The sequence below is a fragment of the Phacochoerus africanus genome, chromosome 11 (assembly GCF_016906955.1).
Source record: "Phacochoerus africanus isolate WHEZ1 chromosome 11, ROS_Pafr_v1, whole genome shotgun sequence".
Taxonomy (NCBI): Eukaryota; Metazoa; Chordata; class Mammalia; order Artiodactyla; family Suidae; genus Phacochoerus; species Phacochoerus africanus.
In genome coordinates, this window is record NC_062554.1 from 50,712,654 (window position 1) to 50,856,832 (window position 144,179).

Sequence of the window (144,179 nt, forward strand, 5' to 3'; positions counted from 1 at the left end):
ATTTACGTACGTATTTTCTCACAGTTTTGTTTTTCACTTTTAAGCCTTTAACCCACATGGAATTAACTTTTGTTTGATATGAAGTGGGAATTCAATTCCTTTCTACTTAAAAAATATACAAATAGCCAGTTGTCCCAGTACCATTTATTAACTAGTTCATCATTCCCCTATTGTTCTACAATGCCTCTGATATGTCCTCCTTTGACACTCCTTTCTAGGATTTGTGTTATGTAATCACTTCCCCTGGATTTAGTTCTTTCCTTCTAGTGGACAGAATGTGGCAGAAATGATGGGATATCATTTCCAAGATTAAGTTATAAAAGACTGTGGCTTCGATCTTGGGTGTTCTTGCTCTATCTTGTCATCTCCTAGATTGACTGCTTTGGGAGAAGCCAGCTGTTGTGTTGTGAGGCAGTCCTACAGACAGGTCTCAGGTCTGCCAACGGCCACGTGATTAAGCTTAGAAGCAAATCCTTCCCCTGTCAAGCCTTCAAGAAGACTGCAGCCCTAGCCAAGAGGCTGTAACCTGATGAGAGATTCTATGCTTGGATTCCTGACCCGTGGAAACAGTGGGATAATAAATATCAGTACTTTTAAGCCACTAATATTTGGAGTAATTTGTTAAGCAGCAATAGAAACTTACATGCACAAACATTCATATTTTCCATTTCTTTTTTTTTTAGTCTGTTTTAGGTTGTATTTTTCTAAGACTTTATCCACTTTATCAGAGTTTTCAAATTTATTGGAAATACTTTAATATCTCTTATAATTTGCTTAACTCCTTATGCTTCTGTCCTATTTTTCATTCCTTATATTGCTGATATGTGCCTTCTCTGTTTTGATATTTTTTCAAAATAATCTTTGCAGAGGTATATCTATTTTCTTAGTATTTTCAAAAGTCAAAAATTGGCATTGTTGATCTCTTTTTATTTTCTCTATTTCATTACTTTATCCTTTTATTTATTTTTGTTCTTTAAAAACAATATGGCTTTCAGCTACATAAAAGACCAACAACTCTCACGTTTCAAACATCTGTTCTTAAGAGGAAAGGTTCTTGACTCTTTACAGAAGAGAAATTCCATATTTAACTAACAAATCTTGTATATGTTGAATAAGTTATTAACAAATATTTCTTGCTAAATAAAATTCTGGAAAATCATGTGGAGAACAATTTTAAGTTCAGGAAAATTAACTCTGCCAGTTGAGACAACTGCTTGTTAGAGAGTCTGATAATGGAAATTGCATTTCCAAATCAAAATATCATAGTTTGAAAAACAGAAAGGCTATGGAGAAATTGAGATAAAGTATTTGAAAAGTAGATATTTAAAACCTGAGATATTTGGTTATTTCTCATTCTATTTATTTATTTATTTTTTGTCTTTTTGCCTTTTCTAGGGCTGCTCCCGCGGCACATGGAGGTTCCCAGGCTAGGGGTCTAATCGGAGCTGTAGCCAATGGCCTATGCCAGAGCCACAGCCACAGCAACACAGGATCCGAGCTGCATCTGTGACCTACACCGCAGCTCACGGCAACGCCGGATCCTTAACCCACTGAGCAAGGCCAGGGATCAAACCTGCAACCTCATGGTTCTTACTCCGATTCATTAACCACTGAGCCACGACGGGAATTCCAGTTATTTCTCATTCTAAAAATATACCCTGAAACTGAGGAAATAGTTTCTACATGTGTCCTAAGATTGAGCTGTTCCTCTCACCTTTTCTCTTCTTTAAGGTCAATCACAGAAATAGAAAATATAGATGGGCTTTATCGTATTCATATCACAGTAATGGCACAAGGGTGGAATTACCATATTCTGCTTCAACCAGATCATCTACTCATTCCTAATTACTCCCTTTGCTCTGCAACTCCCTTGAATCAAGACTCATTCAAGAATGGAATCCCAAGGGCTCACAAAGCATTTAAATCTCCACATATGAGAAAACAATGTAGCTACTATGTCATGGAAAAAAATCTTTGCAGAGCACAGAGGTACTTTCAGCTTTCTGTTATTTAATCTTAATTTATTTCACTAAGAAGAAAGAACTTTCCAGATCATAGGAAGAGATTCCTGACCCTGGCTTATGGTGTGATGTCACAGGCAAATTTGGATGGAAGACCCTAGAGAGATAATAAAAGGATTAAACGTCCTCCTTGTAAGTCACATAAGTGCCACCATCATCTCTTTTTTCCCCCAATCTTTTCTTCCTCAAAAGTATACAGTGGAAAGGAGAACCTGGAGCTCTCGGTTTACAAACCGGTATCAGCCTTCAGGATGAACATGAACCTGGGGTTCCTGGGCATAAGAATAGGACATGGTTTGCTTAGTTTGTTGTTCAACTCACCACATTGCCTCATCAACTCCAAAACTCCTTTCTTATTACTGCCTTTTACAATCAGAGTTTTGGATTTGATGCAACATGACTAAAACGTTGGACACTCTAAAAGAGCCTACACCAGGCTACCTACAGTCCAATTCTTTCTGTAATGTCTGACTCCTCTGGATGAACTATCCAGGACATTTTTTCAAGACAGTATAGATTATGTAGCTCTTGTCTTAAGTCGCCTCAGCTTTTTTTTTTTTTTTCGTCTTTTTGTCTTTTTTTATTCTTTAGTGCCACACTCGTGGCATATGGAGTTACCCAGGCTAGGGGTCTAATCGGAGCTATAGTCTCCAGCCTAAGCCACAGTTACAGCAATGCCAGATCCAAGCTGCATCTGGAACCTACACCACAGCTCACAGCAATGCCAGATCCTTAACCCACTGAGCCAGGCCAGGGATTGAACCTGCAATCTCATGGTTCCTAGTCGGATATGTTTCTTCTGCACCATGATGGGAGCTCCGTATCGGTTCAGCTTTTAGAGCACAGTGCAAAGCTTCTTCTTGGGGACAAGTGCCAGGAAGGTAAACAGAGAAACTCCAAATATTCAGAGGATGGTACAAAAGAGGAATAAGCTTCTTTACAGGCTTGTTTAGGAAGACTAATATCTGATAGTGTCATATAAGTTCTTGTACAAGATAAATGAATGATAGCCTTTTTTTCCCCAGTTGTTCAGTTGTGAGTCTTCTCATTCAACGAAAAACTTAAAAATTAGAAGAATTTATAGATTATGAAATAAGAATAATAAGGCAGGAGTTGCCGTCGTGGTGCAGTGGTTAACGAATCCGACTAGGAACCATGAGGTTGCGGGTTCGACCCTGCCCTTGCTCAGTGGGTTAAGGATCCGGCGTTGCCGTGAGCTGTGGTGTAGGTTGCAGATGCGGCTCGGATCCCGCATTGCTGTGGCTCTGGCGTAGGCCGGTGGCTACAGCTCTGATTAGACCCCTAGCCCGGGAACCTCCATATGCCAAGGGAGCGGCCCAAGAAATAGCAAAAAGACAAAAAAAAAAAAAAAGAATAATAAGGCATCAAGAAAAATTTAAAATATGCATATAAAAGAGACAATTAAAGAGATAACACGGAGTGCCCATTGTGGCTCGGTGGGTTAAAAACCCGACGTAGTGTCCATGAGGATATGGGTTCAATCCCTGGCCTCACTCAGTGGGTTAAGGATCCGGCTTTGCCACAAGCTGCAGTGCATGTCACAGATGCAGCTCAGATCTAATATTGCTGTGGTTATGGTGTAGGTTGGCAGCTACAGCTCTGATTCAACCCCTAGCCCAGGAACTTCCATATGCCACAGGTGTGGCCCTAAAAAGAAAAAGAAAAAGAAAAAGAAAAAGAAACTTTTCTGTGCCAGGCACTGTTTTCTCTTTTCTGTACTGAGGGTATAGCAGTACACATTGAAAGTATTTCCTTTTCTAGTCTTTATGTTTGTGTGTGTGGTGGTAATGGTGGTGTTGCAGATCTTCATCTGGGTTTCTATCCATTCCTTTCTAAGGAGGAAGAGGAGCATTTTTAGAGCCTGGTGACATCAAAAGGAGAAACATGAATAATATGGGAGAGGGTGGGGCAAATTTTGACAAGGTCACTAATGGCACAGTCCATCACAGATGGGCACAGTGGGAAGACCCATGTAAGAAAAAACAAGGACTTAGATCCCTAGCTCTGCAACTACAGTAAATTCAATTTAGGAGAGTTATTTAGCCTTTTGAAATGTTCAGATGTTTCCTTATCTATAGATTTATTTCAGAGGGTTACTGTGAGGCTTACATGAACTGAGATTATGTTGTGTAAGCATTTCAAACTGTAATGTAGTGATTTTTTAACCCTATGGCTCACCAAAAACAGAGAGAGAAAATGTAATTTTGTCAGTGGAAGTGACTTACAAATGTAGTGATTCATGTCTCCAGAGATATGAAAGAGCCTCTGGCTGATTCTCAGGCTTCTGATACCCCTCCACTCTGGGGGAGAATATGTTTGTGTGGGCACCTCCCTTCCCTTTAAAATCCTAGCCCCAACATGATTTTTTAAAGTACTATTTTAATAAAAGGTGTTTGCATCTAGGATCAGTACAACAAAAATATTTGATACAGAAATTATTAAGTTTGCTATGGTAGCTACATTCTGGTTTAAATGTCCCGTACTTCGGATCATAAGTAGTATTTCCATAACTTTGAACTCAAGCACTGTCATTTAAACCATAGGTTTCACTCCCAGCACATTCGCCCCATTGACATCAAGCCAGGGAGTTCTTGCATGTCCTCTGCTTCCTCTTCCTCCCCCAAGACTGGTTCTCACGGAGATGAAGAACTGCTCGGTGGTGACTGAGTTCGTCCTATTGGGAATCCCACACACAGAGGGACTGGAGACTGTACTTTTCATCTTGTTCTTGCCCTTCTATGCCTGCACCCTGCTGGGAAATTTGTCTATCCTTGTGGCTGTTCTTTCTTCTACTCGCCTTCACACACCAATGTATTTCTTCCTGGGGAACTTGTCTGTGTTTGACATGAGTTTCTCCTCTGTGACTTGTCCTAAAATGCTGCTCTATCTCATGGGGCTGAGCCCACTCATTTCCTACCAGGACTGTGCCTCCCAGCTCTTCTTCTTCCACTTTCTTGGCAGCATTGAGTGCTTCTTGTATACCGTGATGGCCTATGACCGCTTCACTGCCATCTGCTACCCTCTGCAATACATGGTCATCATGAACCCTAGAATCTGTGTGGCCTTGGCTGTGGGCACATGGCTGTTAGGATGCATCCATTCCAGTGTCCTCACGTTGCTCACCTTCACCTTGCCGTATTGTGGTCCCAATGAAGTGGATCACTTCTTTTGTGATATCCCAGCACTCTTACCCTTGGCCTGTGCTGATACATCCTTGGCCCAGCGGGTGAGCTTCACCAATGTTGGCCTAGTATCTCTCGTCTGCTTTCTCCTAATTCTTATGTCCTACACTCGAATCACAATCTCTATCCTGCGTATTCAATCAACTGAGGGCCGTCGCCGAGCCTTCTCTACGTGCAGTGCCCACCTCATGGCCATCCTCTGTGCCTATGGGCCCATCATTACTGTCTATCTGCAGCCTACCCCTAACCCCATGCTGGGAACTGTAGTTCAGATTCTAATGAATCTTGTAGGACCAATGCTGAACCCTTTGATCTATACCTTGAGGAACAAAGAAGTAAAAACAGCCCTGAAAAAAATATTGCATAGGACAAACCACATCCCTGAGATTTAATAAGAATGTATGGATGGGCTGAGGATGTGGAATTCTTTATGCCCCAAGATGGGAAATTTGGCTCTGGAATCCTTACATGTTGTTCTTCCAGGGCATGCTGAGTGGTGTGGACTGGTGTGTCATAATGCTTCATCATTTTGTCTATTTTATTTTCTAGTATTACCTCAGACCCCCTTCCCATAGCTTCAAAATAAAATAGTTTTAATTGTCATTATTTTTATATTATTCTGAGAAGAATCTCTTGCCACTAAAAGGGGGGTGATGTTTGCCACTACACCATTTTTTCCACCTTTCCCACTTTTCTTCCCACTCATCTAGGTGTGAGACTGAGCCTATGAGGAATGGGAATAAATAGAAGAAAGTGGTTTTAAATAACTGAGAGCAGGATAGGATTTCCTCTCTTTTCATATTAACAGACTCAATTCCAGAAGCAAAATAAAGTATTTTCTTTTTCCTCCTCAACTGTATAAAAATCCTGGGGAAAAGATCAAAATTCAAAAACAGAAATGCGGTTTCTACTAAATGCATGTGGCTTTTGCATCATCAGAAAGTCGAGAAATCATTAAGTTGAACTATTGTAAGTTGGGGACTATCTGTATATAATTGTTTTAAATAGCTCCTTCACCCATTTAAGCTTCAATTTTTTGTGTTTGGTTCAGTAGTATAAAGATTATTATTTATGGAGCCCTTACTACTTGTTAGATGTTACACTAAATGCTATACAAAATGATCTCATTTGATCCTCAATTTATGGATGAATTTCTAAGGCTTCAAGGGGAAAAAAAAGTTTTCTGCTTAAGATCACACAGGTAGAACACAACAGGGCCAAATTATGGAGCTGAAACTTTTTGCTCTTAAATGTTAAGAAACTGCTTCCCAAATGCTTAGGAATCTTTCTAGTTGAGAAGAGATAAAGTACTAAACAGGAACACTTACACGTTTTTCACATGCCAAACCAGGAAAAGAAATTACCCTCAATAAGCACACTTTTCCTACCCTTATGAAGAAATGGTAATCAAAGGAGTCAGTGGTGTGTTTAACTTACTGTGGCTCTGGCCCCATGGCGAGATATGATGGACACCGATTAGGATCCAGCACAACAGAAAAGCAAAGAGGGCCACATTGCAACTGGAAGTTCTACATCTTTTTCTATGTCTTTTTGCAGAATGAAAGGAGGGAAGGAGCTATAAACGAAGGCCCTGGACTCTTTGTATCATCTAAGGAACTTGAAAAGAGGAGAGAGGACTAAGGCTATGAAAAGGAGAAAGAGCTGGAGGAAAAACCTCTGTCTCCAATCAAACGTCTACCTTCTGCCTCCTTCTATCACCTATGATCTCCATCCCCTTTGTTAGGAAGGTGCCTGGACCATGAGAGAGAGAGAGATGCTATTTTCCTTGTGTTGATTCTTCATCTGATATGGACCATGACTCTTTTCTAGCAGCTCCCAAGCCTCCTTCTGAGAGCCACACTATTTTATGCACTGAGCCTGGTGCATTTACCTTCTAAGAAACTTCAGAAACATCCTAAAGGCTCTGTTATTGGAGAGAGAGGGCATCCTACCAAAAATCCAAGAGTCCCTTGGTGGTTTCCAACTTTACTCAAGGATAGAGGAATAACAGCGATGGGATTTCATTTTTTTTGGGGGGGCTGCACCCCCAGCATGTGGAAGTTCCTGGGCCAGGGATCAAACCCAAGACACAGCAGTGACCTGAGACACATCAGTGACATTGTAGAAGTTATGCGTCCTCTACAAATTCATTGAGATTGTTCCCAATCACAGCAGAAAACTCCTGAATGTTTTCTTTTGTTGTTTAAACTTGCTGAAAAGAGACATTTTATGCTTTAATTCCTCCTCCCTCTTTATTTCTTAATTAGAAACACATTTTTCTATGGCAGCCACCCCTCTGGATTTCCTCTAGGCTGAGCTGTCTACTTTAGACAATAAAGTAATTACCTTCATAAAGAAGAGTCAGGTCCAGCATCTTCCGGAGACTGCTCCCTTTCTCTCCCTCAAGTCACCTTCAAATAGTCTGAAAAATATTAAAGTGAAAAATCTTTTATTTCAGGAATATTTAAACACACACTTTAACAAAACACTTACAAAACAAGCTTATTCAGTTTATCCAAGAGTTTCTCCTCTGAACCCCCTGATTAGGAGATGCCAGGAAGCCTAAGGCCTGCCAGTCTATGGTGGAAGCATTAAAGTACAACTTATTGATGTCTCTTAAGGAGGATTCAGACCCTGTGAGCTCACTGATACTCTTATTACTATTATAATGAAACAAGGAAGAGGAACACAAAATTTGTACAGGGAGACAAGTTTCCATCAATGTTCTGGTCAACCCTGCTGGTCAGACCTCACATTCCAAAGTATCTTATCTTTTTCATGGTTGAAATTCTGCTATTGAAAATGAATTTCCTGGAGTTCCCATTGTGGCTCAGTGTTAATGAATCCGACTAGGAACCATGAGGTTGCGGGTTCCATCCCTGGCCATGCTCAGTGGGTTAAGGATCCAGCATTGCTGGATATAGGTATAGGTCGCAGACGTGGCTTGGATCCCATGCTGCTGTGGCTGTGGTGCAGGCTGGTGGCTACAGCTCCGATTAGACCCCTAGCCTGGGAACCTCCATATGTCACGTGTGTGGCCCTAAAAAGACCAAAAAAAAAAAAAAACAAAAAAAAAGAAAAAAAAGAAAACGAATTTCCTCTCAAATTTTACATTGTCTTTTCAAAAATACTCCCCTGAAAGTAACAGAGATGATATGTCTGAGAAAGTTTGTCATTTATGGTTGAGGGATGAAACAAAATGCAGATGAGTAGCTACAGACTTATATTTGTCCAGATTTCAATGTGGCTAAAGGTCAGCCCAAAGTACTCAGATCTCTTTTTCCACAAGACATACTGGAGAAGCAATTCAATTGATATTTATTAAATGTTTGTTTTACAGTAGATACTATTTTCATGTTAAGTGTATAAAGATGAATAAGCCCGTGCCCTGAAGGATTCCATCATTGGATGTTTAGAATCAGGTATAAATAAAAAAACAGAATCAGACATAATAGACTTGTCTGTAATAAAATGTGAGAACAAAAGAAAACACATTTTAGAGCTTTCCATGTGCTAGGTATTATCCTTAAGCACTTTACTTAGAGTAGCTCATTTGATCCTCACTATAATCTTATTAAGTATTAACAGTAGTCTTTTCCCCATTTTATACATGAGAAAAATAGAGACACAGAGAAGTTAAGTAATTTTCCCAGCTAGTAATTCACAAAACTAGGAATAAAAGTCCTATGATCTGGACAAACCACAAAATGGGAGAAAATATTTGCAAATGAAATGATTGACAAGGGATTAATCTCCAAAATATACAATCACCTCTTGCAGCTCAATATATAAAAAAAAAAGAAATAACACAACCCAAAATTGGGTAGGAGATCTAAACAGACATTTCTCCAAAGAAGACATATAGAAGGCCAAAAAACACATGAAAAAGATGTCCAACATCCTTAATTATTAGAGAAATGCAAATCAAAACTACTATGAGGTACCACCTTACACCAGCCAGAATGGGCATTATCAAAAATTCTACAAAAAGTAAATTATGGAGAGAGTGAGGAAAAAAGGGAACCCTTTTACACTGTTGGTGGGAATGTAAATTGGTGCAACAACTATGGAAAACAGTATGGAGATTCCTCAGAAAACTAAAAATAGAACTACCATATTATTCAGAAATCCCACACCTGGGCATCTATCCAGAGAAATCCATAATTTGAAAGATACATGCAGCCTAATTTTCATTGCAGCACCATTTACAATAGCTAAGACATGGAAGCAAACTAAATATTCATAAACAGAGAAATGGATAAAGAAGATGTGGTACATATATACAATGGAATATTACTGTCATAAAAAGAATGAAATAATGCCATTCGCAGCAACATGGATGGACTTGGAAATTATCATACTAAGTGAAGTTATTTAGACAGTGAAAGACATCATATGATATCACTTATATGTGGAATCTAAAAAAAGGATACAAATGAACTTATTTGCAGAACAGAAACAGACACACAGACTTTTAAAAACATGGTTATCAAAGGGGACAGGGTTCGGGGTAGGGGAATGGACTGGGGGTTTGGGATTGTCATATGCACACCGTGGTATATAGAATGACTGAACAATGGGGACCTGCTGTATAGCACAGAGAGCTCTGTCCAATATGCTTTGATAATCTATGTAGGAAAAGAATAGGGAAGAGAAGGGATGCATCTATCTGTATAACTGAATCACTCTGTTGTACAGAGGAAGTTATCACAGTTTTGTTAATTAACTACATTTCAACAAAACTTAAAAAAAAAAAAAAAAAGGAAGTCTTACGGTCTGACTCCTGTGCCCTTCCTTTCAACAGTTACACACTATGACATTAACATAAACCCAGAGAAGCTATAAAGGCTTGGAGGAATGAGTGATCATCTCTGCTAGGGACCTTTGGAAAGGCTTTGTGGAAGAGGAGACATGTGATCCAGGCTTGTTCTAACTTCCTCTGTGTAATATGCCATATCATAATGATATCTCTGATTGGCTTAGGCTTAGCTCTTCACTGAGTCATGGCATTATGTAAATCCAGATTTGAAGGCTTACTGAAAATGTAATAGAGACAGAAGAAACTAGGCTAGATCCCAAGGTTATTTTATGCCTTGACCCGGAGGCTGAAGACATAGGTTGCTTATGAGGGTCTGCTCCTCGCCCATTGTGATGTCTGAGATGTCATTTTCCACTCCTTGAAAAGCACAGGAATGAGACTGAATCAAGACGTGAGCCTCAGCAGTCAGAAGGCTCTCCTTATATGTCTTTGAGAGTCTTGAGCTACCCTCTCAGGTGACACTTATTATTCAAGGAGCTATGATATACATTGTAGTAGATTCCATTGTAGCCTCACTGAGTCACAGCTCTGACTCCAAGGGAGACCATGGAGTCATCAGGGTACTGCAAAAAGCACAACTGCATTGTTTCTCCAACACAAGTCAATACATCCGGAACAGGCTGGAGAAAGACAGTAGCTGATGCTCATCAAGTTAACCAGGACCAAATTGCTGTGTTCATGATGCTCAGTTTTGACTCAGTCATTAATCAGTTTTCCTTGAGCTCATGGGCAGAATCTCTGGATAAACTATAGACTTATGAAAAAAAAAAAAATACCCAGATTCAAAACCTGGTATCTTATGGGGAAAATGAAGATAGTAATTCTACCTACCTCATAGGATTACTGTAAGGATTACAGGATAAAATGTCTTAAAAGCACTTCTTAGAATGCCTGGAATATATTAACTGCTTAAACAATATCAGCCACACTTTTTTTGCAGTTACACCCTCGGCATAGGGATGTTTCCAGGCCAGCGATCAAATCTGAGCCACAGCCGCGACCTACACCACAGCTGCAGTAATGCTGGATCCTTAACCCACTGTGCCAGGCTAAAGACCGAACCCTTGCCTTGGTAGCAACCTAAGCCACTGCAGAGACAATGCCAGACCCTTAACTCACTGCTCCACAGTGAAAACTCCTCAGCTACATTTTTTTCATAGAATCTTATGGATTTTCAGGAATATCTAATAACCTCTATTCCTTTTCAAATGAAGAATTTTAGAGCTAGAAAAAGAGAGTTATGATCCCTAATAATTACCGTATAAAACATTAGTTAAACTATTGAATGCATTGTATAAACTCATGTTCTGCTTTATAAACCATAAATTTAAATTCATGATTCAATGAAACATAATAACTAATTAGGGAGTTCCTGTCGTGGCGCAGTGGTTAACAAATCTGACTAGGAACCATGAGGTTGCAGGTTTGATCCCTGGCCTTGCTCAGTTGATTAAGGATCCGGCATTGCCGTGAGCTGTGGTGTAGGTTGCAGATGCGGCTCGGATCCAGCGTTGCTGTGGCCCTGGCGTAGGCCAGCGGCTTCAGCTCCGATTAGACCCCTAGCCTGGGAACTTCCATATGCCACAGGAGTGGCCCAAGAAATGGCAAAAAGACAAAAATAAATAAATAAATAAATAAAAACTAATTAAACCGAAGTTACACAGTGTGTCCTTTCCTAAAATTTGTCCTTATTTGAGCTTTTATCTAGAAAGAACTACATCACTTAAGGAAAAATTTAACCTCTGTAATATTAAAAAAAAAAACAAAAACAAAAACAGAAAGATGAGTAGTAACATGGGAAAATGGAAGAAATGTTAAAATCCAGAAGAATCCTTATGTCTTGTATTTGTATAATGTATTTTAATTATTATGTACAAGTAAACAAACATGAGAATTATTTAAGGTACATTTATGGGCAGGTAAATTGAGATTCAGAGCAATTGAAGCATCCTAGGACCAAACAAATAGAGAAACTAGTAGGATTAGGAGAACACTTATTCCTATAACTTATTGAGTACTTTTCCAGTCTAGAACTCTAATCCCTGAGTCTAATGGTTTCAAGTCAATTCAATCTCAATGACTAGGTATGCACTACCAAGTCCTAAAATATATATCAGGAAATAAAAAAGAAAAGAAAATTTATCCTGGTCTTTAAAAGCATGCAATCCAGGAAAACAGACACACAAACTCATATATACCTATCTGTCTCTGTCTGTCTGTCTGTCTGTCTATCTTGAGCTCTTGAGTGGAAAATTAACACCTGCTACAGATGGAGGTCATGGGAGTTCCCTTGGATTTTTTCAATTTTTTCAATTCTTCCTCATATTCCTCATTAATACATGTAGAAGGCTCTGGTGGTGGTGGTGCCAAAACCAGTCTCTGTTCCTTGTGGGATCACCTGTTTAAGGACCTCTTCTCCCCATGTGTTGGTGTGATACTTCCCATGCCTTTCTTTCCTGGATCAACAGAATATCCCTTGGCCATTGGCATAAAATAGTTAATGTGGAAGATAAATAAATGTTCTCAAAAGGGTGTTATAAGCCAGGATAGAGGGACTTAAAAGGTAGAACTTGAATGATGGGTAGAATGGATACAAGTTAGCCTACTGAGGGAGGATATCAAATTTGGTATAATAAAGTCCCTAATTTAAATCAAAGAGATAAACATCACTGGTATCTCTGGCCTTATTGCAAACTATGATCATAAACCTAAATATACACAAAGTAATTTGGGGTTTGTAAAATTATTCTACACAAACCATTTGATTTTATTCTCAAAATAAACCTTCGATGCTGGAAAAGTATAGATATTATTTGCTCTTAAAACCAGGTGCCAAAGAGAGATAGATGGTCACAAATAACTTAGGAAGGTAAACAGATTACTCTCTGAGACTAATAGTTTAAAACCAATGCACAGTATATCAGAGAAATAAACTTTAAGGAGTTTAATGTGTTCTGGTCTAGCCAAAATTGACTGTAATCCAAATAATTTATTAGTTAGTGTCAATTTAGTCCACTCACTCAGGATTCTGTAACAAAAATACCATATGCTGGGTGGCTTAAACTACACTTATTTCTCTACAGTCTCGGAGGCCGGAAAGTCCAAGAGCAAGGCGCCACACGATTTGGTGTCTGGTGAGAGCCTGCTTCCTGGTTCATAGGTAGCCAACTTTTAGCTGTGTCCTCACATGGTAGAAAGGACAAAAGAGCTCTTTGTCATCTTTTTCTTTTAAATTTCTGGCTATGCCTGTGGCATGCAGAAGTTCAGGGGGCCAGGAATTGAACCCAAGCCACAATAGTAACAATGATGAATCCTTAACCACTAGGCCACCAGAAAACAGGGTCTCTTATTATAATGACAGTAATCCTATTCAACAGGGCTCTGCCCTCATGACCTAACCATCTACCAAAGCCCCTCCCAGCAAGGCCATCACATTAGGAGTTAGGACTTCAGCATATGCATTTTAGGACACAAGCATTCAATCCACAGCAGATGGACAATGTGTAAGGTAGGTAGGAATAAAGCCCCAGGATCATAAAAATGATACATTTTTAACAAAAATAGTTATAGCTAAAATAAAATCAAGAGATAATGAATCTAAACAAATGAATTGATAGACTCCAAGTATTCTGGTTTCAAGGTCAAGCTCATCCTTATGTAGAAAGGAATAAAGGACATTGTAGCCAATTGATTCTAAATATTACCAGCCCATTGGAAAACTACTTACATTGAGCTAGGAATACAACGGCTATTTAAAATATCTAATTTGGTGATTTATTAGCTCTGGTCTATGGTATAGTGTGAAAGTATGATAAAATTTCCACCAGTCAATGGCAAAACTGAAATTTTAATGTTGGTTTTGCTTTTCCTTAGAATGAACATATTTTTCCTCTAAAACTATATGTCCTTCTATCTCTTTTTTAATGGTAGCTTTAGTGTTCATTATAAGAAGTAGGTAATTCCATATGCAGTTCTAATTGATTTTTTCTTTTAAAAATTACTAATAAAATCCAAAGCACAAGAAAAACTTATTCTGTTCAACTTGATCCAATTCACCAATTTTCCTTTTGATTTTTCTAGATAGTGGGCAATTAGGATTAAGATTTTAAATTGAACTTTTGACATTCAGCTATCCCACATGCAGCAGAATATTTCTTTTAGCGATTATAACTATCTTGGATTAATGGAAAGCTAATAAATTAGGATTCCGGTTTTATGCCTCAGCTTTATGTACTTGATTAATGTGAAATCAACCCCCCTGAGAGATCAATTTCCTTTCCACATGTGGAGAAAATTAAGTTTCCAAGACTACAAAACTCAATGTCAGATGTCTGGACTGTGACAGACTTGCTAAGGTTACGCATATCAGCCTATTCTGTTCTTTGAAACAGCTGCTAGGCTTTTCCTGATGTTGCATCAATACATACTGCTGAATTTTGCACTCTTATCTTCATTGGACTGATAAAAAAAAGTAACTTAAAGATTTAAAGACTTAAAGCTAAGACATATACCTAAGAAAATGGAATAATTTGGGTGGAGCTGATCTTCAAAACTAAGTCTTCTGATTTTGGTCCTATTCACATGCCATTAGCCAGTGTTTCTTAAAATATTCCATTGAAGTGACTCTAAAGGCTATGAAGAGAAAATTATGTAGGATAGGATGAAGTTGGGAGGGAATAGGGGATGCTGGGGAGAGGACAGCTATCTCGAAATTATCTGCATCAATCTTAGAAATTTTCTAAGCTCTCATTTTATATTAAAGGTTATTCAAAATTTTGATTCATAAATATTTTATGTTATTGCTGTTATTTTGCTTTTTAGGGCCTCACCCGCGGCATATGGAATTTCTCAGGCTAGGGGTCAGATCGGGCCTGTAGCTGTCAGCCACAGCCACAGCAACACTAGATCTGAGCTGTGTCTGTGACCTACACTGTAGTTCAGGCAATGCCGGATCCTTAACCCACTGAGCAAGGCCAGGGACAAAAAATGCATCTTCATGGATACTAGTCGGGTTCATTACACTGAGCCACTATAGGAACTCCAATATTTTATGTTCTAGTCCATAATAAATTCATTTTTATTTTTAAATAATTTTCCATCCTCCAAATTTCAAGTTATTTCAGACTTTATCAAGATGAATCCTTATGTGTTCTGCTGCATCATGAACTCCAGGTCCAGTTTGGATTAATCTGTTTCCAGACAATACAGTTTGAAAAGCAGGGCTCTGCACCATGTTATTTCCTCTTAATTTGGTCATTTAAAAAGATAATTGCAAAAAAAAAGTAAAAATAAAAAGATAACTGCTTTTTTTCTCTTCCTTCTCTCTTCCCCTATTTTTCTTTCTCCACACACACGCAAGAGAATTGCTTGAATGTGTGAGGGAACCTCCTCATCTCATTAGAAATTGGCCCAAGACAACTACTACAATCCAAAGAGCAGACAGTTAATGCCATCATGGCAAACACCCTAGATCCATTTCTATTGGTTATAACATTGCTCCTACTCCATTCTTGACATTGCCTGACTCCAGCCTTTTGTTCCCTTTTCTGTTTATAAATGTTTAACTTCACTTAGAATTAGGTTTTTTTTTTTTTGCTTGTTTATTCTCTCTGTGTGACATTTAGGCTCACTCTAAGAATTTGACTCATACTTGTCTTACTGGAGATGACTGCTTTGTGATGTCTTAAGCAAAATGCTTAGTTTTCTGCCAGGCTCCAGACTGCTTAAAAGCAGGAGTCATTCAGCTGTCTTTCTAAAATCAGTCTACTGGCCTGGTGCAGGGCCTGTCACAGATAAGGTAGATAAGACAGTTTGTTGATTTTGATTAGTCAAATGTACATTTTTGTTATTGTTTGCTTTGTTTAGCTTTGTTTCTTTGTTTTAACAGAATCCTTTTTCTGGGAAGATGTCTGTTGTTATGGCAACATGTACAGATTGTCATGGCAACATGCTCAGGGCTCAGGTTCACACACCTGTAAAACAGAAATGCTTGTATGATACAAGACAAGAGAGGGTTAGGCTTGTGCTCTCAGGTTGTATTCTCTGGCCCCTACTACACTTCTGGCAACAAGTCAATTAACAATTTTTGAAATAAAAATTTGAGTCATTTCAAAGACCTGCCTAACATTTTTGAGCAGCTAAAGACATTTACTGATTTTCAGAGCCTTCAATTTATGAATGATTAGCTTAAGTGACATTTTCAGCAACCCACTCTTGGTGGATGTAAAGAGTTACATAGATCTACTTATGAATTCCAAATACCTTGCTTGGGTGGATTAACTGAATGTTCCTGAACATCCCTGGGTACGTGTTTAACACCCCCACCCCTGTCCAGGAAGAACTGACTAATGGTGGAATAAGATAGGTCTGCTATCGGTTGGTGTTTTAGGTAGAATAATGCTCCCCAAAGATGTCCACATCCAAATCCCAGAACTGGTGAATGTGTTGGGTTCCTGACAACAGGGGTTAAGAATTCAGATGAATTAAGGCTGCAAGTCAGCTGACTTTGACATGAGGTTATCCTAGATGTTCTGGTGAGCCCATGCAATTGCAAAGATTTTTATAAGTGGAAGAGGGAAACAGAAGAGAAAACTAGTGAAATCATAGCCCTGTTAACTCCTTAGTTTTGGCATGGTGATACTTATTTTGGACTTCTAATCTCCAGAGCTGTAAAATGATAAACTGGCATTGTTGTAAGCCACTACATTTGTGGTAATGTGTTACAGCAGCAATTGGAATCTAATACAGCTGGTGTGTCTCTGAGTTTCATCGCTGATCAGACACTATCTTGGGACTCTCCTTTGCTCAGCTAGGGAAGAGAGAGCTCTAGGGCTCTGAAGGGTGGATAGTGTGATAAGGTCCTGTGAACCTGTTAGTCTCACCTGGAAGATTGGATTGCCAAACTAGAAGCACATGGGACAAAGACCTTAGATGCTCACTGGGGCAGGTTCTAGAAAGTCACTGGCATAAACACTCAGCTCTTGCCTGGCCTGAGAGTGCAACTCCATAGTAGACTTGAGCAGAAGTCCCTGGGCCTCACAAAACAAGCCAGAGGTCCAGGCTCTCAGAGATTATGAATATAAATTTTTAATAAAGAATTACCACACTGGGGCCTCTACCATGTAAGGACGCACACGATGAGAAGATCTGCAAACCAAGAAAAAAATCCTCACCAGGCACCATAACTGCTGGCGGCTGGATTTTAGACCTCCCAGCCTCCACAGCTGTGAGAAAAAACAGTTGTTGTTTAAGCCACTCAATCTATGTTGTTTTGTTATGGAAGCCCTAATGGATTAAGACAATATATAAAGGCAGTACTGTGACAAAGTCAGTAAAGACCTAAAGACCATGAGACTTGGACTCAGTATCATTAAATAATGGGACTTTAAAAGGTGAGGCACAGTGTTAGATGCTGAGGAAAGGGACTGAGGCAAAAGCTCCTTTCCATCCCCTGAGATGGATGGGAGTGGAGGGCAGGTCTCTGGGTAAAAGACACAGTCATGTCATGTAGCAGGTCATAGAAGAACAGAAGAGACAGTCTGGTCAGCATTAAGTGTGCTCTGCAGGGGTTCCTAGGCAACGTGCAAAACATTCCACAGTTCAGCGTTTGCTAACGGTTGATACCATATGATCCTGGAGCTTCACAGTGCTTTTGAGGACATTACAGGGTCTGAAAAGTCCTTAAGATGAAAACATGTATCTCAACTCTCCCCAAACTTATTTGCCTACAAAAATCCATTTTTTTCACAGCACGTGTATTTCCATTCATTCGACATGTATATGCTTCACATCTGTGCTTGGCACTGTGCAGAAAAGCTAGTGTTCTAAAGCAGGCAGGTTGAGAAGGACGGTCTGGTCCAAAGTTTTATTTTTCGAATGAAGAAATCCGGTCTATGAATAGTCAGTAAAAGGAGATAGAGAGACTGAAGAGGGCCCCGTTTCCATAGGGAAGTCAGCGGGGACCTTGGCTTCGGAGGATGGAAGCTGAGAAGAGTGATATGGAACTGGGAGAAGGAAGCTGGGGAGGTGGGTCTTCGTTTGGAGAAAAAAAAAAAAAGAATTATCGCACTGGGAGTTCCCGTCATGGCGCAGCGGAAATGAATCCGACTAGGAACCATGAGGTTGCAGGTTTGATCCCTGGCCTTGCTCAGTTGATTAAGGATCCGGCGTTGCCATGAGCTGTGGTGTAGGTTGCAGACGCGGCTCGGATCCCGCGCTGCTGTGGCTCTGGTGTAGGCTGGCGGCTACAGCTCCGATTTGACCCCTAGCCTGAGAACCTCCATATGCCCCAGGTGTGGCTCTGAAAAGAAAAGAAAAAAAAAAAAAAGAAAAAGAAAATTCACAATGTATATCAAAATGAATAACATATGGATGAAGAGTTAAACAATAAAAAGAAAAGAGGGGCAAACAAAACTCAATAATCTAATTTAGAAATTTTCCTGTACAATTTTACTTATTCACTAAAGAAGAGGAAACTTCCAAAAAAGCCCAATGTAAAAAGTCATCAGTCAACACCCATTTACAAATACACCTCAGCTACCACCATTTCCACATAAGTAGCCCACACATTTCACTGTGGGAGCATCTCTCACTATGACCTTTGTGGCATCTATAGGATTGACAGTTTACCATTATTTAAATACATAATACAAAATACCCTCTACTTTGCATTTATTTTTGGAAAATAGAGTAATTTTGGCCTGTGGGAAGTTTTAAACACTTCAGGCTTAGTTCCGCATTGATTTAACAAAGATATCTGGAATGAGGCCCAAGAGCCCTTATCAACTAATTTTAGTTTTTATCCTTTTATTTTTATTTATGGCTACTAACGAATATGGCAGAGAATAGATACACTACCCACTCACCTAACTTTGAGGGCTTTGCTGATTGAGAGCATTGTCCTACTTACGCTGTTGATATTTTTAGAGAATAAAATTAAGGTAACAAATATGTGAAAAAGTTGAAACACTTCTATGTCCCAAATTTCTTTTATTCATTCAATTCCAGATGGGGAAAATAACTTCAAACAAGTTAAATTCAAATTTTCATTGTTTTTTTGTTTTTTGTCATTTCTTGGGCCGCTCCCGCGGCATATGGAGGTTCCCAGGCTAGGGGTCGAATCGGAGCTGTAGCCACCGGCCTACGCCAGAGCCACAGCAACGCAGGATCCGAGCCGCGTCTGCAACCTACACCACAGCTCACAGCAACGCTGGATCGTCAACCCACTGAGCAAGGGCAGGGACCGAACCCGCAACCTCATGGTTCCTAGTCGGATTCGTTAACCGCTGCGCCACGACGAGAACTCCCAAATTTTCATTGTTTTTGAGCCCATTAAGCCTCTCTGATTTTATTGCAAATGTCACCATTTGTTCTAAATACACTTATAAGTGCAAGTCCTGTTACCTTAGACACTTAGTATTTACTAGAGAAATGACCCTGAGAATGATTCTTCTGTTGAAGAAAATAAGAATGACATTCAAGCTGAGTAAATTCTATTCTTAGACGTACTTAGGGGAAAAATAAAAAATCTCTGTGTTTTTAAAAGATGTGATTATAGTTACAGAAAATTATTAAAGGAGAACTATTTCATTTCCTAAAGATGCAGTAATACTGCTGACCTCACACCCAGCCCAAGATATAGAGTCTTCATATCATAGGTTATTAAAATATAGAGCTTTAGATATGGTGGATATCATATTATTCACCATTTCACTTGGGAGATGAAATATCTAAAATCTTCTGAACTAATAACTTTCTGAAAGCCAATATATTTTTGAAAATTGCATAAAATTATATGTATGTGGACTTACATACATATAAAGATATGCATTTAAAATATATTCTTTATTAAAGATAGAAATGAACATATATTAGTTTTCAGTCACTATATGTACATATACCTCACCCTCCTCACATACACGGATTCTCAGAGAAGGATTTCTTTGCACATAACTAATTCACTGACATGAAACACTTTTCAGTATAGCTTAAGAATGGAGTAGGGCCTGACCAGCTAGGTTTTTACTCTGGCTCCCTCCCTTATATAATTAAACTAAATTAACAGTAGCCAACCTTATTCTCCAATCAAGAGTTTTTAATCCTTTAAACCACTATTACCTAATATGTAAACATTTCTGAAAAGAGTGAACAATTGGTGACATTATTCAATCATTCTTTCATTTCTGTATGTTCACTTTATTTTTTAGTGTTACCATTTTTACTTTATAAAACAGTAAAATAATCATTTTTCTCCCTTGCTGAAATTTTTTTCCAGTAGATTTCCATTTCCAGTGACTTCAAGGATTATGTTGAGTTTGACATTTAAAGTTCTTTGAGATCTGGTTTCAAATACATTACTGATCCCATTTGTGACCTATTTTACCAAGCTTAAAGTAAATCAGTGGACGCAGTATCCATTGCAAGCTCAGAAGGGTGGAAGAATTAGAAACTTACTTTTGTCCTCTCTGTGTTTGGAGCTTCTGATTCAAACGAATGAGGCATGCAGTTTCTCTTCTAGCTCTTTAAATCATCTCTGGACATTCAGATCTGTTCCTTATCCTTTGTCCCTGCACAAGATGGAAGCTATGGTTACTTTCTCCTTTTCAACATACATTAGCTTTACAGATAAACGAGAATTCTGGCAGTATCTTGGATCTGTGAGCCAATCTAATAAATCAGTTGGGACTTAAATTGTTCCAATAGCAGGCACCTGCAAGCATTTGTGGTCTATAAACTGTGCTCTGTCGCCCTCTGGTGGATGAGCAACATCTCCAATCCTAGCATAGAATTAAAGGTTCTTCCTGGCTTTAGAAATCATTAGTGTGGAGGGGCAGGAAAAGAGGAGAAAGTTTGTTCTATGAGTTGCTTGCTGATTGTGAAGAGATGACAAACTATGAATAAATGTTTATGTACAAAGCTGTTTGTACCATATTATTTATAAGACAAAAAATTGGAAAAATTGAAATAGTGAACATGGTATTAAAAATAATTGGATTGTAGGCATTTCTTCCAATATTACTTTTAAAAATAACAATGAATACTTGTAATTATTCATAATGTGATAAAATGTCTTCTTTAAATGACGACTTCCTTGTAACAAATATTTTAAAAAATCAGTTTTATCTGTTTATGTTGTCAAAAAATCCAGAAAAAGCAAAATGAGACCCACCAAATCAATACATAGTATTTAGTAAATAAACAGAGAAAGATCAAAATCATGGCTTCATAGCTTCAAATATGTCAAGAATTAAATTCAGATAGGAAGCTGTTTCCCAAGACCTTCTGGAACAATGTTTGCTGGCTTTAATTTCCAGCCCTAAAACTAATGACTGTCTACTGTCTCAACACTGAGAATGTTATACATAAGGGAGCTAAAGAGAATATAAACTAAGGATGAAAAACAGCAAATTTTAATTGCCCTACACCCCAGTAGCTCTTCCCTAGTGAAAGGAAATCTTGAGGGAGCTTCTAATAATTTCCAACACTTTTTTGATGATACCACTTATGTATTGAAACCAGAGATAAAACATCACTTTGGCAAAGTGCCTCCAGTAGAGTTATGAGGAAGCTTCAGTACGGAATCATGGCTCTTGATTCATAATTTCTATATGAACAGCTCAGAATCAAGACGTGCATTTGAACCCTAAGTAAAAGAGCCCAGGAACTTCTATGTTGAACAGCCTCTACCATTGCCATCAAGACCTATTTCCTTTAGAGAGTACTTGGTTTAAAGCCTGCATGTAATCCAGACTAAGGTTTGCAAGTAAAGGGTGAGTATCTGAATTCTAAATGTTCTAGAACTTTTTTAAAAAATGCTTTTTATTGTTCCATTATATCTGGTTTACAGTGTTCTGTCAATTTTCTACTGTACAGCAAGGTGACCCAGTCACACATACACATATACATTCTTTTCCTCAGATATGTTCTAGAACTTTTTAATCTCAGAATGTTAAAGGAGACTAGCTTCTTTACAACATTATGGGGATTTCCTAAGCTATCTAAAAATGGTTAGAAATGTTTTTGCTGTAACACATCTGAAAACAAAAAATTATCTTTTTCATAATTCAACTCATATTACTTTCAGATGTACTTAATGGTTAGAGATTCTTGATCAACAGGTCTCTCACTGGCCATAGCTCTACACTTTGAGGTAATATACAATGAATTGAATTTCAATTTGTGTTATTAGCTATGCAGATAAATTATTTTGACCCAAATATTCAGTTTTTTTGGATAATTGTAATTTGAAAATTGCCATCATAAAGTACATCCCCCAGAACTCAGCACAATTAGCCAGATGCAGTTCGTCTTGTGTGACTGTCATTTTCTTTATTTTAGATACTATGTTTTTTTTTAATGAATTCATTGGCAGTTTTTGGTCATGCTCCTCATCTCAGGGGATAGTAGTCAGTCTTTCACCATTAAGTATGATGCTAGATGTGGCTTTGTTTGTGGATGCTGTTGATGTTATTTTATTTTAAAAATAGAATTTTTTTTTTAACAGGACATGCCTAGTTCAAATTATACTGTAACCTCTTATTTTTTTTTTTTAAACATCAGGATGGGCCTTCAAGTCATAGAAGTTAGAGAAATCTTGAGGACATCATGCTAAATGAAATAGGGCAGTCAGGAAAAGACAAATACTGTATGATTTCACTTATATGAGGCATTTACAGTAGTCAAATTCACAGAAACACAAAGTAGGATGGGAGTTACCAGGACCTGAGGGGGAAGGAGGAAAGGTAATTTGTTTAATGAATACAGAGTTTCAGATTTGTGAGATGAAAATATTCTGAATATATGTTTCACAACAATGTGAATATATTTAATGCTATTGAACTGTACACTTAAAGATGATTAAGATGGGAAATTTCATGTTTTTTACACCACAATAAAATTTGGGAAATCAAACAAAAAATAAATAACATTTGAGTATTTTAGTAAAAGAGAATTTCAGAGTTACCATTATTCCCCTCAAAGAAATGTTTGTTTCCTAAGAGAGGACAAAAGAAAGGTCTAGAGACGAAGTACAAACTCACACATTTCACGGGTCAAATAGATAGCAGAGGTATGTAAAGGTTTTAAGATCGTAGAGAGTGGTGATTTGGAAACTGCCTGTTCTGTGTCATAGTCTAAATCACTGTTTTGCAAAACAAATCTACTGGACACTTCTGACTATCTCAGCAATTTACAACTCTTTTTCTAGAGAAATTGGACAACATGGCAGTCAAACCCAGCCTGTTGGAAGACCAGTGATAGAAAAGAAATTTCCTCTCATGAATTTCTAGCACTAACTTTGAAGTTGTGTTCTGTCTGTGGTATAATCACTTTGCTACACCTAAGCCCTTAGTAAAAAATAGTATACTTAGTGAAAAATATTATACTGAATAATCTATGCCAAAAGATCTTTAAAAAATTAAGTAACAAGTGAACTTACTTGCAGTACAGAAACAGACTTAGAGACTTTGAAAACAAACACATGGTTACCAAAGGAGACAGATGAGAGGGGAGAGATGGACTGGGATCAGCATAGGTACACTGAGGTATATGGAATGCTTGGTCAACAGGCACCTGCTGCATAGCACAGGGAACTCTACCCAATACTCTCTGATGATCTGGGTGGGAAAAGAATCTGAAAGAGAATGGATGTATGTATATGTATAACTGAATCACTTTGTTTTACAGCAGAAATTATCACAACAGTGTAAATCAACTCTACGTCAATAAAACTTTAAAAATGAAGAAATGATGAATAAATAGAACAATTATTATACACACACACGCACACACACATACACACAACTGACAAAGAAAAAGAAAAACATTGCTGGGGGCTGGAATGGGGTTCCAGGGCATTAAATTATACTTAACAAAAAAAATTAAATAAGAAAAGCATGGGCAGTCATATGAAGTACAGTCACTAGTGGGTGGCGAAGATGGAAAAGCCCAGCATGGAGCTCTTTTTGGACAATGGGGCCAAATGACAGCAGAAAGGTAGAATGCAGTGCAAACAGACTCAGGAGAACATTTAAGACCTGCAAACTTTTCCCCAAATAATTTCAAGAATGATGGCCCAGGTGGGGAGGGAGCATGGAAGCAAAATCTGCTAATATGCAGGATGGTACTTGATCCATTTTATTTGAGTATTTAAAAAAACATGTTGCCCTCATATCATCTACACTGGAGACATATGAGTTATATTATTATACTAAACACAGTCAAGAAAGACTTTGAAATGTGCAAGGCATAAATTTACACTAGTAATTTAGTGTAACTACTGGATATTTTCTGTACAGTGAGATTTCTAAGGCAGGTATTTATTATAATTATTAAGGTTATTTGGTCTTTGAATCGAGAACTTTTTACTCCTAAACTAATAAAAGGTTTCAAAAATCTTTTTTGAAAAAGAAGTCGAAGTGTTGATAATTTATTAATTTATGAGAAAAAATATTCTTAAGTTGTTTAAAATGTTAAGATTTTCTTTGTTAAAAAAAAAACATCTAGGGGAGTTCCCGTCGTGGCGCAGTGGTTAACGAATCCAACTAGGAACCATAAGGTTGCGGGTTTGATCCCTGCCCTTGCTCAGTGGGTTAACGATCCGGCAATGCAGTGAGCTGTGGTGTAGGTTGCAGACGCGGCTCAGATCCAAACTTGTATTATTTAATTAAATTTATCATATTCTTCAAGGTATGACATATCTAAGAACAACTTAAGAAGTATGAATAACAATACATTCATCATACCAATACCTTAATTATATCAAAAAGAAGCTTTGCAATGGTACAATGCCATAAAAAGCTAAAAATGCAGCACTTACTAATCCATAAGAAGTTTTAATGGGGATTACCTAAAATATTATTTTTAGGAGATCTAATCAATTAATAAATTTTTTCTATAAATGTTAGATTTATTTATTTTTTGTTCTTTATACAGTTTTTTTGGCAAGGTTTTTATTTTTTTCTATTATAGTTGATTTACAATGTTACAATGTTATACATTCTTTTTCTCACATTAACCTCCATCATGTTCCAACACAAGTGACTAGACATAGTTTCCTGTGTTATGCAGCAGGATCGCATTGCTTACCCACTCCAAATGCAATAGTTTGCATCTACTTAACCCCAAACTCCCAGTCCATCCCATTCCCTCCCCCTCTCCCTTGGCAACCACAAGTCTGTTCTCCAAGTCCATGAGTTTGTTGCTTTTCTGTAGAAAGGTTCATTTGTGCCATATATTAGATTCAGTGATATCATATGGTATTTTTCTTTCTATTTCTGACTTACTTCACTTAGTATGATAGTCTCCAGTTGCATCCATGTTGCTGCAAATGGCATTATATTGTTCTTTTTATGGCTGAGTAGTATTCCATTGTGTATACATACCACATTTTCTTAATCCATTCATCTGTGGATGGACATTTAGGTTGTTTCTATGTCTTAGCTATTGTGAATAGTGCTGCAATGAACATAGGGGTGCACGTATCTTTTTCAAGGAAAGTTTTGTCTGGATATATGCCCAGGAATGGTATTGCTGGGTAATATGGTAGTTCTATATTTAGTTTGCTGAGGTACCTCCAGACTGTTTTCCAACATTTTTTAATATTGTAAATTTCACTTTTTTAAGTTAAATAAATTGTCTCTGAGAAAGTGAATAGTTAGTTTTACTTGGTTCTATCACTAAACTCTAGATAAATAATTTTTTTAAATCACAGTTTTCAGTGTCCTGCTACCTAATGACTAACAGGCCCTCACTCTGAATATCTTCATAATCATCAGTAACTCTATGCCTACAGATGAAAAGTGTCAACAAAAAGGGCTTGGCAGAAAATCATTTCTTACTTAAAAAATTTTTTTTCAAAACATAACTCTTTCTATAACTAACTTAAGCAGCTATCAACAAAGTATTTAGGCATGAGAAAACTGTAAATTCCAAAGATTGAGAATTTTGCTATAGAAGCAGTCTTTACTATTATACTAGAAATACCTTGAAGCTAGGAGACAAAATACTGAAAGTTTACAATTTGGCTTAATAATTTCCTGTCTCCAGCCATAACTTGCATAGAGTAAGTGTAAATATCCCAGGCTGACATTTCAATGACCAAAGGCACCATGATTTTTTTAATTGAAGTATAGTTCACTTACAATATTGTGTTAGTTTCAGGAGTACAGAAAGGTGATTCAGTTTTATATATAAATATAAATATATATACATATATATTCTTTTTCAGATTCTTTTTCATTATAATTTGTTACAAAATATTGAATATAGTTCCCTGTGCTTACAGTAGGTCCTTGTTTTTTTGTTACAAAATATTGAATATAGTTCCCTGTGCTTACAGTAGGTCCTTGTTTTTTTATGTATTTTATATATAGTAGTTTGTATCTGCTAATCCCAAACTCCTAATTTATCTTCCCTCCACCTTTCCCCATATGTTTATTTCTATGTATGTGGGTATATTTCTGTTTTACATATAAGTTCATTGGTATCTTCTTTTAGATTCCACATATAAATGATATCATACGATATTTGTCTTTGACTTATTTCACTTAGTATGACAATCTCTAGGTCCATCCATATTGCTGCAAATGCCATTTTTCATTCTTTTTTATGACTGAGTAATATTCCATTGTAGAAACACACCATGTCTTTATCCATTCATCTGTTGATGGACATTTAGGTTGCTTCCATATCTTGGCTATTGTAAATAGTGCTGCTATGAATATCAGGGTGCATGTATCTTTTCAAATTACTTTTTTTTTTCCTGGGGAGATGCCCATGAGTGGGTTGCAGGATGATATGGTAATTCTCATTTTAGCTTTTTCAGGAACTTCCATACTGTTCTCCATAGTGGCTATACCAATTTACATTGCCATCAACAGTGTAAGAGGGTTCCTTTTTCTCCACACTCTCTCTAGCATTTATTACTTGCAGACTTTTGATGATGTCCATTCTTAGTGGTGTGAGTGATACTCACTTTGCTGTGCAAAAGCTTTTAAGTTTAATTAGGTCCCATTTGTTTATTTTTGTTTTTATTTCCATGACTCTAGGAGACGGATCCAAAAAGATTGCTGCAATTTATGTCAATGCCTATGTTTTACTCTAGGAGTTTTATCTTATTTGGTCTTACATTTAGGTTTTTAATACATTTTGAGTTCATTTTTATGTGTGATGTTAGAAAATGTACTAATTCCATTCTCTTACATAGTTTTTAATTAACTATCCAGATTTCTCAGCACCACTTATTGAAAAGAGTGTCAGGAAGTTTACATGCAATAGACAATTGGTGAAAGACAAAGTCTTTTTGTTTTATTTATTTCATGCTGTGCCCGTTGTGTCCTTTAAATCATTCACTAAGCAATACATTAAGCCATCTATGCATGAATAAGCAACTTGTTCAGGATTCAGCTCTATAGGATTTTATCTAGACTCCTGTCTATGTAGAATCACTCAATAAATTTATCACAATTATGTTTTTTTCTTTAGCTCTTATGTTCTTCGAAACTAGCATGTATTTTATACATGCTTTTATTTTAGGAGAGTATTTCCAGAACGTATCAATATTAGCTCAAATCTTTTACTTTCATTTCTTACGGCTATCATTTTTTAAATTCAGACTATTAAGAAATTATTGAAAACTGCGGTCACCACTAACAAATCACTTAAGTCTCTGAATTTTAGTTTCCTCATCTATAAAATGAGAATAATTCACTCATAAAGTTTCTGGGAGGAAATAAATCAGACACTATTTATAAAAGGCCCTGGAGAACACATGGTACACAATGAATAAATAGTCATAGTTTCTGATGTACCAATTTTGATGGTATCTCTTGGATCACTTTCTTTTGAAGATATAATAGTCATCACAGTGTGTTATGCTTGGAATCATCAGCTTTCATCCAAACCTATATCCCAGAGACAGAACGATACACACATTCTTTCTGTTTTGGTCCCCAGTGCCTCTTGGGGAGTGCTTTATGTTGAAGGTGAGTTCGAAGGTGAGTACAAAGATACAAAGACAATGTGCACACACTGTTGTTATAGCCTAAGGATCATGCAAGATGCAGATTGACATTCTGCAGCCTTAGTTCCCAAGAACAAGCCCAGAGGTAATGGACCACATCAAGCTCATACAAAGTACTCAGCACATCGTGAACATTTCATGAGTACTTTTTAGGATGAATGAATTTTGTCTTTAATTTTTCACACTTTTGAATTCTCATTAGGAAACTCATATCCTTTCTGGATGTGGAGTTCAAGTTGAATGATGGTACTGTTAGCCATCCAGTTACCTTCCAGAGCCATTCTTTCCACGTTTTTGAAGAGGTGCCAGTAGTGAAGGTATTCACTACAGGGGATTATTGTCAATATACTATTGTCAGTACTTTACATGACTTTTTTCCTCACATTAATTGCTGTGAATGGTTCCTCTTATATGACAAAGAGATACAAAAGAAGGGCAGTTATGAGTAGCTAAAATAAGATGGAAGGTGAGACAGACTTGATTTCACATACTGGACCACTTATTTTTCACATGCCTAACAGTGGGCAAATATCCAAAACACTATAACGTATCAGTTATCTAATACATAAACATACTAGTATTTGCTCTGCAGAACTAGTTGACAGGCATACAAACAAGTCATGGAAAGTTCTTAAATCAAAGTTAACAGAAAAATTATTTGTTCAGGGTCTAGGAAATACTGTAACCCATTGGTGGGGAGAATGTTTTGGTTTGATAGCATAGAACAAAAAAGGGATAGTTCTATCTGATATTTATTTACATGTCCTATATTGCTGGGATCTCATTGTCTTTGACATGATGAGATCAGGGATAGACAGAGAACTGGAGCTACCCGGTTGGACAGTCTTAATTTTTATTTCACAGTTCATTGTGTGGCAGGACAATAAATACTTACTTCAAATATTCTTGTTTTCTTCAGTAAAATTCCAGAGGAAAATGACAGAAGGAAATCATTCCATAGTGACTGAGTTTATCCTCACTGGGCTGACAGAAAAACCAGAGCTCCAGCTGCCTCTTTTCCTCCTCTTCCTAGGAATCTATGTGGTCACAGTGGTGGGCAACCTGGGCATGATCACACTGATTGGGCTCAGTTCCCACCTGCACACCCCCATGTACTTTTTCCTCAGTAGCCTGTCCTTCATTGACCTCTGCCATTCCACTGTCATTACCCCAAAAATGCTGGTGAACTTTGTGACAGAGAAGAATATTATCTCCTATCCAGCATGCATGACTCAACTCTACTTTTTCCTTGTTTTTATTATATCAGAATGTCACATGTTGGCTGTAATGGCATATGATCGCTATGTTGCCATCTGCAACCCCTTGCTTTACAATGTCACCATGTCTTATCGGGTCTGTTCGTGCATGGTATTTGGGGTGTATATCATGGGCTTGGCTGGTGCCACAGCTCACACTGGCTGCATGCTAAGAGTGCTTTTCTGCAAGGCTGATACAATCAACCAGTACTTCTGTGATCTTTTTCCACTACTGCAGCTCTCCTGCTCCAGTACTTACATCAATGAGGTAGTAGTTTTGTGTTTCAGTGCATTTAATATCTTTATGCCAACACTGGCCATCCTTGGCTCATATGTCTTCATCATCGTCAGCATCCTCCACATCCGATCCACCAAGGGCAGGTCCAAAGCTTTTAGCACATGCAGCTCCCACATCTCAGCTGTCACTATCTTCTTTGGCTCTATAGCATTCATGTACCTACAGCCATCATCAGTCAGTTCCATGGACCATGGGAAAGTGTCTTCTGTTTTTTACACCATTATTGTGCCCATGCTGAATCCTTCTATCTATAGCCTGAGGAATAAGGATGTCAAAGTCGCCCTAAATAAGATCCGTCAGAAAAGAAGATTCCCATGAAAAAGAGCATTTTGCCTTAGCAAAAATTTATAATTATTTGAGAAGTTTTTGTAAGGAAAACAGTCCAGACGCAGTAATATATGTCCACAAATAATGAGATTACTGTTAGTACTTGATTATTTGGGATAAAAGTAACAGGAAGAGGACTGTATTCATAATGTCAGCCATGTGGAGAGCAGCACTATTTTGGGGATGCCACAAAATCCATCTACCCATAAAAATCTGTGTTACCTCTAAATATTAAAAAATTTTCACAAGTCTTCATATGGGTGATTACACTTTATACGCATGGAATATGGAACCTTTTAAGGAAAGACTTATTTATCTTAATTCAAAGAATAAATCCATCTGATCAATATCCTTTGATAGTTTCAATATGTTGTGTCTCTGGCATTGTTTAGTAATAAGTGTATAAACGTCTCTAAAAGTGTGATCTCTAAAATAAACATTTTTAAACATTTTTAATCTAAAATCAATATTTAATTTCTAAAAAGTATACAGAATTGTACTAGTGATGATGGGGGCATATGGTGGGTAATAAGACATAATTTCTATATCATAGGACACACATATCATCTGCACTATAGTGGAAGAGATTGACAACAATAAACAGCACTGAATACATTATATATATTTTGACTTATACAACTGATGTATTTATCTTTACACAAAATTCCTTACTCCACAGTTTTGAGATAAGGCTACTAGCTCTAGTTTCCTGACAGTCCTATACTCATTTTCTCTTATCTCTAAAAACATTTTTTTTGGCATCTACATTATGGAATCTCAGATTTAAAAGTGACTTTTTTTTTTTTTTTTACTATTACAACCATATGAACCATTCATTCACAAAGAAGGTTAACGTTGCAAAATTGTTTTCTGATTAATGGTTATGTACCCATCTTATCCCTAAACTCTATCTATTCTGGAAAATAATTTATTTTGAGGAGGGAAAGGACATGTCTAAGCAATAAATTCCCTCTTCCTTTTGACTCAGCATGAACATTTATGCTTGATTAAAGTGTATCTTAAGCATCATCTATTTCATCTTGAAGGTAGTGCTTGCTTTGAAATCAGCTTGCCTTCAAACATGTAGAATTATGATCCAGCAATCCCATTCCTGAGCATATATCTGGAGAAAACCATAATTCAAAAAGATGCATGCACCCCTATGTTCATTGCAGCACTATTCACAATAACCAAGACATGGAAACAACCCAGATGTCCATCAACAGATGAATGGATTAAGAAGATGTGGTACATATATGATAGAATACTACTCAGCCATAAAAATGAATGAAGTAACTACATTTACAGCAACATGGATGCAACTAGAAATTTTCATACTAAGTGAAATAAGTCAGAAAGAGAAAGACAAATACCACATGATATCACTTATATGTGGAATCTAAAATATGGCACAAATGAAAGAGACTCACAGATGCAGAGAACAGACTTGTGGTTGCCAAGGAGGAGGGGAAGGGAGTTTGATGGACGGGGAGTTTGGGGATGGTATATGCAAACTATTGCATTTAGAACAGATAAACAATGAGGTCCTATTGTATAGCACAGGGAACTCTATCCAATCTCATGGAATAGAAGATGATGAAAGATAGTATGAGAAAAAAATATAATATTTATGACTGGGTCACTATGCTGTATAGCAGAAATTGGCACAACACTGTAAATCAAATATACCTTAATAAAAAGAAGATTAAAAAACACTTTGGTGAGATGTCACCCTTTATCATATCTCATAAAAACTAAACTTGTAATGAGTGAGGCAAGGTTATGCTTCTATGAGAATTAGAGGAAACTTCCCTCTTGCTTTTCTATGTCCTAATCAGTCCTAACCTTCATACCCCATTTTTAATCCTATAAAATTATCTGTATACATGTGTATCCATATGTGTGCATATGTGTATGTATATATTTATGTGTAACTGATATGAATATTATGTATTATAAACCAAGAGGACTTCTTATTGATAGGATATGTTTTAGAAGGCTTATATGTGTGTAATAATCATTTTATTACTCTGTGTTAAACAAACAACATTGAGTAAATTTTTCACATTGTTGGCTGATAGACAAGAATGAATATTTATGAGAATTTTTTGTGTTTCCACACATTTGTTTGTATATTAAAACTGTTAGTTAAAAAGAAGGATAATAAATGTCTACTGTTTCTAGTGATCTGAGAACTGGTAGAATGGATGCTATTAAAATACTGGAGTAGAGATTAGATTGATTCCAAAGTGGAGACAGAACACCACCACAAAAAAAAAAAAAAAAAGAGGTAAGGAACTTGAGAGAGCGAACCACTACAAATGAGAAAAAAAAATTAACAAAAACATAGAATTTACATACCACTACAGAAGGATACACATTATTATTTTTTTTCTTTTTTTTTTTGTCTTTTGAGGGCCGCACTCATGGCATATGGAGGTTCCCAGGCTAGGGGTCCAATCAGAGCTGTAGCCGCTGGCCTATGCCAGAGCCACAGCAATGCCAGCTCCGAGCGGCATCTGCGACCTACACCACAGCTCATGGCAACGCCGGATCCTTAACCTACTGAGTGAGGCCAGGGATCAAACCCACAACCTCATGGTTCCTAGTGGGATTCATTTCTGCTGAGCCACGATGGGAACCCCTCAATGTTTTAAAAATTGAAAAAAGCCTGACAGAGTAAATGCATTCTAACAGCAAACACTGTCATAAACTTGGATAATGTTCTCATGCAGAGTTTGTCTTTCCTCACTTCTGATACAAGCACATATTAGTTTCTTAAAAAAAAAAACACACAGATCTTCAAGTACAATTATTATTTTCAAGGATCATCTGTATGTCACAGGAGTAGACTTCAGAAAACACTTTATATCTTCAGTTTTCATCACAGTTAGGATTGACTGTATTTCTTTCTCTCTCTCTTTCTCTCTCTCTCTCTCTCTCTCTCTCTCTCACACACACACACACACACACACACACACACACACACATACACATGCACCATGATGCCTAAACCTGAGGGTAATTCAAGGCTAGTTTAGTATCTTATGGGGAACATAAGTCCTTTTAACTTGTTGCTCTGCTACAACATCTAGCTTTGATGTTTTAATCTCAGGTAATAGCTCCAGATCCATCCTTCATTTCCACCCCTCAGCTGTCAGAACATAAGATATGGAAGGAGAAGGCAATGTTCCCTGACTTGAAGAATGTTACCTGGAAGTGATAGACCACACCTCCTCCTATTTCCCTTTGATGCAACATAGTCATATGGTCAAGAAGAGGCTCTAAGAAATACCATTGTATCTACATAGCCACGTGCCCAACTAAGATTCAGGGCATTTGTTATTGAGGAAGAAAGAGAGAATGGAAACTAAGAATAACTGCCAGATTCTCCCATTCTTTCATGTATTTGTATTTAGTTTAGACAATTCTATGTGGTTTTCTCTACAGTTAACATTTGAATTTAGAATTGTATCTAAGAGAAGAATGTGAAATGTGATTAAAATAAATGTATAATGAATATAAAATAAACTAATACTTGATTAACTATTAGGATCTAATAGAACGTTGTATGTCCTGTTGGGTAGAGTAGTTTCTGCAATATCTCAACAATACTCGTTTATTCAATGGCCTTGCCTTCATTCTTTCTGTTTTCTCATCCTGAAATGGCTTCCTGACTCCATTCTCCTTTTCCAAATTTTACACACTTTTCAATGGCAAATACATGTTTAATTCTCCATGCATTTCTGACCATTCCAAATTATTAACAGGCACACCTCTGATTCCTCACACATGCTGTAATAACGATGTTTTCATAGCACTTTTGTTGTTGTTGTGGTTCTGATTTTTTTTTTTTTTTTTTTTGCATTTTACGGCTGCACCTGCAGCATATGGAAGTTTTCAGGCTACGGATCAAATCAGAGCTGCAGCTACCAGCCTATGCCACAGCAACGCAAGATCCAAGTTACTTACATCTATGACCTACACCAGAGCTCACTGCAAAGCCAGATCCTTATCCCACTGATCAAGGCCAGGGATTGAACCTGCATCCTCATGGATACTAGCTGGGTTAGAAACCTGTTGAGCCACAATGGGAATTCCATTTATGACACTGTTCATTGTTAATATATGCCTGTGGATATTCTTTCAAAACTGTCAGAATGTTTAGAACAGCTATTTTGCCTTACATTGTGCCATATTTCTTGTTCTAAGATTTGATAATTATTAATGAATATTTTCCTATTGGTTTTTGGATTATTCTGTTCTAGGTTTTTACCCTTTTCATAGAAATTTGCAAAAATACCTCAAAAATATCTAATATCCATGAGGACACGGGCTTTTTAAAAAGAAAAGAAAATTAAAACCTCACACTCCACAGTAGTTTAAAGCATTTCAAGATAAATTTCATTAGCCAAGATAAGGAAAGAGCCTAAGGCATATGGGATATATACACAAAGGAATAGTATTCACCCATGAGAAGGAAGTCCTGCCATTTGGGACAACATGCAATGACCTGGAGACACTAGGATAAGTGAAATAGGTCAGACAAAGAATGTCAAATACTGTATAACAGCACTTATATGTGCAATCTAACAAATCTTAACTCATATAAACTGAAAGTAGAATGGTTTTTACATGACAGTCAGGTAGGAAATGGGGAGATGCATGTCAAAGAGAACAAACTTTTAGTTATAAGAAAAATGAGCTCTGGGGAGATAATATACAGCATGGTGACTGGGATTAATAATATTATTGCATTATATGTTTCTAAGAAAGTAAATCTTAAAAGTTCTCACCACAAAAAGGAAATGGTAATTATGTGACATGATGGAGGTGTTAGTTAAAGCCATGGTGGTAATCAATTTCCAATAATAAATGATATCAAATCCACATCTTGTATGCCTTAAGCTTACACAATGTTGTATGCCAATTATATCTCAAATCTGGAAAAAAAGTAAACTTTATTTTTTGGAAAAAGTAAACTTTACCATCAAATTTTATTGTAATTTCTCCTCAAAATGGTATAACATTTAAAAGTATTTTGAATAAAAACATTAAATAGAATTTTTATTTTTTAATAAATATAATGATTCAGAATTTATATAGGACAAAAATAATCCCTATACGTTATATATATCTATATTGTTCCTCAACATACTTCTTATAATATTAAAGGAAAATAAGTCATTATCATTCCTTGTTAGACTTGTTAGGAATTCCTCATGGGGTTATGGCAATATCTAGCAGAATCTTTCATTCAGCCCCTAAGTTAAAATACCCCAAGTATTTTTGTTTTATGTGTGTATCATGATAGCTAAATACAGTTAGTAAAGGAAATGAAAACAGAAACTTTAAAATCTCACATGTATAGGTTGTTTCTCTGATTTTTCTATTATTCCCCTTGAGGGCAATCACTTTAGAAAATTTCCTTTAGTGTTTGTCTTTAAAATTTCTTGAATAGAAAACCCTAAGGACTCAACTCAAAAACTACTTGAACTGATCAACAAATTCAGCAAAGCAGCAAGATATAAGATTAACATTCAGAAATCAGTCACTTTTCTGTATACTAACAATGAAATATTAGAAAAGGAATACAAAAATACAGTACAATACCTTTTAAAATTGCACCCCCCAAAATCAAATACCTGGGAATAAACCTGACCAAGGAGGTAAAGGACTTATATGCTGAGAACTATAAAACATTAATCAAGGAAATTAAAGAGGATGCAAAGAAATGGAAAGACATTCCATGTTCCTGGGTTGGAAAAATTAATATTGCAAAAATGGATATACTACCCAAAGCAATCTACAGATTCAATGCAATCCCTATCAAATGACCCATGACATTTTTCACAGAACTAGAACAAACAATCCAAACATTTATATGGAACCACAAATAGACCCAGAATTGCCAAAGCAATCCTGAGGAACAAAAACCAAGCAGGAGGTATAACTTTCCCAGACTTCAGCCAATATTACAAAACCACAGTCATCAAGACACTGTGGTACTGGTACCAAAACAGACAGACAGACCAATGGAACAGAAGAGAGAACCCAGAAATAAACCCAGACACCTATGGTCAATTAATCTTCAACAAAGGAAGCAAGAACATAAATGGGAAAAAGACAGTCTTTTCAGCAAGTATTGCTGGGAAACCTGGACAGCTGCATGTAAATCAATGAACCTGGAACACACCCTCACACAATGCACAAAAATAAACTCAAAATGGCTTATAGACTTAAATATAATACCAGACATCATCAAACTCCTGGAAGAGAACATAGGCAAAACATTCTCTGACATCAACCTTACAAATGTTTTCTCAGGTCAGTCTCCCAAAGCAACAGAAATCAAAGCAAAAATAAGCCATGGGAACTCATCAAACTGACAAGCTTTTACACAGCAAAGGAAACCAAAAAGACATTTGCAGAATGGGAGAAAATAGTTTCAACTGATGCAACTGACAAGGGCTTAATCTCTAGAATATACAAGCAACTTATACAACAGCAAAAATGCCAACAACCCAATGGAAAAATGGGCAAAAGACCTGAATAGACATTTTTCCAAGGAAGATATACAGATGGCCAGCAAGCACATGAAAAAATGCTCAACATCCCTGATTATTAGAGAAATGCGAATCAAAACTACTCTGAGATACCACCTCACACCAGTAAAATGGCCATCCTTAATAAGTCCACAAATAACAAATGCTGGAGAGGGTGTGGAGAAAAGGGACCCCTCCTGTAATGTTGATAGAAATGTAAGTTGGTACAACCACTATGGAAAACAGTATGGAGGTAGCTTAGAAAACTATACATGGAACTATCATATGACCCAGCAATCCCACTCTTGCACATATATCCAGACAAAACTTTCCTTAAAAAAAGACATATGTACCCACATGTTCATTGTGGCTCTATTCACAATGGCCAAGACATGGAAGCACCCTAAATATCCGTGGACAGATGATTGGATTAAGAAGATGTGGTATACATACACAATGGAATACTACTCAGCCATAAAAAAGAACAAAATAATGCCATTTACAGCAACATGGATGGAACTAGAGACTCTCACCCTGAGTGAAGTAAGTCAGAAAGAGAAAGACAAATACCGTATGATATCACTTATATCTAGAATCTAATATATGGCACAAATGAACTTTTCCACAGAAAAGAAATCATGGACATGGAGAACAGACTTGTGGTTGCCAGGGAGGATGGAATGGGATGGTTTGGGAATTTGGGGTTAAGAGACGCAAACTATTGCCTTTGGAATGGATAAGTAATGAGATCGTGCTGTATAGCACTGGGAACTATGTCTAGTCACTTATGATGGAGCATGATAATGTGAGAAAAAAGAATGTATACTTGTATGTGTGACTGGGTCACCTTGCTGTACAGTAGAAAATTGACATAATACTGTAAAATAGCTATAATGGAAAAAATAAAAATCATTATAAAATAAAAAATAAATAAAAGTACAGCCTCCGGGGGAAAAAAAAAAGAAAGAAAGAAAAAAAAAAAAAGCTTTAAAATTAAGTATAGTTTTCATTGAAAAATAAAACTAGAAGGACTCATTAAAAAAATAAAGTAGGAGTTCCCATTGTGGCGCAGTGGTTAACGAATCCAACTAGGAACCATGAGGTTGCAGGTTCGATCCCTGTCCTTGCTCAGTGGGTTAAGGATCTGGCGTTGCCGTGGGCTGTGGTGTAGTTTGCAGACGCGGCCGGTGGCTACAGCTCTGATTAGACCCCTAGCCTGGGAACCTCCATATGCCGCGAGAGTGGCCCTAGAAAAGGCAAAAAGACAAAAAAAAAAATAATAAAGTAAAATTTCTTGGAGTTCCCATCATGGCTCAGTGGTTAACGATTCCGACTAGGAACAATGAGGTTGCAGGTTCAATCCCTGGCCTTGCTCAGTTTGTTAAGGATCTGCTGTTGCTGTGAGCTGGAACCATGAGGTTGCGGGTTTGATCCCTGGCCTTGCTCAGTGGGTGAAGGATCCGGCGTTGCTGTGAGCTGTGGTGTAGATTGCAGAAGCGGCTTGGATCTGGCATTGCTGTGGCTATGGCGTAGGCTGGCGGCTACAGCTATTATTAGACCCCTAGATTGGGAACTTCCATATGCCGCAGGAGAGGCTCTAGAAAAAGGCATAAAATAAAATAAAATAAAATAAAACAAAATAAAATTTCTTGAAATGTTGAACTTTTAATTAGCTTGACATTAAATTCACTGGACCATTAACAAAATCTTGTTTACAACACATAATCTAACAAAAGCAATAAACCACACCTCTGTGACACTATTAAACACTTGGGAGCCAATGAGGGAAAAGGGCAATTGTAATTGTTTCTTTTCCCAAGAGTTGATACTTGTGGGATAAGATTCTAGAGGGAAGTAATAATCACTATTTGTTCCTAATAAGTCTCTTAGCAACAATACCCAGATTATAAAATCATTATTCATATCAGCCATCCTTTACAGAGGACTGCTGGCATTAACAAAGGTCAGGACCAGTGACTCAAAATCATTACAACAGAGACTGTGAGGCTATGACCCTCAACACCAAGGAGTCCTGCAAGGTCAGTGCATCATTAGAATCACTTTTCCCTTCAGAGAAATGGAGGAGAAAAACTTAGCTCTGAAGTTTTGGGGAGGAAGGGAGCATGTTTAAATCACTGACTTAAAAATTTTTTTGACTTAAAAAATTTTTTTTAATGATTTTTATTTTTTCTATTGTAATTTGTTTACAGTGTTCTGTCAATTTTTTACTATACAGCAAAGTGACCCAGTCTCACACACACAGATATACTTTTTCTCACATTATATTCCATCATGCTCTATCACAAGTGACTACACAGAGTTCCCATTGCTACACGGCAGGACCTCATTGCTTTTTGATTCCAAATGTAATAAAACTGTCTTCTTTAGTTCCCTCCCAGTGCACTTAGAGATGCAGGTAGTTAGTTTTCTATCTCTCCCTGTTCTCACTCTAATATTCACACTCCCTGATGAGCAAAGATTTCCTTATCATCTACCTGTCCCCAATAAATAAATTTATGGCAAGCACTTTGTTGCTTCCTAACTTCAACTTGGGTATCTTCAGAGCTTCACACACTTATGCTGAGCTATGTCAACTTCTCACTAAACTTCTTTCAACAATTTTATTAGAATATCATATTTACCAATACTTTCTATATATAAGGAATTGTGCCAAACAATGTATTTAGTTAACAGTCTAGCACAGAAGAAAAACCATTAAATAACTAATAATAGTTTAAAATTGTAAGTATATGCTTAATTTAAACAGAAGAAATATATTCATAGGCACATAGAAAACGGTCTTATTAACTGAGGCTTCTCTTAATTAAAGGGTCCTGACTATTGAACAGATTTCATAGGATCAAGGGGAATATGTAAGAGAAAAGCTAAAGGAATCTGATGAGTCAGGAGTTCCCATTGTGGCTCAGTGGTTGGCAAACCCAACTAGCATCCATGAGGACACGGGTTTGATCCCTGGCCTTACTCAGTGGGTTAAGGATCTGGCATTGCCCTGAGCTGTGGTGTGGATTGCAGATGCAGCTCAGATCCCGCGTTGCTGTGGCTGTGGTGTAGGCTGGCGGCTACAGCTCCAATTCAACCCCCAGTCTGGAAACCTCCATATGCCGCTGGTGCAGAGCTGCAGCTGCTGGCCTACACCACAGCCACAGCAACCCAGGATCCAAGCTGCATCTGTGACCTACACTACCCATGGCAATGCCAGATCCTTAACTGCCTGCATGAAGCCAGGGAACTAACCCACATCCTCATGGATGCTATTCAGATTCATTTCCGCTGAGCCATGAAGGAACTGCTATTTTCTCTTTTTTCAACACAGAACTGACTGGGAGAATAATGGACACTGGAAATCATTCCTTGGTGAATGAGTTCATCCTCGCTGGGCTAACAGAACAGCCAGAGCTCCAGCTGCCTCTTCTCTTCTTCTTCCTAGGAATCTATGTGGTCACGGTGGTGGGCAACCTGGGCATGATCACACTGATTGGGCTCAGCTCCCACCTGCACACACCCATGTACTATTTCCTCAGTAATTTGTCCTTCATTGACCTCTGTCATTCCACCGTCATTACCCCTAAAATGCTTGTGAACTTTGTAACAGAGAAGAACATCATTTCCTACACTGAATGCATGACTCAGCTCTATTTCTTTAGCATTTTTGCTATTGCAGAGTGTCACATGTTGGCTGCAATGGCATATGACCGCTATGCTGCCATCTGTAACCCCTTGCTTTACAATATCGCCATGTCTTATCAAAGGTGCTTCCAGCTCACAGTGGGAGTTTATATTTTGGCCATCACTGGATCTACAATCCACACAGGCTTTATGCTGAGACTCCTCTTCTGCAAGGCCAACGTGGTTAACCATTACTTCTGTGATCTCTTTCCACTTTTGAAGCTATCCTGTTCCAGCATCTACATCAACGAATTATTTGTTCTAGTCTTGAGTGCATTTAACATCCTGTCTCCTGCCTTAGCTATTCTTGTTTCCTACATCTTCATCCTCTCCAGCATCCTCCAAATCCACTCTACTGAGGGCAGGTCCAAAGCCTTCAGCACCTGCAGTTCCCACATCTCAGCTGTTGCTGTTTTCTTTGGATCTGCTGCATTCATGTACCTGCAGCCATCATCTGTGAGCTCCATGGACCAAGGGAAAGTGTCCTCTGTGTTTTATACCTGCATTGTGCCTATGCTAAATCCTGTGATCTATAGTCTACGGAATAAAGATGTCAAATTTGCCCTGAAAAAATTCTGGACTGTGCAGAATACATAGGAACAGAATCAATATCATGATGGTATATCAGTTATTTGGTTACCTGAGATATATTAGTATTAGGTTTATTATTTTTGTCCATATAACACATCTCCAAAATTCTTTTTCAGGCTACTTATGAACCTATAGTACAAAAATCATGTATAAAATTATAGGCTGTGATTATGAATAAAATAAAAATATCCTGCAGATAGGAAGAGTCTTAGTTTTACTTTTAATAAGAATCCAAACAGGAAGAAGAACATTAAGATGGAGATTTTGAAGTTAATCAGAGTAACCTATGTCATTAAAATTTTGTTAAATATATATCACTGTCCAGTATTTAAATGGATAACAGTATTCAATATTTACAGTGTTATATAAATAAGTCCTAATTATTTTCCTTTGAAAGAGAAAGGAATCTAAGCTTATTTAGTTTGAAAAAATGCCCACAATCTCAAATATAACAGATAGTAGAGCCTGGAGGGTTTAGTTACAGCATCCATGATTTTACTCAAGGTGATTTTTTGGCCCCAGGTAATTGTGGGTGGGTCTGAGTTTTGCTTAGGAATTTTCCTCTGCACATCAAGTAACCTCAGTTCCCCATGAGACTGTGTTGCTTTCCTCTAGATTTCTTCAACACTATTTTTCTTTTTATTACTTTTGATATCATAAAAATAATAAAACTTTCAAATCTGGTTGAATCAAAGCAAAGAAAAAAGACTAATTTCAGTATCATATCAAAAACAAAAATTATTATACTGATATTATATAGCAATATAAAGCAATAATATTTTCTGGTCACATAGTTGTGGCACGTGGAGGTTCCCAGGCCAGGGACAGAACCCAAGCCGCAGTAGCGATGTTGTGCTGACAACGCTGGATCATTAACTTTCTGCACCACAAGGGAGCTCCTAAAGCAATAGTTTTTATAAGGCAGCCTCAACAATATTGTCTTACCTTTATACCAGTAATTCTGTAGGATTTATGAAGCAACTGCTTATGAAAGCCAATATATCTGCTAAGTTGTGTCACTGTCATGTGGGTCACACCATTTTGCCTACTAGTTACAATTAGTTGTTATTTCATATCAATTTTATCTTTGACAGATCTCTTCTTAACCTTGTATTTTTATTATTTCTGCTTCGCCACTCCAAACATCTTATAACTAGGAATTCACATGATATTCTAAATATTCAGTTATCTTCTGTCTCTTCCCCATTCAAACTATCTTACTCATTATTGCCAGTTCCATCTTCTTTGCATAGTATGCTGTCTTATTCGCCTGATATAAAAAGTTAGTGTTAACCTGTTATATCCCCAAATAGGGAAAATGTATAAGGTAAATTTACCACCCTTATATTTCATTATCCATTCACTTACTTTCATTTTTGAAGAGCTCTGAAATTTACTATTTGACTAAATTTTCCTCAGTTCATTAAGAGAAGGAAAATGGCGACAATGACAACTCTCATTTTAGACATGATTCCAGGCCAGTTCTTTGCCCAACAGACATAACTGGACTATAAGAAGACAAATACGAAGAATGCTGGTGGGTAGACACTTGAATTACTGGGACTTGAGCTCCTATATAAAATATAGACAAAGTGAAAGGTCTTGGTCTCATTTGAAAGGAAAGCCTATGTAGACTCAGAAAATCATGTCATATATTAGGTGATAAAATCAAGCTACAGGGATAGAAAAGCAGACAGAAGACAGTTTATGAATCATGTGAGGATCACTGTAAGTCTCTCCTTATTTTAGTGAAACAAGCTAGCTACTAAATGTTTTATTTTTTAATGTATTTTTAAAATGATTTCTATTTTTTCTATTATAGTTGGTTTATAGTATTCTGTCAATATTCTACTGCATAACACAGTAACTCAGTAACACATGCATATACATTCTTTTTCTCATATTATCCTCCATCATGCTCTATCACAAGTGACTAGATATAGTTCCCAATGTTAATACAGCAGGATCTCATTGCTTATCCATTCCAAATGCAATAGCTTGCATCTATTAACCCCAGATTCCCAGTCCATCCCACTCCCTTCTGTCCCCCTCAGCAACCACAAGTCTGTTCTCCAAGTCCATGAGTTTGTTTCTTTTCTGTAGAAAGATTCATTTGTGCTGTTTATTAGATCCTAGATATGTGTTGTATATATAAGATATATACGTATATATATAAGATATATACATAGATGTATACGTAGATATATACGTAGATATATAAGATATATATATATCTATGTATATATATAAGATATATACTTATAAGATATAAGTATGTACAAATACATATGGTATTTGTCTTTCTCTTTCTGAGTGACTTCACTTAGTAAGAGAGTCTCTAATTCCATCCATGTTGCTGCAAATGGCATTATTTTGTTCTTTTTTATGGCTGTGTTGTGTATACATATCACATTTTCTCAATCCATTCATCTGTTAATTGACATTTAGGGTGTTTCCATGTCTTGGCTATTGTGAATAGTTCTGCAATGAACATACAGGTGCATGTATCTTTTTCAAGAAGAGTTTTGTCTGGATATATGCCCAAGAGTGGGATTTCTGGGTCATATGGTAGTTCAATATTTAGTTTTCTGAGGTACCTCCATACTGTTTTCCATAGTGGTTGTACCAATTTACATTCCCATCAACAGTGTAGGAGGGTTTCCTTTTCTCCATACCCTCTCCAGCATTTGCTATTTGCTGACTTATTAATGATGACCATTCTAACTACTAAATGTTTTATAAGCAGGGAAGGTACACAGTTTTGCATGTTAATAATATCACATTTAGGTTGTGTAGAAAATGGATGGAAAGAGAATAAGACTGAAATCAAGGTGGCCAGTCAGAGGCCAAATTACCAAATATTTCATGTCATTGACAGTGGAGATTTTTGAAAAGTTAGATTGATCAGACATGGTAAATAAAAGTGAGTTGAAGGTATAAATAAGCATGAGGATGAAGTTTCTAGTGAGGAATACTAAGTAAAAGGATGGATGAAACTGGAACTCTCAAGAGGAAGCTCACTAATTCCAGGTAATAAGTCATAGGAGAGCAACTGGGTCACATGAGTCAGTGGAAAATTCAAACTCTCTGTCTATCTGTTTTGTCTCTGGTATGTGTGTGTGTGTGTGTGTGTATTTTTTCTCTCCTGTTAGCACAGATACACTGATAGAATGACAGAATTGAAACAATGGCTCGTATGAATTTCTTGCATTTTTATAATTGTAGAGTCATTTTATTAAATTACCTGTTTATATTCTTCTCATTTCTGTCTTTAACCAAGCTCCAATTTCTTCCTCACATCTTTCATTCAGCACTCGAGTAACTGTCAATAATACACTCCTCATCTAAAGGGACCACCCCCAGAAACTTGGTGTTCTCTTTTAACCATACCAGATCCCTGCAGCCACTGTGATTCCAAAGCTAAAAGAATCTCTCTGATCTAGGCACATGAGGTCCCTGTTGAATCTAGAAGAATTATAGTGTGAGGGATTCAAAACAAGAGATCACTAACACCTAATTTTTCAGTGTTCCATAAACCATCACATCAGCAAAATGTGAGAATTTGTTTAAAACACATAAGCTTAAGCCATACACCAGACTTACTATGTCAGAATGTGAATTTGAACCAGATCATCAGGTTACTCCTGTGCTCATTAAAATTGAAGAAATTTTCAAAATATATCGATAGCTAACCTCAGACCCAATGACTTTGATACAATTGATATAGGGCATAGCCTGGACATTAAGATTTGAAAAAAGTTCCCTTAATGTTTTAAATTAGAGAAACACTAATGTAACCCAATTTAGCATTGGGAAAAGTTGTAAAAATATATAAGGGAGCTGTCATTGTGACTCAGTGGTTAAGAACTTGACATGATGTTTGTGAGGATGTAGGTTAGATCTATGGTCTTGCACAGCAGGTTAAGCATCTGCGTTGCTGCATGCCGTGACTGTGACATGGGCTGGCAGCTGCAGCTCTCACGTGATCCCTAGCCCAGAAACCTCCATGTGCTGCAAGTGTGGCCATAAAAAGAAAAAATATATACATACAAAATGAGAAGGAATATGAAACATAAACATTTTGATGTACATTTTAGCTGGTAGAATTATTAGTGAGGACCTCAAAACCACAAGTATTACATCAATATTCTTACACCATAATCCCAGAGTCCAAATGCATATATATCTGACTTTTGATAAATATTCATATCGCCCATTTGCACATAAAATAAACTAAATATATTTTTGTACAGGGAAAATAATTATATCAGTTTTTAAAAATGCATTATTCATGGGAAGATAACTTGTCAGGATGTGTCCTGGTCCTCTAAAACTTGCCATCCACAGTGTGGACTATGAGCCAATAGCATTGGCTAGGAGTGTATTAGAAATGCAGAATCTCAAATCTCACTCAGAGCTGCTGGATCAGGATCTGCTTTTTAAAAATATCCTCGAGAGGTCCTGTGAACAAATATTTATCCTTGATTGATAAGTTCAGGATTGACAAAAAAATCCCTCTTGAAAGGAAAGTTAGGAAACTGGGGAAATGTTAACTGCAATTGCATCATTTCTCAAGAGCTTATTCTCTGAGAAATGGAAATCCTTGGAGAGTATTTGACTTCACTTTATTTGTTGCCTGCCGTATGTAAATCCCAGACAAACATTCACAGCACAGCAATCACAGCTGCTCAGGTGAGAACAATGAAAGGTAAGGACGTTTGCTATCCTGAAGCTGGAGAAGCACAAACCGAAAATTTACGTTTTGAGGTGCTGACCTGTAACACAGTCCAGCTTCAAAAGTGGCTCTGAGACCCAGGGCTGTGCCTGCCCTCTTAGCACTAAAGAGAGCAGAATCCTAGGTACCTGTCTCTGCCAACACCAACATTAGGGCTATTTTTCTCTGAGTGAACATTGTAGAAAAAAATTGGCATTGAGTTTTTCAGGAAGGAGGAAGGTAAGTATGTTGAATTTACACTTGTGATCAAATATTCCGCAATACCTTCATTCACTCATTTAAGGATTCATTTATTCATAAAAATTTTTAACTTGCTATGATATGTCAGAAGTGGGCTATTTACTTTGATGTGGAGGAGAATCAGTCTGAGTTGGTCCATTGTCTGACTTATAGTGTAGCTCAATTCTTAAAATTGCCTTTCAGATACAGCAGTTTTCTGAGCATACTGTAAGAAGATCTAATCAATTACAAGGAATTCCAGGTACCCATGAGGATATCACTTGTGAATGATATTAAAAAAGAAAAAAAAATACAATATAACAAAGATAAATGGGCTAGGTAAGACTATGGAAATCCTTGGAGAGTATTTGACTTCACCTTATTTGCTCACTAGCATATGTGAATCCAGGACAAAGCTTCACAGAACAGCAGTCAGAACTGCTCAGGGGAGCACTGTGAAAGGGAGGGTGTTTGCTACCTGAAGCTGGAGAAACACAAATTGAAAATTTACAATTAAAGGTGCTGATTTGTGATTCAGACCAGCTTGAAAAGCAGCTCTGAGATCCAGGCCTGTGCCTGCCCTCTCAGCAATAAGATAGCAGAATACTGCTGCATCAGGATCTATCTGCCCTTAAGGAGTATATGTATCATTTAGTTCCTACATGCTATGAAATTATATATACATTAAAATTCATGATCTTGTTGAAATCTTCTTTATCCTGATTCTTTATTAGATTCTGTTTTAAAATTAATGCTATTAATTTAATTCTATTTTATTATATTAATATTTTATCAAGATTATGTCAAGATACTATTTTATCAAGATCACATTAAGAATATATACACTCATTCTAAGAATAAAGTTCCCAAGAATTCTCAAATCACTCCAATATGTTAGATTATTTTAATTATTTTTTCCAGAAGTTTAATAGTTTAGCCTTCATGCTTATATGCAGGATTCATTTCAAATTTATTTTTCCTTAGCTGTTAGGTAAACATTTTAGATTTCCTGTTTCTTCTTTTTTTAATTTTTAATCAATTGGAACTTCATTTAAATTTTATTTTGATGCATGTAATGATAAAATAGTCTGTTTACTGCCTAACAGAATATGGGACTGCATTTAAAATTCTATTTTCTCTTGTTTTATGACTGTTTTTCATATTTTCTTAATTAAAATTATTTAAAGACAAAAGATATGAATGTTTTCAACATTATAATTGCTGTTTCTATATTTTGAAGGGTGTAATTACCCCTTATTTCTAATTAATAACACATTATAACAACAATAATTATTATCATTACTGCTATTTTCAGAGTGTTATACCTATGCTAATTAGACAGTGAGCTTATTTCATTTGTCCAAGTTTATCAACTGATAAATGGTGGGTCAGTAGATGAATAGAGACACTTGGACTCTAAGGCATACTCACTTAAGTTTATATTTTCTTCCTCAAGCAAAGACAGGGGAATTTGGTCCCCAAACTGAGGAAGAGTGGACCAATTCAGGTTCCACATCTGCACACTGAATGTTGTTTGTGCTGTTCTACCAAATTAACAATATTTTTATTAAGGTGTACAAACATTTAATCATCATAAATATTACTTAGGTTAACATATCCAGAGTTACAATTATTCACAGAAACCACAGTAATATCAAAACGGTTAATATTCTACACGAGGTAGCTTTTTTAATGTATAATAACAAGGACATATCCCTGAAAGCTGTGCCTTGCTCTCTCCCCTTCAGGAACTTCCTGGAAGGAAATGGCAGCAGGAAATCATTCCTCAGTGACTGAGTTCATCCTCGCTGGGCTAACAGAACAGCCAGAGCTCCAGCTGCCCCTTTTCTTCCTCTTCCTAGGAATCTATGTGGTCACGGTGGTGGGCAACCTGGGCATGATCTTACTGATTGGGTTCAGTTCCCACCTGCACACACCCATGTACTATTTCCTCAGTAGCTTGTCCTTCATTGACCTCTGTCATTCCACCGTCATTACCCCCAAAATGCTGCTGAACTTTGTGACAGAGAAGAACATCATCTCCTACGCTGCATGCATGACTCAGCTCTATTTCTTTCTTATTTTTGCTATCTCAGAGTGTTACATGTTGGCTGCAATGGCCTATGACCGCTATGTTGCCATCTGCAGCCCTTTGCTTTATCATGTCATCATGTCTCATCAGACTTGTTTCTCCCTGAGTGTGGGAGTGTATACTCTGGGCCTGGTGTGTGCTTTCTCTCATACTGGCTGCATGCTCAGGGTGTGTTTCTGCAAATGGGATGTGATCAACCATTATTTCTGTGATCTTCTTCCCCTCCTACAGCTCTCCTGCTCTAGCATCTATGTCAACAAATTACTTATTTTATGTTTTGGTACCCTTAATATCTTTGCCCCCATCCTGTCCATCCTGAGCTCCTACACCTTCATCATAGCCAGCATCCTCCGCATGCCCTCCACCCAGGGCAGGTCCAAAGCCTTCAGCACATGCAGCTCCCACATGTTGGCAGTTGTGGTCTTTTATGGATCAGCTGCCTTCATGTACCTGCAGCCATCCTCAGTCAGTTCCATGGACCAAGGGAAAGTGTCCTCTGTGTTTTATACTACTGTTGTGCCCATGCTGAATCCCCTGATCTACAGCCTACGGAATAAAGATGTCAATATTGCCCTAAACAAAATGCTAGAAAGAAGAATATTCTTGTGATCTGACATGATATGAGGATGATTTCTTAGGTCAAAATCACTGAATATTACATTATTTGAATGGATGTTTGATTTTAGTCCATCTGTTAACATTTTTCTTCATTTGGTGGTATTCTATTGACATTTACTTTCTCCACGTCCCTCTGGATGCTATTTTCTCTGGATTTTTCTCTCATAAGATCTTTGAGATACAGATTAGAATACTATAGATAACCTGGGTACAAGGACAAACTAATCCCATCACTGTCACCTCCCACCTTTTCTTTCATATAAGGGATAAAAACCAATTCCTCAATCATAGTGAAAATACCATCCTCCAACAGTGGTAACCTAACTTATTTATGCTATCCAGTCAAGAAACAGCTTAAATATTGGCAATGTGATGGCCACAATCTCTATTTTTTTTTCAGCCTGGAATAGTGTTGTTGTTGTTGTTGTTGTTTGTCTTATCTCCATGTATCCTATTTGTCTGATTTATTTCTTCCATCTCTTTCTTTATAATCCAATAAGAACTTAAAACTGAGTTAAGAACCCATTTATTGTGATAGAGCTCAATGAAATATACCTCAAGCCCCTTGTCTTTACTGTTTTGCCTGCTTATTGTGCAAAAAATCCTGGACTGTAATCTTCATGAAGGCAACCCCCTATATGTTTCACTCACATATCTCCAGGATGTAGTATGGATCCTGTCACCTAGAAGGTCCTTGATAATTTCCTTGTTAATCATTCCCTCTTCTAATATACTTATAAGAAAAACATACATCTCTCTTAGAGTCATCTATTCATCTACATCAATCTAATATCAAAAAATAAAAATATAATATTATCTACATATTTTTGTTGTTGCTCAAATTAACTAAGTTGATTTTTTTTGTCTTTTTGTTGTTGTTGTTGTTGTTGCCATTTCTTGGGCCGCTCCCGCGGCATATGGAGGTTCCCAGGCTAGGGGTTGAATTGGAGCTGTAGCCACCGGCCTACGCCAGAGCCACAGCAACGTGGGATCCGAGCCGCGTCTGCAACCTATACCACAGCTCACGGCAACGCCGGATCCTTAACCCACTTAGCGAGGCCAGGGACTGAACCTGCAACCTCATGGTTCCTAGCCGGATTCGTTAACCACTGTGCCACGACGGGAACTCCAAAGTTGATGTTTTGATGTTTGGTATGTTGTTCGAAGATCTGCACGATGATTGGTGACATGCTGACTTATTTCTATACAAGAATTTGGAAGTAATAGTCCTGAGTTTGTTCTGTGTAGAACCCCAGTACAAGTGTGATAACTTGTGAATAGGTGATTTATTCACTTAATAAATCAAGTTATTAAGTCTTGTCATAAATCAATAAGTCTCTGAAGCAAGACTTTTTTCCCCTTAATTTTCAAGCATGCAGCGTAAGGGCACTGAAACATACCAAGTACATTTGATATCTAATTGCTCAACATAGCAAATCTAGTAGTAGGGTAGTATCTGAAACCCGAATAATACTGTCTCATATCCAGAGGAGAAAATAACTTCACCCATACTGGCATTGAGAAAAATTTTTGCTGTGTAGATATTGGCTGAATTTTACTACATGTAAAATAATATTTCAATAAAATTAATTTCAAAAGAGAGAGAGAGAACACTAAAAGAGGTGAATATAATAACCCCTATTGCTGCTGCCAGAGAAAATATATTTGTCCTTCTTAAGTGAGGCTGGTTATGTTCTTTGCTCAGATGCAAGTTTAAACAGTCTATTTTATCTATACATGTTATTGACAAGACTCATGGGTGATCCAAATTATCAGGTCATTAGCTGCAGGGGTGGTAGGTGAATGGGCCATAATTCCATAGGAAAGTCCTCTGGGAACCTTAAAACTGTGTCACATATCCAGTTGAGCATACTAAGTGGTCTGGACCTCCTCGCCTGAGCAAGATCTCAATGAGCCATGGACTCTACTAATCAGAGCATAGGAAGCCCCTGTTGGTATCCATGAATTAAACAAAACAGCCATCTCTCTTAGTCTCAAAGGAGTGACCTCATGTAAGAGATGAAACTTATAATATGGTCCTAGTTTTTGGTTGTCTCAAAAACTTTTGTGATTATCCAACCAGCCTACCTTCTTTTTAGTGGTTCTTGGTGGTTGAAGGTGTGCCAATACCAGTTATTACTGCAAAAGGCAGAAGAGTCCTCAGCACCTAGATTCAAGCTGATTGGAAACCAGACCCTCAGTGAGTAGCCTTTTTTTTTTTTTTCTTTAACACTTCACGTGCGGTATATGGAAGTTCCCAGGCTAGGGGTCCAATCAGAGCTACAGCTGCCAGCCTACACCACAGCCACAGCAAGTCAGGTTTGTTTCCACTGAGCCACAATAGGAACTCCCTCAGGCAGTAGATTTTAAATATGCAAACAGGAGTTTCCACTGTGGCTCATTGGTAAGGAATATGACTAGTATCCATGAAGATGCAGGTTTGATCCCAGGCCTTGTTTAGTGGGTTAAGCATCCAGCATAGCTGTGAGCTGCACAGAAGGGCACAGATGTGGCTCAGATCCTCGAATGCTGTGGCTGTGGTGTAGGCTTGCAGCTGTAGCTCTGCTTAGACCTCTAGCCTTAGAGCTTACATATGCCACATGTGTGACCCTAAAAAGCAAAATAAATAAATAAAATAAAGTAATACAAATGAAAAAGTAAAAAGTATGCAAACACCTTTTAAAATTGCACCCCAAAAATCAAATACCTGGGAATATACCTGATCAAGGGGGTAAAGGACTTATATGCTGAGAACTATAAAACATTAATCAAAGAAATTAAAGAAGATATAAAGAAATGGAAAGATATTCCATGCTTCTGGGTTGGAAAAATTAATATTGTAAAAATGGCCATACTACCCAAAGCAATCTACAGATTCAATGCAACCCCCATCAAATGACCCATGACATTTTTCACAGAACTAGAACAAACAATACAAAAATTTATATGGAACTGCAAATAGACCCAGAATTGCCAAAGCAATCCTGAGGAACAAAAACCAAGCAGGAGGCATATCTCTCCCAGACCTCAGGCAGTATTACAAAGTCACAGTCATCAAGACAGTGTGGTACTGGTACCAAAACAGACAGACAGACCAATGGAACAGAAGAGAGAACCCAGAAATAAACCCAGACACCTATGGTCAATTAATCTTTGACAAAGGAGACAAGAATATAAAATGGGAAAAAGTCTTTTCAGCAAGTATTGCTGGGAAACCTGGACAGCTGCATGCACATCAGTAAAACGAGAACACACCCTCACACTATGCACAAAAATAAATGCAAAATGGCTTATATACTTAAATATAATACCAGACATCATCAAACTTCTGGAAGAGAACATAGGCAAAACATTCTCTGACATCAACCTTACAAATGTTGTCTCAGGTCAGTCTCCCAAAGCAACAGAAATAAAAGCAAAAATAAACCAATGGGAGCTAATCAAACTGACAAGCTTTTGCACAACAAAGGAAACCAAAAAGAAAACAAAAAGAGAACTTACAGAATGGGAGAGAATAGTTTCAACTGATGCAACTGACAAGGGCTTAATCTCTAGAATATACAAGCAGCTTTTACAACCCAACAGCAAAAATGCCAACAACCCAATGGAAAAATGGGCAAAAGACCTGAATAGACATTTTTCCAAGGAAGATATACAGATGGCCGTCAAGCACAAGAAAAATGATCAACATCCCTGATTATTAGAGAAATGCAAATCAAAACTACCATGAGATACCACCTCACACCAGTCAGAATGTCCATCATTAAGTCCACAAATAACAAATGCTGGAGGAGGTGTGGAGAAAAGGGAACTCTCTTGCACTGTTGGTGGGAATTTAAGCTGGTACAACCACTATGGAGAACAGTATGGAGGTATCTTAGAAAACTATACATAGAACTACCACATGACCCAGCAATCCCACTCTTGGGCATATAATATATCCAGACAACACATTCCTTAAAAAGTCACATGCACTCGCGTGTTCATTTCAGCACTATTCACAATAGCCAAGACATGGAAACAACCCAAATGTCCATTGACACACGACTGGATTAGGAAGATGTGGTATATACACACAATGGAATACTACTCAGCCATAAAAAGAACAAAATAATGCCATTTGCAGCAACATGGATGGAACCAGAGACTCTCATATTGAGTGAAGTAAGTCAGAAAGTGAAAGAGAGGTACCATATGATATCACTTATATCTGGAACCTAATATATGGCGCAAATGAACCTTTCCACAGAAAAGAAAATCATTGACTTGGAGAATAGACTTGTGGTTGCCGAGGGGAAGGGAGTGGGATGGTTTGGGAGCTTGGGGTTAATGGATGAAAACTATTGCCTTTGGAATGGATTAGCAATGAGATCCTGCTGTGTAGCACTGGGAACTATGTCTAGTCACTTATGATGGAGCATGATAATGTGAGAAAAAAGATTGTGTACATGTATGTGTACTGGGTCACCATGCTTTACAGCAGGACAAAAAAATTTTATTGGGGAAATAACAATTAAAAAATATGCAAACATATACAGTCCTATGCAGCTGTGAGTACAAGTTCTGCTGGCCACCAGAGTCAGATGAACCAGAGGTAGGAATCCCCTGGATGGCATCCACAAAAGTTAAGGTGCTAGAAAAAGAAACAGACTACTCTTTGGAGACAGAGGGCACCTAGAGTGAGGCAGAGGGAGAGCATAAATATGGCATCTGCTGGCCTCTATCCCTGGAGAACAGCTCTGTAGGCCTCTAGATATGTGTCAAACCAGAAGCCTGCCACTCAGGCTGCACCTCCAGGGCAAGCAAATAGGCCTTTTTCACAGAAAAACTCAGGGTATCTTTCAGTTGGCTGTTTGTACTGTACCACTGAGGGGGAGGGTGGCAGCTAAGAACTGTGTCTCTGATTGTTATAGTCTCATAGGACCCAAGACACTACTACCATGGGACAACTGAGCCAGGGCACCCAGGGACATCCCTGGTTGGCAGCCACAAAAACAGGGATCAGAACTAAAAACCATAGCATCACACAGTCCCAAATCAGTCTCCAAGACATACTGGAACTCTGGGGAGTGGCTAAGTGAGAATAAAAAAATATTGATGTCTCTGGAGAGGACAATAGTTGGCCCTTAGATGTGTGTTTAATTAGAAGGATTCCCCTCAGGCCTCATCTGTGAAATTAAGCTATAGGCCTCTTTCACAGAAAGACTGGGCCCTGAAGTCTGTTGCCTTTTGCTTTGCCCTAGGAGTAGTTTTCAGTTAAGAAACCTTTCTCTGTTGGTTTAATCCTATGGGACTCAACCGCACAAGACTTATCGGCCCATTGAGCCACTTGACCAAGAGATGTCCTCTGGGTAGCAACCACAAAAATCAGGGTTCCTGACAGGGTTTGAAGGGAGAGTGCCAACTTGGTGCCCTCTGGCCTCCATCACAGGGACTATTTCACTAGGCCCCCAATGGGTGTTTAATTAGGTACCTGCTTCTCTTGCTCATGCTTTAAAATAAGGGGGGAAAGCCTCTTTCAAAGAAAGTCCAGGCACTCTTCAGTCAGCTGGCCTTAATGTAGGAAGGTACACTAAGAGAGCATTTTGAGAACTGTTTCTCGGTTCACACTAGTCTGGTGGGTCTCATGGACACAAACTCTGTTGGCTTTCAAGGTAAATGTTTTGGGGGCTTGTTTCTCAGGTACAGGTCTTAATGATTGGGGTACCAGATGCAGGCTTCAAACTCTTCATTCCTCAGGGAGAAGTTCAACACTTTGAGTTCTTTCCCAATTGTGGGTGCCACAATGGGATGTGATTTATGGCACAATTGTATCTTAGTCTCTCCTATCTACTTCGATGTGGCCTTTTCTCATTTTTCCAGTGTCTAAGACTTGCTCAGATATTTTTTACCCCCTGCAGGAAATTGTTTCAAATGTAGCTGTAGATTCACTGTGTTGACAGGAGGAGGTGAGTTCTGGATCTTCTTATGTTGCCATCTTAAAGCTGAACACCCATGCATAACTTTATTTTATGACTCTACACAATAAACAACATCTAGTAAATTTTTTCACATTGATGGGAGATAGGTAGAAGTGGGTATTTAGGACTAAAACTGTTAGTGTTAAGAAGGGTAAAAACGTCTGAACTATCTATATCCATCTAAGAATTGGTGGACCACATTCTATTGAAACCTTAGAACAGATATGAGTGTTTCCAAAATGAAGATGGAACTTTACCACAAAAAAGAGAGATAAAGGTCCTTGAAGTAGGAGAGCTACTACAAATGAGCAACAAATTTATAAATATATAGGATTTGTTAAGCACAATTACAGAAGGATATATGTTTTCAAATATTTTAATACCTTAAAATAGCATAATCTAGTAAATATATTCTGAATAGGCACTATGTATGATAAACTTGATTAATGTGCCCATTCAGAGTTTGACTTCATTAACTTAAATTTGAAATGTATTAATAATACATTAATATATTAATTTCATATATTAATTTCTTAAAAAAAAGAAAAAATCCTGATGTACAATTAACATGCTCTAGAATCAACAGTTCGTATGTTACAGAAGAGGACTTTAAACAATCATTTTTTAATTTTCAATTTTAGTATTTTAGTTACAACCAGGTCTGACTGTGCATCATACACACACACACACACACACACACTGATGTATACGTGTACCATGATGCCTAAACCTGAAGGTGATTCAGGGCTGATACTTCAGCTCATGTGGCACATGAGCCCTTTTAAATTATTACTCTGCTACATCTAGTTTCAATCATTTGGTCTCAGTTAATACCTCCAGATCTATCCCTCATCTCCACCACTCAGCTGTCAGAACATAATATGTGGAAGGAGAAGGCAATATCCCCTGACTTGAAGAATGTTACCTGGAAGTGACAGATGTCACTTCCTCCTATTTTCCTTTGGTGCAACATAGTCATGTGGTCAAGAAGAGGGGCTAAGAAATACCATGTACCCAACTAAGATTCAGGGCATTTGGAATTGAAGAAAGGGAGAATAAAAATTAGAGTAACTAGCAGGCTGTATAACTCTTTCAAGTATTTGTATTTAGTTGTAGACAATTCTATGTGGTTCTCTCTAGAGTTAACATTTGAATTTAGAATTATATCAAAGAAGAATGTGAAATCTGATTAAAATAAAATGTATAATGAATATATAAAATATGCTAATATTTTAATTCACTATTAGGATCTGCTAGAAAGCTGTATGTTCTGCTGGGTGGGTAGTTTCTGTGAAGTTTAATTAAGTTCCATTTATTTATTTTTTGTTTTTACTGTAATTACTCAAGAGGTGGATCTGAGAAGATGTTGCTGTCATTTATGTCAGAGAGTATTTGGCCTATGCTTTCATCTAAGAGTTTTATAGTATCTGGTTTTATGTCTAGGTCTTTAGTACATTTTGAGTTTATTTTTGTGCATGGTGTTAGGGAGTGTTCTAATTTCATTCTTTTATATGTGGCTGTCCAGTTTTCCCAGCACCACTTATTGAACAAGCTGCCTTTTCTCCATTGTATATTCTTGCCTCCTTTGTCATAGATTAGTTGGCTGTAGGTGTGTGGGTTTAATTCTGGGCTTTCTATCCTGTTCCACTGATCTATATTTCTTTGTACCAATACCATACGGTTTTGATGACTTTTGGTTTGTAGTATAGTCTGAAGTCCAGGAGCCTGATTCCTCCAGCTCCATTTTTCCTTTTCAGGATGTCTTTGGCTATTCTGGGTCTTTTGCGCTTCCAAGCAAACTTTAAAATATTGTGTTCGAGTTCTATGAAAAATGTCCTTGGTAATTTGATAGGGATTGCACTGAATCTGTATATTGCCTTAGGTAGTATAGTCATTTTGATAATACCGACTCTTCCAATCCAAGAGCATGGTATCTCTTTCCATCTATTTGTGTCATCTTTGATTTCTTTCATCAGTGGCTTATAGTTTTCAGAGCACAGGCCTTTTGTCTCTAGGTAGGTTTACTCCTAGGTATTTTATTCTTTTGGATGCGATGGTAAATGGGATTGCTTCCCTAATTTCTTTTTCTGCTCTTTCATTGTTAGTGTATAGAAATGCAGTCGATTTCTGTGTATTGATTTTGTATCCTGCAACTTTGCCGAATTCATGGATGAGCTCTAACAGTTTTCTGGCAGAGTCTTCATGTCATCTGCAAATAGTGATAGTTTTACTTCTTTCCAATTTGGATTCCTTTTATTTCTTTTGCTTCTCTGATTGCCATGGCTAGGACTTCCAAAACGATGTTGAAGAGTTGTGGCGAGAGCAAACATCCTTGTCTTATTCCTGATCTCAGCAGGAATTCTTTCAGCTTTTCACAATTGAGGATGATGTTCACTGTGGGTTTGTCATATATGGCCTTTATCATGTTGAGGTAGGTTCCCGTTATGCCCACTTTCTGAAGGGTTTTTATCAGAAATTGGTGTTGGATTTTGCCAAAGGCTTTTTCTGCGTCTATTGAGAGGATCGTATGGTTTTTATTCTTCAGTTTGTTAATGTGGTGTATCACACTGATGGATTTGCGGATATTAAAGAACCCTTGCATCCCTGGGATAAATCCCACTTGATCATGAAGTATAATCCTTTTAATGTATTGCTGGATGCGGTTTGCTAGTATTTTATTGAGAAGTTTTGCATCTATGTTTATCAGTGAAACTGGCCCATGGTTTTCTTTTTGTGTGGTATCTTTGTCTGGTTTTGGTATCAGGGTGATGGTGGCCTCATAGAATGAGTTTGGGAGTTTCCCTTCCTCTGCAATTTTTTGAAATAGTCTCAGAAGGAGAGGTGTTATCTCTTCTCTAAATGTTTGATAGAATTCGCCTGTGAAGCCATCTGGTCCTGGACTTTTGTTTGTTGGAAATTTTTTAATCACAGTTTCAATTTCAGAACTTGTGATTGGTTTATCTTTTCTATTTCATCTTGGTTTAGTCTTGGAAGATTGTACTTTTCTAAGAATTTGTCCATTTCTTCTAGGTTTTCCATTTTATTGGCCTATAGTTGCATATAGTAGTCTCTTATGATCCTTTGTATTTCTGTGATGTCCGTTGTTACTTCTCCTTTTTCATTTCTAATTTTATTGATTTGAGTTCTCTTTTTTTCTTGATAAGTCTGGCTAGGGGTTTCTCAATTTGGTTGATCTTTTTAAAGAACCAGCTTTTCGTTTCATTGATCTTTTCTATGGCTTTCTTTGTTTCTATTTCATTGATTTCTGCTCTGATCTTTATGATTTCTTTCCTTCTACTAACTTTAGGTCTTGTCTGTTCTTCTCCCTCGAGCTGCTTTAGATGTAAAGTTAGCTTATTTATTTGAGCTTTTTATTGTTTTCTGAGGTTGGCTTGTACTGCTATAAACTCTCCTCTATGCTTCATCCCATAGGTTTTGGAATGTTGTATCTTTGTTGTCATTTGCATCTAGTTATTTTTTAATTTCCTCTTTGATTTCTTCAGTGATCCATTGGTTGTTTAGTAGCATGTTGTTTAGTCTCCACCTGTTTGTGTTTTTTTGCAGTTTTTTTCTTGTTTATTTCCAGTCATATAGCATTGTAGTCAGAAAAGATGCTTGATATAATTTCAATTCTCTTAAAGTTACCTACGCTGGATTTGTGGCCCAGGATGTGATCAATCTTAGACAATGTTCCATGTGCACTTGAGAAGAATGTGTATTCTGATGCTTTGGGATGGAATGTTCTATAAATATCTATTAAGTCCATCTGGTCTAATGCTTCATTCAGGGTCCTGTGTTTCCTTATTGATTTTCTGTCTGGATGATCTATCCATTGCTGTGAGTGGCATGTTAAAGTCCCCCACTATGATTGTGTTATTGTCTATTTGCCCTTTTAAGGTTGTTAGCAGTTGCCTTATATGTTGTGGTGAACCTATGTTGGGTGCATAGATATTTTCAATTGTTATATCTTCTTCTTGGATTGATCCTTTGATAATTAGATAGTGACCTTCCTTGTCCCTTAAAATATTCTTCATTTTAAAGTATATTTTGTCTGTCATGAGTATTGGTATTCCAGCTTTCTTTTGATTCCCGTTTGCATGGAATATTTTCTTCCATCCTCTCATTTTCGATTTGTATGTGTCCCTAGAAGTGAAGTGGGTCTTTTGAAGACAGCATGTATATGGGTCTTTTTTTTGTATCCATTCAGCCAGTCTGTCTTTTGGTTGGGGCATTTAGTCCACTAACATTTGAGGTAATTATTGACATGTATGTTCTTATTGCATCTTATTAATTGCTTTGGTTTTTTTTTTTTTTTTGGTCTTTTTGCTATTTCTTTGGGCTGCTCCCATGGCATATGGAGGTTCCCAGGCTAGGGGTTGAATCAGAGCTGTAGCCGCCAGCCTACGCCAGAGCCACAGCAACATGGGATCCGAAGCCACGTCTGTGACCCACACCACAGCTCATGGCAACCCTGGATGCTTAACTCACTGAGCAAGGGCAGGGACCGAACCCGCAAACTCATGATTCCTAGTCAGATTCATTAACCACTGCGCCACAACGGGAACTCCTGGATTTGTTTTTGTTGCTCTTTTTCTTCCCCTCTTCTCTGCTTTTGTAGTTTGATGACTATCTTTAGTGGTGTATTTGAATTGATTTTTCTTATTTGTTTGTGTATCAATTGTAGATTTTTGGTTTGCAGTTACTCTGAAGTTTTGATATAAGAGTCTACACATATATGACATTGTTTTAAGATGCTGGTCTCTTTATTGCAAGTGCATCTCCAGTGTCCTGCATTTGTACCCTCCTCTTCTCATGATTTCTGATTTTGGTGTGCACCCTCCTCTTCTCATGATTTCTGATTTTGGTGGTATAATTGTGCATGGATGATTTTGCATCTTTACTGTATATATATATACCTTTACTGGTGAGCCTTGTCATTTGTGGAATTTTTGTTTCTTGTTGTGGCCTTTTTTTTCTGCATAGAGAAGTTCCTTTAGTATTTGTTGTAAGGCTGGTTTAGAGTTGCTGAATTCTCTCAACTTTTGCTTATCTGTGAAGGTTTTGATTTCTCCCTCAAATCTGAATGAGAGCCTTGCTGGGCAGAGTAATCTTGGTTGGAGGTTTTTTCCTTTCATCACATTAAGTATATCATGCCACTCCCTTCTGGCCTCCAGAGTTTCTGCTGAAAAATCTGCTGATAACCTCATTGGGGTTCCCTTGTATGTTATTTGTTTCTCTTCCCTAGTTGCTTTCAAGATTTTCTCTTTGTCTTTAATTTTGGTCAGTTTGATTAATATGTGTCTCAGTGTATTCCTCCTTGCATTTATCTTATATGGTACTTGTTGTGCTTCCTGGATTTGAGTGAGTGGTTGCTTTCCTATGTTAGGGAATTTTTTGGCTATTATCTCTAGGAATATTTTTTCTGTCCCTTTCTCTCTCTTTTCTCCTTTGGCACCCCTATAATATGGATGTTGGTGCATTTAATGTTGTCCCAGAGTTCTCTGAGACTATCTTCATTTGTTTTCAATCTTTTTGTCTTTTCTGCTCTGCATCCGTAATTTCTACTAATCTGTCCTCCACCTCGCTTATTCGTTCTTCTGCCTCCTGTATTCTGCTTTTAGTGAATTTTTTATTTCAGTTATTGTATTTTGCATCTCTTCTTGTTTAAGTTTTATATCTTGTATCTCCTTGCTCAGTGTTTCCTGTAAATGATCCACGTTTGCCTCCACTTTATTTCCAACGTCTCTCACATCATCTTCAGCATCAACAGTCTAAAGTCTTTTTCCTGGAGGCTGAGGATCTCCTGATAACTTAGCTCTTTTTTTCTGGGGTTTTTTCCTTCTCTGTTATCTGAGTTAGAGTTCTCTGTCTTTTCATTTTTATAGGTTTTTGGCTTCGTCTCCTTTTTGCAGACAATAGAGTTGTAGCCTCTCTTATGTCTGGTGTCTGCCACCCTTGTGGCTGGATTTGGTATGGGGGCTTGCTGTAGGCTTCCTGATGGGAGGGACTGGTGCCTGCCCACTGGTAGGTGGAGCTTATTCTTATCCCTCTGGTGGGTGGGGCTTTGTCTCTGTCTGAGATTTAGGCAGGCTGCTTACTGATGGTGGGACTGTGATCCCACCTGGATTGTTGTTTGGCCTGGGGCTTCTCAGTGCTGATGGGTGGGGCCAAATTTCCCCAAAATGTCCACGTCCAGATAAACACCTGCTGATGAATATTCCCAAGACCTTTGCTTCCAATGTCCTTCCCCCACAACAAGCCACATTCACCCCCTGTTTTCCCAGGAGATCCACCATGAACTGCAGTTAGGTCCGACCTTGATTCCTATAGAGCCTTTGCTTTGCCATGGGACCCAGTGCATGTGAAAGTCTGTGTGCACCTTTCAAGAATGGGGTCTCCATTTCCCCCAGTCCTGTGGAGCTCCTAAGCACAAGCCCCACCAGCCTTTAGTGCCAGATTCTCCAGGGGCTCTTTCTCCCAATGCCAGATCCCCAGGAGTGGGGAATTTTACAGAGGCCTCAGAACTCTCACTCCCATAGGTGAGTCGCTGTTACTTTTCAGGCTGTGGGGCTTCTCACCCGGGAGGTTGCTCATATCATGTAGTTGCCCCTCCTACCTCTCAATGTGGCCTCCTCTTTGTGTTTTGGAGTAGGATATCTTTTTGAAAGTTTCCAGTTCATTTGCTTGAAGGTTGCTCAGCCTTTGGTTGTAATTTTGTTTTTTTTTTTATGAGAGAAGTTGAGCTCCAGTTCCACTATTCCACCATCTTAATCCTGTCTCACATCTTATACACTTTAAACTTACACAATATTGTATGTCAATTTTATATATAATAGAAAAAAAAGTAAACATGCTTAAAAATTATATTTTAATTTTCCCTCAAATAATGTAACATTCAATAAATGTTTTAAATAAAAATATTGAGTATAATTTTTATTTCTTAAAAAATTACACAATTTAGTATTATATAGAACTAAAGTAATCTCTGTAACACATGTATCTCTATATTCTTCCTTAACATATCTTTTCTAATATTCAGGGAAATTAGTCATTGTCCATCCATTTTAGACTTGTTAGGAAATTCTCATGGGTTCATGGCAATATCTAGCAAATACTTTGTGTCAGCCCCCACGTTAAAATATTCCAAGTATTTTTGCTTTATGAGTGCATCATGATAGCTAAATAGAGTTTGTAATATATATGAAAACAAAAACTTTCAAATCTTACATATAAAGTTTCCCTTGATTTTTCTATTGTTCCTCTTGTGGGAAATCACTTAAAAAAATCCTGTTATGTAATTTTGAATTATTAATTATCTTGCCATGAAATTCACTGGGCTCTAACCAAATCTATCACATCCTTGTTTACAACATATACCTAACAAGAGACATGAACCACACCTATGTGACACTATTAAACACTGGTAACCAATGGGGCAAAAGGAGAAATGCTAATTGTTTCTTTTCCCAAGAGCTGATACTTGTGGGATAAGATGCTAGTGGGAGATCGTTATCAATGTTTGCTCCTCCTCAGACTCATAGCATCAATACCTAGGGTATAACATCATCATTGATATCAACCAATCTTTGCAGAGGGTCACTGGCTTCATCAGAAATCAGGACAAGTGACAAAAATCCTTACTCCAGAGACTATTAGGCTATGATGCTCAACACCAAGAAGTCCTGCAAGGTTAGTACTCAGAATCACCTACCATCATGATCAGAATCTTTTTACCTCCAGAGAAACAGAGGAGATAAACATAGCTCAGAAGTTTGGGGGAGCAAGGAGTATGTGTCTAAATCCTAGTCCCAACTTTAAAAATTTTAGATCTTCTACACTACTTTCCTCCCAGTTCACTTAGAGATGCATGTAGTCATTTTTCTAGCTCTACCTGTTTTTACTCTCTAATTCATACTCCCTGATGAGCAAAGATTCCTCATTTACCTGTTCCCTGCTGAATAAAATTAGGACAAATATTCGTTTTTTCCTCACTTCAGCTGAGGCATTGTGAGAGCTTCATTCACTTATGTGGAGTCTATGTTAACATCTCACTAAACTTCTTTCAAAAATTTTAATGAAACTACATATTTATTGATACTTTATAAAGGCACCATGCTAAATACTATGTTGTTTTAACAAGAAAAACCATTAAATAATTCATACTAATTAATACATATTTAAGTATGTGCTAAATGTAACATGAGAAATGCATTCATGGGCAAATAGAAAATGGTCTTATTAACTGGAGCTTCCACACTTATTTTTATTTATTTATTTATTTTTGCTATTTCTTTTGGCCGCTTCTGTGGCATATGGAGGTTCCCAGGCTAGGGGTCCAATCGGAGCTGTAGCCACCGGCCTACGCCAGAGCCACAGCAACGCAGGGATCCGAGTCGCGTCTGCAACCTACACCACAGCCCACGGCAACGCCGGATCGTTAACCCATTGAGCAAGGGCAGGGACCGAACCCGCAACCTCATGGTTCCTAGTCGGATTCGTTAACCACTGCGCCACAACAGGAACTCCCACACTTATCTAAAGAGTCCTAACTATAATAGGTTTAATAGGATAAAGGGGTAGAGGGGGAACAGCTAAAGGAATCTGATGAGACAAAAATGAGAGTCTACTATGCTCTTTTGTGAAATAATTAAATCATATGATAGCTGTTGGGACATTAAAAAGAAAACTTTGCTTTAGTTGTCAGATGATATAAATCTTTGAATGACAAAGAAATTGGTTTGAACTTATTTGATGATGATGGAAAATACAGATAATTTAAGAAGTTAATATTCGGTAAAATCTTCAAATCTGCATTACCACATGTGTTAATGTAGAAAGAAGCAACAAGAAGATGTACTAAGGAAAATTAATTATAACACTGCAGCCATCATTAAGGAATAAAGATGTTCATCAAGTAAAACACATAACAGAGAGAAATTCATAGATTAATATTAAAATAATATTGAATTTTTGAACATTGATATTACTAAGAGCCAGTTAACTTGAAACAGATAGTAGTGAGTTTTTCATGGTATTAGAGAGTCGAGGTAATTAACCCAAGGTCACATGGCAAGCATAGGGTTCAGGTGAGGTTTCAGTCCACTACTGTTAAATATCAAAATTTATAAGAATTATAAAATCATGAAACAGTGGAACCAAAAGAGATGATAAAGATTGTTTAATACAACAAGCCATCTGGTGCTTTAAACAACATGTCATTAAAGAATAACTGCTACATAATTTGTTATTCAGGCTGAAATCTTTTTTTTTCGTTTTAGGGCTGTACCTGTGGCATATGGAAGTTCTTTCATCTGAGGCCCACGCCACAGCCAAGCAATGTCAAATCTGAGCTACATATGCAACCTATGCAACGCCGGATCCTTAACCCAGAAGGCCAGGAACTGAACCCGCATCCTTATGGACACTATGTCGGGTTTCTAACCCACCAAGCTACAACAGGAAGTCCTGAAATCAATATTTTAACTAAGATTGGGGTATCTGACAGTTGTAATGTTTGTTTTGTTATGAATCAAAACATTTCTACCATAGTTTCAAGCAGTTAGTTTTATGTCATTTTCTTAGTGACATGTAAAATGAGCTCAACACCTTTTAAATAAAGCAATACGTTGAACCATGAAATAATTGCCCTCTGTCACATGAACTTTTGCTTTGCTACAAAAATATTCTTTTATTTTAGCCATTTTAAAATTACAGATTTCTAGATCATTTTTATGAGTTGTCCAGTTTTCCTCTACCACATAAAGTATTACACCTCAAACTGAACACACTAATCAACTATTGCCTGACTTTAAAGTAAGGATATGAACTTTCATTTTCTAGAATCTACTCATTTTCTTTGCAAATGTAAACTAAACATGCATTGGCCTTTAAAAAGACACATCACACAGTTAACCAGTAGTATCCAGAACTGAATTCAAACTAAAATTTCTAACTGTATTTCACACATGCTCTACTAACCCGCATCTCTACCATCTTGGAATTCTATAGAGAGCACAAGCAAATACATAACTATAAAAAAATGACCAGCATAAATTAAACCTTTGGTTTGTCTTCAAAAACGCTTCTCATATTCTAATAGTTTGGGAATATGAATAGTTTCTTCATCTTCACCATAAACCATGAAGTATAAATTGCATAGAGCAACATTAAGACACTGTTACCCTGGTCACAGTGTTGGAATACACGGTCTAAGTTCAGGTCATAATATTCTTGTCATGGAGATTATCCAAATTAGAACAAGGGAGGATGGTTCCCGGGGTTGAAAAAGCTATTGATATATAAGCATGATGTCTGCCAAACAGTTATGTTTCTACCTTCTGAGATCATAGTCTTAGGAGAAGGAAGGTGGGACATTAAAGCAGCAGTTATCAGGTAGAATGATACTGGTAGACTCCTAGTCCTTCAGCTATTTGGAGTTATGATTCCAGTAAGGAAAAACAGTTGAGACTAATACAATTATTTTTCATAGAAATTTGAACCCTCTCTTACTTAATTATACAAAGCCTATTCTACTATTACTTATTATGAGTGAAATGAAAATATTACATCGTTGACATGCATGATTTTAATATACACATACAGGATGGGGGGAGAGAAAAAGTCATCAGAAATAACCATGAAAAGTAGATGTGTTCATTACTACTGCTTTTAAAAATCCAGAAAGTAGTGTTTTCTCTTAAAATGTTATGAAGTATATTAATTATAAGGTTTGTGAAGTTCGCATTTTTTCTCCGATTCAACCACAATCACTGCCTTCTTCCAGAGGAGCAGGAGAGACTCAAGAGTTCCCTGCATTATGAATCTCCTCAGAAGAGGGATAAAACAATGATCTCCATGGAATTACTCTCCCCATAACACACAATCACACATACACATATGCATACACAAACAAAAACACATAAGCACAAAAGAACACTCATTTTCTTTTTTTAAACATAGATACTTCAGAGAGGATAATGGAGGATAGAAATCATTCCTCAGTGACTGAGTTCATCCTCGCTGGGCTAACAAAACAGCCAGAGCTCCAGCTGCCTCTTTTCCTCCTCTTCCTAGGAATCTATGTGGTCACGGTGGTGGGCAACCTGGGCATGATCACACTGATTGGGCTCAGCTCCCACCTGCACACCCCCATGTACTATTTCCTCAGCAATTTGTCCTTCATTGACCTCTGTCATTCCACCGTCATTACCCCTAAAATGCTTGTGAACTTTGTAACAGAGAAGAACATCATCTCCTACAGTGAATGCATGACTCAGCTCTATTTCTTCATCGTTTTTATTATTGCAGAGGGTTACATGTTGGCTGCAATGGCATACGACCGCTATGCTGCCATCTGTAACCCCTTGCTTTACAATGTCACCATGTCTTATCACAGGTGCTTCCAACTCACAGTGGGAGTTTATATTTTGGCCATCATTGGATCTACAGTCCACACAGGCTTTATGTTGAGACTCCTTTTCTGCAACACCAATGTAGTTAACCATTATTTCTGTGATCTCTTTCCACTTTTGGAGCTATCCTGTTCCAGCATCTACATCAATCAATTACTGGTTATATTATTGAGTGCATTTAACATCCTGACTCCTTCCTTAACTATTCTTGCCTCCTACGTCTTCATCCTCTCCAGCATCCTCCAAATCCACTCTACTGAGGGACAGGTCCAAAGCCTTCAGCACCTGCAGTTCCACATCTCAGCTTTTGCTGTTTTCTCTGGATCTGCAGCATTCATGTACCTGCAGCCATCATCTGTGAGCTCCATGGACCAAGGGAAAGTATCTTCTGTATTTTATACCTGCATTGTGCCCATGCTAAATCCCCTGATCTACAGTCTGCGGAATAGGGATGTCAAATTTGCCCTGAAAAAACTGTGGACTGTGCAAAATGTATAGGAACAGAAAAAACATCATGTTGAAATATCAGTCATTTGGTTCCCTGACATATGTTATATATTGGTTTCATTGCTTTTGGAAAATCATTGACACTGGCCTATATTACACTTGCCCAAAATTCTTCTCTAGGCCACTTCTTAAACCTATATAACAATGATTATTTATAAAATCAGAAACTATGATTATGAATAAAATATTAAAAACTCTTGAGGATTCAAGGAGTCTTATTTATTTTTAATAACAATGCATGCAAACAAGAACAACATTGAAGAATAGGAAGAGAATTTTGAAGATAATCAGTTATTTGTTATTAAAATTTTATGAACTACTAAGCACGATGTCCAGCACTTTAAATGGTTAGCTTTGTTTATATTTATAGCTAGCCTAATCTAAGCTTATTTAACTTAGGTAAACACCCAAGGTCTCAGAGATAGTAGAGCCTAGAGGGTTTGGATCCAGGACCCATGATTTTCCTCAGGTAATATTTTGGCCCCAGGTAATTGTGGGTGGGTTGAAGGCTTCCCTAGGAATTTTCTTTTACACATCAAACAACCTCAGTTCCCTATAAGACTGCACTTGCTTTCCTCTAGACTTTGTCAATATTATTTTCACTTTTATTTCTCCTGATAATCATAAAAAATAAAAAATTCATATTTAACTATCCAAAGCAATAAAAATAGTCATTGTCTCATATGAGACAAAATATTATACCTTACTTTTTATTTATTTATTTTTTGTCTTTTTGTCTTTTCTAGGGCTACACCCGTGGTATATGGGGGTTCCCAGGCTATGAGTCTAATCAGAGCTGTGGCCTCCAGCCTACGCCAGAGCCATAGCAACACAGGATCTCAGTAGCATTTTCGACCTACATCACAGTAAACCTCAATGCCAGATCCATAACCCATTGAGCAAGGCCAGGAATCGAACCTGCAACCTCATGGTTCCTAGTCAGATTCGTTAGCCACAGAGCCACGACGGGAACTCCAAAATATTATACTTTATAGCAATAATTTTTATAAAAGCAGTCCCAACAATATTATCTTATCTTTGGACCAGTAATGCTATTCCTATTTATGAAGCAACTGCCCGTAAAGGCCTAATTCCTGCTAAGTTCTATCACTCTGATGTGATTCATGCTCTTTCATACCATAATTTACAAATAACTGCCATTTCATATAAATTTTATCTTTTAAACATCTCTTCTCCCCACTTGTATTCTTCCTTTTCTCCTTCTGGGCATTTAATGTCTTATAACTATGATTTCACATGATATCTAAATACTCAGTTGTCTTCTGTCCCTTCTCAATTCATATTATCTTACTCATTATTGGCAGATCAATGCTCTTTGGCTATTGTGCTGTCTTACTCATATGACATAAAAAGTCGCCTTGTACCTATAGTATCTAGATATAGGACAAATATATATAACATAATTTTACCACCCTTTTATTCCAATATCCATTCATTCATTGATGTCAGACATTCATTTTCTAAAAGCCTTTATATTTGTTATTTGATTTAATGTTCATCAGTTCCAGAACGGAATGGAAAATGGCTACAGTCACAACTCTTGTCTTAGGCATGATTCCCAGCCCTGGTGACACAAATGGGGTAAAAGAGGACAAGCATAATTTGTACCTAGTGGGTAGACCCTTAAATTACTGGGACTTGAGCCCCTAAATGAAATACAGCTTAAGTGACAGGAAATGGTCTTATTAGAGAAGAAAAGTTTATGCAGAACCAGAAAAATCTGGTTGTGTTCCAGGTAACATAATCAAGTTACAAGGATAGAAAGGTGGACAGAAGTCAGTTCATGAATCATGGGCTGGTCACTGTAAGACGTTACCCTTATTTTAGTGAAGGGAGCCGTAAATGTTTTTTAAGCAGGAGAGCGACACTGTTTTGCATGTTAGTAATATCACACTTAAATTGCATAGAAGACGGATGGAAAGAGAATGAGGCTGAAATCAAAGTGACCAGTCAGGAGCCTCTCTCTTATTCTATGCAAGATATAACATGTCAGTGAGAGTGGAGATTTTTGAAAAGTTAGATTGTTTTGACATGGCTGAGTGAAGTGAGTTGAATTACAAGAGAGCATGACGATGATTGCAAGCTTCTACCTTGGGATAGTAAATAAAAGGATGGAGGACAGTTGAACCCACAAGACGAAGCTCACTAACTCTAGGTAAGAAGTCAATGCAGAGCAACTGGGTCAAAGTCAGTGTAAAACTCAAACTCTCTGTGTGTCTCTCAATATATCCATAGATATTCATACATACACACACACATACATGTCCTGTCAGTAATATACACTGATAGAATTGAAAGTACAGCCCTATGAATCTCTTTTTCGTAATTTTTAAATTCTTAAAACTAATTTTATTGAAGTATATTTGATTTACAAGATTGTACATATACACATATTCATTCCCATATAAGCTATCAAAGAACACTGAGGAGATTTCCTTGTGCTATATAGCAAGTCCCTGTTGAACCTCCATTCCACATAAACGTGTATGTATAATGGCCGTCCCCAAACCCTCAATCTACCCCTTATCCCCCTTTTCCCTTTGGTTACCACTCCCTTGTTTTCAAAGTCTATGAGTCTGTTTCTGTTCTGTAAATAAGCTCTTTTTTTTTTTTTTTTTTTTTGCATATGGAAGTTCCTAGGCTAGGGGTGGAATCGGAGCTGTCGCTGCCGGCCAACGCCGCAGCAATGTGGGACCCCAGCTGTGTCTGCAACCTACACCACAGTTCACAGCAAGGTAGGGTCCTTAACCCATTGAGTGAGGCCAGGGATCGAAACCAGCATCCTCATGGATACTAACTGAGTTCATTACTGCTGAGCCACAATGGGAACTCCCCATTTACATAGTATGTTTAAATTCCACATGTAAGTGATATCATATGATATTTGTCTTTCTCTTCCTATGAATCTCAATAATTTTTATTATTGTATGATCATTTATTAAAGACCTATTTATATTCTTCCCATTTCAGTCCTTAACCAAGCTCCAACTCTCTTTCTCGCAGTCTTTTATTCAGCCCTGAAGTAACTGTCAATCACGGTCTGCCCATCTCTAAGTTACCACTCCAGACACCTAGTATTCTGTTATAATGACTCCAGAATACTGCTGCCACTGAGATTCCAAAGCTAAGGGTAACTTTCTGATGTATGCACATGGGGACACAGCTTGGATCTGAAAGAATTACAATGGAAGGGATTCAAAACAAGAGATCATCTAATACCTTACTTTGCAGAGTGGTCCAGAGACCAGCAGCATTAGGAAAAATTGAGAGTTTGTTAAAAATGCATAGTCTCAAGTTATACATCTGATGTATTAGATCAGAATGTACCTTTGAACAAGATCATCAGGTTATTCCTATGCACATGAAAGTTTAAGCAATTTTTAAAAAATCACTGAGAGCTAACCTGACTTTGGTTCAGTCGATATGGGATACAGCCTGGACATTGAGATTTGAGGAAAAAAAACCTTAATAATTTACAATATGAAACCATAATAAACACTAATATAATCAAATTGTAACTTCTCTGAAAATAATTGAGCCTTACACATTCGAACATATTTTATAAGAGCTCCCTGATATGAGTGTCCAATTTACCTTGAATAATACTGCAATCTAAAACCTCTTCCAATTATTCCTGCTTTGGGGAAAATGTACAAGTATATAAAAAGAAGTAATATGAAGCATCAGTGCCCAATGATAAAATATTCATCAAGTATTTAGCAAGCATTCTCATGACAAAAAAAAAGAATGCTACTAATGTGACATGATGATAATGTCAGCTAAGTTTATGATAGTCATCGTAGAGTTAATAGAGGTCAAGGATAATAAAATCTTTCAAATCTTACACACAAAGCTTTTACTCCTGATTTTCTATTTACTCCTTGTGGGCAATCACTTTAGAAAAATACTTTAGTGTATGCCTTTAAAATGTCTTCAAATTCTGAACTTCTAATTAGCTTGACAAGAAATGCTCTGGAGCTCTAACAAAATTTATCACATCCTTATTTATAATACATAATCAAACAAGAGCAATGTACCACACCTTTGTGACACTATTAAACACTGGGGAACCAATGAGGGGAAAGGGAATGCTAATTGTTTCTTTTCCCAGGAGCTGATACTTGTGGGATAAGATGCTAGAGGGAGATCAGTATCACTGTCTGCCCCTCATCAGACTCATAGCACCAATACCCAGAGTATAACATCATCATTCATATCAACCAACCTTTGCAGAAGGCCACTGGCTTCATCAGAAGTCTGAACCAGGGGCTCATTACCACAGAGACTATTAGGCTATGACACTCAACACCAAGGAGTCCTGCAAGGTCAGTACTCAGAACTAGCCACTATCATCATCAGAATCGTTTTTTTTTTTTTCCTTCAGAGAAACAGGGGAGGAAAATACAGGGTACTGAAGTTTTGGAGAGCAGGAAGCGTGTGTCTGAATCCCAACCCTTGACTACTACAATTTAGAGTCTTTTACTCTAGGTCTTTCCCAGAGTACTTAGAGATACACATGGTCATTTCCCTATCTCCATCTGTCCTCATTCTAATCTTCTCTCTCCTCATGAACAGAGATTCCCTTATCATCTGCTTCTCCTTGCTGAATAAAATTACGGCAAACACTCCTTTGTTTACTCACTTGAACTTAGGCAGGGTGAGACCTTCACTCACTTGTGTTAATCTGAAATTTATCACTAAACTTCTTTCAGTAATTTTATGCTCATTTTTATTGATGCATGCCATATGTCCAGAACTATGCCAAACACCATATTGAGTTTTCAGTCTAGTAAAAGAGGAAAACCAACAAAAATCACATAATAATTTACATGGAATTATGTGGGTAAAGTAACCAAAAGAAACACGTTCATGAGCACACGAAATAAGATCTTATTGAATGTTCCACTATTAAAACCCCAAACTAAAGGGCCTTAACTATTAAATATACTTCATAGATAGACGGAATAGAGTGAGAGACGCTAAAGAAATATGGATCATAAACGAGTCAACCATGTTCTTTGGTCAAACAACAAAATCATGTGTTACTTTTTGGAACATAAAAAAGAAAATGTTTTTTTTTGTTGTTAGATGATATATATCTTTGTTGTTTTATAATGATTGTTATTTTTTCCATTATAGCTGGTTCTACAGTGTTCTATCAATTTTCTACTGTACAGCAAGGTGACCTAGTGACACACACACACACATATATACATTCTTTTTTTTCTCACATTATTATGCTCCATCATAAGTGACTAGACATAGTTCCCAGTGCTATACAGCAGGATCTCATTGCTTATCCATTCCAAAGGCAATAGTTTGCATCTATTAACCCCCAATTCCCAGTCCATGCCACTCCCTCTCCCTCCCCCTTGGCAACCACAAGTCTGTTCTCCATGTCCATGAGTTTCTTTTCCGTGGAAAGGTTCATTTGTGCCCTATATTAGATTCCAGATATAAGTGAAATCATACAGTATTTGTCTTTCTCTTCCTGACTTACTTCACTTAGTATGAAAGTCTCTAGTTCCATCCATGTTGCTGCAAATGGCATTATTTTGTTCTTTCTATGGCAGAGCAGTATTCTACTATGTATATATACCACATCTTCTTAATCCATTCATCTGTTGATGGGCATTTAGGTTGTTTCCGTGTCTTGGATATTGTGAATAGTGCTGCAATGAGCATGTGGGTGCATGTGTCTTTTTTAAGGAAAGTTTTGTCTGGATATATGCCCAAGAGTGGGATTGCTGGGTCGTATGGTAGTTCTATGCATAGCTTTCTATATACATCTTTGAATGACAGAGAAACTGATTGCAGTCATTTGGAGACCATGGAAAATACTGATAATTTAGAGAGATAATTAAACATTTTCAAATCTCTCTTTTACTGCATGTATTTATGTATAAAAGAGCAACAAGATGATGTGCTAAAGGAAATTTAAAACTGTGCCATAATTAATGAAGGAAAATGCTGGTCAAATAAAATATAAAACAAAGAGACACTAAATAGATTCAAATTAAAATAAGATTTCCAGTATTTAGTTCTTCCCAAGAGCCAAGAACTGTGCTAAGCAATGTGTAGGCATCAGTGTAATTTTCAAATAAAACAGATATTAAAGTTTTCGCTTTTCAGAGAGTTGAAAAGTAGATGGAATTATCCCAAGTTCACACAGCAAGCATGAGGTTGGGTTAATGTTTCAATCTGCTACTGTCTAACTTAATATCAAGACCTAAAAGAATAATGAAATCATGAAATAGTGGAACTGGAATAAATGTTAAAGATTATCTGATCCAACCACCCATCACCTGCTTGTTCTTTAAACAACACCTGCTAAGTAACTGGTTATTCCAGCTGACAGCAAACATTTTGACTATAAGATGTAGATATATCTGATTGTTGGAATGTTCATCTTTATTGTGAAACCAAATATTTCTTCCAATAGTTTCAAGCAGTTAGTTTAACCATAATCTCTTAAAACATACAAAGATATACCTCTTAAGTAAAGCAATATGTTTAACATTGACATAATTGGCAGATGCCACATGAATTACTGCTTTGCTTACAAAATATCCTGTAATTTCAGCCATTCTCAAATGACAGATTTCTAGACCATTTTGCTTAAATTATCCAGTGTTTCCTTATCACATAAAATAGTGTATATCAAACTGAACACACTAATCCAACTACTGGATTCATGTTAAGAACATGAATTTCCATTTTCTAAGAACCACTCACATTTTTTTTTGGCAAGTCTAAACGAAAAGCACACTGGCCTTTTGAAAAATACACTGTTGAGTGGTACTAGTCTAAACTATGGTCTCCAGAGGAGACAGTTTGGGGGGTGGGGGATGTGCTTGGGTTATGGGATGGAAATCCTGTGAAATTGGATTGTTATGATCATTATACAACTACAGATGTGATAAATTCATTTGAGTAATAAATAAATAAATAAATTACAAATAAATAAATAAATTCCGGCTTTGCCAACCTCAAAAAAAAAAAATAAAGTCTCTAATTGTATTTTACATGTACTTTACTAATCCATATCTCTGCCCTCTTGAAGTCTATTAAGAACACATGCAAAACACATGATTACTGTTAAGAAACAGTATATAGTTTGTCTAGTGTTTGTCTTTAAAAGTTTTATTTTTGGAAATATGAATAATTTTCTGACCACCAGCACTTCAACCACGAAGTCCAAGTTGCATAGATCAATCACAGTATACTGCTCCCCTTTGGGCACAGTGGTGGAATGCATGACTTAAATTTAGGCCATTATAGGGAGTTCCTCTTGTGGCACAGCAGAAATGAATCCTACTAGTATCCATGAGAATGCAGGTTCAATCCCTGGCTTTGCTCAGTGTGTCGGGTATCCGGCATTGCCCTGAACTGTGGTGTAGGTCACAGACGTGGCTTGGATTCCGAGTTGCTGTGGCTGTGGTGATGCTGGCAACTGTAGTTCCTATTTGACCCCTAGCATGGGAACTTCCATATGCCATGGGTACAGCCCTAAAAAGACAAAAAAAAAAAAAAAAGTTAGGTCATTATGTTACATTCCCCGAGATTATCCAAATTAAAACAAGGAGAAAGGTTCCTTGGGACTTGGAAAGCAGTTGTGAGACAAGCACAATGTCTGCCAAGCAGTTATGTTTCTACCTTCTGGGGATCATAGTCCTGGGTTGGGGAAGGTGGGACATGTAAAGCAGTAGATCTTGGGTAACATGACACTGGTGGTTGTCCAGTCCTTCTGAAATTCTGAGTTGCATTTCTAGTAAGAGAAAATCTCAGACTAATATGACTACTTTTCACAGATTTTTGTAAATTTCTTTTTTTTTTTTTTACACAAATCACAGAGAACATACACTGCTGTTACTAATTCTGAGTGAATTGAAAATTTTGGTCATTTGACATGAACTATATTAACATATGCGTAGACTATGGAAGTAAAGAAAAAACGTCCTCAGAAATAGAAGTAGTAACGTAGTAGGCAGTACTTTTTGACTGACTTTAAATATCCAGCAATTGGTGTTTTCTCTTAAAGTGTTATGATGTATATTAACCATGAGTTTCTTGAAGTCTAAATTTCTATTCTGGTTCACTCAGAATCACTGCCTGTCCCAGAGTAGCAAGAGATACTCAAGAAATCCCTGTATTATGAATCTTCTCTGAAGAGGGATAAAGTAATGATACCTGCAGAATTATTCACATGTAATATGCACTCACAAATACATAAGTGTATACACTCACTCACACACACAGAGTATACTCATTGTCTCTCTCTTTTTAAATCTGCCTTCAGCATATGGAAGTTTCCAGGCCAGGGTTTAACCCTGCACCACAGCAGCAACCCTATTCACTTCAGCGACAATGCCAGATCCTTAAACCTCTGTGCCATAAGAGAACACCTCATTGTCTCTTTTTTAAACTTAGAAATGACTGAGAGGATAATGGATCCTGGAAACCATTCCTCAGTGACTGAGTTCATCCTCGCTGGGCTAACAAAACAGCCAGAGCTCCAGCTGCCTCTTCTCTTCTTCTTCCTAGGAATCTATGTGGTCACGGTGGTGGGCAACCTGGGCATGATCACACTGATTGGGCTCAGCTCCCACCTGCACACCCCCATGTACTATTTCCTCAGCAATTTGTCCTTCATTGACCTCTGTCATTCCACCGTCATTACCCCTAAAATGCTGCTGAACTTTGTAACAGAGAAGAACATCATCTCCTACACTGAATGCATGGCTCAGCTCTATTTCTTCATCGTTTTTATCATTGCAGAGGGTTACATGTTGGCTGCAATGGCATATGACCGCTATGTTGCCATCTGTAACCCCTTGCTTTACAATGTCACCATGTCTCATCAAAGGTGCTTCCAGCTCACAGTGGGAGTTTATATTTTGGCCATCACTGGATCTACAGTCCACACAGGCTTTATGCTGAGACTCCTCTTCTGCAAGGCCAACGTGGTTAACCATTACTTCTGTGATCTCTTTCCACTTTTGGAGCTATCCTGTTCCAGCATCTACATCAATGAATTATTGGTTCTAATTTTGAGTGCATTTAACATTCTAATTCCTGCCTTAGTTATTCTTGCCTCCTACATCTTCATCCTCTCTAGCATCCTCCAAATCCACTCTACTGAGGGCAGGTCCAAAGCCTTCAGCACCTGCAGTTCCCACATCTCAGCTGTTGCTGTTTTCTTTGGATCTGCTGCATTCATGTACCTGCAGCCATCATCTGTGAGCTCCATGGACCAAGGGAAAGTATCCTCTGTATTTTATACCTGCATTGTGCCCATGCTAAATCCCCTGATCTACAGTCTGCGGAATAGGGATGTCAAATTTGTTCTGAAGAAAATTCTGTAGAGTATAAAATGTTCATGAGCAGAATCAATCTCATGATGTCATAGAAGTCATTTAGTTTTTCTGAGATACGCAGTGTATTAGGTTCATCATTCAAGTTTTTGGAAATTTAGTAACTCTCCTCTATATTACACATCAGCAAAATTCTCCTCCTGGTCACTTCTTTTAATGTATATTCCAATGATTATGTAACAAGAAATATAGGAATAAAAATTTAAAATTCCTGAATATGTAATGGAGCCTCAGTTTTATTTTCAATGTTTGTATGATCAGGAAGAACCACAGCAATGATTATTATTATGATGATTATGATGAAAATAGTAATGTATATTATCAAGATTTTATGAATTTAAAGCACTATACCCAATACTTAAAAGGATAACTAATATTTACTATATGCCTTCAGCAAGCTATAGTATCATTTTCCTTTGAAAGAGGAAGAAATTAAAACTTACTTCATTCCAGTAAATACCAAACATAATCAATGATAGAGCCCAGGATCTATAATTTTACTCAAAGTGATACTTTGGCACCAGAAGATTGTGTAGGTCTAATGCCTCTATGAGAATTCTCTTCCACACGTCAAGCATCCTCCTTTTCCTATAAGACTGCGTTTTTTTACCTCTAGAAACCTTCAATGTTATTTTCACCTTTATTTCATTTGATTCCTACATCTTCATCCTTTACTTCAGGCCTGAAGTAAATGTCAATAACAGTCTGCTCATCAATAATGTATCACTTCAGACACCCAGTAATCATCCAAGAATCCTGCAGCTACTGAGATTCTAAAGCTAAAAGAAGCTTTCTGATGTATGCACATGTGGGGCCCTGTTTGAAACTGAAGGAATTATAGTGAATGGGATTCAAAAGAAGAGATCATCTAGTATCTTATTTCTCAGAGTGGTCCATATACTATAGCAGGGTAAAACCTCAAAGTTTGTTAAAAATACATAAGCTCAAGCCATACACCAGACTTAACTAAAACAGATCTAATTTACATTTAACAAGATCACCAGGTTATTCCTGTGGTCATTATTAAAGTTTTTAAAAATATTGACATCTATTTCTCAAACTAAATTTAAGACTTTGAATCTAAGATTTTGAATCAATTAATATGGGGAACAACGTGGATAATGAGGTTTAAAAAAATCCCTTGATGATTTAATATATGCAGCCATGTTTGAGAAACACTATAAGACTCAACTGCAAAGTTTTTTTTTTTTAAGAATTAAGCCTAATAACCTTAAACCATATTTTATAAGAGCTCCCTGATAGGAGTTTCCAATTTATGTTGAATCATGCTGCAATCTAAGACTGCCTCCATTGATTTCAGTTTTAGAAAAAAATTAAAGTATGTAAGAAAGAAGGAATGTGAAAAATAGTTGCCTAATGATAAAATATTTCATTAAACATGCAATGTAGCAAATGGAAGTGAGTACTATGAGTGAGTGCCTCAAAAAATATGATATTGAATTTTGGGATTAAGACAGTGGAATAGAAGGACTGGAGCTCAGCTTCTCTCCTAAAAACAAAAAAATTCACAACTAAAGGCTGAGCAATCTCCACCGAAATGGACTAGAAACCTTAAAAAAGATACCCTACTCCATAAGAAAAAGAGGAGGCCACATCAAGAGGTAGGAGGGGCAATTTCTTGATATAAACAACCCCATACTTCTGGTGTGGGAAGCTCCACAGACTGAAAACTGGTTCACAGAGACTCACCTACAGGAGTGCGAGTTCTAAGCCCCAGCTTACACCCTCACATGTGGGGATCTGGTACTGGGAGAAAGAGCCCCTGGAGCATCTGGCATTGAAGGCCAGTGGGGCTTGTGCACAGGAGTTACATGGCACTGGGGGAAATGGAGACTCCATTCTTAAAAGGTGCACATGGACTTTCACGTGCCCTGGGTCCCAGAGCACAGCGAGGTCTCCATAGGAATCTGGGTCAAACCTGACTGCAGTTCTTGGAGGACATCCAGGGAAAACAGGGGTGAATGTGGCTTGTTGTGAGGGACAGACATTGAAAGCAAAGCTCTCAGGAATATTCAGCAGCTTGCCTGTCTCTGGAGGTGGCCATTTTGGGAAAATCTGGCCCCACCATCAGTCAGTGCTGAGAAGCCCCAGGGCAAAAAACAATCCAGGAGGGCTCACAGCCCCGCTCCTCAGTAAACAGGCTACTTAAAGACCCCTCAGCCAACAGCTGCCTCTAATCCCATCCAGAGACTAAGCCCCACCCACCAGGAGGATTAGAATCAGCTCCACCTACCAGTGGGCAGACATCAGCCCCTCCCATCAGGAAGCCTACAGCAAGCCCCCACACTGACTTCAGCCACAGGGGGGCACATGCCAGAAGTAAGAGAGGCTACAACTCTAGTATCTGTAAAAAGGTCACCACACCAAAAACCTATAAAAATGAAAAGACAGAGAACTCTAACTCAGATAACAGAGAAGAAAAAAACCCCAGAAAAAAGAGCTAAGTGATCAGGAGATCCTCAGCCTCCAGGAAAAAGACTTTAGACTGTTGATGCTAAAGATGATGCAAGACATTGGAAATAAACTGGAGGCAAAGATGGATAACTTACAGGAAACACTGGCCAAAGAGATACAAGATATAAAACTTAAACAAGAAGAGATGCAAAATACAATAACTGAAATAAAAAATGCACTAGAAGCCGTTAACAGCAGAATACAGGAGGCAGAAGAACAAATAAGTGAGGTGGAGGACAGATTAGTGGAAATTACAGGTGCAGAACAGAAAAGAGAAAAAAGATTGAAAACAAATGAGGAGAGTCTCAGAGAACTCTGGGACAATGTTAAATGCACCAACATCCGTATTATAGGGGTGCCAGAAGGAGAAGAGAGAGAGAAAGGGACAGAAAAAATATTCCAAGAGATAATAGCCAAAAACTTCCCTAACATAGGAAAGGAACCACTCACTCAAATCCAGGAAGTAAACCCAAGGATGAATACACCAAGACACATATTAATCAAACTAACCAAAATTAAAGACAAAGAGGAAATCTTAAAAGCATCTAGGGAAAAGAAACAAATAACATACAAGGGAACCCCAATGAGGTTATCAGCAGATTTTTCAGCAGAAACTCTGGAGGCCAGAAGGGAGTGGCATGATATACTTAATGTGATGAAAGGAAAAAACCTCCAACCAAGATTACTCTGCCCAGCAAGGCTCTCATTCAGATTTGAAGGAGAAATCAAAACCTTCACAGATCAGCAAAAGTTGAGAGAATTCAGCAACACTAAACCAGCCTTACAACAAATACTAAAGGAACTTCTCTAGGCAGAAAAGATAAGACAGCAACAGGAAACAAAAATTCCACAAATGACAAGGCTCACCAGTAAAGGTGTATATACAGCAAAGATGCAAAATCATCCATGCACAATCATACCACCAAAATCAGAAATCATGAGAAGAGGTGAGTACAAATGCAGGACACTGGAGATGAACTTGCAATTAAGAGACCAACAACTTAAAACAATCTCATATACATATAGACTCTTATATCAAAACTTCAGAATAACTGCAAACCAAACATCTACAATTGATACACAAACAAGGAATCTCTGGAGAAGAAATATATCTCATAGCAAATAAGTGCATAATCCACCATGAAGGGAGTCATTTGACATCATTCTTGGAATGCTGAAGTCTTTCTTAGATCTGATTCTGATTTCCTCTCCGTCAAAGAATTTATGATAATTATAATTAAATAATGCAACTGTACAATTAAATAATACAGTTATACAATTGTATTATTAATAACCATTTCTCTCCATGGTATAATGTAAGGTCTATAATGTCTTGTTTATCACATCACCTAGAATAGTGTAATGCCTATACTGAAGAATCAATAAGCTGTAACAATTGTGAGGACATATTTATAGTTACACTGTTTTTTAACCAATTTATGCATTTTATATTTTACTTATTTTCAGAGGGTGTATTATTTTTGTTATTCTTACCAGTTAAGTTATTCTTTGTATTATGCTATATAAAATATTTAATGGTGTATAAGGCTTTCTTCTTTATAAATTTTAGTTGCGTAATACACACAATTTTAATATAATGTTAATTTTTAAGGAAAAATTGAAATGTAATAGATAATACTACATAGTAAAGATGAAAGCCATACAAAATGGGATAAAGTATAGAATAAATTTCCTATTTGTCTCAGCATATTTTCCATTCCACTTCTCCAGAGGGAGTCACTTAATCTGTTTCTTAAAATCCATGATATAATAATCTGTGTGAATGTGATTGTGTTTAAATATATGTATTTTATTCTGTAAAAAAAAATTACATTGATAATTTGAATGGTTATTCCATAATCTAAAATTCAATTATATTGATATTTGATTTTTAATCAATTATTTATATTACTTATACATAAAATGAATTAAATATATTTTAAATTAAACAATATTTTATTCCTTATTAAAAAATTTCTAGCCTTATTAACAACATGGTAATTCATCAGAATGCTTGCTGATCCTCTAAAACTTACTATTCCCACTGTGAATTTTGAACCAAAAACACTGCTTATAAGAAATACATAGCACTGTAAATCAACTGCACTCTAATAAAAATTTTTTAAAAATACAGAATCTCCAGTATCTTTTAGTCTTGGGATCAGGATCTGCATTTTTAAAAAATTCCCTGGAGATCCTGTGAACAAGTCTTTACCACTAATTGATAAGATCAGGATTGACAAAGTATCCCTCTTGAAAGAAAAAATTTAGACAACTGGGGAAACATCAATGCAACTGCATCTTTTCTCAAGAGCTTGTTCCCTGAGAAATGGAAATCCCTGGAGAGTATATGACTCCATGTTATTTACTGCCCTGAAAAATATGAATCCAGGATAAACCCTCCTAGTACAACAGTAGGACTGCTCAGGGGACTGTGGTGATGATGTTTGCTACCACGAAGCTAGAGAAACATAAGCTGAAGACTTGTGTTTGCAGATGCTGACCTTGATGCAAATCATCTTCACAAGTGGCTCTCTGAGACCCAGGGCTGTGTCTGCCCTCTCAGCACTAACGATAACAGAATACTGGGTATCTATCACTCCCCCAATGTCAACATTAGTGCTATTATTTATGAAGAAAAAAAAAGTGGCATTGAGCTTTCCAGGAAAAAAAAAAGGTAATAATTGTGTTGATTTTACACTTGTGATTTGAGACTGTTAAGACTGAAAGCAACCACTTTGGGAATTCAGACAAATAATGTACAATACTTTCATTCATTCACTTAAGTATTCATTTACTTATAAAATAATTTTTAACTTGTTATGATGTTCCAGATTAATGCTATTTACTTAGATACTGAGAAGAATAAGTCTGACTTAGTTCATCATCTGGCTTCTGGTGTTAACATGTAGTAAGTAGGTCCAATTAATCATAGGTTTCCATGTTGACATCAATTGCAAATGAGATTCAAAAAGAAAAAAATTATGATAACAGAGATAAATGAGGCTATTATTTCTTGTAAAAAAATGAGCAGATGAAAATTCAGATAGTTGAGAAGATGTGGCCCATTTCAAAAACTGAAAATTTCCTGAATTTGAAAGCAAACTTTTTGAAATTGAGAGGAACCAAATGTTTACTGGGTCTGGAGATTAGCAAGAGGTAACATGGATATTTTCACTTTATCTCTAAAGCAGTGAAGGAAATCTCTTCTCCAGTGTCCCTGAAAGAGGATCATCATCTGATTTGTGGTTGAGTATATTCAATGATAGAAACTAACTACCTCAATCCATTTCTAAGAATTTGAGTTGTTAGAGTAATACCCTTATACCTCGGAAAGGGTTTATTCTTAGATCTTTTAAATGCCATACTTAATATACATATTTCTTCCTTTTACAGTCCTTTGAGATATTTGATGATATATGCTAATTATCTCATTACCTTCTAATATTGTCTAAGTTCTTCACAGTTTTTATGTGCTTTTCATCTTGTCAATGTCTCTCCTTAAAGAGAATATTCATAAATAAACACAAAACTACAGGTGTGATTTAATTGTAGCACAGTGCTTCCTAAACTTATGCCAGACAAAAAAAAATCTTAATATCTGCATGATGCAACAGGTTAAGTCAATCAGGCTATGTGTGGCCTGTGGTGACCAACTAGGAGTCTGGATGCCACAGACTCAACATCAATCCCTCAAGGCTTAAGAAGACCAAGACCTCAAAGCCTTTATAAATCATCCATGGAATTGTAGTTCCACAAAACTCGAGTTGGGAAGCCATATTATGGATCTTATGGGGATTACTACAAATCATACTCTAGACATTGTGTCTCTACAAAAGCAGTCTGAACCTAATGACTTTATTACCCAGCCATTTATTTTATGAGCTTAAGTGAAATAACAAAGAATTACTGTTTACTTTACTTCATATGAGTTATAATCAGAAGCTACATCCAGTATTCAATATATTGAGTTATTATAATTTAAATTTCAAATATTACACATTTTTGCCTTGATGAATTTCAATTTGTTTTAAGTGTTTTTAGTATCTACATTCATTTTTCCAGCTTTGTCCTTCCTTTGGGTATAGGTTACAGAATCTTGCAAAGTTTTGTTGACCATAGAGTGTGTATTATACCCTGGAGGGACTGACAATCATCAAGCCCAAGATTAACGGAGAAAAGAAAAATTTAAGAGTTTCAGTCTCAACTGCTCTTTTCTACCTATACTCTCTCCTATGTCCTTTAAAATTCAAGAAAACGAAAGGGTAGTAATAAGCATCTTTGATGTTTTTAATAATCAGTGATCTCATCTCATGTTCTGATAAATGATTTGCAATCCCGTTTAAGTGGGTATGGCTACTAAATAGGTATTTGCAATACTTCATTCTCTATATTACATATAATATTAGATAAACCTCTATTCTTAATTTATCCTTATATAAACAGGGGATAATAATTTGTTTTACAAGAAAATATTACATTCAGACCCTCAGAGGTAGACACAAAGGAGATTAGATTAAGAAAAAATAAATAATAAATGAGATCCATATATGATGATAAAATAATCAGTTTACTACTTAATAAAAGAGGGGACTGAATTTATAATTCTGTATCACCTAATTATATGACTTTTTATACCCTCTAATTTTAAAACATAAATAATAAAAGGATTAAACATAATGATTGCTCTTTCAGTATTTTTAAGTGTGCAATTATCCCTTATTTTTAACTGATAGCATGCTGTAACAATAAGAACGTTTATTATTACTATTACCATTTTCAGAGTGCTAACTCTTGTAATTATATAATGATGTTATGTCACTCATTAAACTTTATCAAGTAGTCAATGTTGGTTAGTAGATAAACAAAGGCGCTTGGACTTTAAGGCAGACTCACTTATACTATTTCTTCCCTCAAGCAAAGGCAGAGGCATTTGGTCCACAAACAGGCTAACAAGTGGAACAATTCAGCTATCACATCTGCACAATGAATGCTGTTTGTGTTGTTTTATTTCAACAACAATATTAAAAATATGATGATTTTACTTAGAAATGCAAGTTTTCTTATTATCAGAAAAATAATTCCAAAACCTAGTAATAATGTGTCTCTTTGCACTGCTAGCAGAAGTTAGCTGTTGGTTAATAAAGGATTGTGCCCTTATACAGGATCTGATCTCTACAAGTTGATGCTCAGTCAGCTTCTGACCTTTTGGGGAGCCCTTTAAGTTTTCACTCTGCAAGACTCACTTTAGGAAAGAAAATGCTTAAAGTGAAATACTTAAAATAGAAAGTAGCCACTCAAAACTATAAAATGTTCACCATTATGGGTGAAATACTTTTAAATAAAATAATTTAATACATTTGATATAAAGATGTAAAATATTACTTAATTAAGAAAATATTACTTAGGTAGACATATCCAGAGTAAAAATTATTCACATAAACCAAGGGAATATTTAAATGATTGATTTTCTATATGAGGTAGCTTCATAAAATGGGAAATAGTAAGGACATATCTCTAAAAACTATCACTTTCTCTCTCCCCTTTAGGAACTACGCAGTGGAAAATGGCAGAAGGAAATCACTTCCACAGTAACTGAGTTCATTCTCGCTGGGCTAACAAAACAGCCAGAGCTCCAGCTGCCTCTTCTCTTCTTCTTCCTAGGAATCTATGTGGTCACGGTGGTGGGCAACCTGGGCATGATCACACTGATTGGGCTCAGCTCCCACCTGCACACCCCCATGTACTATTTCCTCAGCAATTTGTCCTTCATTGACCTCTGTCATTCCACCGTCATTACCCCTAAAATGCTGCTGAACTTTGTAACAGAGAAGAACATCATCTCCTACACTGAATGCATGGCTCAGCTCTATTTCTTCATCGTTTTTATTCATTGCAGAGTGTCACATGTTGGCTGCAATGGCATATGACCGCTATGTTGCCATCTGTAACCCCTTGCTTTACAATGTCACCATGTCTCATCAAAGGTGCTTCCAGCTCACAGTGGGAGTTTATATTTTGGCCATCACTGGATCTACAGTCCACACAGGCTTTATGCTGAGACTCCTTTTCTGCAAGGCCAACGTGGTTAACCATTATTTCTGTGATCTCTTTCCACTTTTGAAGCTATCCTTTTTCCCAGCATCTACATCAATGAATTATTGGTTCTAATTTTGAGGTGCATTACATTCTAATTCCTGCCTTAGTTATTCTTGCCTCCTACATCTTCATCCTCTCTAGCATCCTCCAAATCCACTCTACCGAGGGCAGGTCCAAAGCCTTCAGCACCTGCAGTTCCCACATCTCAGCTGTTGCTGTTTTCTTTGGATCTGCTGCATTCATGTACCTGCAGCCATCATCTGTGAGCTCCATGGACCAAGGGAAAGTATCTTCTGTATTTTATACCTGCATTGTGCCCATGCTGAATCCCCTGATCTATAGTCTACGGAATAAAGATGTCAAATTTTCTCTGAAGAAAATTCTGGACATTAGAAAATATTCATGAATAGCATTTATATTGTGATGTCATAGTCATGTGGTTTTATGAGGTATGCAAGAAATTAGGCTTATTGTTCAAATTTTTGTAGTTCTAGTAACACTTCCCTAAAAATACATCTGCAAAATTCTCTTCTTCGATACTTACTTGAGATTATAATACAGTGATTGTGTATGGAAAAATATAATAAAATAAAAATTCTTGTGGATTTTAACAGAGTCTTCATTTTATTTTAATGATAATACAGCATCAATGAAGATGATTATGAAAAGCAAAGTAATTTACTATGCATATTTATATAGTCGCAGGAACAATGAATCTTGAACCACTGGGAAATACCCCAGGCATCAGGAAAAACATAGTAACTAGGGAATGTGGCTATAGAACAAGAAAGATACATGAAAAAGGAATGAGGTGTTCAGGAAGTAGGGAGTGGTGAGTTCTAAGCATGATCTACTGTTTAGATAGTGGACTTCATTCTCTGAAGAGATTGGAGGTAGGTAAATGATAAAAATGATGAAGTGTTATAATTGTACTGATATCACCAGAGGAGCAGTATTTTACTAAAGTAGAGTAGTATTTTGAAAACCTCCACCAGATAATGAACAAAATGTTAACTCCACCTATAGTTTCTATTATTCATGGACGTTGGCAAACATAAACTGTCCACTTAGAGGATTTTGTTGGAAAGCCAGATTTGCTTAATTTAATTAAGATAAATATTACTCCAATAGACTTTTCCAGAGTTAAAATTATTCACAGGAAGCAAAGGATATCCTAAATGATTAATTTAATACATGAGGTACCTTTTATTAAGGGAGGAATAACAAGGACATGTCTCCAAAATTGATGCCTCTCTCTTTCCCCTTCAGAAATTACCCAGAGACAACAAGAGATCCTCTAACACCTTGTTTCTCAGAGTAGTCCTCAGATAAGCAGCACAGGTAAAACCTGAGAGATTTTATTTAAAATGCATAATCTCAAGCCATAAGGAGACTTACTATCACAATCTGCTTTTGAACAAGATCCTTAGGTTATTCCTGTACACATTAAAGATTGAGAAGCTTTTAGAAGTATTGATATCTGAGCCTCACATAATACAATTTTGATTTAATTGGACATAGGGTGCACCCTGGGTATTGAAATTAAAAACAAAACTTGATGATTTTACATGAGTATCAAAAACTGAGGAACACTAATGTAATGCAAGTATAACCCAGGTGAAAATAATTGAACCTGATATACCTAACTATATTTTATAAGATCTCTTCTGACTTGACAGAAGAGTGTACAATTTACCCTGATTCAATAAAACCTAAGACTATTTCCAAATTTCCTATTTTGGAAAAAAAGAAGTAAAACATATAAGAAAATAGAAGGAATATGAAACATGGGTTCCTAATAAAATATTTCTTTATATATACAATTTAGCAACTAGAATTATTAATAGCAAGGGCCTCAACGAAGTAAATATTACATCAACATTCTGAATTGTTACCCCATGACTTTAAATCCAATTATATATAGATTTGACTTTCATATTAAGTATCTACATTACCTATTTACATATAAAATGAACCAACTATATTTTTATACAGGAAAAGGTGATTTACTTCATTATTTTAAACTCTGTAGCCCTATTAACTTGAAGATAACATGTTAGGATGTGCCCTGACCCTCTAAAACCTTTTATTCACAGTGTGGTCTGGGAATCACATTGTAAGAAATATGGAATCTTAAAATCTCAACTGCTCCTCAGAGCTGCTGGATCAGGATCTGCATTTTTTAAAAAATCCTCAGATGATTCTGTGAACAGATTTTTTTTTGGGGGGGGGGGTCTCTTTGCCATTTCTTGGACCACTCTCGTGGCACATGGAGGCTCCCAGGCCGGGGTTCAAATCAGAGCTCTAGCCACCGGCCTATGCAACATGGGATCTGGAGCTGCGTCTGCAACCTACACCACAGCTCACGGCAACGCCAGATCCTTAACCCATTGAGCAAGGCCAGGAATCCAACCCACAACCTCATGGTTCCTAGTCGGATTCGTTAACCACTGAGCCAGAACGGGAACTCCTGTGAACAGATTTTTATCACTAATTACTAAGTTCAGGATTGACAAAGAATTCCTCTTGAAGGAAAAATACAAATGGGATATATCAACTGCAATTTCATCATTTCTCAGGAGCTCGTTCCCTGAGAAATGGAAATCCTTGGAGAATATCTGACTTCACATTATTTGTTGCCTGGCACATCTAGATCCAGGACAAACCTTCATAGCACAGCAATCACAGCTGCTCAGGTGAGAACTATGAAAGGTAAGGATGTTTGCTACCCTGAAACTGGAGAAACATAAACTGAAATTTTACAAATGTAGTTGTTGACCTGATGCAGACCAGCTTCAAAAGTAACTCTGTGAGAGCTGTGGCTGCTCTCTCAGCACTAAAGATAGCAGAATGCTAGGTACCTATCTTTCCCAACACCAATATAACACTGTTCTCTGAGTTAAAGAAAGGATGTTGCAAAAAATGGCATTGAAGTTTCCAAGAAAAAGAAATATGAGTGTGTTCATTTGTCATTTGTGTTTGAGGTGACTATGTGTGGATATATACTGTAAAAATTCAGGCAAAATATTCCTCAATACATTCACGTATTGCATTGATTATAAAATACTCTTTTTATCTTCCTAAATACAAGTATAGCTCAGATCTAAAAATGCGCTGTTTAGAAATGACAGTTTTCTGAACGTGAAGTAGGAAGTTCCAGTCAATTACAAGATTTTGGAGAATATTTTCACGATGAATTCTTTTTTTTTTTTTTTTGTCCTTTTAGGGCAGCACCCATGGAATATAGAGGTTCCCAGGCTAGGGGTCTAATTGGAGCTGTAGCCGCCAGCCTACACCACAGCCATGGCAATACCAGATATGAGCCACGTCTGCCACCTACACCACAGTTCACGGCAACGCCAGATCCTTAACCCACTGAATGAGGCCAGGGATCAAACCCACATCCTCATGGATACTAGTCAGATTCGTTAACCACTGAGCCATGACAGGAACTCCCCTCAGGATGACTTTTAACTAAAATAAGATTTGAAAAGAAAAAGGAACATATTCACTAGTCAATAGAAATAAGGTTGTTGGTAAGACTAGTTCATGTGAAAAGAGCAAATGAAAAAACAGACAGCTGAGAAAACAACATGACATATTCCAGAACAGGAACAAAACCACATCTTCTGTACTAGAGGAATATGATTACAAAAATAAATAAATACAAACAAACAAACAACCAAACAAAAAAACAATGGAGGGGGGTAGAGTGTGGAATTCTGTATGTTATTCTAAAACCATTTAAGAAAATCTTTCCCCCTTCATCCCTGAATATGGGTCATCATCTGGTTTGCAGCTGAGTATGTTTCATGAAAAGAAGAGCTCATTCCACTTATAAGCATTCAAATGTTAAAATATTTTTTACTTTTATTAAAGAGTGTGTTTGTAAAACTTTCAAACACCATACACAGAATAAACTCTCTCCATTTTGGCTTACCTTAGGATATATGAAAATGTTTGGAAATTATCCCATTACCTTCAAATATTTTCCAAGCTTTGACAGCTTCAATATGTCTTCCATTTTGTCCTTTTTCCAAAAAGATATCCATAACTAAATATAGAATTCCAGATATAAGTCTAACACAGTCCATCCAAACCTCATGGCACACACAGAAATGATAATATTGATATGGCATAATAGGGTAAGTGGATAAGAGAGACAGTGACCAGCTAAGAGACTCGATGTCACAGGCTTAACCTTATGACCCCAAAGGCTAAGAATCAATACCTCAGTACTATTGTGATCCATTAATGACATTTCAGTTCCACAACAGATGCATTGTGAAGCTATGTTATATATCTTATGCAGATTATTGATCATCACAGACTAGTATTTTGCAGATGAAATAAAAATCTATTGCTTTTTTTCATCATCCACTATTTTATGGGCTTCATTGAGTTAACAGTAAAGGAGATACTTATTTTACATTTTTATAGGAATTGTATTCAAACTAGATATCTTGTATGTGGAAATTATTTTTTAAGTCATATTAGAAGTTAACTATTTTCTCTCCTAAATTTTAACTTGTTTGTTTGAACTATTTTCAGTGTCTGGATTCATTTTCCTGGTTGTTGTAGTTCTTTAGGACTGAAGTTACAGTAATATGGGAGTATTGTTGACTTCAGGGAGTACACCATGCCATGGGGGATTGGCAATCTCTATATCCAAGGTACATCAAGTGAAAATTTGACAGTTCAACTCCATAGGACTCTTTCCAGCTGTACTCTCTAACATGACTACTACAATTCAAGTAAGTAAAAGTGTAGAAAGAAAAGCTTTTGATATTTATGATGTTCAGTAATATTATGCCATTCTTTGATAGTACATGATTTACAATCCCACTTAACTGGCTCTGGCCAGACTTTTTATTGCCAGGGTCATATACATCCAATCCTTAACTACCAAAATGGAATATAACAGACAGGGAGCCCTATATGCTTAAATTGTCTTTATCTTAATGGGAAACATAGTTTGTTTCACAAGCAAAGATATTTTTTCAGAGCCTCATATTGATCCTCTGGACATTAGGTAATGACATACAAGTAACAGAAAAGATATTTTTAAGTAAATAACAGTTTAAATGTATTTAGCTTCAAAACTCTAAATCAGAGTAACCATTCAAAAACTTGTATATACCTCTCTGACTTCACTTTGATCTTATTGCCACATTATGCCTCGTTTATGACAAATATTAGACCTCCTTAAAAATCAAGTCTCTACACAATAATATTTCTCTACTTTTTTTTTTTTTTTTTTTTGCTATTTCTTTGGGCCGCTTTACTGTTCACAGGATATTTATTTATTTTGTCTTTTTGCTATTTCTTTTATTTTTATTTTTTTCTATTTTTTAATTTTTTCTCTTTTTGTCTTTTTTGTTGTTGCTGTTGTTGTTGTTGTTGTTGCTATTTCTTGGGCCGCTCCCGCAGCATATGGAGGTTCCCAGGCTAGGGGTTGAATCGGAGCTGTAGCCACCGGCCTACGCCAGAGCCACAGCAACGCGGGATCCGAGCCGCGTCTGCAGCCTACACCACAGCTCACGGCAACACCGGATCGTTCACCCACTGAGCAAGGGCAGGGACCGAACCCGCAACCTCATGGTTCCTAGTCAGATTCGTTAACCACTGTGCCACGACGGGAACTCCATTCTCTACTTCTTAACTCAGGACTATTGGGTTGTATTAGTATTGTATTAATTCAACTATTGATCATATTGGCTATTCTTTCCAATTTTATTTATTCTGTAAATCATTAGATGATCACAACATTTACATATTAAACTTTAGAAAGTTTTGGAAAATATGTAGCAGTATAGAACTTATATTTTTATTTATACTGTGGTTGGAAATGTGTCATTTTACTTTTTATATCTCTATACCTCATCTTATTGTCTGGCACTTTGTTGTCTCAATATAATATTTGCTCAACGAGAGAGAGAGAGACAGACAGAGAGAGACACACACACAAAGAGATTGAGTCCTGAAGCTCTCTGCTTGAACCACTAAAGTGGTTTTAATTTCTTAAACCAGTTGTTCCCAAACAGTCATCAAAATTACTTGATAATTTTGTTTGTTTTTATTTTATTTTTAGAAAGTTCAGACCTCAAAACCACATCCTCAGAGATTCTGATTCACATGTCAAGTTTGGGGTAAGAAATCTATATTAAACACAAAAAAAAATTCTTCAGATGAGTTGATAAAACAACTACCAAGTATGAGAATCATAGAGGAGGTGATGATACCAGTTTAACTAAAGTACTCCACAGGTAATCTGAAAAGTTTATTTAATGTTCAAAGTTGATAATTCTAAAAACAGAAATAGGGAAAGGTAATTAGAATTGTGGAGGTAACCTTCAGAAGAAATAGAAAAAACACCTATATTTTAGAACTAGTCTGCAGAGGTTACATTACCTCTAGGGAACAAGACTAAGAGCTTGGGGGGAGTGATTCAGGAACTTTTGTTTTTCATTATCATTATGTTTATATTTCTATACTCATCATTTTTTGTAAATACTGTAATCTCCCTAGATGACTCTGGTAATCAAACGTACTGAGAAATCCCTGAATTAATACTCTTTGTGTTCACGCATGTTCTATATCTGACTTTTTTTTTTTTGGTAAAGCAACCAGCCCACAGAACTCTTAACTTACCCACAACCTTATTATAAGAGCATGTGCCACCTGCCTGTATGAAATAATGATGAGCTATATCTGTGTCATGTTCATATTGATTTTGACATAATATTCCTCTGACTTAGACATCATAGATTCTAGAAAAGAAGGTACTTAATGATCCAGCATGTGGATTTTAAATGAACAAGTATACAGGGAAAAGAGGATATCTAGAACATGAAGGCTAGTACCTTAAAATATCCACCTTGAGTTTCTCGAGTATAATATATATAATATTGTAAGAATCAGTATCTTGATTCTCCTCTGATACCAGGCTAAAATGATATTTTCTATAAACCCCAAGGGATGACCAGAAATGGCCAACCCTTCAGCACATTATTGGTGTCTTAAGATACTGATTATCTGTTTAGATATTACATTCAGGAATTGAAGTATGTTGGATTTATCCACATATTTGGAGGACCATTCAGTCTTCTAATTTATTTGTATGGTAAATCTTTACCCTTACCAAAATTTTATCTAGTTCCTTTCAGAATTATTTAAAAGATTCAGGGTATATGCACTGCACATATTTTGTTAGATTTATCTTAGGTGTTTGATGCTAACTTGTTGCTATTTTATGACACTATTTTAAAATGATTATTTCTTTTTGTTGCTTCTTTCAAAAAATACACAGAAATATCATATGTATGGAAAAAACTAACAAAAAAAAATCTAAGGATGATATATAAATATCAAAACAAGGATGCTTTCACCAAGACACATTACTAATTATTAAGTGGGCCACTTCTTAACAATAAAGGGTTCAATTTAAGGTTTGGCTAACTAAAAGGTAGACAAATCAGAAACTTTAGCAAGAGAAATTGACATACCTATCTCAATAGCTATTAGAAAAACAGGAAAAATAATCACCATGCATATGGAAAATCTAAACAATATAATTAATGAAACAGACTTAGTTGAGATATATACATGATAGAACCCTCAAAGCTGAAAAGTACATTTTAAGATGCGTTAATACAATACTTATTAAAAAATTGATCTATGCTTTATTATAAAGAATTCTTAGCAATTTGAAATAATCTAGATAAATCAGAGTATGTTTATTGACTACAATGAGATTAAGACAGATGTTTAAAAACAAATAACAAATAAAAACATATATGAATAAATAAGTGAATAATAATTTTTTAAAAGCTCAACTTTTGGAAAGTTACAAATGTACTTCCATAAATCCATGGACAATGAAAAAAATGAAACAGAAATTTAAAAATATTTTAAAATAAATGACATGTAAATTTGATATATCAAAACTTGCAAGATGCAGCTGAAGTGGAGCTTAGAGAGAATTTATACTTTATATGTATATATTAGAAAAAACAATAGAGACACTGATCTAAGCTTTCATATCAAGAAGTTAGGAAAAGAACACAAAGTGATACCAAAGAAATGAATAAAATAATTATTAGAAATAATTTAAATAGAAAATAAATAATTTATAAAAATCAATGTAACTAAAAGTTAGTTTACTTAAATCAATATAAAACTGAAAATTTATAGTATAGAGATGTCAAGAGAAAAACAGAACCACAATTTATTGATTTTAGCAATGAATAAACAGAAACTTCTATGTATTCTATAAATATTATTTTAAATATTAAAGAAATCAGTATAAAAAACCTGTACAACACATTTAATAATTTTAAAAATGGATAAATGTTTTGAAGTTTCAACTTAGGAAAGCTGAGAAGATAAAACCTGAATCAGAGAAATCTATTACATAAATCCAGTCCCTAACTAAAAATTCTCATACAAAGAAGACCACCCATCTAGGTGACTACTTTGGTAAATACTTTTAAACTTTCAAGGTAAATTTTGTGTAATTTATTCTAAAAAAGACCCACAATATTTTTGAGATATGTTTTTAGTGTGTGTGTATATGTGGTGTGTGTGTGTGTGTGTATATATGTGTATATATATATGTATGTATGTATGTATGTAATATACAACTTATTCATCTATTTATCAGTTGATGAACATACATTTGATTATTTCCAATTTTGGATTGTTTGAATAAATGACTTTCTATATACAAATGTTTACATTTTTTCAGATAAATACTGAGGACAAGAATTATTGGTTTAAGTAGATCAATTTGAATTTGTTTTTTTAATATATTTTTATTAGGGTATAATAGATTTACAGTGTTGAGTACAACTGAATTGTTGGATTAAATGTCTAAATGTGTAAGAAATGTGTAAGAAATTACCAAGCTGTTTTCCAAAGTGGTTGAACAATTTCACATCTCCCTTACCTTTGTAGGATAAGCACAATTGCTTCACATCAACATTAGTATTGCCAGGGGTCTTTTTGGTTTGTTTGCTTTACTTGTTCCTACATATGTGTGTACAGGTGTCTTATTATGGTGTTAATTTTCATTTTCTTTTCTTTTTGTTCTTTTTAGGGCCACACCTGCTGTATATGGAAGTTCCCAGGGTAGGGGTCAAATTGGGCGCTACAGCTGCTAGCCTACACCACAACCACAGCAACGTGGGATCTGAACCACATCTGCGACCTGCACCACAGCTCATGAAAATGCTGGATCCCCAACCCACTGAGCGAGGCCAGGAATCGAACCTGTATCCTTATGGATACTGATCAGATTCATTCCTGCTGTGCCACAACAGGAACTTCCTAATTTTCATTTTCTTGATGACTGACAGCATTGAGCCATTGATTATTCATATATTCTTTTCATATATTTTAAAAGTTTAAAATTTGCCTGTATTTATATTAAAATTATAATTATTTACATATTGATTGACAGATTGATTGCTTTTTAGGACCACATATGCAGAATATGGAAGTTCCCAGGCTAGGGGTCTAATTGGAGCTTCAGCTACTGGCCTATGTCACAGCCACAACAACACAGGATCTGAGCTACATCTGTATCCTACACCATAGCTCACAGCAACACCAGATCCTTAACCCAATGACCAAGGCCAGGGATTGAACCCACATCCTCATGGATACTAGTCAGGTCTGTAACCCACTGAGCCACAATGGGAACTCCTACATATTTTAGATGAAACCCCTTTGTCAGATATTTACTTTTTCAGTTTCTCCCTTTCTTTCTTTTTTTCTTTTTAGGGCTGCACCTGTGGCATATGGAAGTTTCTGGGCTGGGAATCAGAGTTGCAGGTTCTGGGCAATGCCACAGCCACAGCAACGCTGGATCTGAGCCACATCTATGACGTATACCACAACCATGAATCCTTAGTTCACTGAGAGAGGCCAGGGAGAGAATCCACATCCTCACAGGCACTGTGTCGGATTCTCAACCTGATGAACCACAACAGGAACTCCTAGTTTCTTAATAGTATTTTTGAAGGCAGTTTTTAATTTTTAGAAGTATAATTTAACCTTTTTTTTAATGTTTTTTGTCTATTCTGCTTTTCTTTTTGGTTTTGTGTGTGCATGTATGTCTTTTATAAACATCTTAAACTACTCTATGATCTAAATAAAATATTTTCTTTAGTGTTTTCTTCCAGATGTTTTATAGTTGAGGGTTTGTTGTCAAATCCACCATTTTAGGTTGATTTTGGTGAATGAGAAATTTTTAGATTTTCTATATTTTGTATATATTTTTATAATTCAACTCCAATCCATTTGAAAATTTTACTTTGGTCCTTGTCATGATTAAATTAGAATAGATATTAGTGAATAGACTAATTAACAGTAGGAACCACAGTTGTAATTGTATGTTTCCTAATTTTATGCTTCTGCTCTGCACAAAAGATGGAGGAGGAGAAAGGGTGATTGAGATATTAAGATTTCTGTTTCTGTAATTTTAAGTGAGCAATTTTATAGTTTATTTTCCAATTGATAAAATATTATCAGGTAGCAGCAATAACACAGTAATGATCATGCTGGCCTTCTGACTGATAAGTCCCTCCCAAATCCATTAAAAGGTAATACTATTATTTCTCCTTTATAGATCTGGAAATCAAGACACAAAGAGGTGCATTGCTTGTTCAAGGGTCAAAATCTGAACACAGACACTTTGACTTTAAGGCTTGTCCATTTAACCACTACTCATGCTGCTTTTCTCAGCAAAGGCAGAAGTACTTGGTCCACATACCATAACACTAAATGTGGGCCAACCTAGCTGCTACTAGATTGCACAATGATTGCTGTGTGTATTGTTTCATCTTAATAATAATATTTGAACACCTAAAGATTTTGTGTACTAGTTCAGATTTCAGGATAATTATTTTAAATTTTGAAAGGTCTAAAAACAATAAGGTCTCAGGGAGTTCCCGTCGTGGTGCAGTGGTTAACGAATCCGACTAGGAACCATGAGGTTGCGGGTTCGGTCCCTGCCCTTGCTCAGTGGGTTAACGATCTGCATTGCTGTGAGCTGTGGTGTAGGTTGCAGACGTGGCTCGGATCCCGCGTTGCTGTGGCTCTGGCGTAGGCCGGTGGCTACAGCTCCGATTCGACCCCTAGCCTGGGAACCTCCATATGCCGTGGAAGCGGCCCAAAGAAATAGCAAAAAGACAAAAAAATAAAAAATAAAAAAATAAAAAAAAAACAATAAGGTCTCTGTTCCCCACTGCCAGAAATTAATTCCAGTTATTAAAGGCTACCACTATTAGGCAGGGTTTGCTCTCCCCAAGTTGTCACTCAGCTAGTTTTACTCATTTACATTGGCTTTTCTAAATACTTAATCTTGTGAGTCTCTACTTAGAAATATCGCTTGAGGAACATTAAAATGTTCAAAATAGGAATAGACACTTAGTTTCAATGATTATAAACATGGCTAAACTATTTAATACAAAATACATTTATTATATTTGAAAACGAGGCTTTAAAATATTAAATTTGAGATGAATTTTGCTTACATCAACTGAGCCAGAGTTAAGTGATCATGTAGATCAATAGGATACCTAAACTATGAACCATTTATAAGGAGCGCCTTACTCTAAATAGAAAAAAATAATGAAGTCCCTCTAACAATCATGTTTTTCTGTCTCTCCCTCAGGAACTACCCAGAGGGAAATGGCAGTAGGAAATCATTCCTCAGTGACTGAGTTCATTCTCGCTGGGCTAACAAAACAGCCAGAGCTCCAGCTGCCCCTTTTCTTCCTCTTCCTAGGAATCTATGTGGTCACAGTGGTGGGTAACCTGGGCATGATCTTACTGATTGGGTTCAGTTCCCACCTGCACACACCCATGTACTATTTCCTCAGTAGCTTGTCCTTCATTGACCTCTGTCATTCCACTGTCATTACCCCCAAAATGCTGCTGAACTTTGTGACAGAGAAGAACATCATCTCCTACGCTGCATGCATGACTCAGCTCTATTTCTTTCTTATTTTTGCTATCTCAGAGTGTTACATGTTGGCTGCAATGGCCTATGACCGCTATGTTGCCATCTGCAGCCCTTTGCTTTATCATGTCATCATGTCCCATCAGACTTGTTTCTCCCTGAGTGTGGGAGTGTATACTCTGGGCCTGGTGTGTGCTTTCTCTCACACGGGTTGCATACTTAGGGTTCATTTCTGCAAATGTGATATGATCAATCATTATTTCTGTGATCTTCTCTCACTTTTAAAACTCTCCTGTTCTAGCACATATGTCAATGAATTATTGATTCTAATCTTTAGTGCAATTAATATCCTTGCCCCAAGCCTGACCATCCTAAGCTCCTACATTTTCATCATAGCTAGCATCCTCCGCATGCACGCCACCGAGGGCAGGTCCAAAGCCTTTGGTACATGCAGCTCCCACATATTAGCTGTTGCTGTTTTCTTTGGATCTGCTGCATTCATGTACCTGCAGCCATCATCTGTGAGCTCCATGGACCAAGGGAAAGTGTCATCTGTGTTTTATACTATTGCTGTGCCCATGCTGAATCCCCTGATCTACAGCCTACGGAATAAAGATGTCACTGTTGCCCTAAAAAAAATGCTAGAGAGAAGAATATTCCTGTGATCAGATATAATGATTCACTTGTCTAAGTTATTACCTATCATATTGTGTGAATTGTTATGCTTAATTTTAACTCATATGTCAACATCTATCTATAAACATACATCCACATATTTAGTGGAATTTTATTGACATCATTTATTATTTCTATGGCCTTTAATGACATTTCCCTCCAGATTTTTCTCTGACAAATATCACTGAGACATAGATGAAAATACTAAGGATGACTTGGATACATAGCCCTTCTAATGCCATCAATATTAATTACCTCCTCACCCTTTCTTGCATACAATTGATAAAAATCCTCAATCAATGAAAATATCTTCTAGCAGTTATTTCAATTCCCTTTCTTCTATCCATTAAAAAATAAAGACCATAGCAGTATGATAATTGTAATCTTTATCTTTTTCACATCTCTAGTCTGGGAAAGTTTCTTCCCCACCATACCCCACCCCATATTTTAATTTTCTTTCTTTTTTTTTTTGTTGTTGTTATTGTTGTTGTTGTTGTTGTTGCTATTTCTTGGGCCGCTCCCACGGCATATGGAGGTTCCCAGGCTAGGGGTTGAATCGGAGCTATAGCCACCGGCCTACGCCAGGGCCACAGCAATGCAGGATCCAAGCCGCGTCTGCAACCTACACCACAGCTCACGGCAACGCCGGATCGTTCACCCACTGAGCAAGGGCAGGGACCGAACCCGCAACCTCATGGTTCCTAGTCGGATTCGTTAACCACTGCGCCATGACGGGAACTCCTAATTTTATTTATTTTGATTAAAGCATAGTTGTTTATAATGTTGTGTCAATTTACGCTATACAGCATAGTGACCCAGTCATACATATATATTCTTTTTCTCATGTTATCTTCCATCATGTTCTATCACAAGATACTGGATATAGGTCCCTGTGTTAAATTGTAGGACCTCACTGCCTATCCATTGTAAATGTAATAGTTTGCATCTACCAACCTCAAACTCCCAGTCCATCACACTTCCTCTCCCTCCCCCTTGGCAACCACAAGTCTGTTCTCCAAGTCCATGAGTTTCTTTTCTGTGGAAAGGTTCATTTGTGCCCTATATTAGATTCCAGATTTAAGTGAAATCATATGGCATTTGTCTTGCTTTTTCTGACTTATTTCACTTAGTATGAGAATCTCTAGTTGCATCCAAGTTGCTGCGAAGGGCATTATTTTAACATATCTTCATTTCCTAAGTTGTTTCCTCTACTTCCTACTAACATATGTTGTTATTATGCCCAATCTAATATCATTCTCTTTGACATCTATTATTCTAGTTTGTAACTGTTTATTGTCAAAATCCACACTGGACTGAAATCTCCATCAAGGTAGCCTCCTGTACAAATGATTTGCTGCCATATCTCCAGGTAGAGGAATGTCTGCTATTTAGTATGACCTTGACAATCTTCTTAATATTTATTTTCCTCCAATAAATTATTTATATGAAAACTACTGTGTATCCAATGGAGTCTTCATCCTTAACCCCTTCAAGTACTATAAATAGCTTTTGGGGCTTTAGTTCAAATTAAGTGCAAGTTTGGAGAATTCCTCAAAGATCTTTAAGATAGTTAATAAAATGTTTCTATACAAGGGTTGAAACTACTGATCCTGAGTTCTTTCTCTGGCAAATTCTAACAGAGATGTGGTAACTTGTGACTATCTGATTTCTCAAGTCATTAAATTGATTGCCAACCACTACTCAGTCATAAAAAAGAACGAAATAATGCCATTTGCAGCAACATGGATGGAACTAGAGACTCTCATACTGAGTGAAGTAAGTCAGAAAGCGAAAGACGAATACCACATGATTTCGCTTACATCTGGAATCTAATATAGGGCACAAATGAACCATTCCACAGAAAAGAAAATCATGAACTTGGAGAATAGACTTGTGGTTGCCAAGGGGGAGGGCGAGGGAGTGGGGTGGATTAGGAGCTTGGGGTTAATAGATGCAAACTATTGCCTTTGGAATGGATTAGCAATGAAATCCTGCTGTGTAGCACTGGGAACTATGTCTAGTCACTTATGATGGAACATGATAAGTGAACCAGTACATGTATGTGTAACTGGTCCACCATGCTGTAGAGTAGGAAAAAAAAATGTATTGGGGAAATAGCAATTAAAAAAAATTAAAAAATTCTATTGACAACCAACTGTGGTCTACCCCCCATAAAATATAGGTATGATTCCAAAAGTGCAATTCATAAAAAAATTTTATAATGTGTATTTCATAAAAAATTTAAAAAGTTTTGCTTTTCGAAGATATTTTTAAGAGAATAAAAGACAGTCATGGAACTTATTTGTAAGCCATGTATCTGATGAAAGTTTTGTATCTAGATTATACATAAACCGTCAAAACTCAAGAATAATTTTAAAAAGCAACCCCTCAAATAGACAAAATAATCTGAATTACCACAGAAGAGACATGGATACCAATAAATATATGAAGAACTATCACTACATACCCATAGAATGAGTAACATTAAAAGTGTGAGCAAGGATGTGGATTGATTGGAACTATTATAATCTCCTGGGAGCAATCTGAAATGTTATAGTTAATTAAAAAAAATTTATACATTTTCTTAAAATGTTAAATAGGAGATCCCAATGCAGTGGGCTAAGGAGCACTGCTGCAACTTGGGTTGCTGCTGGGGTTCAATCCCTAGCCTGGGAACTTCCATATGCCATAGTAAATAACTAAGGGAAATGAAATGTAAGTTTACACAAATTATATATGAAGATTCACAGTAGCTTTATTTATAAAAGCCCAATACTGGAAATAACACAAATGTCCATCAACAGAAAATATTTTGTGGTTTATCATCAAATGAAATGCTGCTCATCAATTAATGCAATGAACTATTGATACACAAAGCAACATGGGTGTATCTCAGAATAATTATGCTAGGGAGAAGGAGCCAGACACCTCGTCCTCCAAAAAATACACTTACATGGTTCCACCTATATAGAAGTTTAGAAAAATTGAACTAGTCTATAATGACAGAAAGGAAAACAACTGTCTGGGGACAGAAATGGGGGATTACAAAGAAACAGGAAAAAACTTTATGGAGTATGAGCTCATTAGCTTGATTGTGGTAATGGTTTTAGCTAAGTGTATATACATATTTTTCTGTACACACATATATATTGATACAGAGATAGATATAGATAGCATGTACAAAGTTGTGTATTTTTTAAATGAACAGATAATTGTATTTCTATTATATCTCAATAAAGCACTATAAATTTCAGCTAAAAACGTGATATGCATTTTAAACAAAAAATAGATTGAAAGCTATTTATAATGAACATTTTATCACTAGCGATCTGTATTTGATCACTAATTCAGCTAAGTCTGTTTTTTTGTTTATTTGTTTTAATGTGCAATCCTCTGTAGAAAAAAAGCATATAAATTGCATTACTGGATGTAGAAGACTTTCCAGTATTAACTACATTAAAAATCCCTTGTCAAGGAACTTAAATTAATTGTTATTTTCAACCTAAAAGCATCCATTTATCTCCTAATTCATTCTAATATGCTCTCATTTTATACTTATATTCATAACTGATTATAAACTTTAAAATGGCAGAATAGAAAATCTTTATGATTTAAGCTCTTCTAGTTATTTAAAAAGAGACAAATCTATAAGTAGTTTACTATGTTTTCATTTCTTCTTTTCCTCACTTTTGGGAAAAGAGTTTCTACAATAATTGCCATTATACACACATACACACACACTCACACACACATTAAGTTGAATAAATCAATTATATGTGTAATATACATATGCACCTATATATTTATTCTTTTACATATACATGTATATACAAAAGAAATGCTAATTATAGAATCTCACAGGAGTTTCTGTTCACAGAAACTCTTTCCTATTCCACATACACACTAATCTATCTAATTCTAGTCTGAAAATTCTTTAAAAAGACAAACTTTTAAAAATTTTACAAATATTTCAGATTTTCTTCAACAACAAAAAATGATGATAAGGCCAATTATTTAATTAATTTAGCATTTATTTCATCTTATTTTATTACAATATGCCCACATTAGTTGATGCTTGCTGAGAGGAAGACATGGGCTAAGCTCTGACAGTAGGCCATGCAAAACATGAAGCATGGCTTAAAAACTTACAGTTATGGTAACTCCATCATTGGTACTTATTTTTGTTCTTCCTAGTCTAATGGACCAAGGGAGATGGAGACTGGGTAGGCCAGAGTTCTACAGATGAATGTCTGAATTCTGCCTTTACAAAATAATGTGTTTATAGCTTTTAAAACCTCATTTCAAATTCAAATTATTAGAGAAAAAATGAAATAATTTCCCCAGGAAAAAAAGGTCTCTGTTCATGTTTTAGAGAGGAGGAGTACCACAAATGCAGAAGAGAAAATATCTAAGACAAGTTTTGCTCTGGATTACAATTTGGTCAAAGATGAACCAAATTGTTCAGATCACTTATGAAAAAAGCCATCATGTTTAAATCATTTTACTAGTTGCCTACTTTGTTTCAGACATAATGCTCATCATTAATTCTATAAAGACAACCCAGCCATGATCTTCAACCTATAGAAGTTCACTAATTAATGAAGAACCAGACACATATAGAATTATATAATAAAGTATAGTGATAGCAATAGTAAACACTTACATGGAGCTTACTATGTGTGAGGCATTAACTGAAACATATTTATTAATATACTTAATTCTCATAACTAAATTGTATAGTAGATATTAATATCTTCGTTATACACATGAGGAGACAGAGGCATGGAGAGGTTAAATACCTTCTTAAATGCCACACATGTAGGAAAGGCAGAGTTAGAATTAGAGTCCAGTCAGTCTGACTTTAATGAACTTCTCCTAACCATTCCATCATAAAACTGTATCTGTGACATTCACACAGATGCAATAAGAGCTCAGACCCCCTTGAGGGCTCTAGGAAGGCTTTGCAGGAAAACTTACATAAGAGTCAGAACCTTAATGATGAACACTATCTATCATGGAATAGACAAAATTAAAGAAATGCTGGGCAGAGGTACTAAGAAGTACTTGCCAATCAGAGGGTGGTGAACAACTCCACATGGTCACGCATGACAGGAAGAGAGGATATTGGTGTAAAGAAAACTAGACAGAAGAGTTGAATTTCATAAAGTAAAGAACACTGTGTAGAGCTAAGGAATCTTAATTGTACAATTAAATGGGCAAGAGGGATCAATTCCAGGTATTAAAGTGGAGGAGTGACAGGTAAGATTAGTCTGCATTGAGAGTACCTGGCCAGGCCAGGCATATCATGTGCATTATATCTGCATAACAGAGACAGCTTTGCTCTTGTGCACTGCTTCACACTTCCTATCCACAGAACTTTGCTTTGGGGCCCAGAACAGTCATGCTCAGAGGTCTCCTCTGCCCCACAACTAACCTCTGAGGCCCTTTCTCTTCTATTTTCTGAGCTGATGCAGAAAACATATGGTAAAGCTGGGTCAAAAATCATAAGATTTCTGATTTCTCTTTTTTTTTTTCATTCTTTCTGTTATATCACAAATTTTTCCTCAGCCAGAATTATGCTCTATTTTCTACATTACCATGCGGACTAGAACACCTCAGTAGTTTTAAAGTTTCTAAGGCTCAATGTCCAAGTCCTGTGTGTGCTAAGCTACATATGAACTGGAAATGGACAGAGATAAGGGGCAAGCTTCAGGAGAAACAGAGAACCTTCCTTAGAAAGTGATCCTTAGTTTGAGTGAGTGACAGATCCACAGTGACTTCTGGAAGAATGAATTAAGAGATATTCCATCTTACTGAGCAGGAACCTTCATGGTTAGCAGAATGTCACTGATGCTTATGCACATGAACTACACTATTAGATCAGCACACTAAGACAAATTATTACAGAAAAATGGTATGTTGGGAATTGTTGGAAATGTTGGTTTGTTTCAGATGTTATAAACTAAGATATTTGAAAAGAAGATAGCTTACAGTGAGTTCCCACTGTGGCTCTGGAGGTTAAGAACTTGACTAGTATCCCCGAGGATGCAGGTTCTATCCCTGGCCTTGCTCAGTGAGTTAAGGATCTGGCGTTGCCACAGGGCATGGGTCTGGCATGGCTTTAGCATAGGCATAGGCATAGGCATCTATGGCTCCAATTTGACCCCTAGCCTGGGAACTTCCATAAGTTGTGGGTGTGACCATAAAATGACCAGAAGATGCTTTACGAAGGTTAAATACAAGTGTTTGCCCCTGCAGCCTCTTTTGCTGATGAAGTTAGACATTAGGAATAAGTTGTTATAATGATCATATAAGAGACATTTAGGAAAGGTAGGTATTATAATAATTAATAAAGGTTTATACTTAAATATTTGTGAAACTTACCTTTTCTGGATTGTGCAAGAGACACTACATTTGACTGTTCCCATGACATGGGCTGGAATCATAATGAAATAACATCTCTTACAATGACTTAGGTCAGCCTTTTTTTTTTTTTTGTCTTTTCTAGGGCTGCACCCATGTGGCATATGGAGGTTCCCAGGCTAGGGGTCTAATGGGAGCTGTAGCCGCCGGCCTATGCCAGAGCCATATCAACGCGAGATCTGAGCCATGTCTGTGACCTACACCACAGCTCAGGGCAACGCCAGATCCTTAAGCCACTGAGCAAGGCCAGGAATTGAACCCACAACCTCATGGTTACTAGTCGGATTCGTTAACCACTGTGCCACGACAGGAAATCGGAAATCCAGGTCAGTCTTTCTTTTTGTTATTCAGGACTGCTTTATATATATAAACCAAGTGGAGAAGAACTATGGTATGAGTGTGACATCAGGCCCTTTCAGAGGTTCAGCTCTTACCTTGAGGAGGATAATCTGTACTATCAGCCACAATATCTAGAGTGAAGAGTGAACCATAGATCTCCCTTTCCAAACTCCTGTGGGGCGTTTCTCCCATATGTATAAATTGAAACATATGAAAAAAGTAACCTCCCCTCCTGAGTTACATTCAATTCATCAGTCTTTGAGGTATCAATGTTCAAAGAGCCTTTCTTCACTGTTTTCTTTTTGCTATTGTTTTTTTTTACTATCTTCTACCACCCATCTTTGCATGCACACACTAATAAGTGAATACTCATTTTTATATTAATGCTTGTGTGTTAATATAAATATATAGACTTACAAAAGTAAAACTTCAACTCCCAATTAAAGAGATGAGATTTACTTCTGTGAGTGGCCATTTCAGGCCAGTTACAGAAAGGGGGGCAGTTTGCAAAGCTTATTGAATATTGGAACTCATAAATAGGAGTTAAATAAGACAGTAGGCTATTATTTCTGAATGAAGCAAATATGATGCAAATTTTCATTTAGGTTACATCATAATCTGAGGTGTTCTCTTGGAGATCATCTTTAGGAAATGAAATTTTTCTGTAGCTGTGGACTGATTCAGATGGAATATGATCTTGAGAGACCTGTCTCCCTCTCTGGAGCAACAATCTAGTGCCATAAACTCTTCAGAGAATAGTAGATAAAGACAGTTAATGGTTGGAGGTGGTGCATCAGGAAGACTTCTCTCCAAACCCTAAGAATGAATCTGTGAGTGGTTTTTCCATCACAAAGGGGTGACTGCTTTCTGTACTGTGGTTTTTTGAGAGGCTCTGAAGGCATAGTGGAAAGAACACTAAACTTGGAGCAGAAGATTTGGGTATGAATTGCCCTTCATTTTTAATTTTAAAACAGTTTTTAACTCTCTGATTTTCAGTGTCCATTTTTGAAAATCAGGGTTAATTACCACTACCTTACAAGAATTTTGTAAGAATTAAGAGATCAAAAAAATACACTATAACTATCAAGCAACACAGTAATTTTATTTAAAATTGCCATTATTTATGAATGAATGTTCATTCAGAAGTAGTAACTCAGAGGCTGTTCCTATTCTTATTTGTGTGAAATCCAATTCTACTGTCTAACAGATGCAGGAACTTGGTCAATTTGCTTAAACGCTTTGTGCCTTAGTTTCCTAATGTAAATGGGAATTAATACTACCTGCTTCACAGAATTGTGGTAAGGACTAAAGGTATTAATGTACATGAAACATTCATCACAGTGCCTGGACATATTTATATTAACATAACTCAGGTTGACTTTTTTTTTTTTTAAACTACAGACCATACACAGATGTAACCCAAAGAGTTTCTGTAATTTTAAAGGACTCTGGCTCAGTGGCATTCGGGCCTTCTATACTGCATGTGCCTCTCTTCTATTAAGATACATGGTATTGTTACTATTGTCACTCACACAGCTATATTCAAACTTATAACTGTTATAGAGGTGGATAGATTTATCATATTTAAATCAAAACCACCTGTTTACTAGGAGAACCATTTGTTAAGCTTTACTGTCCTTCTCAGATATATTTGAAAAGATGAAAAATGTAATAAAGTCAAAGAATTTCAGAGGATATTAAGAGTGCCTGTGGGATAACTTTGCATTCAAAGTAGGAATTCAAGGTCATCATACCCTTGAAAGACTATCATTTTATCCTTATTTAAACACTTACAGTGATAAGAACACAATCCTTCTTCACAGGGCAACTCACTCCTTAATTTTTTTCTACACTGACATGAAATCCAACTTTTTATTAGTTCCACTCTGTTTTAATGGTTATTCGCCAAGGAAAAGGATACCGAAAATCTACACAGCAGCTCTTCAAGTATTTGAAGATGAGTATCATCATCTGCTTCTCTAAGCAATATTTCTTGGGAACTTTCACAGTAAAAGGGGTATAAGTTTGGCTCTGGAATCAGACCTGAAAATTAATCTTGGATCAGTTGCATTTGAGCTATACGACCATATTACTAAAACTCTCTGTGATTTTAATCATCTTTCACTTATTAAGGTTGTTTTGAGACTTACATTTAAAAATAAAATAACATTAAAATTAGCATTGTGCTTGCAAATGCTCGGTCAATATTAGCTATTAATTTTATTAAATCATTTTCATATGGGATGATTTAAAGCCACATTACATATTTAAAATCTTCCTTTAAATGTATTTAGGTTATTAATGTTTTTGTAAAGTATACTTGCTAAAAGAAAACATGAGATGATAATTAAATAATTGTTTATTATTTATTAAATAGCTTCTCAGTTTGATACCAGTATTCACACTTTGGAGACCTGTGTTCTGTTTTGAAGGCATTCTAATAACATTCTCACAAAGATGAGGAATGCCTCAGTGGTGACCATGTTTATTCTGCTGGGCATCCCACACACAGAGGATCTGGAAACCATGCTCTTTGTCCTCTTTTTGTCCTTCTACATCTTTACCCTTATAGGGAACCTGCTCATCCTCCTGGCAATTGTCTCCTCCACTCGGCTTCACACTCCCATGTACTTCTTCCTGTGTGAACTGTCTATGTGTGACATATTTTTTCCTTCTGTGAGTTCCCCCAAGATGCTCTTCTACCTCTCAGGGAATAGCCGAGCCATCTCCTACACAGGCTGTGTGTCCCAGCTCTTCTTCTACCATTTCCTGGGTTGTACAGAGTGTTTCCTGTACACAGTGATGGCCTATGACCGCTTTGTTGCCATCTGTTACCCTCTACGCTATACAATAATCATGAGTCACAGAGCGTGTGCCCTCCTGGCCATAGGGACCTCTTTTTTTGGCTGCATTCAGGCCACCTTTCTAACTGCTCTCACCTTCCAATTGCCCTACTGTGGCCCCAATGAGGTGGACTATTACTTCTGTGATATCCCAGTGATGCTGAAGTTGGCTTGTGCAGAAACCTCCACTCTGGAGATGGTGGGGTTCGTTAGTGTGGGTCTCATGCCTCTCAGCTGCTTCCTTCTTATCATCACTTCCTACAGCCGCATTGTATCCTCCATTCTTCAAATCCGATCTACTGAAGGCCGACATCGTGCCTTTTCTACCTGTAGTGCCCACCTCACTGCCATCCTTCTCTCTTTTATGCCAGTGGTTCTTATTTACCTACAGCCCACTCCTAACCCTTGGCTTAATGCAACTGTTCAGGTCCTGAATAACCTTGTTACCCCCATGCTGAACCCTCTGATCTACAGCCTGAGAAATAAGGAGGTAAAGAATTATCTGAAGAAGGTGCTACAGCAGGTGGCCTTCCTTCCCGAAAAGTGATAGAGATCAGTAGCTATCACATTGCTTAGAAAAGGAATTTGCACAGAAATTATCACTTCCTCCTTCTACAGATGAAGAAACTGATTTGAAAATGTGAAGTGAATTGTTCAAGACTACATAACTAATAAATTATCCTACTCAAGAGAGATAATCTCTTCCCAGTTGCCTTCTGTCTCTCCCTCTTTGTTTTCCTTTCCTCCTAATCCTCTCTTCTTCCTTTCTCCCTTATCCTAGCACTTCCTCATCTAGGCTGGTATGATTATATAATTAACCGCTCACATGTCTGCATCAGATAAGCCTTCAATTGGTGGCCTAGGAGTTGAGGAATGGGAGAATTTCAACCATATGTTTTCTGGAGGCATTCTGTGACTTCTGAAATAAACGTAAAGAAGTTGTATAAAGGCAAAGGACTTCTGGACGAGACCTCAGGTAGGTCTCTTAATGAGTTAATCATAGCCATCAATGTGCTTTACCATCCACAAAGTGTATCTGTTGTTGGTCTTAAACCTGGAAGCAATCCTTGACTGGAAGCCAAAGCAGAGAATGAAAGAGAACGTGAAAAAGGTAGCCAGGAAGAGCCTGTAAGGGGTGACCAATTCTGTTGTTTTTCAGTATTAGAAATTTAGTTTGTATTTATAATCAGAAACACAACTAGGGGTCAATACAAAATCCAAGTTGCTATTGTTCTATGGTTTTGTATAGTCTGTTTACTAAAAAGCTTTGACTTTAGTGCTGTCCCTCTAACTTTCCATTGTTCTTTTGCTTAATGAGCTTATCATGATACACATGCTATTCCTACCCAAATAGCAAATTGAAGGAAAGAAAGGACAGTGAGAAAGGGGAGAGGAGAAGAGAAAGAAGTGATGGAAAGAAAGAGAGAATAGGAAGAGAAGGGAATGATGGGAAGAGAAAGAGGTGATGGGAAGAGAAGGGGATTATGCAGATGTAATTCTGCTCTCCTAGTGTTTCTTTTCTGGATCAGAGTTCAGCCAGGGAATCTGTCACACTGAAACAGTCACAACATGGTGTTTAGGGGTTCATGTCAGAGTGAAGAGATAATGCAAGGTTTTTGAAGAGAACATTTTCCCCACTCACTTCCCTTAAGCTCTTGCCTTTTATTCTGTCAGAAATGCTCTTTCCATAGTCTTCCGCTGAACAAACTCATTATCATCATTAAAGACCCAGTTAAAATATCACTTTATTTGTGATATCACCCTAAGCAAGTCAGGTCCTCATTTCTCTGTGTTTTGAATCAGACTTTACGAAATCAACACTCCATTGTGCTAAGATAGGTTTTAGCAAAGCATTTTCCAGAAGTAAAAGTGCAGTAGGTTCAGGGACGGTAAAGACAAAAACAAGAGCCAGTTGGGGACGACTGTGCAGAATTGACAGTTCATTTGCTAAACAAATGTAATTCTGAGTCCCATTTGAGTTTTTGTTGTAGTTGATGAAGCAGAACCTCAGTAACCTCATATCTGTCAGTTGTTTCATACCTATTAAGTATCTCTATCATTGTGAGGGAAGATTCATCTTCTGGCCCTTGGAATAAAGCTTCAGTGGTATCACAGCCCTTGTCTTTGAAAGAGTTTTTACCAAATAGAGGGAACAGGGCAGTAGTCATGTTTTCTATTCATTCAAATAAATATTTAAGGTGACTTTACTTAAGCCAAGTGCAGTGCAGTGAAATAAGCAGAGAAATAGAGCAACAATCATCAAAATGTAGTAAGTAGGAGTTCCCGTTGTGGCTCAATGGTTAATGAATCTGACTAGGAACCATGAGGTTGCAGGTTCGATCCCTGGCCTTGCTCAGTGGGTTAAGGATCCGGCATTGCTGTGAGCTGTGGTGTAGGCTGCAGACACGGTTCGGATCCCAAGTTGCTGTGGCTCTGGCATAGGCCGGTGGCTACAGCTCCGATTAGACCCCTCGCCTGGGAACCTCCACATGCCGGGGGAGTGGCCCTAGAAAAGGCAAAAAGACAGAAAAAAAATGTAGTAAGTGAATTATTCTAGACATTTAACAGATACCAAGGAAATGCAGGTCCTTTTAGTCTAATCTCTTCTCCCAGTTATTTAAACTTTGGTCCAACAGAAAGTGAATTGTTTGGGGGCAAGGAAATCTTCATTAAAAACACTTTAAATCTCCACTTAGAAGAAGGAGAGCAGGCTACTTAATAAGTAGGATGAAGAATTTATCTAATTTTTTCCCCTGCCACTAGTTGTAGGCCTCAGTTTTTCCCTCTATAACATGGAGATCACAATACCTTTTTTGCAAGTGCTGTTATACCTGCTAAATGAAACAAATGTAAAGTGTTTATCTGCTTTATTGTAGATCCTCAAAACTAATTATAATTTTTCTCTTGTACTTAATATTTCAATAGCTTACTCACTCACTTAACTACAGCCATTGATACTCAAATGACACAACCAGAGAGAGACCTTTTGCAACCATACTCTTGAAATACTCACGACTTCATTATATGTATTTCTATTTGTTTATTGTTTGTTTCCCTAACAAAACAGGAACTCCATGAAGGCAGGGATTTTTTTTTATCTTGTTTCCTAATGTACCTCCAGAACCTTAAGTGGTGCCTTTTGCATGGAATGTCATAAGGAAATATATATATTAATTTAATTTTTATTAATTTATTTTATTAGAGTATAGTTGATTTATAGTGTGTGTCAGTTGCTGCTGTGTAGCACGGTGACCCAGTCATTCATATATATATATATATATATATATATATATATATATATATATGTATATGTATATGTATATATATACATATATATACTTTTTCTCATACTATCTTCCATCATTTTCTATCCTAAGATATTGGACAGACTCAGGGACATAAGGAACAGACTTGTGGTTGCCATGGGGGAGGGGAAAGGAAGTAGGATGGACGAGCAGTTTGGTGTTGGTAGATGCAAACTGTATATTTTTTAAATCACACTGTCTTGTTCCTTATGATCAAGATGATTTCACATTAGCCACATGTTTTGAAATACCCTATTCCTATCTTATTTTCCTACACTAGAAGTTCTGCCTTAATTCCCAACTGGAACTTTCCCCAAACTGGACTTCTCCTACATCAGGACTTTATAGAATCCTAAAACTTTTCTCCACAATCCATTGTCCTCTAGTAGTTTTACTCCTTGCCCTGGCCATGAATCTTGCTTAATTACACATCTGGGGCAAACTTTTCTAATGTTATTGCCACTTGGGAGCTGTCAGCTATGGTTGATCATCAACCTACTTGAAATGTCTTTGGTTGCTTACCCCTAAGATTATCTAAAATATCTGCCCCAACCCAATAGATTATTCTTAGCCTTTCACTAAGTTTCCTACCTACTTTTAGCCCATATTCTGGTGGTAACAAGAGGTATTTAACACAGTTTATTAAATGAAGTTAAACTCTAAAAATACTATGTGAAATAGAATTATGTCCTATTAGTAATAGAATAGATTCTATAAAGGAAAGGGAAAAATAAATTGCATTGTTTAGTTTCTCACTATGTGCCAAGAAGTTCTCTTTATTAAACCTTTATATTATCACCTCAAAATACACATTATCATCTTCATTCTTTCAAATGTGAGGAGTGAATTTCAGGATGGGAAAGCAACATCCCTTAGACCAAATTAAATCAGAGGAATTGTAATTAAAGGCAGGATCTATTGTACTCCAAATTCAAGATATTTTGCTGATTCTATCTACAAAGCTAATGCATAAATAAGATGAAATCGAAGCAGAAAGAAGTGCATAATTTTGTCTATGACTTTTAGTTTGTATAGTTCAAGGAGGTCAAGCTACTTGAGAATTTTAAGGTGAACAGACAATGCATATATCAAAAGAAAAGTCAGAGTTACTTGACATTCACATCAAGGAACTGTTTGATCAACATATGAAAGACATATAAAGATACACGTAAATATGAAAGATGTATATGCATAATATAATAACTCCTAAATTCTTTAGAATTATCTTAAGCTCTCATGAGCCAAATTTCTGCTACTCTAATCCCCCAATAAAATGTTTATATTAAATTTTCCATGTTCAGAATCATTGTGCAATTTCTGTTGCTTGAGTAATACATTTTCCACCTAATGTCAAGAACAAAGCAAAGATGTTTGATCTCACCACTTCTATTCAATACTGAGTTAAGAATTCAGCCAGAGCAAGTAATCAAGAAAAAGAAATAAAGTCATCCATATTGAAATGAAGAAATTATATTCTTTATTTGAAGACCACATGGTCATTTTTGTGGTAAATCCTATGGAATTTACCAAGAAACTAGCAACATTGAAAAACAAATTTAACAAAGTTTCAGCTGTTCTATGTATATGACAACTCTACCCTAAAATGCAGATATGTGTGTTGGGGCAAGGGAGATACTGGCCTATAATGTTTTAATATTTCTATACATTATGTGAAGTAGTGCATTATTAACTCTAAGTGAACTTTCAAAATTTTAGGAAGCTCCTGTCAATATTAAGGGCAAAAATTTGCTCATACCCCTTTGCAGTCAATTCCCAAATAACCTCAGCCCAGGTAATAACAAATTTTCTCTCTGTCACTTATATTTGTTTTGCCCTTTCCACAATTTTATATGAATGGGATCTACAATGTAAACTTTGAATGTAAACTTTGGTCTGGATTTTTTCACTTAGCATAGTGCTTTTGACATTCATCCCTGTTATGGTGTGTATTTGAATTCACATCCTTTTTATTGTTGAGAAATATGCCATTACATGGAAATAACACTGTTTATTTATTTATTCATTCATTGATGTATATTTTAATTGTCTCGAGGATTTACCACTTTAAATAAAACTATCATGTACATTTATGTACAAGTCTTTTTGTAGACATATTTTCCTTTATAGGAATGACATTGCTGTGTCTTATGTAAACATGTACTTAACTTTAGAAGTAGCCTATTTTCCAAAGTTGTTATGTCATTTTTCATTCCCACTTGCAATGTATAAAATTTCCATTTGCATGGAATTATTCCTCTGAATTGCTTAACATAATGCTCTGCATAATGCAGGTGCTCACAACTATTAGTGTGGTTTATGGTAATAGGATAGTTTAACATATGTGTATAATACATGATTCCATACTTTTGATTATTTTTAATTGGTGAAAAATAACCAAAGTTCTGTTTTATGTGATTATATATATTTTTTCTTCCATGTGACGATCCTCATGAAACTAAAATGCTAAAAATTTAAATATGATCTCCAGCCAAAATGGTTAATGTTGAAATTAGCTTATGTCAACATCCCCACATATTTGGGCTCTAGTCAAAATGTACCAATTATAAAGAAAATAGAGTTTTAGTTCAAAGGTTTACTAACAAAAGAAGAAGGAAGAGGTAACGCATAAGATCAAGTCCCCAATTTTCTGCAATAAAATAAGAAAACAAAGACCTTGGGAAAGTAGAGCAACAATGATATTGGTGGTAATTACTGCTGGGAATCAAGGTTTTTAGTGAAACAATTCAACACCAAGAAAAAATATAGGATTAAATGCTAAATTAGTTTGAAGACAAATTAGATAATGGGTCTGCTGACAGGTTTATTTAAAGTTAACTGTATTTTGAAATGGACAAACTAAAGCCATCATTTGAGTGTTTGCGATACCAAATAAACAGAAAGTAAAATTTTGTCACAGTAATGTAAGATAGTAGCTAATACCTATAGATCATTCCACTTGTGCAAAGTTCTTCATTAAAGCCTTTGCATTCATCACTTATTTAATTCTTATTTTTATGAGGTAGGTATGTCCCTCATTTTATAGATATAAAAGCTGATACTAATAAATTCAGTGATATGCTTGAAGTCATACTTCTAGTTAATGGTAGAGCTGGAATTTGCCCCCAAAGTTGTCTTATTCCAAAAAGCATGGTTTCTGCATTGCTACTGTGATGGCAACCACGTGCCATGTATTAGATCTAACTATGATAACAAAATATGCTTTCTAGGCTCTTTTTCAAATGACAGTATGGTACAGATTCAGACCATTTCAATAAGACTCAGGAAGAAATACTTGTTTCTTAAAATTGCCACCATGAGAACCTTTAATGAGAAATTTAAAGTAACTTTTGTTACCATCTACATCATCCTATAAGAACTCTCTAAATTAAGGAGTCTCTAAGAAAGTAACTTTTTTGGTTAATTAATCTCAAAGGTCCTCATTCATCTGTCATGCAGAGATAAGACTCTCCAGGCCTCATTAAGATATATCATTATTTTACCTCTTAATGTCTGCCCCCACTCCCACCCTGGGAGAGTTTTGTAATGAGACAAAATGGATTGATCACCTTGGGAACTGGGTGAAGCAATGTGGGTACTTTGTTAAAATAATGAGGTGTTGAATTTTGTCTGGTGATCGTCTAAAGTAAACTGAACATTAGTGTAACACACACACATGTTTAATAACTATACACATAAATAAATACACATATCATTCACATTGACTTCTCTAGATCCTCCAAAATGAAGTTGACCCCCTCCTAAGTCATGGCATTAAAAAGGAAAAGCAAAATCTTGTAGCACCTACCTTTCTCAGGGGTGTTAGTAATTTAAAAAAATTCCTTACACAAGTTTCAAATAGCCTTTATTGACTCTGACAAGATGCAACAGTGAAGAAGTATTTTCTGATACCAGGGGTCTAAATGGCTGCATGTTCTGGGTGTGTAATCTCACTGGCAAAGAGATTGGTGAAATCTGCCAATCACATTTCTGTTAGGCAGTCTCTTTGCTCAGAGCAGCAGTTGCCCAATGCATAATGAAGAACGGGATTAATAATTATGTGTTTCTGGGAAACACATAATTCAGGCACATATTAATGATTAAAGGACAATGAGGAATCATTTCTTAGGAGTTTTCTACTGCAGTAATTACTACCTTGAACAGGAAAGAAGGCTCACAAGATCAAACATACGTAAACACACACACACACTTGTACCATAGCAGAATCATTAGAAAGAAGAGTAATGTTTTTGTTAACGTATCTATGAACTATTTTTATAAATGATAAAGTCTTATAAAATCAGCGTAAAATATTCCTCCTATATCAAAATAAGAAATATTTTGTTGTTTCCTCTTAGTTAGAAAACAGGAGGTGGATGGAGCTTAAATATCATATAAACACTCCCCTTACAAGTCCTAAAGGAATTATAAGACATGAGGAGGCTAAATGGCCTTTATAAAAATAACATGAAAGGCCATCAGAAGAGCAAAAACTAAAATGAGGTACTCCTTCAGCCAAACAGTTTTATTCTACAATAAACAAAAAATTAATATGTAACCTGAGATTTAAAATCGTAATGATCTAGCTTGTTTTTATTTTTATTTATTTATTTTTGTTGTTGTTGTTGCTATTTCTTGGGCCGCTCCCGCGGCATATGGAGGTTCCCAGGCTAGGGGTTGAATCGGAGCTATAGCCACCGGCCTACGCCAGGGCCACAGCAATGCGGGATCCGAGCCGCGTCTGCAACCTACACCACAGCTCACGGCAACGCCTGATCGTTAACCCACTGAGCAAGGGCAGGGACTGAACCCACAACCTCATGGTTCCTAGTCGGATTCGTTAACCACTGCGCCACGATGGGAACTCCTAGCTTGTTTTTAGAAAAAGATGTTTTTGTTTTAGATGTTTTTTTGGTGTTGTTGTTTTTGTCTTTTTAGGGCCACATATGTCCACACCATATGGAGGTTCCCAGGTTAGGTGTCCAATCGGAATTGTAGCTGCTGGCCTACACCAAAGTCACAGCAACATCAGATCAGAGCCATATCTGCGACCTACACCACAGCTCATGGCAACGCTGGATCTTTAACCCACTGAGCAAGGCCAGGGATCAAACCTGTGTCCTCATGCATGCTAGTCATATTTGTTTCCCACTGAGCCATGATGAGAACTCCTGTTTTAGACTTCTTAATTAACTTATATTTCGAAATGTCCGAAAGAAAAGGATCATGTGTTAGTATTGGTAGCAGCTTTACTTTTGTAGAACAAAGGCTTGAACAAGGCATGAACATAGCTGATCTTTTTAAAACATTTAAAAAATTGAATTATTATACCAATTTTACAGACAATTATCCTATTTGTAAGGCTGAATCTTACCATTTGAGCAGTAGTAGGAAGAACACTCAAAGCCTCTGCAAACAAACTTCATTTAAATGGATAGTAAATGCATTGCATTTTTATTCTGGAAAAATACACACTTTCACCATTTTAATGTGAACAACCAACCACATCATGGGATAATGAGTGGTGACTTCATGGACCAAATTGCATGGTATAAGCACAAAGTTACTTGATTTGTCAAACTATCAAATTAGATGTACACAGTCATTTTCCACTGTCAAATGATCAGGCTAAGCAATCCAGAAAGCAAAAGATAACGATAAGCAGGTAACTTAGATTCCCAAAATGGTTGATTCTGTGGTTTTACTACCTCTTCTGTAGGCCTTGTTTTCTGATGGGGTCTATATGGTATAATGGTACCAATAGCCAGGTGTTGCACTATAGACTTATTTAGATATGGCCATGAAAAAAAGTAGTTAAAATAAATCATCTTAGAGAACAAAACTTGAGACAGTAGAGGAGAAATGCCTCAAAATACAGATCTAAAATGATACACAGACCATAAACATACACATGCCTTCAAAATATGTCATGTCTTGCAATCATATTCAGCAAAATATTGCCATGAAACACAGGACACATTTAAAGGAAAGGAAGTAGAGCCTTGGGTACACACCTATAGAATTGCCACGTGTATGTCTACAAATAGCTGGTGTGATAGACCCAATGACTGGTGGAATCATACTGCACTTGAGGATTTTGCTCTTAAATATACATATGAGGTTATTGAAGCCTCACACACAGATATCATCTTGGAGAATTGCCGTGATGGTAGGATACTTGGGGAAAGGTTGAGCAATATGAAGAAAAATTATCTGTTAAGATTTGTTAAGTCAGCTTTTTTTTCTGTAAAGGGCCATGCAGTGAATATTTTACACTTCTCTGTTGCAATTGTTCAATGCTGACATTAGAGTGGGAAATTAGCCCTCTGCAAAGTGTGAAGGAACAGGAAAACCTGTGTTCAAAAAACTGTGTTTACAAAAGTAAGTGGCTGGCCAGATTCTGCCTGCAGGCTATATAGTATGCTGATCCCTGGTCCAAAAGACTAAGCAAAGATATAAATAGTTTTTGAAAACAAACTTAATGGTTACCAAAAGGGAAAGGTGGGGGGCAGAGACGGATTGGGCATTTGCAATTGGCATGTGCACACTATGCCTGCTGTATAACATGGTTAACTCTACCCAATATTCTATGATATCTTTTATGGGAAAAGTTTTGGAAAAAGAATGGATGTGCGTATAGGTATAATCAAATCACTTTGTTGTACAGCAGAAACACATTGTAAATTAAAAGTATTTCACTAAAACTTAAAAAATTAGAAAATTAAAACACAATAGAGTTCCATTAAACACCAGATTTTTTTCCCATAAAAGCAGCACATGAAAATTCTTGAGACTAATCAGATCAATTATAAAGAATATAAATAATTTCTATTTTCTCTCCACATATGAATTAGATTTGAGTGAATATATGATCCCACTATACTTATTTTTATCCTGAAGCTATGAAAAGATCAGACAATAAAAAAATTATGATATATTCTGCATTTGGAGAAATTAACATATAATTTATGTCATCTAAGCTAAAATAAAGCATACAGGACAAAATATTATCATCTATATTTTAATTTGTGTCAGAGGCACTGTGAGAGTCTCATTTATAGCCCCTCATCACTCAATATCATCCTACTCTAAGCACCCAGGTCTCTCTGCCTGAGGACTTTCTTTCTCTTGAGTTATGCAAAGGATAACGTAAAGGTAGCTGAGAGCTGATATTCCTGGGAGAAGCCCAGAACCATTGACAGTTATAAGTCAGAAATAAATATCCCAGTTCCCTCAGCCATAGGGTGAAAAGATTGAATCAATGCCAGAAGCCCCCTTTAGGTATTCTCCACAAGAGAAAACTGCTCATTTAGTATACCCAAGTTATCTTCTTTTCCTTTTCCATTTCACTTTTCCTACTCTGTAGTACTTCCCTACTTTCTCAATAACTTTTGGCACTGGAATTCTTACTTCATGATCTACTGTGGGAAAACAGCCTGAGGCTCTTTGCTCATTGGTCTCTCTGAATACTACAGCTCTCTCTTTCTCCCCCTCTCCCCCTCCATCCCCTTCTCTTTCTCTCATCACAGCTATTTGTAGTCTTTAGTGCTGTCGACAAATGTCTGTGTCTCCTCCTGACTTTTTTGAAGTATTGCAATTCCCCATCCTTGAAGTTAGGAGTAGCCACATTTAACATACTTTCCTCCTGCTACAGGATCATATATTCAACTACTGAACAGGGAGTACTGACATCTTCAATCATAACTGTGGGTTTCTATATTTCTTTTTTTATTTTTACCACTTTTATATTTGGATACACTGTTAGCTGTGTACACACTTAACTTTTTATGTCTTCTTAGAGAACTGACTACTTTTTCACTATAAATTGCCCTCTTTATTCCTGGTAACAGTTCCTATCCTAAAATCTATTTTGTCTGACATTAGTATAGCCATTCCAGCTCTCCTATGGGTACTATCACTTTACTGCCAAGCTTTGTATTTTAATCTAAATTGTATCTCTTGTAGACAGCATGTAGTTGAATCTTGTTCTATATATAGAATGTTATGTGTACTTTAATTTTCTGTATATTTTAATTTTTTCATTCCTTCTTATAACTAATATTCCATTGTGCATATGCCCCATATCTTCTTTACACATTCCTCTGTAGATGGACATTTACTTTGCTTCCATGTCTTGGCTATTGTAAATAGTGCTGCAATGAACACTGGGTGCATGTATCTTTTCAAATTATGGTTTTCTCCAGATATATGCCCAGGAGTGGGATTGCTGAATGATGTGGTAGTTCTATTTTTAATTTCTTGAGGAAACTCCATACTGTTTTCCATAGTGGTTTTACCAATTTGTATATGCATATTTTTAAATCAAAAGTGAATTTCTCAAATTTTGCAGAACAGAAAACTCTAGTAACAGAATGCAGATCAGCAGTTACTAGGCACTGAGGAAACGTGACAAGGGACAGAATGAAAAGGTATACAAGAGAACTTTGTAAAAAGGTATATAAAAGAACTCTTGTATTTTGATTGAGTTACATGTGAGAAGACTTCAAATATTTGTCAAAATTCATTGGATTATATACTAACATTATTGAAATTTTATGTACCTTATATTTCATTAAAACTATTTTATTTTTTACTTTAATTACTCAATGAATTTTATTACATTTATAGTTGTACAACAATCATCACAACCAAATTTTATAGCATTTCCATTCCAAACCCTCAGTGTATCCCTCCACCCCAAAACTAATTTTTTTGTGTGTCTTTTTCTAGGGACGCACCCGTGGCATATGGAGGTTCCCAGGCTAGGAGTCTAATCAGAGCTGTACCTGCTGGCCTATACCACAGGCAGAACAATACCAGATCTGAGCCGCGTCTGTGACCTACACCACAGCTCAAGGCAATGCCAGATCCTTAACACACTGAGCGAGGCCAGGGATCGAACCCGCAACCTCATGGTTCCTAGTCGGATTCGTTAACCACTGAGCCATGACGGGAACTACCCAAAACTAATTTTTAAGAGAAAACTCCTTTTTTTAAAAAAGGGAGTTTCTCATAGACAGTACACATTTCTTATCATGTTTTTTCATCCATTTACCTATTCTATGTCTTTTGAAGGGTGAGCTAATCTGTTTCCATTTCAAATAGTTATTGATTGGGAAGGAACTTCCATTGCAAATTTTGTCTATTGTTTTATTTTTTCTTGTAGTTCTTTTGCCTTTCTTTCCTTTTGATATCTTTCTTTTTGTTTCATTAATTTTCATATTGATATGCTTTTGTTGCTTTCCCTTTTTCTGCATAATTTTATAGATATTATTATTTTTGGTTACAATATGGCTTATATAAAATACCTTTTAGTTACAACAGTATTTTAACTTGATAACAGCTTAACATCAATCACTTGCAAAAGCTATGTTTTTGTGCCCTTCCACACTTTGTAATTTATGTGTCAATTAACATGTATTGCCTCTAGTTACTGATGTTTAAATCTAGCATTCTCATGAATTAGCCTACTTGCTCCTTTACTCAAATATATCTATGGAGATCTAACTTTGATTCAAAGGAATGCTTTGACCTACTGCTTTTATCATTTAAAAATACTTTAATAAAAACATATGTATTATGTACATATTAAAGTATTATATTTATTTTTAATACTTTTGTCTTTTAACATCAGAAATTAAAGAAATTCACCCACTATTTTTTCATTCATACAGTGTTCTATGTTTTTCTAAGTGTTTGACTTTCTTAAGCAAATGTGTTACTGTTTTCAATTTAAAGAACTCGTTTTAGCATTTCCTGTAAGGAAGATCTAAGGGCAATGAACTCTTTCAGCTTTTGTTTGTCTGAGAAAGTCTTTTTTTTTTTCTCTCTTTTTAGGGCCTCACCTGTGGCATACGAAGTTCCTAGGAGGCCAGGGGTCAAATAAGAGCTGCAGCTGCCAGCCTACACAAGCCACAGCAACATGGGATCCTTAACCCACTGAGCAAGGCCAGGGATCAAACATGCATCTTCATGGATACTAGTCATGTTTGTAACCCACTGAGCCACAACAGGAACTCCAGAGAAAATCTTTATCTGTCCTTCCTTTTGAAGGACACTTCTGCTAGTTATACTATTCTTCATTGACCATTTTTTCCCTTATTGGTAAGTGTTGGTTAATTGCTGTTTTCTTTTGTATAAATTCTATAGACATTTTCCTTTTGGTCATCATGGGGTTTTTATAGAACACCTTGTAGTTGTAATAGTATATTTTCATTTGATAAGAGTTTAACCTCAATTGCTTACAAAAAAAATCTGTATTTACTCACCTCCACACTTTATGCTATGGTCACAATTTACATGTTTACATGCAGTTACATGTGTTTTTTTTTCTGATTGATTTAGTTATTTAATTTTCCATTGGGGGGGTGAGAGGAGTCAGGAGAGCCATTTCTCTAGGTTTCACATTCACAAAGGGTCTCAAATGTAGATGCTTGACATTAATTCCAAATGTGGTTAAAAAGAAAAATCATAAAATCACATTGACAGGAATGTAAGATTTTTTTTTACTTAATTTGTATCATGTTACTGGACTATAAAACATGCAGTACCCTGTAATTAATACTTTTGTAAAACATGGTAACTTATCTTTTGACTGGTACCATTATTTAACTGCATCTTTTATTTTAAGATAATTACTTTTTGAAGGCAAATGTTTAAAATAAATCATTTTGTAACAATTCAGTTGTACATTTTTAAACTTCACATATAGCTTCACATATTTTCTAAATCGTTCATAAATTTACATATTCATTGGGATATAGCACTGACTTAAAGAAATATTTTAACCTCTTCCCTTTTTCATTTAAAAATATTTTATTAGGAGTTTCCATTGTGGTATAGTGGAAACTAATCTGACTAGCAACCATGAGATTGTGGGTTTGATCCCTGGCCTCGCTCAGTGGGCTAAGGATCCCATGTTGCCGTGAGTTGTGGTGTAGGTCGCAAACATGGCTCAGATCCCACATTGCTGTGGCACAGGCTGGCAGGTACAGCTCTGATTAGACTCCTAGCCTGGGAACCTCCATATGCTGCGGTGCAGCCCTAAAAAGACAAAAAACAAACAAAAAAATAGTTTATACATACATGTACTATGCACTCCTTAACATATTTTGAATTGTATTTATTTTTACAACTTTTGTCTTTTTTTCTTAAAACTTTTATATCAAAAATGAAAGAAATTTATCCACCACTTTTACACAGTCTTCTGTGTTTTTCTATGTTTACCTTATCAAATTGTTTTAGACTTTTTCAAGCTAACGTGTTGTTACATTTTGTTGGTTAGTGTCTTTTCTTTTTTCTCTATTATTCTTTTTCTTTTTCTTTTTTTTGGACATACTGCAGCATGGAGAAATTCCAGGTCTAGGGATCAAACTTGAACCACAATAGCAACCCAAGCCATCACAGTGACAATGCGGTCTCACTCATTTATAGTTATGGCTTTTAACTCTGTGATGTGGGGCAGTAAGTTAACATCTCCTAGATTCTGGCCATTTAGTTTAGTTAAGAAACAACTGTCTTGGTTCTCACCCCACCAGGTCTAATCTGTATTAGAGGCCAGCACCAAGGTGCAAGAGTCTCTCCCTACAACTTTGCTGGTGAGGGGAGGGTTCAAATGATGAAGAAATATTGAGATGAGGGAAGGATTTTTATCCTGGTGGAAACTTCTCCCTTCTTTTCTTTTTTCTTACCAAATAGTCAAGTTTGCATAGGTTAGCAGTTCCCTTCCCCCTGTAGTCTAAGTTTTGATGATCTTAGTCTAAGTAGTTAGCTCATAAAGCCCCTAAAAAGCAAAAGTGCATGTTTCTAAGTTTCATGATAATGGTAACACAAGTCCCTGAGTCCAGGCTGAGCTATTCTCAGATATGCCCAGTCCAAATATGACCCTTTTGAGAGGAGATATGTATGAAAATTGAGTTGTTTTCTTCTATGTAACTTTTTTCCCTGTGGTAATAGATGTTCCTAGAAGAATGGCTGCTGGAAATGATTCTTTTGTGACAATTCATTCTGGTGGGGTTAATGGACCAACCATCTCCAACTCCCCCTGTTCTTCCTGTTCCTTGTAATTTACATGGTCACTGTGATGGGCAGTTTGGGATTGGTAATCCTAATTGGGTTGAATTCACACTTACTCCCTTATGTATTTTTTTGTCTTAATTTGTCCTTCATAGATCTCTGTTGTTCTTCTGTGTTTACACCCCAAATGCTGATTAATTTCACATCAAAGAATAATATTATTTCTTATGCAGGGTGCATGACCCAGATTTATTTTTTCAGTTTCTTTTGTATATCTGAATGCTATGTGTTGACATCAGTGGCCTATGATTGACATGTGGCCATCTGTACTCCACCTTTGTATCAGGTTACTATGTCCCCTAAATTTTGTTCCAGACTCATTCTTGGTTCATACTTGGATGGCATTTTTTAGTGCCATGACCTTCACTGGATGCATACTGAGTCTGACTTTCTGTGATGTAAACACCATCAATCATTACATGTGTGACATCCTCCCTCTGCTCCAGCTCTCCTGCACAAGTACCTACATCAACGAGCTCGTAGTTTTCATTACTGCAGGCATCAATATCATTGTGCCCACTCTCACCATCTTTGTGTCTTATGGTTTCATCCTCTCCAACATAGTCAACATCAGCTCCACTGGGGGCAGATCTTTGTGTCTTATGGTTTCATCTTTGTGTCTTATGGTTTCATCCTCTCCAACATAGTCAACATCAGCTCCACTGAGGGCAGATCCAAAACGTTTGGCACCTGCAGTTCCCACATAATTGTTGTTTTCATGTTCTTTGGATCAGTTACATTTGCTTATCTCAAACCATCTTCTATTGGGTCCAGTGATGAATCAAAAATCTCTTCTGTCTTTCACACCAACATGGTTCCCTTGCTGAACCCCCTAATTTATAGCTTGAAAAAGAAAGATGTTAAACTTGCTCTAAGAAAAACACTGAGTAGTATACAATTTTGAGGGAAAACAGTATCTGTTTGTGCACTGGAGATTGGCACTTGCCAATTGAATCATGAGCCACTGTGCTTGATCCTTAATACCCCTTGAAAGTGTTCAGAGTGGGGATCGGGAGTGAGGTACTCTGTGTTCTGAGAAAACTTGCAGAACAGGTTTTCAGGTGGTTAAATATTCTCAGGAAATTTAATGAACCTAATTCTTGTATTTCCTAGTATCTAAGAAAAGCACTAAAATCCTGCATGGTGATGCCTGCTCCTTGTGACTAGCAGCAACGTTCTGCCAAATGTTGACTGCCTGTTCCTCCCCTCTTCACCAAAATCACATATATACTGACAGTTTCCCTTATTTTTTTGAAGCAGTTTTTCAGCACTATCTGAAGTGCTGCCTCCCAGGCCATAGTCTTCAATTTGCCCCAAATAAACTTAACTCACAACTCTCACATTGTGCACTTTTTTTTTAAGTTGACACAGTTTTGCATGTAATTAAAGGACAGGGAGATTATGAGTAATTGCAACAGCAGCCTTTTAATCTTATTTTTTCCTAACAGGGGAAGGAAATTTGATTCCTCTTTGAATAATTTATTTCCAGACTTTTTATCTATGTCTTTTTTCTCACCATTTGCACAGTATTACCTTCATACTTTCTTATTTAGTAGTAATATTAAATAAGAAATACCATTTTCTTTTCATTGTCTTTTAAAATTATTTTTTTCCCCTGGGAAATGATCAATGATGAATGATCTACAGATAATGAAATTAGGTAACATTAGAATGAAAATGTGTTATTGGGGTGTTATTATTTGCCACCTAATACTAGAAGCATGAATATCAGCTACTATGTTTCTATTCTTTACATAACTCTGGCCAGAATATGTTTCATTTAAATGCCACAGAGTAAACATGTAAGTCATTTTGCATCTATAAAAATTTTTCATCAAGCTTCTTTTGGCCAAGAATTTTCTTTTTTACCTTCATACAGTCAAATCAGCAACTAACAGGTCATAAGAACATATATTTTACATGAATGGGAAAGCGAAGCTTAGAGTGGGTAATGATTCACATGAAGTCACATAACTTTATAAAAATCTAGACTAAAGTATTAATCTTCTGATTTTAAGTCTATTACATTTCAATATGCTTTTCATTCTCTTTTCTATTATTCTGCTTCAACAAGGATGGAATATAAGACATTTACAATTAAAAGTTGATTCTGCTTTGTTCCAAAATAACATGAATCTCTCTTAGTCTGCCTATGTCTTGTTTGTTTGTTTATATTTAAGAAAACAGTTTGATGGTAATTTTCCATGGAAAGAAGAAATATCTTGGCTAGTACAGTTGAGGGATGATTTACACAAATAGGAAGGTTACTTTTCTGCAAAATTAATAAACTTAATTTAAAATGTTTGCAAAGTGTTTGTACTTCAGAGATCTGGGCATGGGAGATAAAGCTTGTCAGTAACATGTAATTATATCAAGACTCAATGAGACATATGGTGAGTAAATAAGATGTCCCTGTGTGGGAAGTGATCATAAGACTTTAGAACTACATTTCAACCTGCAATTGTATCCTGTTTTGTAGAGTACTGTAAACACATTTCACTGGTTCATAACTCTCTGATGAAACTATATGCATAATGACCATACGTCAGTAGAGTTTTAGAAAATGAAAGTGGAAAAGTTGTGGCCTCATTTCAGGAACCAAGTAGAGATAAAGATAGCAGCTACTGGAAGAAATAGTGAGGAGCTAGTTGAATCTCAAGTTAAGAAGAGGGAATCTAGAAATAAAGATGTTGGATAATGAAAGGCCCTACCTATGACTCTCCCTTTGGAAGGGCCTAGAATTTCTATGTAGATCACAGGATTTTTCTCAATTTGATGAAATCTTATGTTATTTGATATTAAAACGTTAAACCACAAGGCTGGATGACCTGTGAGCAATAATTAACCCTGCCTTTAGTGGCTTCCATATGGATTTTTAAGTACAAAATCATCAAATTGCAGCTGTGAGAGCAAAGACAGCTTGAAATAAATATTTGGTGAATAAACCAAATTGTGACAATGTCTTTGCTGGAGAAGACATTGGACTTTTTAAGGCACAAAAAGTTATATTTAGAAAATTCTCAGTATAATGTATCAGTGGTAATGTAAATAATTTGAGATACTTTTAATATTTATTAATAACATTTTCCTAATCTCTACTCAATAATTATGCATTTATACATTTTGAATTATGGTATGGGTCTTTTTGTTTTTTTTGTTTTGTTTTGTTTTGTTTTGTTTTAGATGTTTGGCATTGGTAATCATCCTTAACTAACGGTTTTAAATGACCACTCATATCCCAACCTTGACCCATTTCAACATATTGATTTTCACTTAAGTTCTGTTTACGTAGTTTGGGATTGGCATATGTACCCTGTGGTATATGGAATAGTTGACCAACAGGGACCTGCTGTAGTGCACAGAGAACTCTACCCAATATTCTATGATAATCTACATGGAAAAGAATATGAAAAAAGAATGGATGTGTGCCTATATAGAACTGAATAACTTTGTTGTATCAGAAATTATCACAACATTGTAAATAAACTATAGTTCAAAAAGTAGTTTATCTAGGTTGGAGGGATGTTTTTGTTTGTTGTTTTAATTCTTCAGCATCAGGAAGTTTTCTGGCGTAATTTCATCAAATCCATTTCCCATGCTTTTCTGTCTGTCTCTCTTCTCCTTCCAAGACCCCTATAATGCAATATTATTATGCTTGATTGTCACAGATATTCCTTAAACTATTCTCATTTGTAATTTTTTTTTTGTCTTTTTAGGGCCACACTCACAGCATAGGGAAGTTCCAAGGCTGGAGGTTGAATCGGAGCTGTAGCTCCCAGCCAATACCACGGCCACAGCAACACAGGATCCGAGCCACCTCTGTGACATACACTGCAGCTCATGGCAATGCTGGCTCCTTAATCCATTGAGCTAGGCCAGGGATAGAACCCACGTCCTCATGGATACTAGTTGGGTTCGTTACCACTGAGCCACAATGGGAGCTCCTTTTTTGTTGTTGTTGCTGTTGTTGTTTTGCTGTTCTGAGTGGGTTATTTCTATTCGTCTATCTTCCACATCACATTCTTTGTATTATCTAGTCTGCTATTAATTCCTTGTAGAATATTTTTCATTTCAATTATTGTATTCTTTAGTTATGACTGGTTCTTTTTTACATTTTCTAGTTTCTCGTTAAAATTCTTGCTATCCTTTCCCACAGTTTAGATAAGATTTTATTACTAATGCTTTGAACTCTTTATCAAATAAACTATTCATATCATATTCATTACGGTTTTCTTCAGTTTTTTTTTTTTTAAATGAATTCCCTGTTTCCTCATTTTCTCTTTTTAACTTTCTCTGTTTCTATGAAATTAGGTGAAACCACTGCCTATCCCCATCTTGAAGGAGTATCCTTGTGTGGTAGTGTCCCTATGTAGTCTGCATGTGCCCAGACCTGGACCTGAAGTGAGCATGGGTCATGTCTTCCTTGGCATGTCCTGGCAGCTACCACCTCAGTGGAAGATAGGACTGTAAATGTAGAGGCTATAGCCAGAGCTAGGTGTGATCCAGGGCTTCTCTTACGCCCAGTGGCTGTCACCACACTACTGGGTTAGGTGAGCAAGGTGCTGAAGCAGAAGCCCTGAGGTTTGCACCTGAGCTCATTCCATTCCCTCTGAGTCTGTAATCTCTCCCTGGCAACAGTACTTACACCCTAGTGAAGAACAGCACAAGAGCAAGAGGGGCTGAAGTGAGTCCCTGCTATGGACTGCAAGCCAGTCAAGCCCCAGGACATACTCGATTTTCTTCCTCCATCCTTTTACCAGCAATATTCACCCTCACCCTGTTGAGATACAGGGCCGAGTTTGAGAAAGTTACATTCCCCACAAGATCACAGTCTCCTAAGTAACAGTGGCTTTCTCCCTAGTGGAGAGTGTCAATGAAGCAAGTGTGTTCATTTCCAGGCTACATATATAAATATACTTACTCCACCAAGGCAACCATCATTAAGGCTTTGGCTTTATAGGCTGCTATTTCTTATTAATTTGCTTGAAATAAAGTGAATCATATGGCATATGCTATTTTGTGTATGACATTTTTGTATATATTTATCTGCCCTATCACTTGCATCTATAGATTGTTCCTTTTCACTACAAAGTCATATTTCATTATGTGTATACACCATAATTTGTTTATTCATTCATCAGGTGATGCACATTTTCTAAACTTTTTTGCTATTATGAATAAAGTTGTATGTTTTTATTTACACAGTATTTTTAACATTTTGCACTCCAATATGTAATATAATCTCTGAATTCTCTCCCAATTTAGTATTTTTAGTCCTTCTAATAAAGTTCATCTAGTCCAGAAGAAAGAAGTAAAACTTCTTAATGATACATGATTGACTATGTAGAACATCCTATGGAATCTACAAGAAGAGTTACTATAAATAGTAATTGAGTTTAGCCAGATTGTAGGAAGCAAAATCAAATATAAAAATTTATCATTTAAAATACATTATCAATAAACAATAGAAAATTAACTTTAAAAAATACTTCCTGCAAAAGCACAAAACACATGAAATCCTTAATGACAAATCTGGCAAAACATATGCAAGATCTTTATATTCAAAACTTTGTTGACAGAAATTAAAGAAAACCTGAATATATTGTTTTTCTGTAGCAAAAGACTCATTACTAAATTGTCCATTTTTCTAAAATTTATCCATAGATTCATTATAATCCCATTAAACATCCCAACAGGCATATTGTAAAGCTTTATATGCTATTTCTAAAATTCATTTAAAAAATGCAAATGTCTTAGAATAGAAAAAAAACAGCTCTGATAAAGAACAAGATTGGGATCAAGATGGTGAAGGAGTAGGATATGGAGCTCACCTTCTCCCACAAGCACATTAAAAAAAAATACTGTAGAATAATTCTCATAGAACATTTACAAACACTGGCAGAAGACCTCAAACTTCCACAAGTGGCAAGAAAACCTCCACATAAATGGGTATAACAAAGGGAAAAAAATGAAAGAGAGAGAAAAGAAAGAAAAAGTATCAGAACAGGACCAGCATTCCTGAGAGGGAGCTGTGAAAAAGGAAAGGAATATACACCCTGGAAGGTCCCCTAACTGGCAGAGAGATCATCTTGGATGAAGGGGGAGCTTTGAAGCATTAGAGAAAAGCACAGCAGCCTGTCTGAGGAGAACAAAGCAGAAAGAGAGCTGCACAGACAATTGATTCCACTGTGCAGCGCACTACAGCCTGAGACACTCAGGGAGGGGCTGGCTGCTGAGGCTCAGCCTTCAGAGGTCAATCCTGGGGAGAGGACTAGGGTTGGCTGTCTGGAAACAGCCTGAGGGGGCTAGGGAGTAGTGCACCACAGCCAGGGAGTGTGGGAGTAGGCCTGGGCTCTCCAAAGAAGCAAGGCACCATTGTCGGGGAGTGTTGTGGTGGGGTGGTGGGGCTGCCAAAGGAGCTTCTTTTTTTTTTTTTCTTTGTCTTTTCTAGGGCTGCACTCATGTCATATGGAGGTTCCCAGGCTAGGGGTTGAATCGGAGCTGTAGCTGCCAGCCTACACCAGAGCCACAGCAACGTGGGATCCGAGCCATGTCTGTGACCTACACCACAGCTCACGGCAACACTGGATCCTTAACCCACTAAGCAAGGCCAGGTATTGAACCCGCAACCTCATGGTTCTTAGTCGGATTCGTTAACCACTGAACCATGAAGGGAACTCCCAAAGGAGCTTCTTTATCTGTGCAAGCACAGGCTCTCAGGCTGCAGGACACCTCTTGTGCAGGCTATGGGGGCAGGTATAAACTGCCACAGCTACCTTGGACTCCAGAGGTGGGAACAGCCCACCACCACTGAAAGTCCAGTGACTATGAAACACTTGCTGTACCAGTCACCCCAGGGGTCATCACTGTAGAGGTCACAGCAACCAAGAATAGCCTGTTGCCCCCACCTTCCTGAGAATGCACACATCCCACCATTACCATTGCCAAGGGTCTCAGGTACTGCCCCCACCTCCCTGGGGCTCACTGCTACTGCTGAGGGTCCTGCAACCAGGTGCAGCCTGCCACTACTGTCAAGGCACCAATATTGCCCCCACCTCCATGGAAGTCCGTGCAGGCTGTGGACCTACACACACCCTATCAAGGGAAAAACAGCCTGTACACACTGAGGAAAGATAGCAAGCATGCAAACAAAAAACAGTCCTCACACCAAAAATACAATTAACTCATACAAGCTATCCAGGGACACTCTTGCATATAAATTGCCCTTCAAGACTACAGGAGACAACTGTTTTCCCTAAAATCTCAGAGTAATAAAAATATAAGCAAAATGAAGAGGTACAGGAATTATTCCCAGTTGAAAGAATAGGAGGATTCCCCTGAAGGAGCAAACAATGAAATAGATCTCTGCAGCCTAACAGACATCAAGTTCAAAAAGGAGGTAATAAAAGTACTTAAGAAATTAAGAACTGATATGAACAGTAATACAAATTACTTTAAAAGGAACTAGAAACTATAAGGAGGAGCCAAGAAAAATGAGAAAATTCATTTGCAGAGATGAAAGCTGGGTAAAAGGCACTGAACAGCAGAATGAATAATGCAGAGGAACAAATAAGTGACTTGGAAGATAGAATAATGGAAATCACTCAATCAGGACAGCAGTTAGAAAGACAAATGAAAAACAATGAAAGCAATAAAAGAGAGCTATGTGTAATATAAAGCATGCCAAGCTACCCGTAATAGGGATCCTGGAAGAACAAAGAGAAAAGGTGATTGAAAATATATTTGAAGAAATTATAGCTGAAAACTTTCCAAATCTATAGAAGGAAGTAGCAGTTCCAATCGTGGCGCAGCAGAAATGAATCCAACTAGGAACCATGAGGTTGGGGGTACGATCCCTAGCTTCGCTCAGTGGGTTAAGGATCTGGCATTGCTGTGAGCTGTGGTGTAGGTAGAAGATGTGGCTCAGATCTGGCTTTGCTGTGGCTGTGGTGTAGGCCAGCAGCTATAGCTCCGATTAGACCCATAGCCTGGGAATCTCCATATGCCACAAGTGTGCCCCCCCCCAAAAAAAGACAAAAGACAAAAAGAAAGAAAGAAAGAAGAAAGTAGATATCCAATACAGGAAACACAGAGGGTCCCAAACAAGATAAAACTAAACAGACGTAAACCAAGACATATTATAATAAAAATTAGCAAAAGTTAAAGAGAGCATTTTAAAGACAGCAAGAGTAAAACAGAGTTAATTACAAGGGAATCCCTGGAAAGCTATCAGCTGATTGCTCTACAGAAATGCTACAGGCCAGATGAAAGTGGCAAAATATATTCAAAGTTCTAAAAGGGAAAATTTTGCAGCCTAGAATACTCTACCCCACCAGATTATCATTTGAAATAGAAGAAATAAATAATTTATCAGACAAATAAATCTAAAAGAATATAGTAATACTAAATCTATCCTAAAAGAAATATTGAAAGGTCTCTTCTAAATAGGAAAGAAGTAATAAAATATAGTATGGAGGGAATCACAACTGGAAAGTAATCACTTAAATAAGGCAGAAAATAGATCAAAAGAAAAAAAAAAGCCTATTGTTGAAAGTGATGATAAACATAAGGAACAGCAAAAAGATAAACATGAAGATGTTAAAAAGGACATCAAAATCATAAAATGTGGGGACAGAGAGTAAGAAAACGTAGACTCTCTTTTCTAGAATGTGTTTGAGCCTATATGACTATCAGTCTAAAGCAAGCAGATATAGGAAGGGGTTAACATACTTGAAAAATAAGGCAACCACAAGTAAAAAGCAAATAGAGTCATAGAAACTAAAAAGAAGAGGACACAGCATAAAATAAAAGGAAATAATCAAACCACAAAAGTAAAAAGAAAAGAACAAAGGAGAAGCATAGAATCAACTGGAAAAAAAGGTTTAAAATCCCAATAAAGACATATCTATTAATAATTACCTTAACTGTCAATGGGCTGAATGCTCCAATTAAAAGATATAGAGTGGATGTCCATCGACAGATGATTGGATTCGGAAGAGGTGGTATATATACACAATGGAATACTACTCAGCCATAAAAAAAGAATGACATAATGCCATTTGCAGCAACACGGATGGAGCTAGAGAATCTCATACTGAGTGAAATGAGCCAGAAAGACAAAGACAAATACCATATGATATCACTTATAACTGGAATCTAATATCCAGCACAAATGAACATCTCCTCAGAAAAGAAAATCATGGACTTGGAGAAGAGACTTGTGGCTACCTGACGGGAGGGGGAGGGAGTGGGAGGGATCGGGAGCTTGGGCTTATCAGACACAACTTAGAATAGATTTACAAGGAGATCCTGCTGAATAGCATTGAGAACTTTGTCTAGATACTCATGTTGCAACAGAAGAAAGGGTGGGGGAAAAATATAATTGTAATGTATACATGTAAGGATAAACTGACCCCCTTGCTGTACAGTGGGAAAATAAAAAAAAATTATAAATAAAATAAAATAAAATAAAATGTCACATCAAAATCTAAAAAAAAAAAAAAGATATAGAGTGGCACACTGGATGAAAAAAACAAGAGCCTACAATGTGTTACCTACAAGAGACCCATCTTAAGGGAAAGGGCACACATAGATTGAAAGTGAGAAGATGAAAAAAAGATATGTCATTCAAAAGAAATGACAAGAAAGTGGCAGTCACAATATTCATATCAGACAAAATAGACTTTAAAACAAAGGCCATAAAGAAAGATAAAGAAGGACACTATTTAATGATAAAAGGATCATTTCAAGAAGAGAATATTACACTCATCAACATACAGTCACCTAATATAGGAACACCCAAATACATAAAATAAACACTAACATATATAAAAGGAGAAATTGATAGGAATGCAATAATAGTAGGAGAATTTAACACCCCACTCATATCAATGGATAGACCTTCTAGACAGAAAATCAATAAGGCAACAGAGATCCTAAATTATACCATAGAATAGTTAGACTTAATTGACATTTTCAGGACATTACATCCAAATAACCCAGAATATACATTCTTTTTGAGAATGTTCCATGTGAACATTTAGGAGTTCCTGCCATGGTGTAATGGGTTAAGAATATGATTGGAGCAGCTTGGATTGCTATGGAGGTGCAGATTCAATCCCTGGCCCAGGAACTTCCATATGCCACAGGTATGGCCTTAAAATTAAAAAAAGAAACTATTTCAAGCATCTTCTCTTACCACAGTGGCATGAAACTAGAAATCAACCATAGGAAAAGAAATGAGAAAACACTGACTAATATGATTTGCAGCAACACGGATGCAACTAGAGATTATCATACTAAGTAAAGTAAGTCAGAAAGAGAAAAACAAATACTATATGATTTCACTTACATGTGGAATCTAAAATATGGCACAAATGAACCTATTTACAAAACAGAAACAGACTCACAGACACAGAGAACTGACTTATGGCTATAATTTAGAAAATGAAAATTATTATATTTAGAATGAATAAACAACAAGGTCCTATAGCATAGCACAGGGAACTATATCTAATCTCCTGGGATAGACCATGATGGAAAATAATATTAAAAAGGAATGTATATGTATTCCTGTGTGACCCCTATGTACAGTTTGCTGTAGAGTGGAAATTGGCACAACATTGTAAATCAATAATACTTTAATTTTAATAAATAAAAAATAAACATAAGAAAGGCATTGCTGGACACATAGAAAATCGACTTCTTAACTGGGGCTTCTACTATTAAAGCCCTTAACTAAAGGACACTAACTATTAAATAAATTTCATTGGATCAAGGAGAAAGCATGAGAGATAGCTAAATAAATATAATGAGTCAAAAAGCAATCCTACTAAATGCTTTTTTTTGTGTAATAGCTAAATCATATAATACTTGCTAGGACATAAAAATAAAACTTTCTTCTTATTACCAGATGATATAAATCTTTGAATGACTAAGAAATTCATTCAAACTTTATTTGGGGATCATTGAAACTATTGATATTTAGGAAGTTAGTACTTAGTAAAAAATTTTCAAATTTCTATATTGTTGTATGTATTCAGGTAGAAAGGAGGAACAAGAAAATTAATAAGTATGTATGACTGAGTCCCTTTGCTGTACAGCACAACACTGTAAATCAACTCTAATTAAAAAAATTAGTTTGTCAATTTACACAAAGAAAAAAGGAAAATGATGCTAGGGGATTTACATTATAAACTTCCCAAAACATATTGTGAAGCCACTGTTAACAAGACTGTGTGATATAGGCATCAGGATCAATGAAGAAAAAGAGTTCAAAATAGACCCACACATTGATGGTCAATTGATCTTAACAAAGTTACATAACAAGGCCATCTGATGGTACAAGAAAAAGTGGGCATCATATGCAAAAAAGAAAAGAAAAGAAACTAAGGATACCCACAAAACAAACCATTAGTCAATCTCAAAATAATTATGCTGAATAAAAGAAACTAAGATAAGAGTACATACTACATAGTTCTATAAGTATAGTTATTAAAAAGCCAAGTAATCTACAGTGACACAGAGTGGATTCATGGTTACCTGGTAAAGAGTGGAAGTAGGTTGAGAGGGAGGGACTACAAAGGGCGGGGGGTAGATATATTCATTTTTTAAATTTTGGTGATGGTTTCATGGGGAAATATGTTGAATTTACTAATTTTTCACTTTAAATATGTGCAACTAATTGTCAATTATATCATGATAAAGCTGTTAAAATTTTGATAAAGAAAGGAACAGACAAGTCGTGATAGTTGATATCAGGTATCAGCTACATATTTGAAATTAGAACTGACCTGGCAAATTGAACATATGCTTTACATAGACATATAACATAAGAAAAGGCCTTGGAGTCCAGGTAACACTTTTTTACATCACTGAAAGAAAAAAAGTGTAGCTTTTTGCTCTATGTATAATTCTCTAAAACATCTAGAAGAAAAAGGTTTTTCTTTGTCCAGAGACAATGGAATGGGTTTAGCTGCACTATAGAAAATTTTAAATGCTGAGGGAATTTTAGGGTTTTATAAAGAAATTTAATTTTTAACATGATATTCAAAGTTTTATATTTGTTATGGTACCATTATTAAGCTTCTTAATACTCAGGGATAAAAAGTTTGATGTTTGTTTTAAACACTCTGGGGATCAATGGAAATGCCAATATATTGCCAGCAAATAGGAACTTTGTAATTATCTCTTCCCTGTTGGGTCCAACTACTGGGATGACAAGCCCCTATGGGGTACTTGTGCTTACTATCAACCTCTTCAAGTCCAAATATATTCAAATAAAGTTGTCCTTCAGTAATAGAGGACTAAGGGTCAGTAGGATTATTTTTCTTGCTCTGATTAGTTGGTTTTAAGCTACTACTCTTCAACAATACTCCCTGAATTCCTCTTACACAGAATCAACTCCATGACGACTTTATCAGAATCAGAAAGATTCTAGGTCATTAGTGCTTGATGATAAAATTATCACGTGTGTGTGTGTGTGTGTGTGTGCGCATTTGTGTGTGTGCATGTGTGTGTGTGAATATATGCACAGACTTTATGAAACTAAAGATAACATTCACAGGGGACCAACAGGACTTTTCCTGGTGGTAATATTCAGGTAAGTCATAAATTTCTATCTACTGTTACTTGATATTGTAGTTGAACTTGAATTCTGGAAAGCAGTTAAAAATTCTTACCACTCATGCTAATGTCAAGACTGAACAGGCAGGCATTGTCCGCCTCATGACAGGTAGGCACAAAAAGTACAATGCATGGAGACCATTTCTCCTTCCACTAGTTCTATATCTGTTCTGTACTCAAACTCTTGACTTTCTTTCTCAAGTCCAGTCATATTAATATCTTTCATTTATAGTGACATTGAAGTTTATCAAGCATTCTCACGTGCATTAATAATGTAATACTATAAGGCTTAGTAAGGTCAGGAACTTCTCTTTTACTAAAAGGACACTGACATCAACCTGATATCCAACCTAGTACCATTTTTTTCTGCCTTAGAAGTTTATCAATAACCTCTTATATACGCAGATATATTCACAAAGTGGTTGAGAGTTAGCAATGACTCAACTTTTGAGTAAAAACTCAAGCCCCTGACTCTTAGATAAACTGTGATATTCAGTGTCAAAGATGATGTCCTTCTCCATGCTCTTCTTTTTCAACAGTGGATACACAAAGCTAACCTCAAAAATGAAAGGAAGGCATTCCTAACATTTTGTCTGTGACATCTTTATTCACTTACTCTGCCGGCTTTTATGTGTTAGTTGTAATCCTAGATGAGAGACATATCTCAGAACTTTAAATTAGGTGTTTCTAATGAAAAATATTAAATGTTTCTTTTTCAAGGCTTAAAAATCCTGATCCTTAAACTTTTGCAAACACCTATACTCCTCAGAGATAGCATTACCCAAGAGTTCCTGTTACATTAGGAGATATTAAAGGATCACTGTATCTATCAATTCTTCGTCAAAGAAAGATCAAAGCACTTTTGTTAATGTCACAGTCCACACAGTTGTATTTTTTTCATTTTTTATTTTTGTCTTTCTTCTAGGGCCGCACCTGTGGCACATGGAGATTCCCACGCTAGGGGTCTAATCGGAGCTGTAGCCATTGGCCTACACCACAGCCACAGCAACGTGGGATCCGGGCCGCGTCTGCGACCTACACCACAGCTCACGACAACGCCAGATCCCCAACCCACTGAGCGAGGCCAGGGATTGAACCCGCAACCTCATGGTTCCTAGTCGGATTTGTTAACCACTGAGCCACACAGTAACTCCCGCACAGTTGTATTTTAATATTTATCTGAAGTGTGTCAAATTTGTAATAGCCCTGAAGTGAATCTTGTCCCAATTTTGGTACTCATAATTTAAATTTTTCTAAGACAGAAATATAAAGAATATAAATACAACCAAAGCAAAGACAGAAAATGAAAGAAAACAAAGGAAACTTTCGTGTGTATATATAGGGTACTGTTTCCATGTGTTGCTTTATTTGGAGACCGAAAAATTTAGGAGCAGAAGTATGCAAAAATCAGTATGTAGGTAGGATTTGAGGGAAGAGAAAGAAGTGAACAAATAGGTACAGGGTCTCTATTAGGTCCTAAAGTCTGTGCTAGATGCTTTCAATTCATCATGACAGATGCTGTATTGGATTACTGCTCTATACAGCAGAAGGCAATAAATCAAATAGCTACAGAAGTGATAAGGAATAGAAAAAGGATGGAGAAGAGGCTCTAAAAATCCTTAATGTCTAACTCAATATCTGATAATAACAATGAAAATGACCAAGTCAAAAGTTATTGATAACTTTTAATGTACCAGGCATTCTTTTAAGACGTTTGTACATAACCTGTCTGATCTAGTCCAGTCCCTTGGCTTTTTAATGTTATATATGCCCTGATGATTCAGAAAATAAAGTCAAGCCAGACCTTTCCGCTGAACACCAAACTCATATATTCAATTTTCTACTTAACAAATCCATTTATTCAAATAATAGACATAAAAATTAAAATGTGCAAGATAGAAAAATATATCCCAAACCTGCTTCTCCATCACTGCTATTAATCCAAACCTCAGCACATATCTTCCATCCTTCCCTGCCATTCTTTCTCAGACGCCCATATCCAGCCTGTAAACAAATGTCACCCATCCCAGATTTTTTTTTTCTGCCGACTTTCTTAATATCTCCATCATCACCAGGCTGACCCAATATATTATCTCTCAGCTGAAACACATGTTGTACCTTATCTGATTTCCCTGAATCTACTTCTTCATTCTTTAATGAACATTCTTGACAGAGTAACCAAAGCCTGAGAGATCCTTTTAGAACTGCAAATAACACTCTATATTCTGCAAACTCTCCAACATTGCCTTATCATGCCTAAAATGAGACACACAGATTTTACCAAGAACTGCATCTGGCACAGAGCTCCACCAACAGCCTCCACTTACCATTGTCTTCCTGGCTCTGTCTAGTCCAGCAACACTGGCCTCCTGGTGCACCTCCAACAAGCCAAGCTCTCAGAGCCTTTACACTTGATGTTCCCTCCGCACAGAGCATTCTTTTTCCCTCAGTTTTATCTAGATGTGATTGACATATAACACTGTATTAGTTTTAGGTACACAAAATGATGATACATGTATATATCACAAAGTTATTATCACACTAAGTTTAGTTAACACATGCTGCCTCACTTAATTACAATTTTTTCTTGAAATGAGAACTTTTAAGATTTACTCTCTTAGCAACTTTCCAATATGCAACACAGTATTGTTAACTGTAGTCACCATGCTGTACATTATGTCCTCAGGACTTCTATCTTATAACTAGAAGTTTGTACCTTTTGACCCCTTTACCCATTTCATCCAGAACAATCTTTATCCAGATACTGATATGGGTGTCCCTCCACTGTTTTGCAACCTGGCCCCCACACACAGAGGATGAGGAGAGACTAAAGAAAGAGGCAGATTACTTTAGATTGGTAGGTCGCAGGTTGAATAAACAAAGGGACTTTTGAGGCTTGTCTTGGGCGGCCCCATAGTAGTAGATATTGACCCCGCCCCTCGCCCCCATACCAGAATCTTAAACATTTATCTAGAGGAATATTTTTCTTTATTTTTTTAAAGGCTGCACCTGTGGCATATGGAAGCTCCCAAGCTAGGGGTTGAATTGGAACTGCAGCTGCCAGCCTACACCACAGCCACAGCAATGCAGGATACGAGCCACATCTGCAACTTACACTGCAGCTTGTGGCAATGCCGGGTCCTTAACCCACTGAGCTAGGTGAAGAATCAAACTAGCATCCACATGGACACTATGTCAAGTTCTTAACCTGCTGAGCCACAATGGGAACTCCTATCTAGAGGTTTTCATGGGTTCACTCACATATCATACATCATCCAAATGGTCTCAACAATGCATTGCTCTCTCAAGACTGTGTCCTTGAAAATGGCTCCCACCATGGGAACAGAGGGACGAACATACATTCCAAGCATAGGCAAGGGGGTAAGAGGCCTCTGATGGCCCTGGTGCCACTTGCAGTTCATCCAGGGGCCACCTCCTCCTGATGACCTCCTCTAACAGTCCCTCATGTCATTCAGGACTCAGCTCAGGTGCACCTCTCTAGAGAGTCCTCCTTGACTACCCTCTCTAACTACCAACCTCTGCCCTTATACTTCTTAATTTCTTCACAATGTTTATAATTACTTGACTCTAAATTCCATATCTACTTTTTTTTTAGTTTATTGACCTTCCCCATTAAAATGTACGCTTTTTGAGAGCAGGAATTTGTCTTATTCAATATTATATATTAATCACATAGAAGATTCTCAATAGGTAGCTGTTGGGTAAATAAACAAAATAACCAGAAATGATTACTATCTCTGTTTATAGTTGAAGAAACCAGAGTTTATATAGGAGAAGTAACTTATTCAAGGTTACATAGCTAGGAGATGTGAAAATGAATCCAGTTTGATATAACTTAATAAACCCAGCTCTTGACTACCTCGCAAAGACCAAAACATAACTATAATATAAGAAATTATAACATATGCTCTAAGAGAGTCAAGGTGTCTTTAAGAAGAAAAACTAAGAGAAAAAGTAACATGAATTAGAAAAAGTTTCATGGGGGATGATACTTTTAAATTAGTTTTGAGAAGATATGGGTCTTCATCTTTTAATATTTATAGGTATGAGAAAAATTATAGATAAAATTGGAGAAGTCTGTGAAGCACTGATACATCTTATTCGACCTATCCAGAACATCATTTTGATTTTGGAAACTTTAGAGAAAAAGTCTGTTCACATGATATCCAAGGAACCTAGAAATGATATGCTATTTTTCAGAGGACCTCTCCCTACTGGCTACAAAGTTTCATTAGTGTCCACTCAGTCTTTGTATTCTTGACCTTGTTTCATCCCAGCCTTTGTAACTAGAGGCCTATTTTCTTATTTTCTTCAAAGAAGAAATATTTTTATTTCACATCACATCCCAGATATGAAAAGTTACATGGAAGAGTTTGTATTATCAGCTGTTGTTGTTGTTACTGTTGTTATCTAACAGGTTTAAAATGTAGGAATTGGGTATCACAATTCTTATAGAATTGTGTGTGTGCACATGCAAATTTTTCCTTTTTGTTTTTCCACCTTAATGGTATTGAAGGGATAACACTATCTAACTTAAACATGAGAATAAATGCTTTAAATGCTTCTCAACATCTAATAGACTATTTTAATATATTCTTACTAACAACAGGAAGAAATACTAGAGAAAGTACTTTAACAGTTATAATAACAAGAGTAGCATAATAACTAAAGCTGCACAGAAATAACAGTAATGTGCTCAGGTTCAGAAAAATACACTGGTTAACAGGGCAAATTGGTTTTTTTAAATAACAAAACAGAAAAAGATAAGAATTCTATATTGAATACAACTGTATTTAGCTTGGAATACTCACACAAATTAAGCTTTAAAATAGTGAAGATAATATTGCTTTCAAATTTTGTGATTTTGGGCAAGTATTTACTTAACCTCTTTTTCTGTCTCTCAGCCAAGAAAAAGCAAAGGAAAAGTCAAAAAAGCAGAAGAAACCAAACTCTTTTAAGACTGGAATCTGGGACTGAATAAGCAAATTAAAGATGCTAAAGCCAAGGGGGGAAATTCAGGAGATACCAGTAAGAGAGAGGTTATATTTTGATACATCAGACGGGAAGAGATTGTCGCAGACTGAATATCAACAAAACAGGGCAGCAGCTCTATAGAAAGTTTCTCTAAAGGTGTCTGAATTACAAAAGGGTGCTTTTCCATTTACAGGAGTATCTAATATTCAACTTATGGAAACAAAATGATTTTCACATGTAAATGTCACATGGGAGTAATAAAAACTGAAGCCAAGTGAAGGATAAACATCTTGATAAGGGCTTCAATCAAAAGTAGATTTTAGTCTCTTGTTTCCTGAAATTCTGTGTCTGTTAGAAAGTATATCATTCATCAGATCTTGGATCATTAAATCCTGCCAGATGACAGCATTTGTCTAATAAAAACCTCTTCCCCAAACCACCCTGGTTTCCAAGAATGGAAACCAGAAATCATTCTTTGGTAACTGAATTTATCTTAGAGGGGTTAACAGACCAGGCAGGTCTCCAGCTTCCTCTCTTCTTCCTGTTTCTAATGATTTACATGGTCTCCATGGTGGGAAATGTGGGCTTGGTCTTTTTAATCAGGATCAGTTCTCAGCTTCACACACCCATGTATTATTTCCTCAGTAATTTGTCCTTCATAGATCTCTGCTATTCCTCTGTCATAATTCCCAAGATGCTGGTTAACTTCATATCGCGGAGGAATTTCACTTCCTTTTCTGAGTGCATGGTTCAGCTCTTTTTCTTCTGCTTCTTTGGCATTGATGACTCCTACATGTTGACAGCCATGGCATATGATCGCTATGCTGCCATTTGTCACCCCTTGCTCTACAATGTTACCATGTCCCATAGAGTCTGCTTGCTACTAGTCACCAGTGTGTATGTAGTGGGAGCTGCGGGAGCCTTGGTTCACACCAGCTACATATCTAGTCGTTCCTTCTGTGGAACTAATGTCATCCACCATTACTTCTGTGACATCCTTCCTCTCCTGAATATATCTTGCTCAAGAGACTACATTATGGAACTTTCAGTGATGATTCTGGTTGGATTCAATGTCTTTGCATGTGCGTTAGCCATCTTCATCTCTTATACCTTCATTCTTTCCAGCATCTTGTGCATCCGCTCAGCTGAAGGCAGGTCCAAAGCTTTCAGTACCTGCAGTTCTCACCTTGCAGCTGTTGGGGTCTTCTATGGCTCTATCATCTTCATGTATTTTAAACCATCTACCAGTGACACAACACAGGAGAAGGTGGCCTCTGTGTTTTATAACACAGTGATTCCTATGCTTAACCCCATTATCTACAGCCTTAGGAACAAAGATGTCAAAGAATCCTTTAAAAAACTTCTGAGTGGTGAGATACCTTCCAGGTCTGTTTAGAAAACATCACTTTTTAAAAGAAATAGCACAAATAGATCTCATGTTTTATTTCAGCTTGTTTTGAAAAGTAACTAGTTTGAAATAAAGGGACATCTTAAACTGAAATGTCTCAATGACTTATTTTTGGTGACCCTCAATTCCTCTTTACATGCCCCTATTCCTAATACCCAGTTCTTTTACTCTCATTAGTCTCCTTGCTACTCAGAAAACCAACTTCTTTTTTTCCACCTAGAGAAAATATTTTGTTTTCAAGATATAATAAAATTGCTCTTAAAACTGAGAAAATCTGTAAAGCCGTAAAACTCAAGATTCTAAAAATTGAATGACAGAAGAAACATTTCTTAACCTGAACACTTTTAAGTCTATGGATATCTCAGAACCCTTCCTTTGCATAATTTTTCTTGCTAAACTGAACGTTCCCAATCAAACCTATTTTAAAGTTGCAGTGTTTAAAAAATGGCTGAATAGTTATTTCAGGTATTTGCATTTTAATATACAACATGGTTATAGAAGCAATGCACATTCCTTAGTAAAAAATTTTAACAGAATCTAGTAAGTAAGAAGAAATAGTACTTTTGTAAGACTTCTAGCCATTGTTATAACCATCAAAAATGATATGGGTCTTGTGGAAGCCTCAGACAGAGTGGGGGTTTGGATGGGCATTGCACAAAGGGAGAGAATGATTTCTAATTTTAAATATTCATTGTATTTTTATTTACATATTTTCTTTCAAGCTAACTGCATACTTTAACTTCTTTAAGTTGGTTCTCAAGAACGCTTTCTTCTGGGTGATTTCTTTAATTATTCCCTATTTATTCTCTCACCATTCAGAATAATTCCTTACCCTCACTACACCATTATAATTTATTCATCCAGTCAGTTAATCAATAAATCAATATTTGCTGGACAACTATGTGCCAGATAGTCAAAAATTCCTACCCTTATAGGGAAAAAATAATGAACAAGAAAACATGTACTGCGCCCAATTCTGATAAGTGCTGTGGAGTAAACTAAAGCAGAGAAAGGTGCTGGGTGCTGGTGTGATGCAAGGCTTTCTCTTTTTAAATTAAAAAAAAATTATTAGAATATAGTAGGTTTACAATATATTGTTAGTTTCGTGTGTACTGCAAAGTGATTCATTTATACATATACATATATTCACTATTTTTCAGATTCTTTTTTCGTATTCATAATTAAAGAATATTGAGTAGTTCCCTATAGTATAAGTCTTTGTTGGTTACCTATTTTATAAATAGTGTTCTGAATATGTTAACCCCAAGCTCCTAATTTATACTTCCCCTCATGTTTCTGCTTTGGTTACCATAAACTTGCCTTTGAAATCTGTCAGTCGCCTTCTATTTTGTAAATAAATTCACCTCTATCATTTTTATTAGGTTCCACATATAAATGATATCATATGGTATTTCTCTTTCTGTGTCTGATTTACTTCACTTAGTATGATAATCTCTATGTCTATTCATGTTACTGTAAATGGCATTATTTCATTCTTTTTTATGGTTGAGTACTATTCCATTATATATATGTATCTCATCGTTTCTATATATTCCTCTGTTGATGGACATTTAGGTTGCTTCCGTGTTTTGGTTATTGTAAATAGTGCTGCGGTGAACTTTGGAGTGCATATATCTTTTGGAATTATGGTTTTCTCTTGGTGGAGTGGGATTGCTAGATCATATGGTAGTTCTAAGTTTCTTAAAAACCTCCATACTGTTCTCCACTGTGGTTGTACCAATCTACATTCCCACCAACAGTGTAGGAGGGTCCCCTTTTATCCATACCCTCTCCAGCATTTATTTTTTGTAGACTTTTTTGATGATGGCCAATACACCTGTTGTGAGGTAATAACTCATTGGACTTTCCATTTGCTTTTCTCTAATAATTAGTGATGTTGTGCATCTTTTTATGTGCTTTTGGCCGTCTGATGCAGAATAACATCAACTAATAGAATGCAAAAGAAATGATATGATTAGAAACTTATCATGTTGCAATGACCATACCAATAACTGAATTATGTAAAAACATCAATGGAAACTAAAATAAGTGGGTAAAAAAGAACTTCCCTCTTAAGGCAATAAGAATAAGACAGACCCAAAAATCTCAAAATATCATATCACAGATTACTCATTCATAACAAAGGGAAAGGAGTACCTTACAATAGCAAATTCTAGTGGTTAACCATCTTAACCAAATGATTAAGTTTAACAGCAAAAATAATGGGACAAGTTGATGTCATGTGCCTTCTGCTGTGTTTTTCTTAAAGAAATAAATCAATGTCACCCAAATAGCTACCTGAGCGAAAAATACTGAACCTGAAATCAATCATGAGGAATCAGACAAATCAAAACTGAAAAATAATCTCTAAAATAACTATGTTCTTTTTAAATGCCAATGTCATAAAAGAAAAAGGCTGAGAAAAAAAGGCTTTTAGTTATGTATACAAAAGGAAATATCAATTAAATGACAGCTCTTAACAACAACAACAAAAATAACCTATAGCACACAGTATTGAGGCAACAGAGGACATTTAAATGTAGATTTTATGTTCATCAGTAAAACTGAATCAATGTTAATTTCCTGAGTATAATAGTTGTACTATGGTTATATAGTAGAAGGTCTCCATTCTCAGGAGACTTAGGCTGAATTGTTCAGGGATGAAGTGTCATGATGTGTGCATTCATCTCTTAGATGGTAGAACACTGCCTGTTTGCATGTGTGCGAGTGTGGGTATGTGTATGTGTGCATGCAGTGTCCCTGAAGGAAAGTAAATGTGGCAAAATGTTAACAATGGTAAATCCAGGTGAAGAGTACAGAGATGATCATTGTTCTATTTTTGTGACGTTCTGTACATTATAAATTGTTCACAACAAGAAGTGGCAAAGGAAATAATCACTCTGCTCTCTGGCAAATGAAACGAAGCAAAATATGTCTGGAAACAGGGAGATCATTTAGGACATGACTATGTTAATCCAGGTGAGAGATAAGAGTGACAAGGCCCAGGATGAACATAGGGAATATGTGAGAAGAGATGAGATTCTCAATATAACTTGAAGTCAAGTCTTGATGTTTGATGGATTAGATGTAAATTGCTATAGGAAGAGTATAATGAAAGATGGCTCCAATGTCTTTGGCCTTGGCAACTGGAAGGACAGAGTTGCAATTTCAAAAAACGGAAAATTGTGGGAAGAGATTAGACAAGTGTGCATTTACTCCACATAGGATGGTCATGTTCCCCCTTATTAGGGAA

General features: G+C 36.7%; 9 protein-coding genes and 2 pseudogenes across 10 annotated transcripts; all 11 read left to right on the forward strand.

Moving 5' to 3' along the window:
• Positions 1-4,683: 4,683 nt before the first annotated feature.
• LOC125112128 (putative olfactory receptor 10D3) lies at positions 4,684-5,616 on the forward strand. The gene has a single exon (XM_047754369.1). The coding sequence runs from the start codon at positions 4,684-4,686 to the stop codon at positions 5,614-5,616; it is 933 nt and encodes a 310-aa protein (XP_047610325.1).
• Positions 5,617-26,979: 21,363 nt separating this feature from the next.
• Positions 26,980-29,934, forward strand: LOC125111139 (olfactory receptor 150-like). 2 transcript variants are annotated; one of them, XM_047752971.1, is made up of 2 exons: positions 26,980-26,998; positions 29,009-29,934. In XM_047752971.1, exons 1-2 carry the CDS (start codon positions 26,980-26,982, stop codon positions 29,932-29,934), a joined length of 945 nt encoding a protein of 314 aa, XP_047608927.1. The 2 variants fall into 2 exon arrangements, with proteins under 2 accessions (XP_047608927.1, XP_047608928.1); XM_047752972.1 differs by lacking the exon at positions 26,980-26,998 and having other exon boundaries at positions 28,996-29,934.
• A 9,896-nt stretch (positions 29,935-39,830) lies between these two features.
• On the forward strand, positions 39,831-40,772 carry LOC125111154 (putative olfactory receptor 8G3). Its single transcript, XM_047752988.1, has one exon. The coding sequence runs from the start codon at positions 39,840-39,842 to the stop codon at positions 40,770-40,772; it is 933 nt and encodes a 310-aa protein (XP_047608944.1). The 5' UTR covers positions 39,831-39,839.
• A 6,689-nt stretch (positions 40,773-47,461) lies between these two features.
• LOC125111176 (olfactory receptor 8G1-like) lies at positions 47,462-48,421 on the forward strand. The gene has a single exon (XM_047753022.1). It carries the CDS (start codon positions 47,486-47,488, stop codon positions 48,419-48,421), a length of 936 nt encoding a protein of 311 aa, XP_047608978.1. The 5' UTR covers positions 47,462-47,485.
• A 16,906-nt stretch (positions 48,422-65,327) lies between these two features.
• On the forward strand, positions 65,328-66,312 carry LOC125111286 (putative olfactory receptor 8G3). Its single transcript, XM_047753196.1, has one exon. It carries the CDS (start codon positions 65,367-65,369, stop codon positions 66,297-66,299), a length of 933 nt encoding a protein of 310 aa, XP_047609152.1. The 5' UTR covers positions 65,328-65,366; the 3' UTR covers positions 66,300-66,312.
• An 8,440-nt stretch (positions 66,313-74,752) lies between these two features.
• On the forward strand, positions 74,753-75,694 carry LOC125111147 (putative olfactory receptor 8G3). The gene has a single exon (XM_047752978.1). The coding sequence runs from the start codon at positions 74,762-74,764 to the stop codon at positions 75,692-75,694; it is 933 nt and encodes a 310-aa protein (XP_047608934.1). The 5' UTR covers positions 74,753-74,761.
• An 8,026-nt stretch (positions 75,695-83,720) lies between these two features.
• LOC125111277 (putative olfactory receptor 8G3) lies at positions 83,721-84,687 on the forward strand (annotated as a pseudogene).
• An 11,244-nt stretch (positions 84,688-95,931) lies between these two features.
• LOC125111144 (olfactory receptor 8G1-like) lies at positions 95,932-96,907 on the forward strand. The gene has a single exon (XM_047752976.1). It carries the CDS (start codon positions 95,972-95,974, stop codon positions 96,905-96,907), a length of 936 nt encoding a protein of 311 aa, XP_047608932.1. The 5' UTR covers positions 95,932-95,971.
• Positions 96,908-106,136: 9,229 nt separating this feature from the next.
• Positions 106,137-107,069, forward strand: LOC125111875 (olfactory receptor 149-like). Its single transcript, XM_047754010.1, has one exon. The coding sequence runs from the start codon at positions 106,137-106,139 to the stop codon at positions 107,067-107,069; it is 933 nt and encodes a 310-aa protein (XP_047609966.1).
• Positions 107,070-121,793: 14,724 nt separating this feature from the next.
• LOC125110514 (olfactory receptor 147-like) lies at positions 121,794-122,803 on the forward strand (annotated as a pseudogene).
• Positions 122,804-139,972: 17,169 nt separating this feature from the next.
• On the forward strand, positions 139,973-140,914 carry LOC125111821 (olfactory receptor 8D1-like). Its single transcript, XM_047753932.1, has one exon. The coding sequence runs from the start codon at positions 139,973-139,975 to the stop codon at positions 140,912-140,914; it is 942 nt and encodes a 313-aa protein (XP_047609888.1).
• Positions 140,915-144,179: the final 3,265 nt, after the last annotated feature.

Coding starts and splice junctions, on each gene's coding strand:
- LOC125111144 (XM_047752976.1), top strand. CDS start 95,972: ATGGCAGTAGGAAATCATTCCTCAGTGACTGAGTTCATTCTCGCTGGG.
- LOC125111147 (XM_047752978.1), top strand. CDS start 74,762: ATGACTGAGAGGATAATGGATCCTGGAAACCATTCCTCAGTGACTGAG.
- LOC125111875 (XM_047754010.1), top strand. CDS start 106,137: ATGAGGAATGCCTCAGTGGTGACCATGTTTATTCTGCTGGGCATCCCA.
- LOC125111286 (XM_047753196.1), top strand. CDS start 65,367: ATGGAGGATAGAAATCATTCCTCAGTGACTGAGTTCATCCTCGCTGGG.
- LOC125111821 (XM_047753932.1), top strand. CDS start 139,973: ATGGAAACCAGAAATCATTCTTTGGTAACTGAATTTATCTTAGAGGGG.
- LOC125112128 (XM_047754369.1), top strand. CDS start 4,684: ATGAAGAACTGCTCGGTGGTGACTGAGTTCGTCCTATTGGGAATCCCA.
- LOC125111154 (XM_047752988.1), top strand. CDS start 39,840: ATGGACACTGGAAATCATTCCTTGGTGAATGAGTTCATCCTCGCTGGG.
- LOC125111176 (XM_047753022.1), top strand. CDS start 47,486: ATGGCAGCAGGAAATCATTCCTCAGTGACTGAGTTCATCCTCGCTGGG.